The sequence below is a fragment of the Brassica napus genome, chromosome C7 (assembly GCF_020379485.1).
Source record: "Brassica napus cultivar Da-Ae chromosome C7, Da-Ae, whole genome shotgun sequence".
NCBI classification, from domain to species: Eukaryota; Viridiplantae; Streptophyta; class Magnoliopsida; order Brassicales; family Brassicaceae; genus Brassica; species Brassica napus.
The window spans coordinates 1,135,793-1,273,157 of record NC_063450.1 but is presented as its reverse complement, the minus strand read 5'-3'; the positions used below and the strand labels follow the sequence as shown (position 1 = coordinate 1,273,157).

Here is a 137,365-nt window from a genome sequence, read left to right as displayed (position 1 = left end):
GCCACAACAGAAATCAATCCAGATCTATCACGCCAACCAAAAGAGAAAGCATCGATCGACGGGACAACTGAGACATCGATCGATAGGGTAACACCAACGTCGATCGATAGGGATGACCCGACATCGATTGATAGACGTTATGAATTTGGAAACCGCCCTTTTGACATGTACGGAGCCAGAAAGTTCACTTGGGAACGAAGGGACGAGTATGGAGTCTACAGAGATGAGTGTGGACACTCACGAGGCGTAGCTGGTGAGATGATACCTATCACAAAGGACGACATCAGGAAATTACTGGAAAGAGCATCTCTTTTTGAAGAGAGCCACATCTATCTTCCAGAACATGCCACTTCCTTCACACTCACAAGACTGGCACCAGAACTCTACACCAAAGATGAAATCAATGAGATGGTGTTTGGTATTTGTGGAGCTCAGGAAGGACTGGGAGAGGAGCTCAAAACATTGGTAGAAGATACACATCAACCTCTGGATAGAGGCTACAATGAGCTTTTCAGAAGTATGGCAGAAATGAGGACAGAAATTGAGAGTTTACGTCAGCAACGTGAGAAGGAAGCCACGACCTCAGCATCGATCGATGCACCACATGCACCATCGATCGACGTCAGTCTTCCTACAGCCCAGATCCCTGCAGAACCGCAATGTTCAGCACAACACAAGGATGAATGGGAAGTCTCATACATCGACATGAAATTTTTGAAATCATACTTGGAATTTTCGTAGGAAATTACATTGAGGCTGCCATAGAACTTTAGGGAACGTAAAACCTAGGCGGATAGTCTAGCGAACTAAGTTTTAAAGCAATTTTTCCTGTCTCGATATATTGTTCCATAATTGTTCATCCAGATCTTGCAAACCGATCTAAACTCTCCGAAAGTCGAGAAACGATCGCCACGCATATCAAGCTCGCTTCCTAAAGAGAGAAAAAACTATAGACATGAACTTCGTCTTAAAACCGATTCGTTTCTGGCAATTTTTCTCAGAACCGACATATTCCAAGTCATCAACGTGGAAACAACCAAATCACAGTCCAAACGTCGTCTATAAATCATCTCGAATTATCAATCATTCGAAACCTCAGAAGAAGAAACATACACAACCCTTCAAAGTATCGGTTCAACCGTTTTCTTTCGTAAAAAAAAAGGGGGAGTAGGAACGTATACTATACTCATATACTCCCAAACTTCAAAAACTTCTGCAAATCGTCAAGAATAGGCAAACGACAATCTAATATTCGTCTAAGCGCTAGCAACATATCCAGACGGTCATGAACATAAATCTCAACAACTATACATCATTTCTTGTTGCAATCATGCGTACAGAAAACTTGTACCAATATCAAACTGAAACTCGACGATTAGCCAAAGTATTGAAGCCTTTTCCGGCTTCAGAAAGTCAGTTTCGTTTTAAAAAATTTCTACGAGAAATCTTCACCCACCAAAACATTTCTTTCAGTTTCTGTTGTACCAAGTAAGTCACAGAAAAGCATCGAAAACATTTGCGACGAAGAAAACTCGAGAATAGATGTATCATCGTGCACATTAAAAGGAGCACTTTCCTCCCGATGATTAGCTAGATCCACCTCTGGTTGACCAATTCGTTTAAGAAACGAATGTGTCATGAGAATCCTCTCAAAAAACCTATGAAAAACGTTCTGCGACTAGATCGTATTGAAATAAAATTCGGTAACACTCCATGAGTAACTCCAAGCAACTTTCGCCTAAGATCAAAATCGCAGCAGAAATGTTTCTCGTAAAACCCGCAGAAACAATGCTACTTTGACATATGTATACATATCACTGATTTACAACCTTCGTAAAACCGGTTATATGATATGATAAATTATCGTATAGCCCACCGTCGGAAAGCATATGATAAATTCTTCGTGACGAAACTAAGTCCTAACAATCAAACGGTTAACGGAAAATCTAAACTGTTCGAAAATTCACCAAGTTCAATACGCTCCACAATTCACTTTAAGCCCGCAACGTTTTAACCATAATACGCGGCATGTAAGGAAAAATTCGTAACCAAGCTTCTAGAGCTATACGAAACATCCTAAAAAATCCACGAAATAGATCTCGGAAGGCCAACTCTTCACAAAGCACCATGAAGGAAAACGCTTGTACCCATGGACAAATTTCGACGACACCTCAGTCATAATTCCTCTATCGCAAATAAAACTATTAGCATCCGAACAGGAACAACTATTTTTGGCTGCGAACATTCGTAGTCAAACCAGAATGTTTCTCAAACACAGGGCTATGACTAAACCCCTGCAACATCGCGAAACATCTTCAAGCCCGCAAACATTTCAAGCACGAAACGCGGCATACGAAAGAATAACAAATCTCCAGCATCGCGAGACGTCGCAGACGCATGAAGATTCGTTCTTCGACGAAATTTCCTTCCTCGATAAAAATATTTTCTTGGAAGACCAGACAGTCATACACACTAACACCTTCTCAAAACATATTCTTTGACAGACTTAGCCATCTCGTAGAAGATGACTCTCTTACATCCGACACAAGGATAATAGTGCTATAAAAGAAATCCGAAATTTTGGTCCAGCACTTCCGGTCTCCGGAGAGATGCTTGATTCCAACCATACAAGTCGTATAAGCCGAGAACCTATCGCGGACTTTAAATCGGTATGGAATCAGGATGAAACTGAAACGGGATACGTAAGTCGAATTAGTCATCGCACCCTCTAAAACCAGGAGTAAACCTACGTCTTGCCCTAAACCCAGCGCACTGGTCTCTAACATCTCTAGGCATAGTATCAAACACCCTAATACGAGATCCCAAAATTTGTCTCTTTACCAATATTCGAGAATCTTCAGAAATCCCGCAAGTTTACACACTGCGGAAAACTCTCGAAACAGATTATGGATATGGCAGTTCAAAACTAGACCATAAAGGTCCCACTGGAAAACTAGTCATAAGAACTTTAACTCCAAGACGAACTACGAAAGGCTTGATCCCTTCAACAAGGGTACGTAGGCAGCCGTCATAAGGCGCAGCCCCAATCTTATCGCGTTTTCTACTTTTAGGAGAGCGAGAAGATCACTTACCACAGACCTTTTCAACCATTAAATTCCGCCTAACTCACCTAACTTGCCTAACTTGCCAAGCCACTCGCTAGAACCTCACGCTAGAAGCTCATGGTTCTAACGAGCTGGGGGGCTAACTGTTGGGGTCAAAATCGGTCACGACGGAATCAATGTCTGAAAGTCCGTAAAAAATCAGCATAAACGTTTTTACGAAAAGTAATCTTCGTAAAGATATCTTTACGAAGAGCCTTGCAGTAAAATCTCGTCCAAATCTCAATCGAACCACTAAATACTGATTGTCCGAAGGCAACAGACATGTCTCCAAATCAGCCGCGGACAAGCTCAAGTATGGAAATCAGACCGCGGACAAGCCAAGTTCGATCGATACACGTTGACCAAGCATGCACACGTAGCGACCGAGCTCTTCCGAACATTGGTACGACACCAGTCCATGCATTCTCGTCAAACCTTCAAATGCTATCTCCCGAATACCGTAGCGAGCTCAGTATATGTTTTCCGCTATTCTAAATCATCGATCAAACTTCGCGGATTAGAAACCGCGGAAAGTTCTTTCTTTGTCGAAAGAAATCGTACTAAATGCTTCGAGTTGGAAGACGGCCTAAAGGGACCTAAAAAATGACTCGAGGCCCATCCTGTTATTTCTTAACCAAAAGCCCGTAAACCACAGCATGGTTTACGCTTGGTCCACAAGGAAGGATAAATGTCAAGTTTCCGCGGATAAATACGGAAGTTTTGAAGATAATTGTGAAAATCGGGAAAAATGGAATATCTCTATTTTTATGCTATGACGGCTTAAGGACAGAAGAATAAAAGCGTAAACCGACCTTGGAGCTAGTATATAAGGAGTCCTAGGCGAGGAGCATGAGGGAGAAATCTTTAGACTCGGAATTCTCTGCACTTAGAAACTTTAGGCTTTATTCTCGACAAGTTCGGTTTCTATGACTGGCACTCAATTACTAGACGAACTCGCCCAGGCAGTTCGATCTCTTGTCCAGCTCTATCAATTGAACTACGTTCGGCTTGATCCTCGAAAGGGGTACGTAGGCAGCCTTTAACAAGGTTCAGTCCGAAATCAATCAAAAACCTTTTCTGTATCTATTTCGTCTTTTGTTATCGAGCTGCGACTCAACTAGGTTTGAGCTATTAGGCCGCTAGAAATAAGTAACTCGCTGACAGCCTTTGCGGCCAAAGCTTTCATGATCTCTTGTAATGATCGCAATGCTCTTACGCGGACTCGAAATAAGATCTACTGTTTTCTCTAAACTCGTTTGTTATCTTTTCATAATTTCCACATATATTTGGTCACTTGTCGTTGGCTCTCGCAGAGATTCGGGACCTCTGGGGAATTAGGGTTTTCCTAGTTTCCTAATTTAAACGGAAATCGAGAGTGCGAATTTCGGTTCCCACAAGGCGTATCTCACCACTCCTCCTCTCCTATCCAAGCCACTACTCGGTGAGGTCCTGCTGTTATATCTAGCCGTCTTGGAGTACGCCTTAAGCGGCGTCCTAGTACGCGAGGAAGGAAGCAAGCAGCTACCAATCTACTACGTAAGTAAGGCTCTCCTGGATTCAGAAACCCGCTACGGCCATCTAGAGAAGCTGGCCTTAGCCCTGATAGTGGTCAACCGCAAGTTGCGGCCCTACTTTTAGGCTCACCCAATCGTGGTCGTCACTTCCTTCCCCATAAAACTAGTCATCCACAAGCCTGAAGTCTTTGGACGCCTAGTGAAATGGGTTGTGGAACTAGGGGAATATGATGTGATTTTTCGACCAGCCACAACTATAAAGTCACAGGTCTTGGCAGACTTTGTGGTCGAATTCTCCCCTACCTTGCTCCCAGCCCTGGAGCAAGAAGTGCGCCTCCGAAGCGAAACACAGGAAGAAGGAGAATGGGTTCTGCTTGTCGACGGATCCAGCAACATTAGAGGAGCCGAGTTAAGAATAGTGCTTATGATATGTTGTGTTTTTGATACATTCTAACAATGTTTTCTAATGTGTTTTTGAGTCTTTATCGAGTCTTTCTAGTCCTTTCGAGTCATTACAGGTCTGGAGTTGCATTGGGTAGGAGATGAACCAGTTGGAGCAAAAGAAGCAGAAAACACTGAAATTTGGTGATTTTCACGCAGAACAGGCTGAAGTGATTGTTTCCGGTCGAGCGGAACAACCCGAGTTCCTGTTCCAGCGGCAGAGATTTTTAAGGCATTTTCTAATATTTCGAGATTTTAACTAGGTATCCCTCTTTTTACTCCCAGGCCGCCATAGACATGCATATCTATCTTTTCTTTTTATTCTAGACATTCTACGTTACTTTTAGAGAGATTTTGGAGAGAGGAAACTTGTACTCTTGTTAAGGGAGAAGAATCTCTACATCCTTCGGAGAAGATTTCTAAACCCTCTTTGCTTTTTAATATTGATTAAGACATGTTTTCTTCATCTGTTATCTCTATGTTTTCTCTGTATAAGGCTGAGTAATCTGCTTGCTTAGTCTAGGGTGTTAGGGTGCTTAGATAAATGCGATAAACACAAATAAGGTTCATTGTTGATTGTCTCCATTCATGGTTATGCTTACTTCCTGCATTAAACTAGCTATTTATTGTTTGAACCTAGGTTTAATCTAATCATCAAAAGTGCTTAGGTTGCTAGAAACAACATGAATGGGCAGGTTATCCCTAACCAGCAAAAGTAGATGTTAGGTCAAATTGTGAACTAATCAAATCTGTGCTTATTGTTTGTCTTCATGTTTTAATCCAAACGAGAGTTTAGGTATTAAGACTGATTGATGAAAGGAGAGGTACCACGAAAGTGGATCGATCTACTTGTGTAATTTGAGTTCTAGACTTGCGCTTAATAAAACCTTGAATAGATGTTTGGCTCATGATCTTTTGACACCCCATCCTTCACCCTAGGCTAGCTCTTTAATCAATTGAAAACACCAAACCAATCTGTTACTTGTTCTTACGATTTTGATATCACTCAAATTACCCTAAGGAGTGATTTATACTCTCTCAAATAAGAGGTCGAGTTGTAGTACTTAGGGATCGAATTCACAGGGAGCTAGGTAACCAATTAGATCTAATAGTTATATGATTAAGCTAGGCTAATAGTTTATAAAGCAGTAAATAAATATAGCAAAACAGTAAATAAAACAGTAAACAAGTTGAACAAGACAATCGTTCATCTTGGCAGCGAGTTGTTTGATGGAATGATAGTTTGCTAGATCTAGGGTTTCTATACAGGTACATCAGGATTATAATGATATAGAGGTTAATTGTTGCTTGCAAGATATTATATAACTCAACTGAGAGTACAAATCTAACAACTTTCGTTGTATAGACAGTCTAATATCCAGATCTTGGATCTCAACTCTCGTTTATTCATCACAAGAAAGTGTTGTCGATTATTCTATAGGAATATCGATCTATACACCTTTCACAATATCGATCGATTAATCTATTGGATCATCAATTGATATCGCTTCTAGCAAGCTTTACGATCGGGTTGAATATGTGTTCACTAGGGTTCCTAAATCAACTCTCGTATATTTTTAGCAATCCTAGCTCAATAGAATTCAGTTCAGAGAAAAGACCAAGCGTTTGCAATTGTGCCTAATGATTCTAAGATCATAGTTCTAGTTCATGACTCTAGAACACAAGCAGTAAGAACAATCCTATGATGAATATCAGAACTTAGTAATTCTATATTTTGGGCTAATCCTTCATAACTTATCTGAACCCTAAACCTAACAGGTGGATCTATTCAGACATGAAGTTTGTCACATAAATAATATAAAACCAAAACCAGTGGAGTTCCAGGAGGACTCTGATGGAGTTCCTCCCTTCTCTCCTAACTCAGAACAAGAATAAAAGAAAGCTTAGATAGCGTGTAGCCGTCAACAGTGGCTTAGAAATAACATAAATATGGTTTTAGGTCGTCCAATGGCATTTTGGTAATTTGTGGTTACTTCTGAACTTCAGTCAGTCATAAAATATGCTCAGCTCATATTCTGACATCACTGTTGACCGACATCAATGCTGTAACGTCGATCGACAGTCCTTCATCTCCTCGACAGCTTCATTTCGAGAGGCATTCTGACCACTCTTCAGTAAAACGGGCATAACGTCTGCTACATGATGCTGATTAACCTCATAGAGGCGGCATTCGAAAGGTAATTCAAAGCTCTATCTCGTGTCAAAATATGGGCTCAATCTAACGGTGGTAAGGTCTCTATCCGTAACTAGACTTCTGACGCACCTTTGCAGTTCTGCACCCTAAAAGGCTCCAAAATCACCATATTTTTCTAGAACGTACCTGAACCTGTAAATACTATAAATAGACTCTATATAATAGTAATTATATATTAAAACACTTATACACTATGACTAAAAGTGGGTAAAATCCTTGGTCTATCAACTCCCCCAGATTTACCTTTTTGCTTGTCCTCAAGCAAAACAGACGGACAGTCTCTCTGAAAGAGGTTTGAAAACAGCAGGAATCACATGATTTAAAACTTAGAATTCATCACCTCTGCAATATTGCAATCCACATCTAAGAACTTCTAATCACAAAAGCACATTATACCATATCCTAGCTTAACAACCAAATTCACCTAGCCAAGAACTTAGCAAATCCTTTCTGACATTCCCTTCTACCAAGTAAATAATTTTTTTGGTTATTTATTTAACTAAATGATGTATTTATAATATTTGATGTATTATATTCACCAAGTAAATAATTTTTTTGGCGTCTTAACCCATCTATTTATGACGAATATTCGATATCATATAAAAAATTGAACAAATAGACATAATTAGAGAATTGTAGACGATATATAAAAACAATGGTTATTAATGTAAAATATGAAGAAATATTATATTATGACTTAGTATGGCATAAAAGACTATAAAGTAGTTATACATGTTTAAAGAAAATACAATGATTTTTAAACTTCTTTGAAAAATTTAACATATAAAAAAGGGCGATGAATTAGTCATAAAATTGTAAACAATTTCATAATTTTATTAATAATAAATTATTTATAGTCTTTTTTTGTGCCAGAAAATTATTAAATGATATGTTAAAAGGCCATATTATGAAAGCCCATGTTGTAACCGTTTTTTCCGGGAAGTGTAACAAAAAAAATTGTCTTTACCTCTTTGTTTTGTTTAAGTTCTGTGTCGGTAAAAGATAAAAAAAAATCTCTATCTTTTTCAGTGTTCAATTTGAAGCTTATTATGCGAAAATCATACGCAACTATAGGCAATTGGTTGGAATCTCTATATCTTTATATTCTTACAAATTTTAAATTTATTCTTTCCTCTTCTGCAAGCAAATCAATTACCGAAGTAATAGATCAATTGGTTGGAATCAAATATATTCTTATAATTAGTGTAATTATGGTTACAGTTTATATATTTAATAAGTACATTAAAAACGACACTAAAGATATTATGTTTTGATTAATAGAAGATATTGAATTTTGAGTTTGTATTTATTGATTTGTTTTTTGTAAAGCTTAGAAAATCAATAGGTAGTTTGAATATTGTACAACGATCGGTGCATGATGTAAGTTGACTATATAAAACTTGAGCATGATCATTTCAAACTAAAGTATATGTAGGTTATATGCATTTGTTATAAAGTAGTTGATATATTTATTATATGCATTTGTTACATTAAAGATACAACACTAAAGATATTATGTTTTGATTAATAGAAGACATTGAATTTTGAGTTTGTATTTATTGATTTGTTTTTTTATAAAGCTTAGAAAATTGATAGGTGATTTGAATATTGTACAACGATCGGTGCATGATGTAAGTTGACTATATAAAACTTGAGCATGATCATTTCAAACTAAAGTATAGGTAGGTTATACGCATTTGTTATATAGTAGTTGATATATTTTAAATATTATATATGTAAAATCATTAACGTTTTTGTAAAAATAAAATTCAAGTTCATTATTGGACTGTACTCGTCCGTAATAAGCTACCTTAAATATGATGTATTTTTAGGTTCATTTAATGACATTAAATTTAAATTTGATTAAGAAAAAATCATTAATTTAACTGGAAAAGACAAGCATTAAAATAGGTAGATTCATTTAATGACATTAAGTTTAAATTTGATTAAGGAAAACTCATTAGTTTAACTGGAAAAGACAAGCATTAAAATAGATAGTTAAATTTAATTCTCAGTGGCATGGAAGTGTAAATAAGTTAGAAAACTTAGAGATATTTTTTAATGAGTACTTCTCTTTTAATAATATATATAAAAGGTTAGGCTTTACCTTGGGAGTATCGATCACAGGATGCAAGGATTTTCAAACAAGTATCTGGATTTGCAGGTAAAAATTAGTTCTTATCTTTTCTCTCTACTAATTTCTCTCTTTAGTCAAAGTCTGCTTCTATTGCAGGATCTTTGACCAATATTGGACATGCTTCCATGAATCAAGCCTCAATGGTGGTTGCCACCAAGTCATGTTCACTTCTTTTTTACCTATATCCAAGAATTCATGTGAATTGAACCTTGATGATTGCCGCCACCAAGTCTCGTTCGAACTCTTTTTGTTGGAATCCTTATGAAACAAGCCTTAATGGTTTTAGCCACCACGTCTTGTTCAGATTCCACCTAACTAACACCTATTATATATATTTTTTTTAATTTTTTTTCCTTTTAATTCTTTCTTTTTCATTTTTTAAATATAAATATCTCTACCTATAAATCTACGGTCGAAATAGAGAGAGAAAAGATGATAAATCTACACAAGGCTTACCTTCCAGACTTGTTTAAAGAATCCAATCCCATGTATACCAAGCCCCAAGACAAGCAGTTGTGCTAGGTTTAGTGTTGGCGGTCAGCTTTGGTTCCTTCAAGCAATCTCAACAAGTGTGAATAGTTGACATGTTGATCAACTTTAGTATCTTTAGTATTATCTGCAATCAGTAAGTCTAAAATGGTGCTAAATAGTGGTTAGATAACAAGCAAAAGTCTAATAAATTCATTATCCCCTTCTTGACTCAATAAAACTCTTTTGAAAACATTTTGATAAGACTCATGAACACACTAATATCAGTAAACATCCCCCAGACTTAAACTACACTGTCCCCAGTGTATATCTAGTCAGAGTTATGGTGAGAAATAATCATAAGTACATAATTTAACAAGTAAGAACGATGACCTGCTCAGTGTCGATCGACAAAATGAAGTGACATTCGATTGTTGTTGATGAAGTGCTGTCGACTGATAGAGACATGGTCTCATGGTTGATGGCTAGAGCAATCATTCGACACAATGAAGAGACAATCGATCGTTGGATATGAAGTGCTGTCGATCGATATCAAGCTGGTCTCATCGGTCGATATGCGGGAGAATCGTCTACTCGGATATCCTTTTATATATATATATATATATATATATATATATCTAACTAAAACACAATATCAGTAGAACCTCCCCCAGACTTAAACAACACCGTTACTAGTGTTATACAGTCTTAGATTGGTGGGAAAATAAATCATAAGGAAAATATTAACAAGGCTTTGCGAGTATAGCTGCCATTGATGTGAGTATCGATCAACAAAGTTAAGTAGCGATCGATACTTTTGATGCTCTGTCGAGCGATGCTGCGCAGCCATCGTCGATCCTTCTGCAAACTCGTCTTCCTCAGATCTTTTCCTTTTTACAGTGACTGCTACAGTATCGTTGCTACAGTATCACATCTACAGTAATTCCTGATTTTCTTCTACAGTAATTCCTGATTTTCTTCTACAGTGTCGGTCGATGTTTTTGCTACAGTGTTGCTCGATTTTCTTGCTAAAGTGTCGCTCCATTTTCTTGCTACAATGTCGCTCAATTTTTTTTTGCTACAGTATCGCTCGGTGCTGCTACAGTACCGTCGTTACTGTTCACTATTTTTGTTGACCTGCATAAAAATGTAAAAAAAAATCAGTAACAATCTAACATAAACTGAATGAAATTACCCTGTAGTCATTTAGCTTGACTTTGGAGATCTTATTTACTCCGGATGAGAATGAGAACATGCTCCAAAACAAGTCTCAATGTCTGCTCTCTGAAGCTTTATCATTCTTGTGTGAAAGTCTCCTCCATAGAGTCTTCTCCTTTGTCTATCATCCCAGCAATAAGGAGTGCACGAAGCTTTGCAAATGGTTGTGAGAAACATATGCTGCGCATTTTGAATTTCCTGACACCATCTGAGAAGTTAGGGATCAGTGGTACCTGAGGACCGTTCTTGATCCTTTTTCTCTTCTTCCAATTCCTCCTCTTATTTCCCCCATACTTGTCTGATCGTGTGTATATCCATCCCTAAGATTTCCACACACATCAAACTCCTTCTGCTCTAATACGCGTCCAATGTCGATCGATGGAGAAGTGGTAGCGTCGATCGATGCCGGCTTGTTGGTGTCGTTCGATGGTATCTGGTCGGTGTCGATCAATGCTATTTCTACAGGGCTTTTATCGACTTTATCTCTAAATCGCAACCCTCTCTGAGAAGCTTCAACGTATTGACGATCATCCAATACCTCAATGTCAGAACTGAACTGCATACTTCTTTCAGGTGGAATAGGAGATTCAATTTCAAATACATTGCATAAAAACTTCACAGGATCATGTATCCTCTTCACTCTTTTGTGAAACCCAGCAGTTTCTTCTGCCCATATAAGTGGTCTAAGATGTTTGGAGTCATCATTGCGTGAGGCCTAAGACTCGTGCACTCTTTCCTCAACTGGTTGCAGCTCTACTGTGTATCCTGGTAGTTCTTCCAACGATGGGTGTCGATCGACGATCTTGGGTGTGTGTCAATCGATGATGGAGTGTGGGTGTAGATCGATGCTCTCTGCTGGTTGTCAATCGATCTCATCAGGTTGGCGTCGATTGATGCAAGCCTTTGGTGAAGTTTCCAGATCTCTTCTCGAAGTATATTGATCGTCATCAAGCTTCTTCTCCGAATTCTGATCCATATCCTCAAGCCATTCCTCTAGCTCTAAGAAGTCTTCTATAGTGACTTCTCTACTCGAATCAAAGTCTTCAAGCTTTTCTCCATCCTCCAACTCCAAGAACTCTTCGAGGTCCAAGAAATCTTCCATTGTGATCTCTTTTTCTACATCGTCGATTGACGTTGAGGTTGTACTGTTGGTAGACATTGAGATCGTACTGTCATTCGATGTTGAGGTTGTAACGTTGGTAGATGTTGGGTCGTGCCGTCGGTCGACGTTGAGGTCGTGCTGTCGATCGACGTTGAGGTCGTGCCGTCGGTCGACGTTGAGGTCGTGCTGTCGATTGAGATTGAGGTCGTGCCGTCAGTAGATGTTGAAGTCCTGCTGTCAGTAGACATTGAAGTCCTGCCTTCAGTACCAGCTTCCTCTACTCTGCTCAGCTCTCTAGACACATGTTGTTCAACACCCTCTACCATATATTTGTGGGAACCGGAATTGGCACTGTTGATTTCCGTTAAAATTAGGAAACTAGGAGAACCCTAATTTTCCAGAGGTCTCGGATATCTGCTAATACCACACGCCAAGCAATCAGAACACGAGAGAACAATGATAAAGTATAAGGAATCGTAAAAAGAGAGCAAAGAGAAGTCTTATTCCGAATTTGCGTATAAGCGTTTACAACAAGGTATTAGCCTAGGCTTGAGAGCTGTCGGCGAGATTCCTAGTTCTAAAAACTCTAAGACGGCTAAACTTAATTTAGTCGCAGCTCGTAATAACAAAAACGGAAAGTTGTCTAATTGCTCTAAATGCTAAGTTTTCTGTGAAAAATAGTTCTCCCTTGTGCCTCTTGCCTAGGACTCCTTATATACTCACTCCTAGGTCGGTCTACGCTTTTCTCCTTCTTTCCTTAAGCCGTCATAGCTTAAAAATGGAGATATTCCATTTCCCGAACTTTGTAATTATCTTCGAAAAATTTGTATTTATCCGCGGAAACTTGACATTTATCTTTCCTTGCGAACCAAGCTTAAACCGTCCTATGGTTTACAGGCTTTTGGTTAAGAAATCGTAAGTGGGCTTCGAGTCACGTCTTAGGTCTTTTTGGGCCGTCTTTTGACTCGAAACGTTTATTACAGCTTCTTTCGATAAAAAGGAACTTTCCGCGGTTTTTATCGTAAAGTTCGATTGATGACTTCAAATGACGGGAAACATGTAATGGGTTTGTGATACCACTCAAATTACCCTAAGGAGTGTTACTCTCATCAAAAGAGGTTCAGATGTAGTACTTAGGGATCGAATCCACAAAGAGCTAGGGAACAACTAAATCTTGTTTATTAATTCTAAAAGTTGTAAATGTATAAATGAAATAGCAATAGTAACAAGTGAAGTAAATAGTAAATGTAACTTGGTTGGAAATGATATTAGATGCAGGGCCACTATTCAGGTGTTGGAGATTATAATATCTATAGATGCCTATTTGTTGCATGCATGATATGTTAGAGCACAACCGCTTAACTCAGTGATCAACTATCGCATGTTTCACTGGTTAACAAACGAGATCTCGCGTCTCAACGGTTAGTAAGTTGACAATGAAAGAGTGTCGATCGATGGTCCTATAAGGACGTCGACCGATACACCTTTACCTACGTCGACCGATAGTCAGTTGAGGACATCGATCGACGGGTTCTAGCCAGGCCTATGCGCGAGTGATACCACTCAAATTACCCTACGGAGTGTTACTCTCATCAAAAGAGGTTCAGATGTAGTACTTAGGGATCGAATCCACAAGGAGCTAGGGAACAATTAAATATAGTGTTTATTAATTATATGGGTTGTAAATGCTTAAATGAAATAGAAATAGTAACGAGCAAAGTAACTAGTAAACGTAACTTGGTTGGAAATGATATTAGATACAGGGCCACTATTCAGGTGTTGGAGATTATAATACCTATATATGCCTAATTGTTGCATGCATGATATATTAGAGCTCAATCGCTGAACTCAGTGATCAGCTCTCGCATGTTTCACTGGTTAACATGCTAGATCTCGTGTCTCAACGGTTAGTATGTCGACAACGAGAGAGTGTCGATCGATGGTCCTATTGGGACGTCGACCGATACACCTTTGCCAACGTCGATCAATAGTCAGTTGAGGATATCGATCGACGGGTTCTAGCCAGGCCTATGCGCGAGTATGATATGCCCTACTAAGATACTAAATTGGCGGTTAGCCCTCTCTAGCAGTCCTAATATGATAGATAAATGTCAGGATGGGATAACAAGGGTGCTTGAATATGCAATCCTATGATCAAGTTCTAGTTAGCAAGGATAAAACAAGCAATGAATACAAATCTATCATGAATACCACAACAAGGCAGATCTATAGTTTGGGGCTAATCCCACAAACCTGTCTGAACCCTGGATCTAATAATTGAACTACTCAGACATAGCAAAGCAATTCATAACAGTAAAGAAATAGAAACTCATAGTATAGATGAAAAGAAATGATAACAAGGAGTTTCAATCACAAGTGATCTTCTCTCCAAAACTTGTAACAAAAAGGTCTCTACCCAAAAAACTCTTATGCCGTCAAAACACTTAGGCAGTATATAATCTACTAGGTTAAAAACTCATCAGGGCATTTTTGTAATTTGGCTTGGCCTTGGGTTTTAAGTCTGTTGAATCCAAAATGTCGCGTGTCTGATGTCTCGACATCGATCGATGGTACTTGTGTACATCGATCGATATTAATCTTCATCTGTCGAGGCATCTCTTGGTATTGATCGTCAGCACGGATGCGCATCGATCGATTGTTCTTCCTCTCATCGACCTCTACGTGGTCATCTAGGGTGAAAAGTCCTTTAAGCTCCAAAATGCTCCAAAGTCATAGCTTTACTCCAAAATGCACCTGAACCTGAAAACATACCTAGAAGAGTAGAAAACATAGATATATATATAGTAAAACACTTATATACCATGGATGAAAACATGTCAAATCCAAGGTATATCAACTCCCCCAGACATACCCTTTTGCTTGTCCTCAAGCAAAACATACATGCAGACATACCCTTTTGCTTGACCTCAAGCAAAACATACAGGCAGTCTCTCTGAAAGAGGTTTGAAAATTTTAGGGACTTAAGATTTTAAAGCATAGAAATCTTTTCCTCAACAATTTTGCAACCACATTTAAAAAGTCCTAATCACAGAAGCACACTATGCAATATCCTAGCTTAGCAACCATTTCTACGTAACACAACTCATCAATTCACGTCTGACATCCCCTCTACTGATTTCATTTCTTAGCAAAAATATAAAGTGAATGCTTTACCTTGGGAGTATCGATCATAGGATGCAAGGATTTCAGACAAGTATCTGGAGCTGCAGGTAAAAGTTAGTTCCTAGTTTCTCTCTCTCTAATTTTCTCTCTTGAGTCAAAGTCTGCTTCCATTGCAGGATCAGTGACCAAGATTGGACAGGCTTCCATGAATCAAAACTTAATGGTGGTTACCACCAAGCTCTGTTCACTTCTTTTTGACCTATATCCAAGAGTTCTTTGCGAAAGCGAGCTTTGAAGATTGCCGCCTCCAAGTCCCGTTTCGAACTCTTTTATTGGAGTCTCTATGAATCAAGCCTTAATGGTTTTAGCCACCAAGCCCTATTCAAACTCATCCTAAGTAAACAGTAGATCTTTTTTTTTTTTTTTGAATACTCACTAACTATTCTAGGGTCGAAATTTCGAGAGAGAAAATGTGATAAATAATCTACACCAGGCGTTACCTTCCAGACTTGTCTGAAGAATCCGATCCCATGTATACCAAGCCCCAAGACAAGCGGTTATGTCAGGTTTAGTGTTGGAAATCAGCTTTGGTTGCTTCATGCGTTTCAAGGCAAGTGTGTAGTTGATAGGTTGATCTGCTTTAGCATCTATAGTGCTATATGCAATCAGTAAATCTAAAATGGTGCTAAAGATTGGTTAGATATTGAAGTTTAAATTAATATAAGATTATAGTCTCTATTTTCAATAGCTAAGCATAATTTATTAAAATTCTTTTTATATAAGAATAAAATAAATTATATCAGTAAATCTCCCCCCAGACTTAAATTACACTGTCCCAGTGTAACTCAGTCAGAGTTATGATGAAATAGTTCATGATGTACAAAATGTAACAAGTAGAGAAGATACATCTGACCGGAGTAGATATCGATCGATGGGAATATGTTACATCGATCGTCGTTTGGTTGTCCAAGTCGAGCGATGTCGACGTCTCGTCGGCGGTCAATATTCAGGTCCTCGTACTTGGGTCTCCTAAAGAAATAAAATGAAAGTAAATAAATGCTAGCTAATAAAACCTAAATAAAATACCTAATAGTGGGTTGCCTCCCACTCAGCGGTTGGTTATAGTCATTTAGCTTGACTGTGGTAGTGATTGGCTATTTGGTGGAGAAACAGCTGCTTGTACAAAGCAAGCATCCACGTCATCTCTGCACATTCTGGACCAATATGCAATGAAGCTTCTTGTGGCCTCATCATCCCTTGTCCATTTGTCATCCATCTTCTCAAGTACATTGGAGATGTTCTGTAGCCTATCTTGAATGTTGTCAATGCTGAACTGGTGCCAGCCTATGTTGTCATATGGTCGGATAAATGTAAAAAGGTATCGAACACCTTTCTACATTTAGCATTGGTTCAGCCTTGACTTAGGTCATCATATATGATTATCTCGACCAGAGACATAACTCATACAATAAGCATTCATCGACCGATGCAGCGGATTCGATCTGGAGATAAAAAAATAAGCTATTACCACATAAACTTAAGGCTATGCTCCATCTTTTTTAAATCTTCTTCGACAGAAAGGTCTAGACACGGCCTGCAAATGGAATAGTCGAAGCACAATTCCTTTAAGGCTTGTTAAAAACATTTTTCTGCAGAAAAACTCCATATGCCCATCTTTAGTTGTTATATGGCCGGATAAATGTAAAAAGGTACCGAACACCTTTCTACATTTAGCATTGGTTCAGCCTTGACTTAGGCCACCATATATGATTATCTCGACCAGAGACATAACTCATACAATAAGCATTCATCGACCGATGCAGCGGATTCGATCTCGAGATAAAAAAACAAGCTATTACCACATAAACTTAAGGCTATGCTCCATCTTTTTTAAATCTGGTTCGACAGAAAGGTCAAGACATGCCCTACAAATGGAATAGTCGAAGCACAATTCCTTTATGGCTTCTTAAAAACATTTTTCTGCAAAAAAACTTCGATATGCCCATCTTTAGTAGTTATATGGTCGGATAAATGTAAAAAGGTACCGAACACCTTTCTACATTTAGCATTGGTTCAGCCTTGACTTAGGCCACCATATATGATTATCTCGACCAGAGACATAACTCATACAATAAGCATTCATCGACCGATGCAGCGGATTCGATCTCGAGATAAAAAAAAAAAATTACCACATAAACTTAAGGATATGCTCCATTTTTTTAAATCTGGTTCGACAGAAAGGTCTAGACACGCCCTGCAAATGGAATAGTCGAAGCACAATTCCTTTATGGCTTCTTAAAAACATTTTTCTGCAGAAAAACTCGATATGCCCATCTTTAGTAGTTATATGGTCGGATAAATGTAAAAAGGTACCGAACACCTTTCTACGTTTAGGATTGGTTCAACCTTGACTTACGCCACCATATATGATTATCTCGACCAGAGACATAACTCATACAATAAGCATTCATCGACCGATGCAGCGGATTCGATCTCGAGATAAAAAAAAAGCAATTACCACATAAAAGTAAGGATATGCTCCATCTTTTTTAAATCTGGTTCGACATAAAGGTCTAGACACGGCTGCAAATGGAATAGTCGAAGCACAATTCCTTTAAAGCTTGTTAAAAACATTTTTCTGCAGAAAAACTCCATATGCCCATCTTTAGTTGTTATATGGCCGGATTATGTAATAAGGTACCGAACACCTTTCTACATTTAGCATTGGTTCAGCCTTGACTTAGGTCATCATATATGATTATCTCGACCAGAGACATAACTCATACACTAAGCATTAATCGACCGATGGAGCGGATTCGATCTCGAGATAAAAAACAAGCAATTACCACATAAACTTAAGGCTATGCTCCATCTTTTTTAAATCTGGTTCGACAGAAAGGTCTAGACACGGCCTGCAAATGGAATAGTCGAAGCACAATTCCTTTATGGCTTCTTAAAAACATTTTTCTGCAGAAAAACTCCATATGCCCATCTTTAGTAGTTATATGGCCGGATTATGTAAAAAGGTACCGAACACCTTTCTACATTTACCACTGGTTCAGCCTTGACTTAGGTTACCATATATGATTATCTCGACCAGAGACATAACTCATACAATAAGCATTCATCGACCGATGCAGCGGATTCGATCTCGAGATAAAAAACAAGCAATTACCACATAAAAGTAAGGATATGCTCCATCTTTTTAAATCTGGTTCGACAGAAAGGTTTAGACACGGCCTGCAAATGGAATAGTCGAAGCACAATTCCCTTAAGGCTTGCTAAAAATATTTTTCTGCAGAAAAACTCCATATGCCCATCTTTAGTTGTTATATGGACGGATAAATGTAAAAAGGTACCGAACACCTTTCTACATTTAGCATTGGTTCAGCCTTGACTTAGGCCACCATATATGATTATCTCGACCAGAGACATAACTCATACAATAAGCATTCATCGACCGATGCAGCGGATTCGATCTCGAGATAAAAAAACAAGCTATTACCACATAAACTTAAGGCTATGCTCCATCTTTTTTAAATCTGGTTCGACAGAAAGGTCTAGGCACGCCCTGCAAATGGAATACTCGAAGCACAATTCCTTTATGGCTTCTTAAATACATTTTTCTGCAAAGAAATTCGATATGCCCATCTTTAGTAGTTATATGGTCGGATAAATGTAAAAAGGTACTGAATACCTTTCTACATTTAGCATTGGTTCAGCCTTGACTTAGGCCACCTTATATGATTATCTCGACCAGAGACATAACTCATACAATAAGCATTCATCGACCGATGCAGCGGATTCGATCTCGAAATAAAAAAATTAAGCTATTACCACATAAACTTAAGGCTATGCTCCATCTTTTTCAAATCTTGTTCGACAGAAAGGTCTAGACACGCCCTGCAAATGGAATAGTCGAAGCACAATTCCTTTATGGCTTCTTAAAAACATTTTTCTGCAGAAAAACTCGATATGCCCATCTTTAGTAGTTATATGTCGGATAAATGTAAAAAGGTATCGAACACCTTTCTACATTTAGCATTGGTTCAGCCTTGACTTAGGTCATCATATATGATTATCTCGACCAGAGACATAACTCATACAATAAGCATTCATCGACCGATGCAGCGGATTCGATCTCGAGATAAAAAAAAAAGCAATTACCACATAAACTTAAGGCTATGCTCCATCTTTTTAAATCTGGTTCGACAGAATGGTCTAGACATGCCATGCAAATGGAATAGTCGAAGAACAATTCCTTTATGGCTTGTTAAAAACATTTTTCTGCAGAAAAACTCGATATGCCCATCTTTAGTAGTTATATGGTCGGATAATGTAAAAAGGTACCGAACACCTTTCTACATTTAGCATTGGTTCAGCCTTGACTTAGGTCATCATATATGATTATCTCGACCAGAGACATAACTCATACAATAAGCATTCATCGACCGATGCAGCGGATTCGATCTCGAGATAAAAAAAAGCAATTACCACATAAACTTAAGGCTATGCTCCATCTTTTTTAAATCTGGTTTGACAGAAAGGTCTAGACACGCCCTGCAAATGGAATAGTCGAAGCACAATTCCTTTATGGCTTCTTAAATACATTTTTCTGCAAAAAAAAATCGATATGCCCATCTTTAGTAGTTATATGGTCGGATAAATGTAAAAACGTACCGAACACCTTTCTACATTTAGCATTGGTTCAGCCTTGACTTAGGCCACCATATATGATTATCTCGACCAGAGACATAACTCATACAATAAGCATTCATTGACCGATGCAGCGGATTCGATCTCGAGATAAAAAAATAAGCTATTACCACATAAACTTAAGGCTATGCTCCATCTTTTTTAAATCTTGTTTGACAGAAAGGTCTAGACACGCCCTGCAAATGGAATAGTCGAAGTACAATTCCTTTATGGCTTCTTAAATACATTTTTCTGCAAAAAAATTCGATATGCCCATCTTTAGTATTATATGGTCGGATAAATGTAAAAACGTACCGAACACCTTTCTACATTTAGCATTGGTTCAGCCTTGACTTAGGCCACCATATATGATTATCTCGACCAGAGACATAACTCATACAATAAGCATTCATCGACCGATGCAGCGGATTCGATCTCGAGATAAAAAAAATAAGCTATTACCACATAAACTTAAGGCTATGCTCCATCTTCTTAAATCTGGTTCGACAGAAAGGTCTAGACACGCCCTGCAAATGGAATAGTCGAAGCACAATTCCTTTATGGCTTCTTAAAAACATTTTTCTGCAGAAAAACTCGATATGCCCATCTTTAGTAGTTATATGGTCGGATAAATGTAAAAAGGTACCGAACACCTTTCTACATTTAGCATTGGTTCAGCCTTGACTTAGGCCACCATATATGATTATCTCGACCAGAGACATAACTCATACAATAAGCATTCATCGACCGATGCAGCGGATTCGATCTCGAGATAAAAAAAAAAGCAATTACCACATAAACTTAAGGCTATGCTCCATCTTTTTAAATCTGGTTCGACAGAAAGGTCTAGACACGCCATGCAAATGGAATAGTCGAAGCACAATTCCTTTATGGCTTGTTAAAAACATTTTTCTGCAGAAAAACTCGATATGCCCATCTTTAGTAGTTATATGGTCGGATTAATGTAAAAAGGTACCGAACACCTTTCTACATTTAGCATTGGTTCAGCCTTGACTTAGGTCATCATATATGATTATCTCGACCAGAGACATAACTCATACAATAAGCATTCATCGACCGATGCAGCGGATTCGATCTCGAGATAAAAAACAAGCTATTACCACATAAACTTAAGGCTATGCTCCATCTTTTTTAAATCTGGTTCGACAGAAAGGTCTAGACACGCCCTGCAAATGGAATAGTCGAAGCACAATTCCTTTATGGCTTCTTAAATACATTTTTCTGCAGAAAAACTCGATATGCCCATCTTTAGTAGTTATATGGTCGGATAAATGTAAAAACGTACCGAACACCTTTCTACATTTAGCATTGGTTCAGCCTTGACTTAGGCCACCATATATGATTATCTCGACCAGAGACATAACTCATACAATAAGCATTCATCGACCGATGCAGCGGATTCGATCTCGAGATAAAAAAAACAAGCAATTACCACATAAACTTAAGGATATGCTCCATTTTCTTAAATCTGGTTCGACAGAAAGGTCTAGACACGCCCTGCAAATGGAATAGTCGAAGCACAATTCCTTTATGGCTTCTTAAAAACATTTTTCTGCAGAAAAACTCGATATGCCCATCTTTAGTAGTTATATGGTCGGATAAATGTAAAAAGGTACCGAACACCTTTCTACATTTAGCATTGGTTCAGCCTTGACTTAGGCCACCATATATGATTATCTCGACCAGAGACATAACTCATACAATAAGCATTCATCGACCGATGCAGCGGATTCGATCTCGAGATAAAAAAAAAGCAATTACCACATAAACTTAAGGCTATGCTCCATCTTTTTTAAATCTGGTTCGACAGAAAGGTCTAGACACGCCCTGCAAATGGAATAGTCGAAGCACAATTCCTTTATGGCTTCTTAAAACATTTTTCTGCAGAAAAACTCGATATGCCCATCTTTAGTAGTTATATGGTCGGATAAATGTAAAAAGGTACCGAACACCTTTCTACATTTAGCATTGGTTCAGCCTTGACTTAGGCCACCATATATGATTATCTCGACCAGAGACATAACTCATACAATAAGCATTCATCGACCGATGCAGCGGATTCGATCTCGAGATAAAAAAACAAGCTATTACCACATAAACTTAAGGCTATGCTCCATCTTTTTTAAATCTGGTTCGACAGAAAGGTCTAGACACGCCCTGCAAATGGAATAGTCGAAGCACAATTCCTTTATGGCTTCTTAAAAACATTTTTCTGCAAAGAAACTCGATATGCCCATCTTTAGTAGTTATATGGTCGGATAATGTAAAAAGGTACCGAACACCTTTCTACATTTAGCATTGGTTCAGCCTTGACTTAGGCCATCATATATGATTATCTCGACCAGAGACATAACTCATACAATAAGCATTCATCGACCGATGCAGCGGATTCGATCTCGAGATAAAAAAACAAGCTATTACCACATAAACTTAAGGCTATGCTCCATCTTTTTTAAATCTGGTTCGACAGAAAGGTCTAGACACGCCCTGCAAATGGAATAGTCGAAGCACAATTCCTTTATGGCTTCTTAAAAACATTTTTCTGCAGAAAAACTCGATATGCCCATCTTTAGTAGTTATATGGTCGGATAAATGTAAAAAGGTACCGAACACCTTTCTACATTTAGCATTGGTTCAGCCTTGACTTAGGCCACCATATATGATTATCTCGACCAGAGACATAACTCATACAATAAGCATTCATCGACCGATGCAGCGGATTCGATCTCGAGATAAAAAAATAAGCTATTACCACATAAACTTAAGGCTATGCTCCATCTTTTTTAAATCTGTTCGACAGAAAGGTCTAGACACGCCTGCAAATGGAATAGTCGAAGCACAATTCCTTTATGGCTTGTTAAAAACATTTTTCTGCAGAAAAACTCGATATGCCCATCTTTAGTAGTTATATGGTCGGATAAATGTAAAAAGGTACCGAACACCTTTTACATTTAGCATTGGTTCAGCCTTGACTTAGGTCATCATATATGATTATCTCGACCAGAGACATAACTCATACAATAAGCATTCATCGACCGATGCAGCGGATTCGATCTCGAGATAAAAAACAAGCTATTACCACATAAACTTAAGGCTATGCTCCATCTTTTTAAATCTGGTTCGACAGAAAGGTCTAGACACGCCCTGCAAATGGAATAGTCGAAGCACAATTCCTTTATGGCTTCTTAAAAACATTTTTCTGCAAAAAAACTCGATATGCCCATCTTTAGTAGTTATATGGTCGGATAAATGTAAAAACGTACCGAACACCTTTCTACATTTAGCATTGGTTCAGCCTTGACTTAGGCCACCATATATGATTATCTCGACCAGAGACATAACTCATACAATAAGCATTCATCGACCGATGCAGCGGATTCGATCTCGAGATAAAAAAAAAAGCTATTACCACATAAACTTAAGGCTATGCTCCATCTTTTTAAATCTGGTTCGACAGAAAGGTCTAGACACGCCCTGCAAATGGAATAGTTGAAGCACAATTCCTTTAAGGCTTCTTAAAAACATTTTTCTGCAGAAAAACTCGATATGCCCATCTTTAGTAGTTATATGGTCGGATAAATGTAAAAAGGTACCGAACACCTTTCTACATTTAGCTTTGGTTCAGCCTTGACTTAGGCCACCATATATGATTATCTCGACCAGAGACATAACTCATACAATAAGCATTCATCGACCGATGCAGCGGATTCGATCTCGAGATAAAAAAAACAAGCTATTACCACATAAACTTAAGGCTATGCTCCATCTTTTTTAAATCTGGTTCGACAGAAAGGTCTAGACACGCCTGCAAATGGAATAGTCGAAGCACAATTCCTTTATGGCTTCTTAAAAACATTTTTCTGCAGAAAAAACTCGATATGCCCATCTTTAGTAGTTATATGGTCGGATAAATGTAAAAAGGTACCGAACACCTTTCTACATTTAGCATTGGTTCAGCCTTGACTTAGGCCACCATATATGATTATCTCGACCAGAGACATAACTCATACAATAAGCATTCATCGACCGATGGAGCGGATTCGATCTCGAGATAAAAAACAAGTAATTACCACATAAACTTAAGGCTATGCTCCATCTTTTTTAAATCTAGTTCGACAGAATGGTCTAGACACGCCCTGCAAATGGAATAGTCGAAGCACAATTCCTTTATGGCTTCTTAAAAACATCTTTCTGCAGAAAACTCGATATGCCCATCTTTAGTAGTTATATGGTCGGATAAATGTAAAAAGGTACCAAACACCTTTCTACATTTACCATTGGTTCCGCCTTGACTTAGGTCATCATATATGATTATCTCGACCAGAGACATAACTCATACAATAAGCATTCATCGACCGATGCAGCGGATTCGATCTCGAGATAAAAAAAAAGCAATTACCACATAAACTTAAGGCTATGCTCCATCTTTTTTAAATCTGGTTCGACAGAAAGGTCTAGACACGCCCTGCAAATGGAATAGTCGAAGCACAATTCCTTTATGGCTTCTTAAAAACATTTTTCTGCAGAAAAACTCGATATGCCCATCTTTAGTAGTTATATGGTCGGATAAATGTAAAAAGGTACCGAACACCTTTCTACATTTAGCATTGGTTCAGCCTTGACTTAGGTCATCATATATGATTATCTCGACCAGAGACATAACTCATACAATAAGCATTCATCGACCGATGCAGCGGATTCGATCTCGAGATAAAAAAACAAGCTATTACCACATAAACTTAAGGCTATGCTCCATCTTTTTTAAATCTGGTTCGACAGAAAGGTCTAGACACGGCCTGCAAATGGAATAGTCGAAGCACAATTCCTTTATGGCTTGTTAAAACATTTTTCTGCAGAAAAACTCGATATGCCCATCTTTAGTAGTTATATGGTCGGATAAATGTAAAAAGGTACCGAACACCTTTCTACATTTAGCATTGGTTCAGCCTTGACTTAGGTCATCATATATGATTATCTCGACCAGAGACATAACTCATACAATAAGCATTCATCGACCGATGCAGCGGATTCGATCTCGAGATAAAAAAACAAGCTATTACCACATAAACTTAAGGCTATGCTCCATCTTTTTTAAATCTGGTTCGACAGAAAGGTCTAGACACGCCCTGCAAATGGAATAGTCGAAGCACAATTCCTTTATGGCTTCTTAAATACATTTTTCTGCAAAAAAAATTCGATATGCCCATCTTTAGTAGTTATATGGTCGGATAAATGTAAAAACGTACCGAACACCTTTCTACATTTAGCATTGGTTCAGCCTTGACTTAGGCCACCATATATGATTATCTCGACCAGAGACATAACTCATACAATAAGCATTCATCGACCGATGCAGCGGATTCGATCTCGAGATAAAAAAATAAGCTATTACCACATAAACTTAAGGCTATGCTCCATCTTTTTTAAATCTGGTTCGACAGAAAGGTCTAGACACGCCCTGCAAATGGAATAGTCGAAGCACAATTCCTTTATGGCTTCTTAAAAACATTTTTCTGCAGAAAAACTCGATATGCCCATCTTTAGTAGTTATATGGTCGGATAAATGTAAAAAGGTACCGAACACCTTTCTACATTTAGCATTGGTTCAGCCTTGACTTAGGCCACCATATATGATTATCTCGACCAGAGACATAACTCATACAATAAGCATTCATCGACCGATGCAGCGGATTCGATCTCGAGATAAAAAAAAAAGCTATTACCACATAAACTTAAGGCTATGCTCCATCTTTTTTAAATCTGGTTCGACAGAAAGGTCTAGACACGCCCTGCAAATGGAATAGTCGAAGCACAATTCCTTTATGGCTTGTTAAAAATTTTTCTGCAGAAAAACTCGATATGCCCATCTTTAGTAGTTATGGTCGGATAATGTAAAAAGGTACCGAACACCTTTTACATTTAGCATTGGTTCAGCCTTGACTTAGGTCATCATATATGATTATCTCGACCAGAGACATAACTCATACAATAAGCATTCATCGACCGATGAGCGGATTCGATCTCGAGATAAAAAAAACAAGCTATTACCACATAAACTTAAGGCTATGCTCCATCTTTTTAAATCTGGTTCGACAGAAAGGTCTAGACACGCCCTGCAAATGGAATAGTCGAAGCACAATTCCTTTATGGCTTCTTAAAACATTTTTCTGCAAAAAACTTGATATGCCCATCTTTAGTAGTTATATGGTCGGATAAATGTAAAAAGGTACCGAACACCTTTCTACATTTAGCATTGGTTCAGCCTTGACTTAGGCCACCATATATGATTATCTCGACCAGAGACATAACTCATACAATAAGCATTCATCGACCGATGCAGCGGATTCGATCTCGAGATAAAAAAAAAAAGCTATTACCACATAAACTTAAGGCTATGCTCCATCTTTTTTAAATCTTGTTCGACAGAAAGGTCTAGACACGCCCTGCAAATGGAATAGTTGAAGCACAATTCCTTTAAGGCTTGTTAAAAACATTTTTCTGCAGAAAAACTCGATATGCCCATCTTTAGTAGTTATATGGTCGGATAAATGTAAAAAGGTACCGAACACCTTTCTACATTTAGCTTTGGTTCAGCCTTGACTTAGGCCACCATATATGATTATCTCGACCAGAGACATAACTCATACAATAAGCATTCATCGACCGATGCAGCGGATTCGATCTCGAGATAAAAAAACAAGCTATTACCACATAAACTTAAGGCTATGCTCCATCTTTTTTAAATCTGGTTCGACAGAAAGGTCTAGACACGCCCTGCAAATTGAATAGTCGAAGCACAATTCCTTTATGGCTAGTTAAAAACATTTTTCTGCAGAAAAACTCGATATGCCCATCTTTAGTAGTTATATGGTCGGATAAATGTAAAAAGGTACCGAACACCTTTCTACATTTAGCATTGGTTCAGCCTTGACTTAGGTCACCATATATGATTATCTCGACCAGAGACATAACTCATACAATAAGCATTCATCGACCGATGCAGCGGATTCGATCTCGAGATAAAAAAACAAGCAATTACCACATAAACTTAAGGCTATGCTCCATCTTTTTTAAATCTGGTTCGACAGAAAGGTCTAGACACGCCCTGCAAATGGAATAGTCGAAGCACAATTCCTTTATGGCTTCTTAAAAACATTTTTCTGCAGAAAAACTCGATATGCCCATCTTTAGTAGTTATATGGTCGGATAAATGTAAAAAGGTACCGAACACCTTTCTACATTTAGCATTGGTTCAGCCTTGACTTAGGTCATCATATATGATTATCTCGACCAGAGACATAACTCATACAATAAGCATTCATCGACCGATGCAGCGGATTCGATCTCGAGATAAAAAAACAATCTATTACCACATAAACTTAAGGCTATGCTCCATCTTTTTTAAATCTGGTTCGACAGAAAGGTCTAGACACTGCCTGCAAATTGAATAGTCGAAGCACAATTCCATTATGGCTTCTTAAAAACATTTTTCTGCAGAAAAACTCGATATGCCCATCTTTAGTAGTTATATGGTCGGATAAATGTAAAAAGGTACCGAACACCTTTCTACATTTAGCATTGGTTCAGCCTTGACTTAGGTCACCATATATGATTATCTCGACCAGAGACATAACTCATACAATAAGCATTCATCGACCGATGCAGCGGATTCGATCTCGAGATAAAAAAACAAGCTATTACCACATAAACTTAAGGCTATGCTCCATCTTTTTAAATCTGGTTCGACAGAAAGGTCTAGACACGGCCTGCAAATTGAATAGTCGAAGCACAATTCCTTTATGGCTAGTTAAAAACATTTTTTTTTCTGCAGAAAAACTCGATATGCCCATCTTTAGTAGTTATATGGTCGGATAATGTAAAAAGGTACCGAACACCTTTCTACATTTAGCATTGGTTCAGCCTTGACTTAGGCCACCATATATGATTATCTCGACCAGAGACATAACTCATACAATAAGCATTCATCGACCGATGCAGCGGATTCGATCTCGAGATAAAAAAACAAGCAATTACCACATAAACTTAAGGCTATGCTCCATCTTTTTAAATCTGGTTCGACAGAAAGGTCTAGACACGCCCTGCAAATGGAATAGTCGAAGCACAATTCCTTTATGGCTTCTTAAAAACATTTTTCTGCAAAAAAACTCGATATGCCCATCTTTAGTAGTTATATGGTCGGATAAATGTAAAAAGGTACCGAACACCTTTCTACATTTAGCATTGGTTCAGCCTTGACTTAGGCCACCATATATGATTATCTCGACCAGAGACATAACTCATACAATAAGCATTCATCGACCGATGCAGCGGATTCGATCTCGAGATAAAAAAACAAGCTATTACCACATAAACTTAAGGCTATGCTCCATCTTTTTTAAATCTGGTTCGACAGAAAGGTCTAGACACGCCCTGCAAATTGAATAGTCGAAGCACAATTCCTTTATGGCTAGTTAAAAACATTTTTCTGCAGAAAAACTCGATATGCCCATCTTTAGTAGTTATATGGTCGGATAAATGTAAAAAGGTACCGAACACCTTTCTACATTTAGCATTGGTTCAGCCTTGACTTAGGCCACCATATATGATTATCTCGACCAGAGACATAACTCATACAATAAGCATTCATCGACCGATAGAGCGGATTCGATCTCGAGATAAAAAAACAAGCTATTACCACATAAACTTAAGGCTATGCTCCATCTTTTTAAATCTGGTTCGACAGAAAGGTCTAGACACGCCCTGCAAATGGAATAGTCGAAGCACAATTCCTTTATGGCTTCTTAAAAACATTTTTCTGCAAAAAAACTCGATATGCCCATCTTTAGTAGTTATATGGTCGGATAAATGTAAAAAGGTACCGAACACCTTTCTACATTTAGCATTGGTTCAGCCTTGACTTAGGCCACCATATATGATTATCTCGACCAGAGACATAACTCATACAATAAGCATTCATCGACCGATGCAGCGGATTCGATCTCGAGATAAAAAAACAAGCTATTACCACATAAACTTAAGGCTATGCTCCATCTTTTTTAAATCTGGTTCGACAGAAAGGTCTAGACACGCCCTGCAAATGGAATAGTCGAAGCACAATTCCTTTAGGCTTCTTAAAAACATTTTTCTGCAGAAAAACTCGATATGCCCATCTTTAGTAGTTATATGGTCGGATAAATGTAAAAAGGTACCGAACACCTTTCTACATTTAGCATTGGTTCAGCCTTGACTTAGGCCACCATATATGATTATCTCGACCAGAGACATAACTCATACAATAAGCATTCATCGACCGATGCAGCGGATTCGATCTCGAGATAAAAAAACAAGCTATTACCACATAAACTTAAGGCTATGCTCCATCTTTTTTAAATCTGGTTCGACAGAAAGGTCTAGACACGCCCTGCAAATGGAATAGTCGAAGCACAATTCCTTTATGGCTAGTTAAAAACATTTTTCTGCAGAAAAACTCGATATGCCCATCTTTAGTAGTTATATGGTCGGATAAATGTAAAAAGGTACCGAACACCTTTCTACATTTAGCATTGGTTCAGCCTTGACTTAGGTCACCATATATGATTATCTCGACCAGAGACATAACTCATACAATAAGCATTCATCGACCGATGCAGCGGATTCGATCTCGAGATAAAAAACAAGCAATTACCACATAAACTTAAGGCTATGCTCCATCTTTTTAAATCTGGTTCGACAGAAAGGTCTAGACACGCCCTGCAAATGGAATAGTCGAAGCACAATTCCTTTATGGCTTCTTAAAAACATTTTTCTGCAGAAAAACTCGATATGCCCATCTTTAGTAGTTATATGGTCGGATAAATGTAAAAAGGTACCGAACACCTTTCTACATTTAGCATTGGTTCAGCCTTGACTTAGGCCACCATATATGATTATCTCGACCAGAGACATAACTCATACAATAAGCATTCATCGACCGATGCAGCGGATTCGATCTCGAGATAAAAAACAAGCTATTACCACATAAACTTAAGGCTATGCTCCATCTTTTTTAAATCTGGTTCGACAGAAAGGTCTAGACACGCCTGCAAATGGAATAGTCGAAGCACAATTCCTTTATGGCTTCTTAAAAACATTTTTCTGCAAAAAACTCGATATGCCCATCTTTAGTAGTTATATGGTCGGATAAATGTAAAAAGGTACCGAACACCTTTCTACATTTAGCATTGGTTCAGCCTTGACTTAGGCCACCATATATGATTATCTCGACCAGAGACATAACTCATACAATAAGCATTCATCGACCGATGCAGCGGATTCGATCTCGAGATAAAAAAAACAAGCTATTACCACATAAACTTAAGGCTATGCTCCATCTTTTTAAATCTGGTTCGACAGAAAGGTCTAGACACGCCCTGCAAATGGAATAGTCGAAGCACAATTCCTTTATGGCTTCTTAAAAACATTTTTCTGCAAAAAAACTCGATATGCCCATCTTTAGTAGTTATATGGTCGGATAAATGTAAAAAGGTACCGAATACCTTTCTACATTTAGCATTGGTTCAGCCTTGACTTAGGCCACCATATATGATTATCTCGACCAGAGACATAACTCATACAATAAGCATTCATCGACCGATGCAGCGGATTCGATCTCGAGATAAAAAAAAAAGCTATTACCACATAAACTTAAGGCTATGCTCCATCTTTTTTAAATCTTGTTCGACAGAAAGGTCTAGACACGCCCTGCAAATGGAATAGTTGAAGCACAATTCCTTTAAGGCTTGTTAAAAACATTTTTCTGCAGAAAAACTCGATATGCCCATCTTTAGTAGTTATATGGTCGGATAAATGTAAAAAGGTACCGAACACCTTTCTACATTTAGCTTTGGTTCAGCCTTGACTTAGGCCACCATATATGATTATCTCGACCAGAGACATAACTCATACAATAAGCATTCATCGACCGATGCAGCGGATTCGATCTCGAGATAAAAAACAAGCTATTACCACATAAACTTAAGGCTATGCTCCATCTTTTTAAATCTGGTTCGACAGAAAGGTCTAGACACGGCCTGCAAATTGAATAGTCGAAGCACAATTCCTTTATGGCTAGTTAAAAACATTTTTCTGCAGAAAAACTCCATATGCCCATCTTTAGTAGTTATATGGTCGGATAAATGTAAAAACGTACCGAACACCTTTCTACATTTAGCATTGGTTCAGCCTTGACTTAGGCCACCATATATGATTATCTCGACCAGAGACATAACTCATACAATAAGCATTCATCGACCGATGCAGCGGATTCGATCTCGAGATAAAAAACAAGCAATTACCACATAAACTTAAGGCTATGCTCCATCTTTTTAAATCTGGTTCGACAGAAAGGTCTAGACACGCCCTGCAAATGGAATAGTCGAAGCACAATTCCTTTATGGCTTCTTAAAAACATTTTTCTGCAGAAAAACTCGATATGCCCATCTTTAGTAGTTATATGGTCGGATAAATGTAAAAAGGTACCGAACACCTTTCTACATTTAGCATTGGTTCAGCCTTGACTTAGGCCACCATATATGATTATCTCGACCAGAGACATAACTCATACAATAAGCATTCATCGACCGATGCAGCGGATTCGATCTCGAGATAAAAAAACAATCTATTACCACATAAACTTAAGGCTATGCTCCATCTTTTTTAAATCTGGTTCGACAGAAAGGTCTAGACACTGCCTGCAAATTGAATAGTCGAAGCACAATTCCATTATGGCTTCTTAAAAACATTTTTCTGCAGAAAAACTCGATATGCCCATCTTTAGTAGTTATATGGTCGGATAAATGTAAAAAGGTACCGAACACCTTTCTACATTTAGCATTGGTTCAGCCTTGACTTAGGCCACCATATATGATTATCTCGACCAGAGACATAACTCATACAATAAGCATTCATCGACCGATGCAGCGGATTCGATCTCGAGATAAAAAAACAATCTATTACCACATAAACTTAAGGCTATGCTCCTTCTTTTTAAAATCTGGTTCGACTGAAAGGTCTAGACACGGCCTGCAAATTGAATAGTCGAAGCACAATTCCTTTATGGCTAGTTAAAAACATTTTTCTGCAGAAAAACTCCATATGCCCATCTTTAGTAGTTATATGGTCGGATAAATGTAAAAAGGTACCGAACACCTTTCTACATTTAGCATTGGTTCAGCCTTGACTTAGGCCACCATATATGATTATCTCGACCAGAGACATAACTCATACAATAAGCATTCATCGAACCGATGCAGCGGATTCGATCTCGAGATAAAAAAACAAGAAATTACCACATAAACTTAAGGCTATGCTCCATCTTTTTTAATCTGGTTCGACAGAAAGGTCTAGACACGCCCTGCAAATGGAATAGTCGAAGCACAATTCCTTTATGGCTTCTTAAAAACATTTTTCTGCAAAAAAACTCGATATGCCCATCTTTAGTAGTTATATGGTCGGATAAATGTAAAAAGGTACCGAACACCTTTCTACATTTAGCATTGGTTCAGCCTTGACTTAGGCCACCATATATGATTATCTCGACCAGAGACATAACTCATACAATAAGCATTCATCGACCGATGCAGCGGATTCGATCTCGAGATAAAAAAACAAGCTATTACCACATAAACTTAAGGCTATGCTCCATCTTTTTAAATCTGGTTCGACAGAAAGGTCTAGACACGCCCTGCAAATGGAATAGTCGAAGCACAATTCCTTTATGGCTTGTTAAAAACATTTTTCTGCAGAAAAACTCGATATGCCCATCTTTAGTAGTTATATGGTCGGATAAATGTAAAAAGGTACCGAACACCTTTCTACATTTAGCATTGGTTCAGCCTTGACTTAGGCCACCATATATGATTATCTCGACCAGAGACATAACTCATACAATAAGCATTCATCGACCGATGCAGCGGATTCGATCTCGAGATAAAAAAACAAGCTATTACCACATAAACTTAAGGCTATGCTCCATCTTTTTAAATCTGGTTCGACAGAAAGGTCTAGACACGCCCTGCAAATGGAATAGTCGAAGCACAATTCCTTTATGGCTTCTTAAAAACATTTTTCTGCAAAAAAACTCGATATGCCCATCTTTAGTAGTTATATGGTCGGATAAATGTAAAAAGGTACCGAACACCTTTCTACATTTAGCATTGGTTCAGCCTTGACTTAGGCCACCATATATGATTATCTCGACCAGAGACATAACTCATACAATAAGCATTCATCGACCGATGCAGCGGATTCGATCTCGAGATAAAAAAACAAGCTATTACCACATAAACTTAAGGCTATGCTCCATCTTTTTTAAATCTGGTTCGACAGAAAGGTCTAGACACGCCCTGCAAATGGAATAGTCGAAGCACAATTCCTTTATGGCTTCTTAAAAACATTTTTCTGCAGAAAAACTCGATATGCCCATCTTTAGTAGTTATATGGTCGGATAAATGTAAAAAGGTACCGAACACCTTTCTACATTTAGCATTGGTTCAGCCTTGACTTAGGCCACCATATATGATTATCTCGACCAGAGACATAACTCATACAATAAGCATTCATCGACCGATGCAGCGGATTCGATCTCGAGATAAAAAAACAAGCTATTACCACATAAACTTAAGGCTATGCTCCATCTTTTTTAAATCTGGTTCGACAGAAAGGTCTAGACACGGCCTGCAAATTGAATAGTCGAAGCACAATTCCTTTATGGCTTGTTAAAAACATTTTTCTGCAGAAAAACTCGATATGCCCATCTTTAGTAGTTATATGGTCGGATAAATGTAAAAAGGTACCGAACACCTTTCTACATTTAGCATTGGTTCAGCCTTGACTTAGGCCACCATATATGATTATCTCGACCAGAGACATAACTCATACAATAAGCATTCATCGACCGATGCAGCGGATTCGATCTCGAGATAAAAAAACAAGCAATTACCACATAAACTTAAGGCTATGCTCCATCTTTTTTAAATCTGGTTCGACAGAAAGGTCTAGACACGCCCTGCAAATGGAATAGTCGAAGCACAATTCCTTTATGGCTTCTTAAAAACATTTTTCTGCAGAAAAACTCGATATGCCCATCTTTAGTAGTTATATGGTCGGATAAATGTAAAAAGGTACCGAACACCTTTCTACATTTAGCATTGGTTCAGCCTTGACTTAGGCCACCATATATGATTATCTCGACCAGAGACATAACTCATACAATAAGCATTCATCGACCGATGCAGCGGATTCGATCTCGAGATAAAAAAACAAGCTATTACCACATAAACTTAAGGCTATGCTCCATCTTTTTTAAATCTGGTTCGACAGAAAGGTCTAGACACGCCCTGCAAATGGAATAGTCGAAGCACAATTCCTTTATGGCTTCTTAAAAACATTTTTCTGCAGAAAAACTCGATATGCCCATCTTTAGTAGTTATATGGTCGGATAAATGTAAAAAGGTACCGAACACCTTTCTACATTTAGCATTGGTTCAGCCTTGACTTAGGCCACCATATATGATTATCTCGACCAGAGACATAACTCATACAATAAGCATTCATCGACCGATGCAGCGGATTCGATCTCGAGATAAAAAAACAAGCTATTACCACATAAACTTAAGGCTATGCTCCATCTTTTTTAAATCTGGTTCGACAGAAAGGTCTAGACACGCCCTGCAAATGGAATAGTCGAAGCACAATTCCTTTATGGCTTGTTAAAAACATTTTTCTGCAGAAAAACTCGATATGCCCATCTTTAGTAGTTATATGGTCGGATAAATGTAAAAAGGTACCGAACACCTTTCTACATTTAGCATTGGTTCAGCCTTGACTTAGGCCACCATATATGATTATCTCGACCAGAGACATAACTCATACAATAAGCATTCATCGACCGATGCAGCGGATTCGATCTCGAGATAAAAAAACAAGCAATTACCACATAAACTTAAGGCTATGCTCCATCTTTTTTAAATCTGGTTCGACAGAAAGGTCTAGACACGCCCTGCAAATGGAATAGTCGAAGCACAATTCCTTTATGGCTTCTTAAAAACATTTTTCTGCAGAAAAACTCGATATGCCCATCTTTAGTAGTTATATGGTCGGATAAATGTAAAAAGGTACCGAACACCTTTCTACATTTAGCATTGGTTCAGCCTTGACTTAGGCCACCATATATGATTATCTCGACCAGAGACATAACTCATACAATAAGCATTCATCGACCGATGCAGCGGATTCGATCTCGAGATAAAAAAACAAGCTATTACCACATAAACTTAAGGCTATGCTCCATCTTTTTTAAATCTGGTTCGACAGAAAGGTCTAGACACGCCCTGCAAATGGAATAGTCGAAGCACAATTCCTTTATGGCTTCTTAAAAACATTTTTCTGCAGAAAAACTCGATATGCCCATCTTTAGTAGTTATATGGTCGGATAAATGTAAAAAGGTACCGAACACCTTTCTACATTTAGCATTGGTTCAGCCTTGACTTAGGCCACCATATATGATTATCTCGACCAGAGACATAACTCATACAATAAGCATTCATCGACCGATGCAGCGGATTCGATCTCGAGATAAAAAAACAAGCTATTACCACATAAACTTAAGGCTATGCTCCATCTTTTTTAAATCTGGTTCGACAGAAAGGTCTAGACACGCCCTGCAAATGGAATAGTCGAAGCACAATTCCTTTATGGCTTCTTAAAAACATTTTTCTGCAGAAAAACTCGATATGCCCATCTTTAGTAGTTATATGGTCGGATAAATGTAAAAAGGTACCGAACACCTTTCTACATTTAGCATTGGTTCAGCCTTGACTTAGGCCACCATATATGATTATCTCGACCAGAGACATAACTCATACAATAAGCATTCATCGACCGATGCAGCGGATTCGATCTCGAGATAAAAAAACAAGCTATTACCACATAAACTTAAGGCTATGCTCCATCTTTTTTAAATCTGGTTCGACAGAAAGGTCTAGACACGCCCTGCAAATGGAATAGTCGAAGCACAATTCCTTTATGGCTTGTTAAAAACATTTTTCTGCAGAAAAACTCGATATGCCCATCTTTAGTAGTTATATGGTCGGATAAATGTAAAAAGGTACCGAACACCTTTCTACATTTAGCATTGGTTCAGCCTTGACTTAGGCCACCATATATGATTATCTCGACCAGAGACATAACTCATACAATAAGCATTCATCGACCGATGCAGCGGATTCGATCTCGAGATAAAAAAACAAGCTATTACCACATAAACTTAAGGCTATGCTCCATCTTTTTTAAATCTGGTTCGACAGAAAGGTCTAGACACGCCCTGCAAATGGAATAGTCGAAGCACAATTCCTTTATGGCTTCTTAAAAACATTTTTCTGCAGAAAAACTCGATATGCCCATCTTTAGTAGTTATATGGTCGGATAAATGTAAAAAGGTACCGAACACCTTTCTACATTTAGCATTGGTTCAGCCTTGACTTAGGCCACCATATATGATTATCTCGACCAGAGACATAACTCATACAATAAGCATTCATCGACCGATGCAGCGGATTCGATCTCGAGATAAAAAAACAAGCTATTACCACATAAACTTAAGGCTATGCTCCATCTTTTTAAATCTGGTTCGACAGAAAGGTCTAGACACGCCCTGCAAATGGAATAGTCGAAGCACAATTCCTTTATGGCTTCTTAAAAACATTTTTCTGCAGAAAAACTCGATATGCCCATCTTTAGTAGTTATATGGTCGGATAAATGTAAAAAGGTACCGAACACCTTTCTACATTTAGCATTGGTTCAGCCTTGACTTAGGCCACCATATATGATTATCTCGACCAGAGACATAACTCATACAATAAGCATTCATCGACCGATGCAGCGGATTCGATCTCGAGATAAAAAAACAAGCTATTACCACATAAACTTAAGGCTATGCTCCATCTTTTTTAAATCTGGTTCGACAGAAAGGTCTAGACACGCCCTGCAAATGGAATAGTCGAAGCACAATTCCTTTATGGCTTGTTAAAAACATTTTTCTGCAGAAAAACTCGATATGCCCATCTTTAGTAGTTATATGGTCGGATAAATGTAAAAAGGTACCGAACACCTTTCTACATTTAGCATTGGTTCAGCCTTGACTTAGGCCACCATATATGATTATCTCGACCAGAGACATAACTCATACAATAAGCATTCATCGACCGATGCAGCGGATTCGATCTCGAGATAAAAAAACAAGCTATTACCACATAAACTTAAGGCTATGCTCCATCTTTTTTAAATCTGGTTCGACAGAAAGGTCTAGACACGCCCTGCAAATGGAATAGTCGAAGCACAATTCCTTTATGGCTTCTTAAAAACATTTTTCTGCAAAAAACTCGATATGCCCATCTTTAGTAGTTATATGGTCGGATAAATGTAAAAAGGTACCGAACACCTTTCTACATTTAGCATTGGTTCAGCCTTGACTTAGGCCACCATATATGATTATCTCGACCAGAGACATAACTCATACAATAAGCATTCATCGACCGATGCAGCGGATTCGATCTCGAGATAAAAAAAAAAGCTATTACCACATAAACTTAAGGCTATGCTCCATCTTTTTTAAATCTGGTTCGACAGAAAGGTCTAGACACGCCCTGCAAATGGAATAGTCGAAGCACAATTCCTTTATGGCTTCTTAAAAACATTTTTCTGCAGAAAAACTCGATATGCCCATCTTTAGTAGTTATATGGTCGGATAAATGTAAAAAGGTACCGAACACCTTTCTACATTTAGCATTGGTTCAGCCTTGACTTAGGCCACCATATATGATTATCTCGACCAGAGACATAACACATACAATAAGCATTCATCGACCGATGCAGCGGATTCGATCTCGAGATAAAAAAAAAAGCTATTACCACATAAACTTAAGGCTATGCTCCATCTTTTTTAAATCTGGTTCGACAGAAAGGTCTAGACATGCCATGCAAATGGAATAGTCGAAGCACAATTCCTTTATGGCTTGTTAAATACATTTTTCTGCAGAAAAACTCGATATGCCCATCTTTAGTAGTTATATGGTCGGATAAATGTAAAAAGGTACCGAACACCTTTCTACATTTAGCATTGGTTCAGCCTTGACTTAGGCCACCATATATGATTATCTCGACCAGAGACATAACTCATACAATAAGCATTCATCGACCGATACAGCGGATTCGATCTCGAGATAAAAAAACAAGCAATTACCACATAAACTTAAGGCTATGCTCCATCTTTTTTAAATCTGGTTCGACAGAAAGGTCTAGACACGCCCTGCAAATGGAATAGTCGAAGCACAATTCCTTTATGGCTTCTTAAAAACATTTTTCTGCAGAAAAACTCGATATGCCCATCTTTAGTAGTTATATGGTCGGATAAATGTAAAAACGTACCGAACACCTTTCTACATTTAGCATTGGTTCAGCCTTGACTTAGGCCACCATATATGATTATCTCGACCAGAGACATAACTCATACAATAAGCATTCATCGACCGATGCAGCGGATTCGATCTCGAGATAAAAAAAAAGCTATTACCACATAAACTTAAGGCTATGCTCCATCTTTTTTAAATCTGGTTCGACAGAAAGGTCTAGACACGCCCTGCAAATGGAATAGTCGAAGCACAATTCCTTTATGGCTTCTTAAAAACATTTTTCTGCAGAAAAACTTGATATGCCCATCTTTAGTAGTTATAAGGTCGGATAAATGTAAAAAGGTACCGAACACCTTTCTACATTTACCATTGGTTCAGCCTTGACTTAGGCCACCATATATGATTATCTCGACCAGAGACATAACTCATACAATAAGCATTCATCGACCGATGCAGCGGATTCGATCTCGAGATAAAAAAACAAGCAATTACCACATAAACTTAAGGCTATGCTCCATCTTTTTTAAATCTGGTTCGACAGAAAGGTCTAGACACGCCCTGCAAATGGAATAGTCGAAGCACAATTCCTTTATGGCTTCTTAAAAACATTTTTCTGCAGAAAAACTCGATATGCCCATCTTTAGTAGTTATATGGTCGGATAAATGTAAAAAGGTACCGAACACCTTTCTACATTTAGCATTGGTTCAGCCTTGACTTAGGCCACCATATATGATTATCTCGACCAGAGACATAACTCATACAATAAGCATTCATCGACCGATGCAGCGGATTCGATCTCGAGATAAAAAAACAAGCTATTACCACATAAACTTAAGGCTATGCTCCATCTTTTTTAAATCTGGTTCGACAGAAAGGTCTAGACACGCCCTGCAAATGGAATAGTCGAAGCACAATTCCTTTATGGCTTCTTAAAAACATTTTTCTGCAGAAAAACTCGATATGCCCATCTTTAGTAGTTATATGGTCGGATAAATGTAAAAAGGTACCGAACACCTTTCTACATTTAGCATTGGTTCAGCCTTGACTTAGGCCACCATATATGATTATCTCGACCAGAGACATAACTCATACAATAAGCATTCATCGACCGATGCAGCGGATTCGATCTCGAGATAAAAAAAAAAGCTATTACCACATAAACTTAAGGCTATGCTCCATCTTTTTTAAATCTGGTTCGACAGAAAGGTCTAGACACGCCCTGCAAATGGAATAGTCGAAGCACAATTCCTTTATGGCTTCTTAAAAACATTTTTCTGCAGAAAAACTCGATATGCCCATCTTTAGTAGTTATATGGTCGGATAAATGTAAAAAGGTACCGAACACCTTTCTACATTTAGCATTGGTTCAGCCTTGACTTAGGCCACCATATATGATTATCTCGACCAGAGACATAACTCATACAATAAGCATTAATCGACCGATGGAGCGGATTCGATCTCGAGATAAAAAACAAGCAATTACCACATAAACTTAAGGCTATGCTCCATCTTTTTTAAATCTGGTTCGACAGAAAGGTCTAGACACGCCCTGCAAATGGAATAGTCGAAGCACAATTCCTTTATGGCTTCTTAAAAACATCTTTCTGCAGAAAAACTCGATATGCCCATCTTTAGTAGTTATATGGTCGGATAAATGTAAAAAGGTACCGAACACCTTTCTACATTTAGCATTGGTTCAGCCTTGACTTAGGCCACCATATATGATTATCTCGACCAGAGACATAACTCATACAATAAGCATTCATCGACCGATGCAGCGGATTCGATCTCGAGATAAAAAAACAAGCTATTACCACATAAACTTAAGGCTATGCTCCATCTTTTTTAAATCTGGTTCGACAGAAAGGTCTAGACACGCCCTGCAAATGGAATAGTCGAAGCACAATTCCTTTATGGCTTCTTAAAAACATTTTTCTGCAAAAAAACTCGATATGCCCATCTTTAGTAGTTATATGGTCGGATAAATGTAAAAAGGTACCGAACACCTTTCTACATTTAGCATTGGTTCAGCCTTGACTTAGGCCACCATATATGATTATCTCGACCAGAGACATAACTCATACAATAAGCATTCATCGACCGATGCAGCGGATTCGATCTCGAGATAAAAAAACAAGCTATTACCACATAAACTTAAGGCTATGCTCCATCTTTTTAAATCTGGTTCGACAGAAAGGTCTAGACACGCCCTGCAAATGGAATAGTCGAAGCACAATTCCTTTATGGCTTCTTAAAAACATTTTTCTGCAGAAAAACTCGATATGCCCATCTTTAGTAGTTATATGGTCGGATAAATGTAAAAAGGTACCGAACACCTTTCTACATTTAGCATTGGTTCAGCCTTGACTTAGGCCACCATATATGATTATCTCGACCAGAGACATAACTCATACAATAAGCATTCATCGACCGATGCAGCGGATTCGATCTCGAGATAAAAAACAAGCAATTACCACATAAACTTAAGGCTATGCTCCATTTTTTTAAATCTGGTTCGACAGAAAGGTCTAGACACGCCCTGCAAATGGAATAGTCGAAGCACAATTCCTTTAAGGCTTGTTAAAAACATTTTTCTGCAGAAAAACTCGATATGCCCATCTTTAGTAGTTATATGGTCGGATAAATGTAAAAAGGTACCGAACACCTTTCTACATTTAGCATTGGTTCAGCCTTGACTTAGGCCACCATATATGATTATCTCGACCAGAGACATAACTCATACAATAAGCATTCATCGACCGATGCAGCGGATTCGATCTCGAGATAAAAAAACAATCTATTACCACATAAACTTAAGGCTATGCTCCATCTTTTTTAAATCTGGTTCGACAGAAAGGTCTAGACACGCCCTGCAAATGGAATAGTCGAAGCACAATTCCTTTATGGCTTGTTAAAAACATTTTTCTGCAGAAAAACTCGATATGCCCATCTTTAGTAGTTATATGGTCGGATAAATGTAAAAAGGTACCGAACACCTTTCTACATTTAGCATTGGTTCAGCCTTGACTTAGGTCATCATATATGATTATCTCGACCAGAGACATAACTCATACAATAAGCATTCATCGACCGATGCAGCGGATTCGATCTCGAGATAAAAAAACAAGCTATTACCACATAAACTTAAGGCTATGCTCCATCTTTTTTAAATCTGGTTCGACAGAAAGGTCTAGACACGCCCTGCAAATGGAATAGTCGAAGCACAATTCCTTTATGGCTTCTTAAAAACATTTTTCTGCAAAAAACTCGATATGCCCATCTTTAGTAGTTATATGGTCGGATAAATGTAAAAAGGTACCGAACACCTTTCTACATTTAGCATTGGTTCAGCCTTGACTTAGGCCACCATATATGATTATCTCGACCAGAGACATAACTCATACAATAAGCATTCATCGACCGATGCAGCGGATTCGATCTCGAGATAAAAAAAAAAGCTATTACCACATAAACTTAAGGCTATGCTCCATCTTTTTTAAATCTGGTTCGACAGAAAGGTCTAGACACGCCCTGCAAATGGAATAGTCGAAGCACAATTCCTTTATGGCTTCTTAAAAACATTTTTCTGCAGAAAAACTCGATATGCCCATCTTTAGTAGTTATATGGTCGGATAAATGTAAAAAGGTACCGAACACCTTTCTACATTTAGCATTGGTTCAGCCTTGACTTAGGCCACCATATATGATTATCTCGACCAGAGACATAACTCATACAATAAGCATTCATCGACCGATGCAGCGGATTCGATCTCGAGATAAAAAACAAGCAATTACCACATAAACTTAAGGCTATGCTCCATCTTTTTAAATCTGGTTCGACAGAAAGGTCTAGACACGCCCTGCAAATGGAATAGTCGAAGCACAATTCCTTTATGGCTTCTTAAAAACATTTTTCTGCAGAAAAACTCGATATGCCCATCTTTAGTAGTTATATGGTCGGATAAATGTAAAAAGGTACCGAACACCTTTCTACATTTAGCATTGGTTCAGCCTTGACTTAGGCCACCATATATGATTATCTCGACCAGAGACATAACTCATACAATAAGCATTCATCGACCGATGCAGCGGATTCGATCTCGAGATAAAAAAACAAGCTATTACCACATAAACTTAAGGCTATGCTCCATCTTTTTAAATCTGGTTCGACAGAAAGGTCTAGACACGCCCTGCAAATGGAATAGTCGAAGCACAATTCCTTTATGGCTTCTTAAAAACATTTTTCTGCAAAAAAACTCGATATGCCCATCTTTAGTAGTTATATGGTCGGATAAATGTAAAAAGGTACCGAACACCTTTCTACATTTAGCATTGGTTCAGCCTTGACTTAGGCCACCATATATGATTATCTCGACCAGAGACATAACTCATACAATAAGCATTCATCGACCGATGCAGCGGATTCGATCTCGAGATAAAAAAACAAGCTATTACCACATAAACTTAAGGCTATGCTCCATCTTTTTTAAATCTGGTTCGACAGAAAGGTCTAGACACGCCCTGCAAATGGAATAGTCGAAGCACAATTCCTTTATGGCTTGTTAAAAACATTTTTCTGCAGAAAAACTCGATATGCCCATCTTTAGTAGTTATATGGTCGGATTAATGTAAAAAGGTACCGAACACCTTTCTACATTTAGCATTGGTTCAGCCTTGACTTAGGCCACCATATATGATTATCTCGACCAGAGACATAACTCATACAATAAGCATTCATCGACCGATGCAGCGGATTCGATCTCGAGATAAAAAAAAAAGCTATTACCACATAAACTTAAGGCTATGCTCCATCTTTTTTAAATCTGGTTCGACAGAAAGGTCTAGACACGCCCTGCAAATGGAATAGTCGAAGCACAATTCCTTTATGGCTTCTTAAAAACATTTTTCTGCAAAAAAACTCGATATGCCCATCTTTAGTAGTTATATGGTCGGATAAATGTAAAAAGGTACCGAACACCTTTCTACATTTAGCATTGGTTCAGCCTTGACTTAGGCCACCATATATGATTATCTCGACCAGAGACATAACACATACAATAAGCATTCATCGACCGATGCAGCGGATTCGATCTCGAGATAAAAAAAAAAGCTATTACCACATAAACTTAAGGATATGCTCCATTTTCTTAAATCTGGTTCGACAGAAAGGTCTAGACACGCCCTGCAAATGGAATAGTCGAAGCACAATTCCTTTATGGCTTCTTAAAAACATTTTTCTGCAGAAAAACTCGATATGCCCATCTTTAGTAGTTATATGGTCGGATAAATGTAAAAAGGTACCGAACACCTTTCTACATTTAGCATTGGTTCAGCCTTGACTTAGGTCATCATATATGATTATCTCGACCAGAGACATAACTCATACAATAAGCATTCATCGACCGATGCAGCGGATTCGATCTCGAGATAAAAAAACAAGCTATTACCACATAAACTTAAGGCTATGCTCCATCTTTTTTAAATCTGGTTCGACAGAAAGGTCTAGACACGCCCTGCAAATGGAATAGTCGAAGCACAATTCCTTTATGGCTTCTTAAAAACATTTTTCTGCAAAAAAACTCGATATGCCCATCTTTAGTAGTTATATGGTCGGATAAATGTAAAAAGGTACCGAACACCTTTCTACATTTAGCATTGGTTCAGCCTTGACTTAGGCCACCATATATGATTATCTCGACCAGAGACATAACTCATACAATAAGCATTCATCGACCGATGCAGCGGATTCGATCTCGAGATAAAAAAACAAGCTATTACCACATAAACTTAAGGCTATGCTCCATCTTTTTTAAATCTGGTTCGACAGAAAGGTCTAGACACGCCCTGCAAATGGAATAGTCGAAGCACAATTCCTTTATGGCTTCTTAAAAACATTTTTCTGCAGAAAAACTCGATATGCCCATCTTTAGTAGTTATATGGTCGGATAAATGTAAAAAGGTACCGAACACCTTTCTACATTTAGCATTGGTTCAGCCTTGACTTAGGCCACCATATATGATTATCTCGACCAGAGACATAACTCATACAATAAGCATTCATCGACCGATGCAGCGGATTCGATCTCGAGATAAAAAACAAGCAATTACCACATAAACTTAAGGCTATGCTCCATTTTTTAAAATCTGGTTCGACAGAAAGGTCTAGACACGCCCTGCAAATGGAATAGTCGAAGCACAATTCCTTTATGGCTTCTTAAAAACATTTTTCTGCAGAAAAACTCGATATGCCCATCTTTAGTAGTTATATGGTCGGATAAATGTAAAAAGGTACCGAACACCTTTCTACATTTACCATTGGTTCAGCCTTGACTTAGGTCATCATATATGATTATCTCGACCAGAGACATAACTCATACAATAAGCATTCATCGACCGATGCAGCGGATTCGATCTCGAGATAAAAAAACAATCTATTACCACATAAACTTAAGGCTATGCTCCTTCTTTTTAAAATCTGGTTCGACTGAAAGGTCTAGACACGGCCTGCAAATTGAATAGTCGAAGCACAATTCCTTTATGGCTAGTTAAAAACATTTTTCTGCAAAAAAACTCGATATGCCCATCTTTAGTAGTTATATGGTCGGATAAATGTAAAAACGTACCGAACACCTTTCTACATTTAGCATTGGTTCAGCCTTGACTTAGGCCACCATATATGATTATCTCGACCAGAGACATAACTCATACAATAAGCATTCATCGACCGATGCAGCGGATTCGATCTCGAGATAAAAAAAAAGCTATTACCACATAAACTTAAGGCTATGCTCCATCTTTTTTAAATCTGGTTCGACAGAAAGGTCTAGACACGCCCTGCAAATGGAATAGTCGAAGCACAATTCCTTTATGGCTTGTTAAAAACATTTTTCTGCAGAAAAACTCGATATGCCCATCTTTAGTAGTTATATGGTCGGATAAATGTAAAAAGGTACCGAACACCTTTCTACATTTAGCATTGGTTCAGCCTTGACTTAGGTCATCATATATGATTATCTCGACCAGAGACATAACTCATACAATAAGCATTCATCGACCGATGCAGCGGATTCGATCTCGAGATAAAAAAAAAAAGCAATTACCACATAAACTTAAGGCTATGCTCCATCTTTTTTAAATCTGGTTCGACAGAAAGGTCTAGACACGCCCTGCAAATGGAATAGTCGAAGCACAATTCCTTTATGGCTTCTTAAAAACATTTTTCTGCAAAAAAACTCGATATGCCCATCTTTAGTAGTTATATGGTCGGATAAATGTAAAAAGGTACCGAACACCTTTCTACATTTAGCATTGGTTCAGCCTTGACTTAGGTCATCATATATGATTATCTCGACCAGAGACATAACTCATACAATAAGCATTCATCGACCGATGAGCGGATTCGATCTCGAGATAAAAAAACAAGCTATTACCACATAAACTTAAGGCTATGCTCCATCTTTTTAAAATCTGGTTCGACAGAAAGGTCTAGACACGCCCTGCAAATGGAATAGTCGAAGCACAATTCCTTTATGGCTTCTTAAAAACATTTTTCTGCAAAAAAACTCGATATGCCCATCTTTAGTAGTTATATGGTCGGATAAATGTAAAAAGGTACCGAACACCTTTCTACATTTAGCATTGGTTCAGCCTTGACTTAGGCCACCATATATGATTATCTCGACCAGAGACATAACTCATACAATAAGCATTCATCGACCGATGCAGCGGATTCGATCTCGAATAAAAAATAAGCTATTACCACATAAACTTAAGGCTATGCTCCATCTTTTTTAAATCTGGTTCGACAGAAAGGTCTAGACACGCCCTGCAAATGGAATAGTCGAAGCACAATTCCTTTATGGCTTGTTAAAAACATTTTTCTGCAGAAAAACTCGATATGCCCATCTTTAGTAGTTATATGGTCGGATAAATGTAAAAAGGTACCGAACACCTTTTACATTTAGCATTGGTTCAGCCTTGACTTAGGTCATCATATATGATTATCTCGACCAGATACATAACTCATACAATAAGCATTCATCGACCGATAGAGCGGATTCGATCTCGAGATAAAAAAAAATAAGCTATTACCACATAAACTTAAGGCTATGCTCCATCTCTTTTAAATCTGGTTCGACAGAAAGGTCTAGACACGCCCTGCAAATAGAATAGTCGAAGCACAATTCCTTTATGGCTTCTTAAATACATTTTTCTGTAAAAAAAATTCGATATGCCCATCTTTAGTACTTATATGGTCGGATAAATGTAAAAAGGTACCGAACACCTTTCTACATTTACCATTGGTTCAGCCTTGACTTAGGTCATCATATATGATTATCTCGACCAGAGACATAACTCATACAATAAGCATTCATCGACCGATGAGCGGATTCGATCTCGAGATAAAAAAACAAGCTATTACCACATAAACTTAAGGCTATGCTCCATCTTTTTAAATCTGGTTCGACAGAAAGGTCTAGACACGCCCTGCAAATAGAATAGTCGAAGCACAATTCCTTTATGGCTTCTTAAATACATTTTTCTGCAAAAAAATTCGATATGCCCATCTTTAGTTGTTATATGGTCGGATAAATGTAAAAAGGTACCGAACACCTTTCTACATTTAGCATTGGTTCAGCCTTGACTTAGGTCATCATATATGATTATCTCGACCAGAGACATAACTCATACAATAAGCATTCATCGACCGATAGAGCGGATTCGATCTCGAGATAAAAAAACAAGCTATTACCACATAAACTTAAGGCTATGCTCCATCTTTTTTAAATCTGGTTCGACAGAAAGGTCTAGACACGCCCTGCAAATGGAATAGTCGAAGCACAATTCCTTTATGGCTTCTTAAAAACATTTTTCTGCAAAAAAATTCGATATGCCCATCTTTAGTAGTTATATGGTCGGATAAATGTAAAAAGGTACCGAACACCTTTCTACATTTAGCATTGGTTCAGCCTTGACTTAGGCCACCATATATGATTATCTCGACCAGAGACATAACTCATACAATAAGCATTCATCGACCGATGCAGCGGATTCGATCTCGAAATAAAAAAAATAAGCTATTACCACATAAAGTTAAGGCTATGCTCCATCTTTTTTAAATCTTGTTCGACAGAAAGGTCTAGACACGCCCTGCAAGGAATAGTCGAAGCACAATTCCTTTATGGCTTCTTAAAAACATTTTTCTGCAGAAAAAACTCGATATGCCCATCTTTAGTAGTTATATGGTCGGATAAATGTAAAAAGGTACCGAACACCTTTCTACATTTAGGATTGGTTCAACCTTGACTTACGCCACCATATATGATTATCTCGACCAGAGACATAACTCATACAATAAGCATTAATCGACCGATGGAGCGGATTCGATCTCGAGATAAAAAACAAGCAATTACCACATAAACTTAAGGCTATGCTCCATTTTTAAAAATCTGGTTCGACAGAAAGGTCTAGACACGCCCTGCAAATGGAATAGTCGAAGCACAATTCCTTTATGGCTTCTTAAAAACATTTTTCTGCAGAAAAACTCGATATGCCCATCTTTAGTAGTTATATGGTCGGATAAATGTAAAAAGGTACCGAACACCTTTCTACATTTACCATTGGTTCAGCCTTGACTTAGGTCATCATATATGATTATCTCGACCAGAGACATAACTCATACAATATGCATTCATCGACCGATAGAGCGGATTCGATCTCGAGATAAACAAACAAGCTATTTCCACATAAACTTAAGGCTATGCTCCATCTTTTTAAAATCTGGTTGGACAGAAAGGTCTAGACACGCCCTGCAAATAGAATAGTCGAAGCACAATTCCTTTATGGCTTCTTAAATACATTTTTCTGCAAAAAAATTCGATATGCCCATCTTTAGTAGTTATATGGTCGGATAAATGTAAAAACGTACCGAACACCTTTCTACATTTAGCATTGGTTCAGCCTTGACTTAGGCCACCATATATGATTATCTCGACCAGAGACATAACTCATACAATAAGCATTCATCGACCGATGCAGCGGATTCGATCTCGAAATAAAAAAATAAGCTATTACCACATAAACTTAAGGCTATGCTCCATCTTTTTTAAATCTTGTTCGACAGAAAGATCTAGACACACCCTGCAAATGGAATAGTCGAAGCACAATTCCTTTATGGTTTGTTAAAAACATTTTTCTGCAGAAAAACTCGATATGCGCATCTTTAGTAGTTATATGGTCGGATTAATGTAAAAAGGTACCGAACACCTTTTTACATTTAGCATTGGTTCAGCCTTGACTTAGGTCATCATATATGATTATCTCGACCAGATACATAACTCATACAATAAGCATTCATCGACCGATAGAGCGGATTCGATCTCGAGATAAAAAAAAATAAGCTATTACCACATAAACTTAAGGCTATGCTCCATCTCTTTTAAATCTGGTTCGACAGAAAGGTCTAGACACGCCCTGCAAATAGAATAGTCGAAGCACAATTCCTTTATGGCTTCTTAAATACATTTTTCTGTAAAAAAAATTCGATATGCCCATCTTTAGTACTTATATGGTCGGATAAATGTAAAAAGGTACCGAATACCTTTCTACATTTAGCATTGGTTCAGCTTTGACTTAGGCCACCATATATGATTATCTCGACCAGAGACATAACTCATACAATAAGCATTCATCGACCGATGCAGCGGATTCGATCTCGAAATAAAAAAAATAAGCTATTACCACATAAACTTAAGGTTATGCTCCATCTTTTTAAAATCTTGTTCGACAGAAAGGTCTAGACACGCCCTGCAAATGGAATAGTCGAACCACAATTCCTTTATGGCTTCTTAAGAACATTTTTCTGCAGAAAAACTCGATATGCCCATCTTTAGTAGTTATATGGTCGGATAAATGTAAAAAGGTACCGAACACCTTTCTACATTTAGCATTGGTTCAGCCTTGACTTAGGCCACCATATATGATTATCTCGACCAGAGACATAACTCATACAATAAGCATTCATCGACCGATGCAGCGGATTCGATCTCGAGATAAAAAAATAAGCTATTACCACATAAACTTAAGGCTATGCTCCATCTTTTTTAAATCTTGTTCGACAGAAAGATCTAGACACACCCTGCAAATGGAATAGTCGAAGCACAATTCCTTTATGGCTTGTTAAAAACATTTTTCTGCAGAAAAACTCGATATGCGCATCTTTAGTAGTTATATGGTCGGATTAATGTAAAAAGGTACCGAACACCTTTTTACATTTAGCATTGGTTCAGCCTTGACTTAGGTCATCATATATGATTATCTCGACCAGAGACATAACTCATACAATAAGCATTCATCGACCGATAGAGCGGATTCGATCTCGAGATAAAAAAACAAGCTATTACCACATAAACTTAAGGCTATGCTCCATCTCTTTTAAATCTGGTTCGACAGAAAGGTCTAGACACGCCCTGCAAATAGAATAGTCGAAGCACAATTCCTTTATGGCTTCTTAAATACATTTTTCTGTAAAAAAATTCGATATGCCCATCTTTAGTAGTTATATGGTCGGATAAATGTAAAAAGGTACCGAATACCTTTCTACATTTAGCATTGGTTCAGCCTTGACTTAGGCCACCATATATGATTATCTCGACCAGAGACATAACTCATACAATAAGCATTCATCGACCGATGCAGCGGATTCGATCTCGAAATAAAAAAAATAAGCTATTACCACATAAACTTAAGGCTATGCTCCATCATTTTTAAATCTTGTTCGACAGAAAGGTCTAGACACGCCCTGCAAATGGAATAGTCGAACCACAACTCCTTTATGGCTTCTTAAAAACATTTTTCTGCAGAAAAACTCGATATGCCCATCTTTAGTAGTTATATGGTCGGATAAATGTAAAAAGGTACCGAACACCTTTCTACATTTAGGATTGGTTCAACCTTGACTTACGCCACCATATATGATTATCTCGACCAGAGACATAACTCATACAATAAGCATTAATCGACCGATGGAGCGGATTCGATCTCGAGATAAAAAACAAGCAATTACCACATAAACTTAAGGCTATGCTCCATTTTTTTAAAATCTGGTTCGACAGAAAGGTCTAGAAATGCCCTGCAAATGGAATAGTTGAAACACAATTCCTTTAAGGCTTGTTAAAAACATTTTTCTATAGAAAAACTCGATATGCCCATCTTTAATAGTTATATGGTCGGATAAATGTAAAAAGGTACCGAACACCTTTCTACATTTAGCATTGGTTCAGCCTTGACTTAGGCCACCATATATGATTATCTCGACCAGAGACATAACTCATACATTAAGCATTCATCGACCGATGCAGCGGATTCGATCTCAAGATAAAAAAATAAGCTATTACCACATAAATTCAAGGCTATGCTCCATCTTTTTAAAATCTTGTTCGACAGAAAGATCTAGACACACCCTGCAAATGGAATAGTCGAAGCACAATTCTTTTATGGCTTGTTAAAAACATTTTTCTGCAGAAAAGCTCGATATGCTCATCTTTAGTAGTTATATGGTCGGATTGATGTAAAAAGGTACCGAACACCTTTTTACATTTAGCATTGGTTCAGCCTTGACTTAAGTCATCATATATGATTATCTCGACCAGAGACATAACTCATACAATAAGCATTCATCGACCGATAGAGCGGATTCGATCTCGAGATAAAAAAACAAGCTATTACCACATAAACTTAAGGCTATGCTCCATCTTTTTTATATCTGGTTCGACAGAAAGGTCTAGACACACCCTGCAAATAGAATAGTCGAAGCACAATTCCTTTATGGCTTCTTAAATACATTTTTCTGCAAAAAAATTCGATATGCCCATCTTTCGTAGTTATATGGTCGGATAAATGTAAAAAGGTACCGAATACCTTCCTACATTTAGCATTGGTTCAGCCTTGACTTAGGCCACCATATATGATTATCTCGACCAGAGACATAATTCATACAATAAGCATTCATCGACCTTTGCAGCGGATTCGATCTCGAAATAAAAAAAATAAGCTATTACCACATAAAATTAAGGCTATGCTCCATCTTTTTTAAATCTTGTTCGACAGAAAGGTCTAGACACGCCCTGCAAGGAATAGTCGAACCACAATTCCTTTATGGCTTCTTAAAAACATTTTTCTGCAGAAAAAACTCGATATGCCCATCTTTAGTAGTTATATGGTCGGATAAATGTAAAAAGGTACCGAACACCTTTCTAAATTTAGGATTGGTTCAACCTTGACTTACGCCACCATATATGATTATCTCGACCAGAGACATAACTCATACAATAAGCATTAATCGATCGATGGAGCGGATTCGATCTCGAGATAAAAAACAAGCAATTACCACATAAACTTAAGGCTATGCTCCATTTTCTAAAAATCTGGTTTGACAGAAAGGTCTAGACACGCCCTGCAAATGGAATAGTTGAAGCAAAATTCCTTTTAGGCTTTTTAAAAACATTTTTCTGCAGAAAAACTCGATATGCCCATCTTTAGTAGTTATATGGTCGGATAAATGTAAAAAGGTACCGAACACCTTTCTACATTTAGCATTGGTTCAGCCTTGACTTAGGCCACCATATATGATTATCTCGACCTGAGACATAACTCATACAATAAGCATTCATCGACCGATGCAGTGGATTCGATCTCGAGATAAAAAAATAAGCTATTACCACATAAACTTAAGGCTATGCTCCATCTTTTTTAAATCTTGTTCGACAGAAAGATCTAGACACACCCTGCAAATGGAATAGTCGAAGCACAATTCCTTTATGGCTTGTTAAAAATATTTTTCTGCAGAAAAACTCGATATGCGCATCTTTAGTAGTTATATGGTCGGATTAATGTAAAAAGGTACTGAACACCTTTTTACATTTAGCATTGGTTCAGCCTTGACTTAGGTCATCATATATGATTATCTCGACCAGAGACATAACTCATACAATAAGAAATCATCGACCGATAGAGCGGATTCGATCTCGAGATAAAAAAACAAGCTATTACCACATAAACTTAAGGCTATGCTCCATCTTTTTTAAATCTGGTTCGACAGAAAGGTCGACACGCCCTGCAAATAGAATAGTCGAAGCACAATTCCTTTATGGCTTCTTAAATACAATTTTCTGCAAAAAAATTCGATATGCCCATCTTTAGTAGTTATATGGTCGGATAACTGTAAAAACGTACCGAACACCTTTCTACATTTAGCATTGGTTCAGCCTTGACTTAGGCCACCATATATGATTATCTCGACCAGAGACATAACTCATACAATAAGCATTCATCGACCGATGCAGCGGATTCGATCTCGAGATAAAAGTGTTCCACACTTACCCCCATGGACATACAGTAATCATTAAACGCTTGGGACGTGAACTCACTAGCATTGGTCTCTATCGTTCCGACCTTAGCATAGTAAAAGACTAGTAGAGACCGCATGTATAGACTCTAGGACTTTCTTATAGCCTTGGCCGATCTCTATGATCTGAAGGAACTCTTTGTTTCCTTCGCCCTTAGTCTCAATATGAAAGCCATTCATTCGAATGTCTTTAAAGCTCAATAGGCTTCTCTTAGAGCTGGGTGTATACAATGCATCAGATATCTCTAGATGCGTACCCTTAGACAACATGATATTAACCTGGCTGTAGCCCTCTATGAGACTTTAGAGACTTTTATATCAAAAACTTGCATTCATTAATAAATAAGTTCAAAGCAATCAAAACATAGAAAACACAAAGCAAAGAACACAAAAACATAGATGTCGAATTCAACTTCATTCTTTTAAACAATCAGACGTTTCATACTCCATGAGATCGTCTTGTTCATGATTGAAATCATCTTTACCATCTTGATAAGTCATATGAGCTTCAGGATTCTTCCCTTTCAAACTCTCTTGGTAGAGGTCAACGAGATGTTTGGGAGTCCTACATCTCTTAGCCTAATGATTATCCATACCACATCTATGGCACATGGATTTGGTCGAGTTTTGTGGTTTTAATGATGTACCACGGCCTCGACCATTACCACGGCCTCCATAAGAGTTTCCTTGGCCACGGCCATATGAGTTGCCTCGGCCTCGACCAAACGAGTTTCAGCCTCGACCACCACGTCCATGCCATTTTGCACGACCACAGCCGTGTTGGCTATCACTCTGGACATGGTTCGACTCTTTCTTATCCTCTACGGCCGCATGTGCCTCAGGTAATGGGTTTGTTCCATGAGGTCTCAATTCACTGTTTCTCATCAACAGTTCATTGTTCTGCTCAGCGAGCAAGAGACAAGAGATCAGATTAGCATAAGTTGTGAAGCCCTTCTCTCGGTACTGTTGTTGTAACAACACATTGCTTGTGTGGAAGGTGGAAAAGGTTTTCTCAAGCATATCCTTATCCGTTATATCCTCACCACACGGTTTCAATTTAGAAACTATCTTAAACAGGGCCGAGTTATACTCGTCCCCAGACTTGAAGTCCTGGATTCTGAGATTCCTCCAGTCATACATAGCCTTTGGTAATAACACCGTTCTCTGGTGATCATATTTTGTTTTCAACTATGTCCAAAGGTCTAGAGGATTCTCAATAGTCAAATACTGATCTTTGAGACTCTCAATAAGATGATGACGTATAATTAATATAGCTCCATATCTATCTTTCTAACTTGCATTATTGCCCTCGGTGATACATTCACAGAGTCTCTTGGATTTTAGGATGATCTTAGCATCAAGTGTCCATTGCAAGTAATTATCTCCAGAGAGATTTAGGGCAGCAAAATCCAAGTTGTTGATTTTCGACATCTGAAATCATATATTTCATTCTTAGGATTTATAATGTTCTTATAATGCATACAAGACAATCAGATATATAATGCAAATTGGTCACACGACCAAACGGATATGATGCATTTAGTTCATACGATTATGCATGCATGATATGCTAACAAGCCGCACGGCCAAACAATCCGAACATGCATAATGCAAGATAAGCCGCACGGCCAAGAGTATGAACAATCTTAGCAATCAGTTTCTATATGATCTTAATGCAATCGGTTATTCATCTTTAGCAAGAACGATTCTAAGTGATCATGAAACCTCAATAAAACAATCAAGCAATGCATCAATGGGTTTAGTTACTATCAACCTAACAATCATATTCAATGAGATTAATGCAATTAGGGTTTCAATATGAACAAGCCGGTCGGTTTCAAGTTTTAAACAAGATGAGAACTAATCAACTTAGGCGATTTCTATCGCAAGATAACATTCAATTAGTTCATCAATTTAATCAACCAAATTCAAGTATGGGATTAATCAATCCTAGCAATTGGTTCTATGTGATGATAATCAGATTCAAAACATTCAATCACATAAACAATCAAATCAAATTTCGATTAGAGTTTGCATGGTATGCATGCGGCTAGGCTTTAGGGAATTAGGGTTTCGATTTTAATCAAGCAATAAGATTCAATTTAGGTTATTAGGGATTGGATCTATTGCCTTAGGATTTGGTTCTTAGGTTTTAGTTTTACCTAAACCTCAAGTCGGGTTGAATGGACCACCGAATAGAGAAGAACGCGAGCTGATCGTTGTTGTCGGGTCGCGAACGGGTTGCTGTCTGTCGCGAACGGATTGAAGCTGAGACTAGTCGCGAACGGGAGCAAGCAGCTATCGGGTCGTGAACGTGCTGACTATCGAACGGTATCGGGTCGCGTCGAGCAGGGTGAGATCGTGTCTCGCGAACAGGCTGAAGTCGCGAGCTGAGGAATGGACTGAGGTCGTGTGCTGAGATCGGGAACTCCTTGAGTATGGGGTTTTAGATTCTCGATCAGATTAGGGTTCGTCGTCGGGTTTAGGGTTTATCGCCGGGATGAGATTAGGGTTTTAGGGTTCGGACTTTAGCTTAGGGTTTAGAGCGTAATCGTGCTGATAACGCGTTGTAAAACAAGAGAATAGAATCTGTATGTTTTTGTATTATTCATAAACATAAGGAGCCCTTTATATATAGGAAATTACACCGTCATAGAATAATGGAAAGACTAGAGAAAGAAAATACAAATATGGAAAGAGTATAAATCATAAACTAATAAGGAAACGGAAAACTAGGGTTCCTCTCTCCAGCCACCGGCTCTCTCTTTCTAGGTATATGGGCCGGTTATGGACTGGGCCGGTCATGTACATCCACAATATGATTTATAACATCAAACTGGTTGTCGAAGATTGTAAGCAAAATACGGGTGAGTCAAAGTGGTTTTCATGTTATACTTAATACGAGTATCTCAACTTTGTCCTCATGTTACTTATATGATCCGCTACAAAAAAAATTCCACACTGGTCTACTAAAATGAAGTAATTCACAACATATCTCAATTGAGGAAGGTTATGAAGACCATCCATCTCGCTAACCGCGTACCCTGTTCACCTATGAGGAAAGTACTCGGAGAATTTACGAACAACAAAATCTTCCAATACGTCCACAAGCATCACACACAAAAAATATCAAACGCGTACAGCATATACGTTTACAAATATACGACACATATGATCATTACAAACAATTGCACCAAGCGCGGGCACGTACCTATACCAAAACATGAAGTACCAGGGTTTATGAATGAAAAATTATAAGTCTCTTGATGTATTAACTTAACGCTTCTTTATATATATATTAATAGATATGTAGCATAACTAATAAATTTAGTTTTTTTTTTTTTTTTACGGCAAACGGCTATTCTATTACTCAAACTTGAGGTGGCCTGGGGAGCCAGACCGGAATAGAACAACCAATAAAACATAAGGATCTATGAAAAGAACGTGCATTCTTAGCTAACGAATCCGCAATCTCATTATGCATCCTTGGGAAGTAGCTGATCTTGAAGTCTGAAAAACACAACCGAAGAGTTTGAATGATCTCCAGCTCTGTTGAGAAGGTGGGCCAATCTTGTGGTTGTTCTAACATCGCAATCAGGTCCTTGCAGTCCGTACCAAACCTCTGACAGTACGAGTGTTGTATCATGCTCTCCATTGCCCACTGTAGCGCTTCCAATTCCGAGTGTAACGCTGTCTCCCTCCTCTGCAAGTTTCTTGATCCCATGAGTTGTATCTTCCCCATTGTATCCTTCCAAACCCATCCCATTCCACTGAATTGAGCTGTAGTAGTATAACTAAATAAATTTTAAATTCAACCTAGATGTATAGTATAATAATGTTTTAAATATTTTATTATACAAAAGTCAATAATTTTAAATACATTATATTTATAAAATAATAAATATTTATATTTAATACAATATCTAGCTAATTGTTAGTAGAAACACAATCAATCTATTTATATTTATAACCATAAAATAGAATTTGTTTACTTCTTAGAGAGCAAACTCAGCATTATATTTCCCACAGATTGACGCATAAACATTTTAAACATTAATCATCTAACGTTTTTTCGGTTTTATCAGGGATTTAATGGTTTTTGGTTTTATCAATTAATAAATAAATTGAAATGAAGTGCCCCATTTGTAATCCGTTTAAGTTTCCACTGTGAATAACTCATGTCATATTGGATTTTGTTCGGTTTGATATTGAAACTAGATTCAAACCGAATTTAGCTTTAAAATAACATTACAATTTAAATTATCTCTGTAGATAAGCAAATGAGTTAATATTGTATTTGTATATTAAGTTTGCTAAATATATGCATATAAGTTAAAATTAAATAAAAAAATTTCTTATTAAATCCGATTATGTATGGTTACACTATACTAGCAAAAATAAAATAAAAAGATATTTTGTTAATTAGATTTGGTTTATTATGGTTACACTACACTAGCGAATATACAATAACATCAACATACACAATACACAAACTAATTATCAACTCATACATGTATAAAGACCTACACGATGTCTTGGTAAATGCAATCTTGAGGCTCATTACATTCGAGAAATACAAAATTATTTTACAGAATAACACTAAAAATGGAATTACACATATCTAGAGAGCAGCAAAATGTTTGTATAACAATACTATTTACCTATACAATATAATAATGTTATGTGGAAGAGAGTCTGGTTGACAAACCAAAAGGATAAACTTGGATAGAAAAAAAAAAAGTTAACAAAATAAACAATATCACCTAATGTAATTAGAATAATATATTTTAACGTTATTTGACAAAACATAAAAATATAAGAGAAACGATTATATGTCATTGGTGAACCTTTGAAAACTGGTATGAGTAATGTCAATATTACAAGTAAATAATTGTTTTCAATAATTAAACAAAATCGGTATGACACATGTTATTACTACAAGTAAATTATAAAATTTATTTTCATAATTTAAGCTAAATATGTTAGCTCATGGTTAGGGACTAATATTTGGAAAATAAAAATTTGAATTTTAACAAATACCAAGTCCAGATTACAACTTAAGCATTACAAATATTATGTATGGTTAACCACACCATCATTGTACATAAAATAAAGCAATAACTCATAATATCTACAATGCAAATTTACAATTACACCAATCGCAAACAAATCATATGAAAAACTGGTCCGAACCAAAGACGAAACAATCCCATAAATTTGAAAACAAACTTAAAAATACAGTTGACAAAATATCAACTTAATAAATAAAAATATCTAAAATTAATGATAAAATATAATATATTGTTAATATATAATAAGTAAACTAATATAATAAAAATATAAATTTTAAAGTTTATAATTAATTTATCTTAAAATCATAATTGTGTCAGATAACATGATACTTGGTTTTCAAATATAATAACATATAATAATTAAAACATACATGTATATTTGTAATTAGTAACAATCAATAGAGATTTCCATGTTATATACATAATTAAAAGTAAATTTAGTCATAATAAATCGGCTATTTTTCAGATCATCAATTTTAAAAGAAAATATATAAGAAAAAAGAAATAACCAACGTTTTCTGTATCAACCCTAATAAAACTATTCTACTTATTATCCAAGTTGGACAAACATTAAAAAAAATTAAGTAAAATAATTATATTTTCCAATTTTATTAGTGAAACAGATATATGATATATATAAGGAATATAATAAAACAAATAGTGACTAATACCCATAATAACATAGATACCAAAAAAATACATAAAGATACAATAACTAATTATGTAACAATACATAAAGTACCCATAATAACCAATTATAACATAGTTACCAAAAAATCCAATAATTGTTAATAATAGCAATTACTTAACATTATCCAAAACAACTATATTAACTTTAACAAAGAGTTCCTCTAAATTAAAATATTTTTCCACTATTTTATAAACCCTCAAAAAGATATAATGGTATTATAGAACTTAATCTCATTCTCTTTTGATCGATTTCAATTAATTTATGTATTTTATAGTGTTATAATACTTAAAACACTATAAAATCTTACAACTCTTAATTAAAACAGCAACAATAGTAAGATTTCAGTCATTTTAAGTTATATAATTGGTATTTAGTGTAAACAACATAATCATACTCACACACATTTTAACAAATAAAAAATATTATTCAAAATTATACGTTTACAAAAACCGATACATCAAATCCCGCGCGTAGTGCGGGCTTGCCCTAATTTATTTATATAGTAGGATATAAAATAATGATACGTATAATATGTTGGGAAATTTAAAAAGTTACTTTTAGCATAAAATACTCTTTTGCTAGATATAAAAAGAGTCAAAATATACATACTCTCTCTTTTATTTTTGTACATGCTTTCATTTTTTTTATGACAATCGTGCTTTTTCCAGCCATTGGATATTCTTTTAAAACTTTAAACTTGTGATAATTAATTCTCACATACCTTCATAACTCGTACAAAGAAACTAAAATCACAGGAAAAGGCTTCGGTCCCACTAACTCAACCGAATCAAAAAAAAAACTGTCTCGTTTGTCAAGCAGAGGGCATTTTGATCCGAAAATTACTTTGGGAACGGGGAATGTGCTCCTCTAGTGAGAAGTGTCTTATATATTATATTGTCAAAAAAGACATAAATGTGTCTTAATTGGTGATGCACTCTTCCTATTTTAGATACTTTTGAGCACTCATTTGGTTTTCAATTTGGATGGAGTTCGCTTTTGGTATGTTAATATATATATAGCATCGTAGAAACCATGCAAATATTTGCATCAAATCCGGTTTGATTTGGTACTTTCTAATTCTTATATGTTTCAGTTTGGTTTTGGGGATCTGAATGTATTACCCAGGCTTCACCAATTTTAGTTTTTGAACAGTCTGTGGGCCAAATGTGCATACTACTACTCTATTTTGAGAGGTTTGCTGCTTACTTGTGGGCCTTACAACTGGGTCGATTTCGACCCTCTTAATTTCAATCTTTCGCAAATTTGACCCCATAGTTTCTTTCAGTCAAAACCACCCGCCTGTGGATAAGTGCGCTAAACATTCACTTTCCTCCGACCTCCGTCGTCTCCACGGCAATGTCGTCGTTGAAACTCAACACCCCTTGTCCAATTTTCGCGCCATCTCTGTTCCCAAACCCGAACCCAAGAGGACGCAGCGAGATCCGATTCTCCAGATGGGGCAACGCTAACGCGGAGCGGTTCGAGCAGCGTCGCCGGACCCAAGGGGAGCTCGAAGCAGAAATCCGCCGCGACCGCCGCTTCGACGCCGCCACTTCAATCGTCCACACGCAAGACTCCGCCGCCGCATCGTCCGAGCCCAAAACCTCGACTTTCAGGTCCAGAGGCACTCCTTCGCAACCATCCGCACGATCAATCCCGGGCCGGAGATCCAAATACTCCAAACCCGATTACGGGCCCAACAGGCCCAAGAACAAGCCCAAAGTCCCCGACTCGCCGCCGCAGCTAGGCGCGAAGCCGGAGGTTAAGCTGAGCGAAGACGGGCTGTCTTACGTCATCGACGGAGCTCCGTTCGAGTTCAAGTACAGCTACACGGAGACGCCAAAGGTCAAGCCTTTGAAGCTTCGCGAGGCTCCCTACGCGCCTTTTGGCCCCACGACGATGGGGAGGCCGTGGACTGGCCGCGCTCCGCTTCCTCAGTCGCAGAAGCCGCCGAGGGAGTTCGATTCGTTTAGCTTGCCGCCTGCGGGGAAGAAGGGGGTGAAACCGGTTCAGAAACCGGGTCCTTTTCGACCCGGGGTGGGGCCTAGGTATGTTTACACCAAGGAGGAGATTTTGGGAGAGCCTTTGACCAAGGAAGAGATCAGAGAGCTTGTTACTTCTTGCTTAAAGACTACAAGGCAATTGAATATGGGTACAAAGCTCTATGCTTTATTCTTGAGTTTGCTTGTTTCAATAGTTGTTCAAGAAATTGCTAGCCTGTGGTTAGGTGCCTTCTAGAGGATTATTGTTTAGGCGGACGCTTAGACTTTAAACCGATTTTTAGAACATTGCTTATTCTTGAGGTTCAAATAGTATTGGTAGAAGCTCATGTTCTGTAGTTTAGGTACAATTGAATTGAGGTGCTGGTTGCAAGTCATTATAGAATGAGAGTAGAAGAAGATACGGTTGTTGAATTTGCTTGATTCAATAGTTCTTCTTGATGACCAGATGTCTTAGTTTTAGTAACTGGTAGAAGCTCAGGTACTGGTGTTTAGTTACTGGTTTCTCAGTTAGAGATCAGAGAGCTTGCTACTTCTTGCTTAAAGACTGCAAGGCAATTAATATGGGTACAGAGCTCAATACTTTTGCTTGATTGAATATCTCTTCTTGATGATCAAATAATATTGTAGAAGTTCAGGTACTGTTGTTTAGATACAAATCTTAATACTTCCATTGTCGAACTTGCTTGATTCAATAGCTCTTCTTGATGGTCAAATAGAATTGTAGAAAAGCTCATGTACTCTTGCTTAGGGTACAATTGAATTGAGGTGCTGATAGCAAGTAATATAATAGACTGAGAGTAGTAGAAGAGGATATGATATAAAGTTTTTTTTGTCTTTTCTCAGGTAGAGATGGCTTGACGCATAACATGTTGAACAACATACATGACTTATGGAAGCGGCGAAGGGTTTGTAAGATTAAATGCAAGGGAGTTTGTACAGTTGACATGGATAATGTTTGCGAGCAATTAGAGGTACTTTTGATTTCATGTTAGACAATGTATAGGAATACGGTTTTGGGTTTGCTGTATTCGTCTTCATGAAGTTGTGAATTGAATTTGGCAGGAGAAAATTGGAGGGAAGGTGATATACAGAAGAGGAGGTGTGATTTTCCTATTCCGTGGCAGAAACTATAACCACAGGACAAGACCGCGCTTCCCTCTTATGTTGTGGAAGCCTGCAGCTCCAGTTTATCCGAGGCTGATTCAACAAGTTCCTGAGGGTCTAACTCTTAAGGAAGCTACAGCGATGCGGAGGAAAGGACGAGAGCTCATGCCCATTTGCAAGCTAGGTAAGACACTAAATGATGTTGGCTTGATTTTGTTCAAGACCGACAATGATAACATATCCTGCGTTGGGGTCATGTAGGGAAGAATGGTGTGTATTGTGACCTTGTGAAAAATGTGAGAGAAGCATTTGAAGTTTGTGAACTGGTTCGGATCGACTGTCAAGGGATAAAAGGCAGTGATTTTAGGAAAATTGGTGCCAAGCTCAAGGTTTTTGATCTATCCTTATTTACTCACATATGTTTCTTTTATGTAAAAATCTTGTGTTTATTGTTGAACCTCTTGGATGTGTTATTGCTCTTGCTCGCAGGATCTTGTTTCATGCGTGCTCATATCTTTTGAAAACGAACAGATTCTTATCTGGAGAGGACGAGAATGGAAATCGTCTCTCACAGTTCCAGATAAAAAGGATGATATCCTCAGAGATATCGATGTTGATACTGTCTCTGAAGAGGACGAAGTATCGGAGTCACTTAATCATACTCAAACTGTGAACCAGAACTCTTCTTCTGGTCCTATGGAATTTCAACACGATCCAGATGGTGATGAGTTATGCTCTTCAACTGGAGATATCTCGGCATTGGAAGGCGCAGGCAGTACTTTACATGCCTCATCTACAGAAGATGTTACTACAGATAACTCTCTTGGGGATCATCAAGAACCTGAACAGGAGTTAGAAACATCGGAAGAGATCAACAGACAAAGCGTAGAGAGAGTTTTAAATATGATGAAACAAGCGGTAGAGAGCGGGGCTGCGTTGGTGTTAGACCCTGCTGATCTTGATCCAGACACAGTCTTTGCAAAAGCCGTCGCCTTTTCGAGCGTAGCTACACCGGGACCAGTTTTCCAGCATGGCTTGAAAAAACAACAAGCGGTTAAGAAAGAGGAAAGCCGAGAATTCAGCTACCAAAACTTGGAGGCAAAGACAAGTAGTGTTGTGGTTCCTGGGAGAAAAGAGGTTGCAGCGAGGGTGGAGAGATATGACAAGAGGGAGAAGGAAGGAGTTGAGTTGAAAATGGAAGAGCTTGATGAAGATTACAGAGAAGTGATACCTCATGGAACACTGAAAGTAGATGAACTAGCTAAACTACTTGCCTAATGCAGTCTAATTATCATTATCAGAAAGGTGTGTAACGTTGAAGAAAAATGTATTTTAGATATTTATAAGTGAAAAGGTTTATAAAGTAGTAAATACGTAAATTATGTTCAAGTCAATAATTATACAAAATTTTGACTTAAAATCCAAAAATAAATTTTAGACTTTCATGTCTACATATCATACCTATTTTTGGAAAATTTTGTGAAAACAAAATATCTCATAATTATTATATGGAAATTCAAGTGAATTTTGTCTCCCAATATGAATATTTTGCAAATTCACCATTTATTCAATTCATATTCATTTCTATTAACAAACCACCTTATAAAAGATACAAAAAAAAATCTTAGCTTATTGTTTGGATAATTAATCCAGAAAGTCATTTTTCATGATTTGTAAGACACCTGATTTTGTTTTCTATCTAAGACAATTTTCGATTTTTGGGTCGGATTTTCCTCGTGCCTCCGAAATCCGGATAAAATGAAAAATTTATATTAAAAAAATTAATTTCCATATTTCAGGATATAAAATGATCTAACCTAATTCTCAACTACAATGATCTATAAAAAAAGTTACTAAACTCTAGAACAATGGATCGACCATTCACAACTTTGACCATAAAATTAGACGGCTACAACGAAAGTTACGAGCCCTTAACGTTTTAGTTCTGATTCTAAAGATCAATAATAAACTAATGTTGTTGTTCCTGGGAGAAAAGAAGTTGCAGTGAGAGTGAAGAGATATGAGAAGAAGGAAGGACTTGAGAAGAAAATGGACGATCTTGATGACGATTACAGAGAAATGATACCTCATTGGAAAAAAAAATGATACCTTATTGAAAACTGAAAGTAGATGAACTAGCTAAACAAAAATTTGAGTCCCGTCTCTTCTCTGTTTTCTCTCCCAGACGACCTTCTCGAGAGCAGTCTGTACACGATAGATCAAAGAATATTCTTTCCTAGAAACCTGCTTTAGTCCAGAAGTCAACAGAGAGTATTTTCGAATTCTTTCCCTCTTTTGGAATAACCACAGGGCAACTCTACGCTCTGGTCTATTACACATCGGGTTCTTCCCCCGACCATGGTCGGAGGGACCGCCGGAGACGCAACCTTGTCGTGGTACTTGTCCACTGGAGATTTCCAACCGGTCCGATCAATTCAAAGCTACGCCCCTCACTGTAACGGACCTTCCCCCAGGCCCCAACTTTGTTGAAGCTTGTCACTAAGCTTGTCACTACAACGAGGGTTTCCTCAAAACGGAGATTCGAAGATAGAAGCTCTGTTTAGAGCTTACTAGATACTTAAGGAGGCCCTTATATATACTCTTCTACCGCAAACTAGTAGAAGATCTGGCATTAAACCTCAACCACCAAGAAGTTATTGCTCTCAAGATTGTTTCCACCAGCAACTATTTAAAGCCTTCAAAGCGGCTTCTCTAAAGAACTTTCTGAAACAGGGGTTCCTGTCTGCTAATGGAACTACCGTAACTATTACCGCGGTTCCACAACTCATTACAAAGGATGGCTGGTCGACTTAGGAGAGAGGAGAAAGGAAAAGAAATAGCTTCTGACCCCTTTCAAGCCCCAAGAACGGCTCACATCAGAATCCAAGACCCGGATAATGCTGAACTCCTACAACGCCACTCTCTAACACTCATAGGCCGAGTTACTAACAGGACGGCGCAACGAGTCTGGTCTCTGATTCCTTTTTTCACCGATCTCTGGAAGGCAAATACTAAACCGGTCGGATCTGAGCTAGGAAACGGAATGTTCCAGTTTCAGTTTGATAATGAAGAGGATCTACTTACGGTCCTGGAAAAAAGACCATACTATTATGGAAGATGGATGGTTATTGTTCAGAGGTGGGAACCCACAGTCTCCAAAAATTTCCCATCTCTCCTGCCTTTTTGGATTAAGGTTCAAGGGATTCCTGTTCACCTATGGACAGAGGAGACAATCCAGAAGCTTAGGGAAGACCTGGGTGTTTTTGAAAAGGCGGAAATCACCTCTACAACAGTAAGGATGAGAGTGCAGATCAATGGTCTTCTCCCATTGATAAAGACTTCGGTGATTGAGTATGCGAATGGTGATGAAGTTACAGCAAGTTTTGTCTATGAAAAACTAGACAGACATTGCTATAAATGCTACCGGTTGGATCGTGACATAAAAGACTGCTTGGAGGCAAAGCATGAAGCAAGAGCTCTTAAAGCTCAGGATGCTAGCATGGGAAATGAAGAGCAAGACAGAAGGGGAACACAACCTAAGCATCAAGTTTCAGGTTCAAATATTTTCCACTTCTCAGCGCAAACTACAGAACACAGGGGAAGGCAAGATTTTAACCGGCGAGAACGCCAAATGGATGCAAGAGACGAATTGGAAGCTCGGCGTAGATCGCGCTCCAGCCGAGATACAGTTTCTCGAAGGTATCTTAGTGAGGACCCTAAACGAGGAAGAGAAGATCACCACAGTCAAACTAGCCGTTCCTCCTACCATCGTGACACTAATCTACACCATCATGAGGTTAATTCTGGACCACGAGACCTTCGGAGAGATCTATCGGATAGATATTTATCCAGGGATCGCAGCTTGCAAACCTCTAGACATAGAGATAGCGTAACATCTGCACGAGAAGAGTCACCCCCAAGGCAGTCAAGAAGTAATCAGAATAGGGGGATTCCCCTGGAAGAAATTCAAGCCTCGGTTCCAAAGGAGGTCTTTAATGCAGCAGTGGGAGAAGTTAGAGAGGCCATGATGCAATATACCCAATGCAACGACCCAACCGAGAGTGCTGCCCGCAGAGAACGTATGAGAAGGGCAGAGGAGGAAGGCGAAATGGAGGAGACAGCTGCACTTATGATTCAAGCAAAGATGACAGCCCCTACAGACACCGTGAAAACCCCGGAGCAGCAACCCTCAAGGGAGAGAGTGCCAGCTACCCTCAGATTAGGACCCATTGCCCCATCTACACAAGAACCAGCTCCAAAGGTAATCAAAGAAGCGGGCAAGAGGAAGCCTGGAAGACCACCGAGCAAACGTACAGTGCAAGGAAGTCCAAAGCTGATCAGAGGATCCACTTCAAAAAAGAGGAAAACTCACCAAGATAAGCCAACTGCCACCAGAAGAAAACTTAACCAGGACAGTGCTCAAGGAAACCCGCAAAAATCAAACTCAAAACCTTCCTCATCACGGGGTTTCCGAGGGGCGGTAGGAAGAACAGAGTCTCAATCCAACTCGGAGGATCAGCCCATATGCAACCTGATACCGGCGTCATCAAGACGGCGTAGGATGGATTTTCAAAATCCATCTACTCCCGTTCCTTAAAAGTGGCGAGCTGGAACTGTCAGGGGTTGGGGAATCCCCGGACAGTTCGACGTCTAAAAGAGATGAAGAGGGATATCTCTCCAGACATTCTATTCCTTATGGAAACTAAAAACCCCGACAGCTTTGTCGCAAAGAAGATGGACAAGCTGAAGTATGAAAACAGAGTGCTGGTACCGCCGGTGGGCCACGGGGCTGGGGGATTGGCGCTACTTTGGAAGCAGGAAATCAACCTTCAAATTACCTCTACTGCTGCAAACTGTATTGATACCTGTATTATCTTTGAAGGAAAAAAATTTTTGCCTCCTTTGTTTACGGTGATACTGACAGAAACCGAAGAAAAGAATTGTGGGATCAATTGATCGACGTAAATGCGGCTCGAGAAGCACCCTGGTTTCTAACCGGTGACTTCAATGACCTACTCAACAATGCAGAAAAAGATGGAGGGGTGACTCGCTCTGAAGCTTCCTTTACAGACCTGAGAACTTTCTTCTCCGAAGGTGACCTATTTGATTTACAATACTCGGGAGATTTCCTGTCATGGAGAGGGAAACGTGGTGATGATTTGGTCCGCTGTAGACTAGATCGCGCAGTAGCGAACAGTGATTGGGCTGAGCTGTTTCCGACGGCAAGATCTCTATATCTGGCCTTTGAAAGATCGGATCACAAACCATTACTATCCTGCTTTGAGCCAGAGAAGAGAAAGCAACGAGGATTGTTCCATTATGACCGACGACTAAAGAACAACCCGGAAGTAAAAGACTTGGTAGCCAAGACATGGATGAGTGGGTCTTTTAGAACTGTCACTGACAGAATCTCAGCAATGAGATCAGTCCTAATTGGATGGAGCAGGCAACAGGCCCTGAACAGTAGAGCCCGTATCGAAGAGAAGAAGTTTCAACTGGATCAAGCACTAACGGATCCTATAAATGATACAGAGCTGATAACAAAAGTGACTAAGGAACTTGATGATGCATATGCAGCCGAGGAGAGCTATTGGCAAAAAAGGAGCAGGCAGCTATGGCTAAGCCTAGGAGATAGAAACACCGGCTACTTTCACGCTGTGTCCAAGAACCGGAAACGAATCAATGCCTTTTCGGTTATTGAGAACTCAGAAGGAGAACCGGTTTATCAGGAAGATCAAATTGGGAGAGTTATTGTAGACTACTTCCAGCAGCTGTTCACATCAATGGGAGGAGACAGAGAGGAAACTGTGAACTACGCCCTATCCCCTATGATCACGGCAGAGACAAACGAAGAGTTAATCCGCATACCGTCTGCACTGGAAATTAAGGAGGCAGTCTTCTATGTTCACGCACACAAAGCCCCGGGACCGGATGGCTTCTCGGCCAGCTTCTTTCATACGAATTGGGAAAACATAGGAGCGGAAATAGAGAAGGAAATCCAGGAGTTTTTCATGACAGACAAACTGCCAGACAAGATCAACGAAACCCATATCCGACTTATTTCGAAGATACAAAGCCCGAAGACGGTTGCTGAGTACAGGCCCATCGCCTTATGCAATGTCTACTACAAGATCATCTCCAAGATCTTGACCAAGAGGCTGCAGCCACTGTTATCGGGTTTCATCTCAGAGAATCAGTCCGCCTTTGTCCCGGGCCGAGCAATATCGGACAATGTCCTCATCACCCATGAAGTCCTTCACTACCTAAAGACATCTAAGGCAGAGAAGAGAGTGTCTATGGCGGTTAAAACCGATATGAGTAAAGCCTATGATAGGCTCGAATGGGACTTCATCAAATTGGTATTTCAGCGCTTCGGCTTTCATCCGAAGTGGATCAACTGGATCATGTAGTGTGTCTCTACAGTTACTTACTCCTTCCTCATTAACGGCTCGCCTAGAGGAAGAGTCACACCGAGTAGAGGTATCCGTCAAGGAGACCCTCTCTCACCATACATCTTCATTTTGTGTAGTGAGGTTCTCTCGGGTCTATGTAACAAAGCGCAAGAGGACGGAACCCTTAAAGGAGTCCGTGTACGAGGGTGTCCTCGTCTCAACCATCTCCTCTTCGCCGATGACACAATGTTCTTCCTTCGAGCAAGCAAGGAAAGTGGAGAGGCTCTATGCCGGTTATTGAAGCGCTATGAAGAGGCTTCCGGACAGTCAATCAACACTGAAAAATCCTCGATCAATTTCTCTAGACACGCCCCGGTAGCTCTAAAAATGGCTGTCAAAGACGCTCTCTCGATCCAGAAAGAGGGAGGTATCGGAAAATATCTCGGGCTTCCAGAGCTGTTCGGAAGGAAAAAGAGAGACTTATTCTCATCAATAGTGGACCGCATAAAGCAAAAGGCCTGCGGGTGGTCAAACCGTTTCTTATCGACAGCCGGGAAGATGACTATGCTCACAAGTGTGTTATCCCCCATTCCGTCACACGCTATGTCTTGTTTCCAACTTCCGATATCTCTGTGTAAGAGAATTCAATCAGCGTTAACACGCTTCTGGTGGGACACGAACATGGGAAACAAGAAGATGGCATGGATTGCTTGGTCTAAGCTGGTGCAACTCAAGGAAAGTGGAGGATTAAACTTCAGAGACATTCAGAGCTTTAATGAAGCGTTCCTTGCAAAACTAAGTTGGAGGCTCATCAATCGTCCCGACTCCCTACTTGGCCGAGTCCTGTTTGGGAAGTATTGCAACTCCGAAAGCTTCTTAGAATGTTCAGAGAAAACGGCAATATCCCATGGATGGAGGGGGATTCTAATTGGTCGCGATATCATCATCAACTCTGCAGGCTGGGAAGTAGGCAATGGCTCCAGCATCAACATCTGGGAAAAACCATGGCTCAGTTTCTCCACACAGCTGAGACCTATGGGGCCACCACCGAGAGAATTCTCCCAGCTCACAGTGTCGGATCTCATGCTCCCGGACCGAAATGAGTGGGATATTGATATGATCCAGCGAGTGCTTCCTTTCGAGGAACAGAGGATCCTAGCCATTAAGCCAAGTTTAACCGGGGCTCCGGATAAACTCTCTTGGCTGAGCACGGATACAGGAGATTATTCGACAAAAACCGGATACAAAGCAGTCCTTTCCTCTCGAAGTGTAGAGGATGCAGGGAGTATAGAGGAGTGTTCTTTCGATTGGAAGAAGAGTGTTTGGAAGCTTCAAACAACACCGAAGATCAAGTTGTTCATCTGGAAAGCTCTTCATGGAGCATTACCCGTTAGCGAAGCTCTCAAAGCCAGGGGAATCAACACTGATGGACAATGTAAACGATGTAATATGCCTGAATCTATTGATCATCTGCTCTTTCATTGCTCCTATGCTAGACAGGTTTGGGAATCAGCTCCTGTCTCCCCAAGCATTGAGTACAGTGGATCCATAGATTTAAGGAACAACTGGAGTAGCTTCTGCTCAAGAAAGAGTTTGCCACCAACTGGAGTTTCTACAGGAGCTTTGGCTCCTTGGATCACATGGCAGCTATGGTTAGCTCGGAATAAGCTCGTATTTGAAGGGAAAATCATCACAGTGGAAGAAACCATTTCCAGAGCATCTGCCTGCGCCCAAGAATGGATCTCGTGCCAAGATCAGGTGAAAAATGCAAAGCAAACGATACCAACTAGATCTCCCTTGCACCCGGAATGCGCCTTGGTGAGAACCGACGCGGCTTGGAGCGAAACCTTAAAAATTGCAGGGCTAGGTTGGACAACTAGACGCCAAGAGAGAGACTTTCCATTCGCGACCACAGTGCATCACGTAGAGTCTCCACTTGCAGCAGAAGGATTGGCTATGAGGGAAGCTCTCCTGAAATGCAGAGAAATTGGCCTGTCAAAGCTCAGATGTGAATCGGATTCTGCTATCTTGATCAAAGCCATAAATTTGCGCTCCCCACTGGTTGGTTTGAATGGTATTTTAGCTGACATTTACTCTATTGCATCGTCCTTTGAATCCATTTCGTTTACCTGGATCTCGCGTGAGAGAAACAGTGTTGCGGATGGATTGGCAAAGAATGTTTTATCATCGGAGCTGACCATTATGGCAGCAAAAAACTCTGTTTAAGTACGTTTGAATTAATAGAAGTTGTGCTTCAAAAAAAAAAGATGAACTAGCTAAACTACTAGCGTTATGTTATTTGTACTTGTATGTCTTTGTATATTCTAATCATCAGAAAGGTGTGCAACATTGAGAAAGAAAATTATTTCACATATTTGTTAGTGAAAAGGTGCATAAATTAGTAAATACTTGACTTCTGTTCAGGTCAATAACAATTTTGGAATTTTATGGTTGTCTTGACTCAGATTTAAAATCCAAAAATAATTTGTTTGTGATTTAATAATTAAATAATAAAGTTTAATAAAATAAAAAAGAAGTACACTATATGGCAACTCGCAGCATATGTTAATACTACCATTTCCTTAATAAATCAAAACAATCAAAAACACACAAGCGTTCATTACATAAATACAAGGTGATAATTGAAGTGCTTAATAAAATCAAAAGAACCCAAAACGTAAAGTACATTTACTTGTTTGTAGATTAATTGAAGTATACCAATAGCACACAAGTGTTCATAACATAAATACAAGGTGATAAGTGACAGACAAACCCTCACGATACAACACAGAATAAATAAAAAGAAAACTAAACAAACAACAAGAAGACAATACACAAATAAAGAAGAACCGAGTCTAATCTAACGTGAACTGCTTCCCCATGTGCAGGTCCCTGTAAGAGAAACTCATGTTGATGAACTTCTCAATGCTGTAGTAGGTAGAGTTGGTTACTCCTACTGCGAGACTGGAAACCGGATGGAAATCGTGTGGGTTGACAGCAATCTGTAGATCACACATGAGCGCGGCTTTGTCGTTGTAGGGACGATATCCCGAACCCATTACCATAGAGGTGTGTCGGCCGAATGCATTGTTGTTGACAATCTCACCCCCCCCCCTCCACTGTATGTTCTCTGCGTGATCAGTGAGGCGGCTGAAGATTTCAACTGGCCAATAACCGATTGGCAAGAGGTTTATTAGGAAATATTATATTTCCTTATAACTAGAAGATAATTATGTTAATGTTTAGGATATATCCATATGTGTTTTAGGATATTTTCCAAGTCCTTCGAGGGTTTACGTCGGTTAAACAAGACTATATGTATCGTGTAACCTTTGTCAAAATCAATAAGAAGAACATTCAAGTCATTCTGTTCTTGATTTACATGGTATCAGAGCAGAAAGTTTCTGTGATCTGAATTTCTTTTTAATCATAGTCAATCTTTCCGAAGTTCGGAAACTATGGTCAACGGAGACGATTCTTCAGCGTCCAAAAGTTCTACTACAGAACACAGAGGTGTTGAAGCCGCAACACCATACTCTCTCCACGCCTCAGACAATCCCGGAGCTTTGATAACGTCGGTGACGTTAACAGGAGAGAACTACAATGAATGGGCCAGCGAGATGACTAATGCTCTTCGTGCAAAACGCAAACTAGGTTTTGTCGAGGGCACCATTCCTCAACCAGCCGCAGGAGATCCAAACTTGGAACTGTGGTTTTCTGTTAATTCCATGATCGTCGGATGGATCAGAACGTCCATCGAGTCGCGCGTAAGGTCCACTGTTACGTTTATTCAAGATTCACACAAATTATGGGAGAATCTTCGTAAACGTTTATCGGTGGGTAATAGAGTTCGTATACATCATCTGAAGGAGCAGCTCGCAAGATGCAAACAAGAGGGGCAGTCAGTGATTGATTACTTTGGTCACTTATCTAAGATGTGGGAAGAACTCGACATGTATTCTCCGCTTCCAAAGTGTACTTGTTCAGCTATTTTGGATTTTGAGAAAGCTAGAGAGGCAGAGAAAATTCATCAATTCGTCATGGGTTTGGACGAGAGTCGTTTTGGTGGTTTATGTCAGTCCATCATCTCTTCAGACTCAGAGCTTGACATCGGAGAGATCTATGCAAAAATCATTCGCGAGGAACAACGGCTCAACTCATCCAAAGAACGCAAAACACAACAACTAGCAGTAGGGTTCGTAGCCAAAACGAACTCTGTTTCCGTGTTAGCTCAGGAGGTTCTGAGAAACGAGATCGAGTTCCCATTTGCTCTCACTGTGGACGTCGAGGTCACGAATAATATTTCCTAATAAGGTTAGTGCCATTGCTGAAGCCGACTCCTAGCCACCAGGATCCCCGCCTTGAATCTTGTTTCATATTTATTTTTGTATTAGAAAAAAATTATATAACAAATAGAACAGTTAATAGACTACCTTCCAAATTTGTATGGTAATCTAAGTTTAAGGGTCTCATAAAGTGGATGCCGGTTGTTATGATCTGTGACATTCAACAATCATAGGAATGGCACTAAACCGGATTGGTTAAACTGCGATTTGGTACAAGAATTAGAAGAAGGAGATAACCGGGTTGGTTATTAGGAGTCGGATTCTGATTCAGAGAGTACCGGTCTCCTTTATATATCGAAGGAGAGAGAAAGAGTGAGTTACATCGAGAAGATTCAGCTGTATTCAGCTAGAAGAGTAAAAGGCTTTACAGAATCAGAGAAAGAGAAAAGATCATTCTTGAGTTCGCTGTGATTGTAACTCTTGATCATCTTTCTTGTATTTTTCGGAGTGATTAGTGAAGTGTTGCTTGTGCCGTCAAGCCCCAGATGTACCGGATCCAAATTGGATCCCAAACTGGGTTACCAAATCTCTGAGTCTCTTTCTTTTGTGCTTTACCTTTTTTCTTGATCTATCAAACGAGAGCGTGAGTGAGGTTGAGAGTACAAACACAGTGAGATAGAGAGTGTGAGGGAGATCAGGATTACCAATTGAAGTTTGGGGGTTCGATTCTTCTCAAAGTGGTATCAGAGCCAGGTTCCTAAGATGAAGGAATCGATGGCGAAGGTGAAGATCGCTTGTTTCGACGGCCAAGGGGATTTCTCGATGTGGAAGAAGCGCATGCTAGCGCATCTCTCAATCCTCGGCCTTAAGGATGCTTTGACCAAAGCTTCGGCGACTTCAGGATCTGAGGTGACGATAAAGAAAGGCGAGGAGGAGGAAGACTTCAAGGAGCGCATCAAGAAACTAGAGCTCGAGAAGTCAGAGAAAGCCGAAAAGGCGATGAACATGATTATCCTGAATCTTGGAGATCATGTTCTGAGGAAACTTGAGGATTGTACAACGGCAGCAGCAATCTGGACCGCACTTGAAAGGTTGTATAATTCTAAAACTCTTCCTAATAGAATTCATCCACAGCATAAGTTCTATACATTTAAGATGGTTGAATCTAAATCTATAGATGAAAACATAGATGACTTCTTGAAGTTAGTTTCCGGGCTAAGCAGTGTAAATGTTTCTGTTTCAGAGGAGGTACAAGCCATTCTGTTGCTGAGTTCTCTGCCATCTCAGTATAACCAGCTAAAAGAAACGCTGAAGTATGGAAGAGAGACGCTGACCATTGAAGATGTCACCAATGCAGCGAAGTCAAAGGAAATAGAGCTGAAGGAGGTGAAAGAAGTCTCTAGTTCACAAAGGTCTGGTGATGCCTATGTCACTCGAGGAAGACCTGAAAGGAGAGATAATTACAAAGGAAGAAACTCCAACAGCAAATCAAGGTCTAGATCAAGATTGAAGCTTACGTGCTGGTACTGCAAGAAAGAGGGTCACATCAAGAAGGATTGCTTCACGAGAAAGAAGAAGTTTGAAAGCGAAGACGATGGTGCAGCGGCAGTTATGGTGGACAAGCTGCAAGAAGTTGACGCTCTAGCAATCTCGGATCAAGATCCAAGGGATAAGTGGGTGATAGACTCAGGATGTTCGTATCACATGACCTCCAGGAGAGAATGGTTTGTTGAGTTCTCAGAAGCCTATGGTGGACAAGTCTTACTAGCAGATGACAGAGCCGTATCTGTGCAAGGCATTGGCACTATCAGGATCAATGCTAAAGGAGGAACAATCAGGAGTCTCACAAATGTTAGGTATGTTCCTAACTTAAAGAGGAATTTGATTTCCGTGAGCTCACTTGATATGCAGGGATTTAGACAAGAAGGTGGAGAAGGTAAGACGAGGTTTTACAAAAATGAGAAGCTCGCTCTTCAAGGGACGCTGTGCGGAAGTCTGTATCTCTTAGATGGAGACACTCTAGCTCCATCTGCCTACACTGCGGTATCAAAAGATGATACTGTGTTGTGGCATAGCAGACTTGCTCACACTAGTATCAGGAACTTGAAGGCACTAGTTGAAAAAGGGATTCTGAACAAGAACAGAATCAGTGACATGAAGTTTTACGAGAGTTGTGTTATGGGCAAAACTAAACGGTTAAGCTTCAGTGTAGGTAAACATAATTCACAAGAGGTACTGAGGTATGTTCACTCGGACCTTTGGGGTTCTCCTAATGTTCACATGTCTCTGTCTAGGAAACAATATTTTCTCTCACTGATAGATGACTATACTAGGAAAGTCTGGGTTTATTTCTTAGCAACTAAGGATGAGGCTTTTAGTAGGTTTCGTGAATGGAAAGAGTTAGTAGAGAATCAGGTGAATAAGAAAGTAAAATGTCTTAGGACTGATAATGGTTTAGAATTTTGTAATGCTGCATTTGATAACTTTTGTAAGCAGCATGGCATAGAAAGACACAGGACATGCGCGTACACTCCTCAGCAAAACGGAGTGGCAGAGCGCATGAACCGGACAATAATGGAGAAAGTGAGGTGTCTCCTAAATGAATCTGGCCTGGAAGAAAAGTTCTGGGCAGAGGCTGTTACCACTGCTGTGTACATCATCAACCGTACGCCGTCAGCAGCAAACGATTTCAATATACCTGAGGAGCTGTGGTTGGGAAAGACTCCTGAATATAATCATCTCCGAAGATTTGGTTCAGTTGTGTATGTCCACATTGATCAAGGCAAGCTCAGGCCGAGAGCTTTAAGAGGAGTGTTTGTTGGATACCCAGCTGGAGTTAAAGAATATAAGGTATGGATTCCAGAAGACAGGAAGTGCATCATTAGCAGGAATGCAGTATTCTGTGAAGATAAACTCTACAGAGATATGAACAAGGTTGATGATTCAGAACCGAAGGAGAAAAGGAAAGAAGCTAATGAAGACAACAGAGTTGAGAGCTCAGATGAGATAGGGGAAGCATCTGGTTCAGCTACAGAAAGTCAAGCTGAAGGTGGAGTTCCTGCAGTAGAAGTGGAGCAAGTTGATGAGAGTCAAGACTCAGTCGAAGTGGAGGACTTAAGCAACTATCAACTTGCTAGAGACCGGTCACGCAGACAAATCGTGAAACCGGCAAGGTTTACTGAAGACTCAGAACTCGCGTTTGCATTGTCAGCTGCTGAAGTTATTGATTCAGAAGAGCCTACAAGTTATAGTGAGGCAATGAGAAGGAAAAATTGGAAGAAGTGGTGTGCTGGAATGGATGATGAGATAGGGTCATTGAAGAAGAACAAGATGTGGTATCTCACGGATCTTCCTAAAGATAAAAAGGCTATTGGATGCAGGTGGCTATACAAGTTGAAGCCAGGCATTCCAGGCGTGGAAGACCAAAGACACAAGTCAAGACTGGTGGCTAAAGGCTACGCTCAACGAGAAGGCATAGACTATCAGGAAATCTTCTCACCTGTTGTCAAGCACGTATCTATACGCTTGATGTTGTCGATGGTGGTTGATAAAGACTTAGAGCTGGAGCAGTTAGATGTGAAGACTGCATTTTTACATGGAACAATCGACGAGGACATCTACATGGAGCAGCCAGAGGGGTATGTGGTAGAGGGTCAAGAAGACAAAGTCTGCAAATTGGTGAAGTCTTTATACGGTTTGAAGCAGGCGCCTCGTCAGCGGAATAAATGTTTTGATCAAGTGATGATTAAAAATGGATTCATAAAGAGCGAGTATGATCTGTGTGTGTACTTGAAGAAGCTGAGAGAAGGAGAGTACATATATATACTATTATATGTAGATTATATGCTACTGGTTGCAAAAAACATGTCAGACATAAGTAAAGTCAAGAAGATGCTGAATCAAGAGTTCGATATGAAGGATCTTGGGTCAGCAAAGAGAATACTTGGGATGGACATAACGAGAGACAGAGCAGGAGGTGTGTTGTCACTGTCTCAGTCAAAATATCTGAAGAAAGTCCTGCAAGTGTTCAGGATGGATAGTTCGAAGTCAGTTTCTACTCCTATTGGTGCGTAATTCAAATTGGTGGCGCTTAAAGAAGGAGAACCAGGAACATCAGGCTCAGATGATGAGTATCCATACTCAAATGCCGTAGGGAGTATTATGTACGCCATGATATGTACGAGACCTGACCTCGCATTTGGAGTGGGGCTTGTAAGTAGGTTTATGAGCAATCCAGGCAAGGATCATTGGCAAGCAGTGCAATGGTTACTACGGTACCTGGTGGGAACATATGATGTTGGTCTAGTATTCAAGAAAGGTTCAGGGAAGTTCAGTGTCAAAGGTTTTTCAGATTCTGATTTTGGAGGTGATCTTGACAGAAGACGGTCAACGACAGGGTATGTTTTCACAGTTGGTGGAAACACGGTGAGTTGGAAGTCGGGGTTGCAACAAGTAGTAGCGTTGTCATCAACAGAAGCAGAATATATATCTCTAGTGGAAGCTATAAAAGAGGGCTTATGGTTAAGAGGGTTAACAGAGGAGCTCGGGTATGATCAGTCTGAAGTGGTCATTGGTTGTGATTCACAGAGTGCCATCTGCTTGGCCAAGAACAATGTGTTTCATGACCGGACGAAGCATCTTGCAGTGTCCAAGCATGTAGCATTGAAGATGAGTTTTGTGAGGGAAATGATTGAAGCAGGAGAGGTGGAAATTCAGAAGGTTCACACGTCGAAGAACCCAGCTGACATGTTAACAAAGGTGATACCTAGTATCAAGTTCGAGCAAGCTTTGGCTGAGCTCGGAGTGGCTAGATGCTAAGCATGGCTACGCTTGACGGCATGAGAAGGTGACTCAGATTGTTGATGTCAAGGTGGAGATTGTTATGATCTGTGACATTCAACAATCATAGGAATGGCACTAAACCGGATTGGTTAAACTGCAATTTGGTACAAGAATTAGAAGAAGGAGATAACCGGGTTGGTTATTAGGAGTCGGCTTCTGATTCAGAGAGTACCGGTCTCCTTTATATATCGAAGGAGAGCGAAAGAGTGAGTTACATCGAGAAGATTCGGCTGTATTCAGCTAGAAGAGTAAAATGCTTTACAGAATCAGAGAAAGATAAAAGATCATTCTTGAGTTCGCTGTGATTGTAACTCTTGATCATCTTTCTTGTATTTTTCGGAGTGATTAGTGAAGTGTTGCTTGTGCCGTCAAGCCCCAGATGTACCGGATCCAAATTGGATCCCGAACTGGGTTACCAAATCTCTGAGTCTCTTTCTTTTGTGCTTTACCTTTTTCTTGATCTATCAAACGAGAGCGTGAGTGAGGTTGAGAGTACAAACACAGTGAGATAGAGAGTGTGAGGGAGATCAGGATTACCAATTGAAGTTTGGGGGTTCGATTCTTCTCACCGGTGAATTGGCACCTTCGATAAGAACCATCAGACTAGTTTGGACAAACCCTGGACAACGTAGATTGTAACACGTTGTCGAAGTGTAAGCGTCCGTCTGAAAATATAAAATCCACATAATCAAATATATGGTAACTAATTATCGTGTCATTAGTTTCATAAACAATAACGATGATGAACAAAATGACACGATAATTAGTTACCATATATTTGATTATGTGGAATCTTAGCTTATAACAACATTTTTTTGCGGGGAATGGGTACATTTACACTGGGTCCAAAACTTATATTTCAAAATCATGTATATGTTTAAGGCTTAATTTTGTTTACATATGTCCAGTATTTGTTATTTTGAAATTAATATTATATTTTTCAAAATAAAAATTATATTTTACTTAATTTTTACTTAACTTTACATAATTTCTACTTACGTTTTACTTCACCAAGTGTTGATTTATTCTATATAATAAGGCTCAGACAAACGTTGACTAAGTTTTCTTAAGATCATAAGGATCTCACTTAGTCTCCAAAATATGTTCAATGTGAAGTAAGTTAATGACCAATAATAACTGATGTGGTGTAGATTCTTATTTCCTTGTAAAATTGTTCTTCTAATAAACGTTTGGCGTCTGAAAATTGAAAAAAAGCTAGCAAATTCATATAACAACAATACACCAAACACTATTGAGTCAGGTTGGCAGGTTAGTTTCTGATCAAACAGCATTTTAATATTAATTAGTAACTATTTTTTTTTGTTTATTTGAACATTAATTAGTAACTACTAGTTGTGTAACTTAAGCTCACCTCAGAGACGCCTTGTGGTGACCGGCACTTCCCAGTGTCGACGGTGGTCCCTAGGACTGTCTCGATAGTGTTGGTTACACTCTTCTTGTAGGCCTTGTGAGCGTGGTCGGGATGTTGTAACAAGCAGTTCATCGAGCCCGTCTTTTTGATTTCTGTTGGAGAGCCTCCAGGGATGCTTTCGGTCTCAAGCTAGGTAGGTCTGCTGCGGGTTCTCCGTTGTGGGTGCGTGAGAGGAGGATAGTCGTCGGATTAGTCAACCATGACTCTTCTTTTTAGTGGCGTTGCGTACAGAGCAAGTGTGTTGCAGGAACATGATATGGGGCTGTCTCATGTCCACTATTGCCATGGTATGGTGGTGCTTGCTTTCTCTGCCTGCTTGGTGTAGGGCCATGGCGTGTGGCGATCTTGGGAGTTCTCCTTTCTTTCCGAATAAATGCTCTGTCGTGTCGAGTGGGTGTGCTTGGCCTTGTGTGTTGCTGTCTGGCCATGTTGGCTTCTGCTCTGGAGGTCTGCTGTGAGCTGTTCTCGGCTAAACCAATTCTTAAATAGCGGTTCTTCGGGTACGCCAATTTTACCGGGCTCCGTCTCTCGCAATCACCGTGGTTTTTCCTTTTGCGGCAAGCTGTTAGTGCTGATGGAGTAGTGTCCACTGGTAAGCGGTTTATGTTGTTGTGTCAGCCATCTTTAGACTAGGAAGTGTTTTTGTTTAGTTGTTTTTCTTCAATTCCTCTGCTTCTCTTTGTCATCTGTGTATTCTGTCAAAATTTTGAAAAATTTGGTAATAATATCTTTACATTTTTACCAAAAAAAAATACTTGAAATATTATATATGCAAAATGATTAAAAACATATTTTAATTATTTTTCTTTAGGGATATACTGATCTTTATGGATTACCAAGACGACCTTTCATTATTTTGGACGGGCGTATGTATCTTTTTAATTTGAACGAGGTATGAATGTTTGAGTATACAATCGGATTTTATATTTTTGAATATTTTGTTTTTTGGGATTTATTATCCATTCAAATAGTTTTCATATTGGGTTGGGTTTAAATCAATATATTTCAGTTTTGGTTATTATTGGGCAAAACCGAAAAACAATATGAGTAGCTTAACATAAATTGTCGACAAAATAAAACCTTAACATAAATTAAAAACCTAGATTACCATTATAAACAAAGTGTCACTCAAATTCAATATAATCCCTTATTTTTCATAACAGTTGATTAAAGAAGTTTTAAAATATATCAATTACACGATAATAATATTCATATATGTGATTATGTGCATATCTATATTATTAAAAGTAAAGTATATCTTTTTCATCGTAATAATTACAATTTGTGTCACTGACTTAATAACTATTAATTAATCTATCAATACAATACTAAAAGGCAAATATAAGCCATGGAGAGGGTGTCCACGTAGGATAGAAAAATCAACCAATTAGAAATCCCGAAGTTGCCACGTCATCTCATTTATTTTTTCGTAAAAAATGAAAAAACAATGCAAAGGAAAGGATCGATCCCGGGTTAGTATGACATAAATATAGGGCAGTTACCACTAAGCCATTGAAACTTTCTTGGATACATATACACGAATCACTAAGTATGTAATCACAAACTCTTATGTACAGTTACAATAATATGAATTCAACTTTCAAGACTCCGATATTTTGTTTTGTAAACAAAAAAAAGTAAGTGACTAAGCTAATATATTCTTCGAAAGTGTGAGAACATTGACAAATATGAAAAAAGCATAGATTTTTGTTTTCGTGACAAAGTTAAATTTTTGTAAAAGTAAGTTCAACATATAAATTTTCGTGACAAATATGAAAAAGCATAGATTTTTGTACAATTTTGACAAAACAACTCAAAACATATTTCTCTGATGTCTTAATAAAATATTATTTAAGGGTGCAATAATTAAATATATCAATTCAATAAATTTTGTAATTTATAGACAAAACAATAACACAACAAATTTTGAAATATTTGTTTAACCTATCGATTTCTTTCATGAGAATTCAACTAAACAAGATAAAAAAAAATTAGATTTACAAATATTTAATTACCATTTTATTCAATTTTGATTAATTTCAAATTGTAATAATGTATCTTTTTGAAGTTACAAAAAAATACTATTCTTTCTTTATTACACTAGCATTATATATAGATTCTATATACACAAATAAATATAATATAACAACATAAGCTTGCTTTCCCCGATTCATATGAAAACTTTTTAAGTTATCCACCAAAGCAAATTAATTAAATCAATCAAAATTTTAAAATACAGCAAATTAATATATAATTTTATTTTAAATTAAATTATTTAAAAAGTATATTTTCATTAAAAATAAAATAATAAATAAGTAAAACTGATTTGATGGTAATTTTTATGACATATATATTATTTAAGGGTGCAATAATTAAATATATCAATTCAATAAATTTTGTAATTTATAGACAAAACAATAACACAACAAATTTTGAAACATTTGTTTAACCTATCTATTTTTTTTCACGAGAATCCAACTAAACAAGATAAAAAAACAATTAGATTTACAAATATTTAATTACCATTTTATTCTATTTTGATTAATTTCAAATTGTAATAATGTATCTTTTTGAAGTTACAAAAAAATACTGTTCTTTCTTTATTACACTAGCATTATATATAGATTTTATATACACAAATAAATATAATATAACAACATAAGCTTGCTTTCCCCGATTCATATGAAATTTTTTTAAGTTATCCACCAAAGCAAATTAATTAAATCAATCAAATTGTTAGAATACAGCAAATTAATATATAGTTTTATTTTAAATTAAATTATTTAAAAAGTGTATTTTCATTAAAAACAAAATAATAAATAAGTAAAACTGATTTGATGGTAATTTTTATAACATATATATATCAATTCTGTGAAAGAAATATAAGCTTAATATGGAAAAAAATCTTAAATACAAAAAAACTCTAAAAATTAACAAAAAAAACTAATAAAAATCAAACTATGATATCACTTGAAAGCTTTTTAGACAATATTAATAAAATATTTAAGCGATAATTAGACAAATTTGATTTTTTTTGCCAGCCAAAAGTTTATTATTAATTAGCATCAGTTATTTCAAGATGTTTAAGAAAAGATGGACAAAAAAATAGGATGAACATAAATGATATATGAACTATGAATAATACTTTGTAAAGCTGACTTAGATAACATATCTGCACATCCATTTTCAGTCTTTTTGATGCCTAAATCCAATTTTTTCAGAGCAGTTATTCTACAAAGAGATTGTATGAGATATTGTTTTGATATTCAGATTTGTTTCTTGACTGTTAAGAAGATTGATAACTGTAAAAATGTCTCATTCGAATATGATATGTCTATAATCGAGTCCCCAACATGAGACAAGTTTGTTTAAAAAGTAAATAATTTCATTTTTCTTATATTATATAATAAATATATATTATTTACTGATAATAAAAATATAGTTATTCATCTATCACAAATATCTATGCAAATATGTGAATCAAGTACAACAATCAAACAACATAATGATTACCACAAAGAAAATTTTAAAAATATATTTATGTTATGTAGTCTTATTTTATATTATTTAAATAATGTAATACAATATTATACATTATTTTTTAGAATTGAGAAATACATATATCAGTTAGACAAATTAAGCGATAATTAGATAAATTTGATTTTTTTTGCGAGCCAAAAGTTTATTATTAATTAGCATTAGTTATTACAAGATGTTTAAGAAATGATGGATAAAAAAATAGGATGGACATAAATTATATATGAACTATGAATAGTATTTTGTAAAGCTGACTTAGATAACACATCTGCACATCCATTTCCAGTCCTTTTTGATGCCTAAATTCAATTTATTCAGAGCAGTTATTCCATAAAGAGATCGTATGAGATATTTTTTTGATATTCAGATTTGTTTCTTGACTGTTAAGAAGATTGATAACTGTAAAAATGTCTCTTTCGAATATGATATGTCTATAACCGAATCCCCAACATGAGACAAGTTTGTTTAAAAAGTAAATAATTTTATTTTGCTTATATTATATAATAAATATATATTATTTACTGATAATAAAAATATAGTTATTTATCTATCACAAATATCTATGCAAATATGTGAATCAAGTACAATAATCAAACAACATAATGATTTCCACAAAGAAAATTTTAAAAATATATTTATGTTATGTAGTCTTATTTTATATTCTTTAAATAAATGTAATACAATATTATATATTATTTTTTTAGAGTTGAGAAATACATATAATATCTTATCCGCGTTACGCGCGGTTAAAAAATCTAGTTATTATAAAGTATACTATTCTCTTCTTTTCCTTGCGCCACCTCATCAAATAAGGAATCATGAGGTTGACACGTGTCCAGTCATAAGTAAGTTTCGTTGCTTTTCATTTCCGTTTGTATTGATGATGGGCTTTCACGAGTGTGTAATGTTTGGGCTTAAAATTATGTTATTTGGATCGAAAAATAAACTAAAGTTTACCGATTATTACCTTTGCCTTCCTCAAGAATAGCGACCCTTGAATTCGAAGGTTCTTCGTTTTCTTCGAGTTCAGATTAGGTCAAGCTTCAATAGAGTTTCTGAAAGGTAGTGTGAGACGAATCGTTTTGAGAAATCCCTGGGTTGAACTCTATTCGTGTCGCTTCGTCTAAAATTATTCTCCTCTGAAACGTTATGGAATTTATTGATTATAGATCAGCTTCACTTAAAGGTTTTATAGCCATACACAAAAGATTTCTCAATTCTAATCCACTCCCAGAGATGATGAAAAAAAAAACGATCCAGAAGGTAAAAGCTTGATTTCTTTGAATTCTGGATCTTCATGATAAACTGATTTGTCATGTTGTAATTGGCTATAGCTTTTCTACAGGGAACTGCAAATACGTTTGCCCGATTAGCTATTATCTGAACATGTTTCAGGTTTACAATTGACTCCAGAAGTTTACTGGAGAGATTTGTCTCAGGGATACATTCAGCCACAAGATTTGCCAACACCGGAAAGATCTAACAAGTCTCTGATTTTATTTCATTAGGGATCAAACCTGTGAAATTCCTAGATATTAAAAGTGACTGAAGTTATAGAATTTAGCTTTTAGGATGTATCGTCTGTAACAGAGCTTGAAAGTCTATGAATTGGAGTTGTATCTCTGAGAATTGGCCTCAATTGCATCTTCCCCATTTTCAAGTATTTGTATCGACGAGGTTCCAGAAAGCTAACGCTTCTCAGGAGATGTTTACCTGAGGTTTCCATGAGAGGAGAGTTTAAATTTCCTTATGTATATGAAGAAACGTGGGATGAAAAGAAACAGAGAAGGAGGAGGAGTCTTAAACCTTACAAGCACAACTACAGTTGCAATGAACAAGGTAATGATCACACTTTGCTTCATTTACTACGTTGATGGTCCTTAAACATCTTTTTGATCATCTTGCGCTGTCTTCACATTTTTCATCTAATGTCACCCACAAAACAAGCTAATCTGCTAAGTGATCAAGGATTAACAAAAGTTGTATGCACAGCTGGACAGTAAACAGAATGTGTACTCATTCCTAACTTCATAATACTCTAAAATCATGAGAGGATTGGTTGTGTCGTGTGTGTTGTGTGTTTATAGATAGAGATGATGTCATAGGCAATTGATGAAACATTTGACAAAGAAGAAGTTTGAAAAACTACAGATCTAGCTAATCAGGTAATTATTGAAATTTCAGTCACAAGATACAGTCACACACAGCTTTCGTTTGTTTTTTCAAAATTCTTCAATCTAACTAATTCCTCAAAATTTTGTTGTTCTTATAGGTGGTCGATGAGATTACAGTTCACACGTTGGCTTTTCTTAAGTAGTCAAGTTAAAATTTGTCAAGACAATATTACAAATGGTTTAAAACTAACTTTACCTGCTTCTTTCTCAACAGGTATGTATCTTCATCTCTAAAACGCAGGATGGCTACAAAAAAATGACGTTCCCACTACAGTCAATAAAAAGAGGCACATGTATGTAAATAGACTTTTTTTTTTTTTGAAGAAAGGCTTTCAAATATGTAAATAGACATGACAGTTCAAATTACTTACTTTGATCTATTAAGTTTATGAGGAATAGATAATTTATTCTTTTCGGTGTTCACGTATTATTGCAGCTTGGAATTTACTGAAGTGGATGATCTAGAGAAGAGATTGACTTAGCTTTGATGAATTTGAGAGATTAACCTTCTTATTTGTAGGTATCACTCATCATGCATCAAATGAAAGAAGCTCCCTTAATTATTTTGAAAGTTGTGTTCTGTCAAAGTGTAAACAAAATATATTTTAGATTTTTTTTGTCTCGATTCTAAGATTTTTTTCGGCTGATATAAAAGTATATTATATAATTTATGTATTTTTTATAGGTATTGTAATTTTCCTAATGAAAAACAAAGTATTCATATTTTGTCTCGATTTAAGGAAATCCTTTTTTTCTAATTTGCTGGTGTTATTTAAAATATAACTGATGTAACTGAACTAGAGGGTGGAGGGAGTGTGGAGGAGGAGGCCTCCGGGAAGAAACAGCAGAGAACAGGTTGTGCTTGGCTGATGTGGAGGTGGAGGTGGAGCTGCTGGGTTTGATGCCATGATCAAGAAGACGACTAAGACAACTGAGTAAGACTATTGCTGCGGATCTTCACGATGCATTATTAAGATTTTCCATGATTTTTAGTTTGCTAAGCTCTGCTTCAAATTTTTCCGTTTCAATAATTAATCTCCTTTTGCATAAGTTGCCTACTTAGCTATTAGAAGCTGAAGTGAAAAACATCATCAAAGATAACAAATTAAATATTATAAACAACTAATATTTACCATATATACAATGATATATAATACAAAAACATCATCAAAGATATAACAAATTAAATATTAAAAACAACTAATATTTACCATATATACAATTATATATAATACACTAACAAGACATATTCACGAAAATGATACTAAAGGCATATCTCTGCAACAAGTACAATAAAAAAAACTGAAGATTGCTTGACAGACAAGTTATTACTACAAAAACACAAACATAACAAAAAATACATCCTAATTTTCCACGGCCACAAGCCCACATATGATTCACAAACTCCAAACAAATGTAGCTTACAATAGATAGTTTAAGACAAATAACAAATAGGTAAATAACTCTTAATTGGCGGTCGCTTTTTAATAAGCATTGACACAACCTATGGTTAAAAAATATTGACACTCTCTTCAACACGATTATACGAATCCTACATGGTCCTTCAACCATAAGGCAACCAAGGTTGTCTATACTCAAAACTATCGTATCTTCCTGCGAAATTATAGTACACAATCAAGCTGATTTCATTTTATTATTGAACACATTCACAAAATACGTTCCAGCAAAAATATATAACAATGTGAAATTCACAACTTATTTGTAATATCCCATAAAATAAAACAATAAAATCAATAGGAAAAACAATCTCATAACAAACAATGATTTCACAATTCTGTTCAAAAGGAAATACCACAATGTTTAAATTCTGCGCGTAGCGCGGACCAGTCGTAGGCCATAACAGTCTCAGGTTGTAATCTATATAATTATATAATTGTATATTTTCATTCATTTTCACATTATCAAAATCAATAAGTTTAAAATGTATAAAATACCAACGCATTCAAAAACAAATATATAAGAATGAAAAATAATTCATAATTTGCATTGACTTTCAACTGTAGTGACAAAATATTTTTATTTTACTTCCTTTTATAAGAAAAATATAACAAACACTAAAATGAAAAATAATTATATTAATGAAAAATAAAAGTTTTTATTAATTTATAAAACCTTTGATTTCTAATAAGAACAAAAGAAACAATAGAAAAAATTAAAATTATTTTAGTTTAGAGTAAACTGCATACTTTTACACATATATGAAAATACAATATATCTTTTAATTGATCTTCACTTGCTTAACATAGATTAATATAGACAAAAGTAAGTTAATAACAACATCAATTACAATAATTGATGTTAAATATAAATATATTGTACCATTTATTAATAAGTGTCTCAAATTGATATCATTTATTTTTCTGATACTATTTATGTAATAAAATATGATTTTTTTTAGCAATACTTAGGTTCACCCCTATGATGAATGGTTAAATTCACCACACTCTTCATAACCAATCAAAGAGGCAGAGCCATGTATATGATTAAAAAGGCAATAAAAATAAAAAAATTAAATAGCTGAAAAAAAATAACACCGACATTGATTAACGCCGTCTGCGAAATTCTAAATTCTAAAAACTAAACTCTAAAACTATAAACCCTAAATCTAAAACACTAAACCATAAACTCCAACCCTAAAATATAAACCCTAAATCTTAATCCCTAAACCCAAACTCTAAACAATAAATCCTAAAATCTAAACCCTAAATCCTAAAATCTAAACCCTAAATCCTAAACCCTAAACTCTAAATCCTAAACCCTAAACTCTAAATCTTAAACTCTAAATCCTAAACCCTAAACCCGAACCTCTAAACCGTAAACCTCAATCTTTTTAACTAGCACCTGGGTTTACAGTTTAGAGTTTAGGATTTAGAGTTTAGGGTTTAGGGTTTGAATTTTTGGGTTTAGAGTTTAGGATTTAGAGGTTAGGGTTTAGGATTTAGGGTTTATATTTTAGGATTTAGGGTTTATGGTTTAGAGTTTTGGGTTTAGGCTTTAGGGCTTAGATTTTAGGATTTAGGGTTTAGAATTTGGGTTTAGGGTTTAATATTCAGGGTTTAGATTTTAAGATTGGGGTTCATGGTTTAGTGTTTTGTATTTAGGATTTTTGGTTTTAAAGTTTAGGTTTTTAGAATTTTGCAGACGACGTTAATTAATGTCGGTGTTGTTTATATTTGCAGTTATGTATATTTTTTTTATTTGTATTGCTTTTTTAACTATTTCTACAGGTCATGAAGAGTGTGGTGAATTTAATCATTCACCATTGGGGTGAACTTAAGTATTGTTCATTTTTTTATAGTGTATCATACACATCTCTTGCAAATGTAAACTTAAAACACAAACCACAAAATCATATAAAAATAATAACTTCGATCACAAGTAAAGTATATATTCCCTAGTTAACTATAAATCATTCATTTTGTTAGATTATTCTCAACCAAATTTATCATTATCTTCTAACCAAACTTACCGTTATTCTCTAGCCGGAATATTCTTTAATTAATTTATAAAAATTATTTATTAATTAATTAACTATAAATCATTTGTTTTTAGATTGTTCTCTAACTAAATATACAATTATTCTCTAACTGGAGTATTTTCTAATCAATTTTTACAAAAAAAAATTATTTAAAATGTGACATGAAAACTTTAAATATTATATATTAATGTATATTATTATTACATTTCACATACAAAATATAAACTATAAAGGTTTAATTAAATATATAAGTTATTCTCCAAATATTGTAAATAATTTAGATTAATATTATTCAGACATATATATTTGAATTATAAGAATACAATAATTAAATTTCAATTTTATATATTCCTCAAAAATAAACATAGAAAAATTGATTTGGCTTATAAAAAACCTTAGAGACAAAACTATCTATTTTATTAAAATAGAAGTGAATTTTATTTGACATAAAACATTTTCTTTTGGAAAGATTGATTTATTAATATACATAAACATACTAATTGGTGTTTTATTTCATAAAAAAAATCATAAAAATGGCTAATGTAACTAAAATTACTAATTGACGAATGTGTTATATAACATATCATTTTTATTGCTTTAGTATCCAACCAAAATAAGAGCAAACAACAAATTACAGACAATTAAAAACCGTCGATCTATCATAAATGTTATATACTACAAATCGAAAATAAACATTTTTATGAATGCATGTCTATGCAACTATTACATTCTTGCACTGTAAAAAATTTCATATGTTTATTCTACTAAAATAAACATCTGTGAAGCACGGATCAAGCTCTAGTTATAGTTACGTGCCGATGCATACACTTTTAAGAAGTGTTACAATCTCCGGTGCCCTGGGTTTCTACAAACCAGCCGGAAGATTCTTATTGAAGGTGCAACATGGACATCATCAACTTTCGGGGGCCCTCAAACCGAAATCACCATTCAAAGATGAAAGGTTAGTCTACTATTTTTTTGAGAATTTAGTGAAACAAAGCCTGGATTACCAATTCATCAAACTTTAAACCTTCAACTATTTTTGTAACGACCCAAATCTCGGCCCGGGAAAATTTAGCTCAATAAGACCCAATTGCATTGCAGAAAACCCTAAAGTTTTTTTATTTAAGATGATTTCGTGGTGGCCTCTGACAGAGACTTTTAGGGATGGAAAAGCCCTGCCGGAACGTCACCGGAACAGCCACAAATAGCCACCATGAAAGAGAAGCCATCCCACCATCCGAAAAGAGAGATTAGAGCTCAGCAGACACGTTTTGGGGGAACAGAAGAACGATCGATCAAATATGAGTATTTCGAAGCTAAATACTATGTGTATCAGAAAAGCAGATCGTCATTTGGGATTTTTTTCTAAGAGTTATGGTTGTTTCTGTGGGACTGATATCTACAGATCGGATCCGCGAACAGTCAACTTCATCAGCGTTTTACCGTTGATGCAGAAGGAACCAGGGAACGGGCGAGATATCATTGGAAAGATTTTGATGCCATATTTTCAGATCATCTATCCGATCGTCAAATAGACGTACGGTTAGAAAGTTATTGACGTTTCTTTTTGGCGAAGAATAAAGCTGTTGAATTGCAGAGACAGTTCCGACCAGTCTCGGTGTAAGTGAGAAACGGTCGACAGAAACAAAATCTTTCAGTCTGGAAATTTGTCAGTAAGTATTTGATTCTCTTATCTATCATCTCTTGCAAGCGGATCGTTATTCCAAGTTATTTTCTGAGAGTTATGCTTGTTTTCGTGAGAGGTGTTGGTGCAGTTTGCGTTTACGATCAGCCTGGAGATGAAGCTACTTTGGTTAAGCAAATGATGTCTGATCGGAGTAAACTTGATGTCTATGGATAGATGACAGATAGGACTACATTATGACCGGAGGGATCGAAAAGTTAACGGTCAGTTCTTGAGTTATTCATCTGTTTTCTCTATGGTTCAGTTCTGCCAGAATATCATATTGATCTAATTTCAGAGAGTTCCGGAGTTGCTTTGTTAGAGCCGTAAAGGTCCATTCGGCGTTTCCTAAGGTTTCTTCAGAACCTGTGGCAAAGGTGAGGGTCTTTTCTCGAGCTTCTCTTACACGGCTTAGTACCACGAATAAGTATAATTTATTTCTAATGTGTTTCCGTCTGCGTGAAATTGAGTCTGTCATTGCTTGTTTAGTTTGTAGGTTCTTTGCTTAAACTGGAACTAGGGTTATAGATGGTTCAACAATACTTGTTCATTTATAATTGATAATATATATATATATATAGTATATTGATGTGATTTGGATGAAAGCCGACCATGGGTGTATCGGCTGGAGACAGTACATTGGGTGTGGTGTTTGCCGCGGCACAACGTAGTCGACCTGTTGTGCCAAGGCGTGGAGGTCGATAAATCGTCTACGGGCGTGTGTTACCGAGCACATATTCGGTGGTGTTTTTGGCCTGTTAGTTGGCAGTTTGTTTGATCTCTGGGTACTTTAGGTACCGTCTTTGCAACGTGTTAGGATTAAATTCGGAGTATTCTGTCCGGGTCCATGGACTTCGGGTTTAGTATCCCATACCTCACTGAGTGACTTCCCCGTTACTCACCCCTCTCTCTTCCCCATTTCAGGTGAGACTAACGAGTATATGATATTTGGACGGATTGGAGCTACTGGACTTTTTATACGAGATATTGTTGGTAGCCCGCTGTTCTCCGGATAGGAGGTGACGGGTGTCACAATTTTATTAATTGAAGAAAACCTTTACTAAAACATGTTAGTAAAGTTGACATTTCATTCCCAACAATGTTCAATTTCTAAACGGCTTTCGTCAGTATAAGAAAATGTAGTTTTTGTGATAAACAAGTTGTCTCAAATAATAAGTGAAACATCAAGCCGTTTAAAAAAAAAGAAGTGTGAATCAGTCATCACGGCAACGATAGATTAACCCAAAAAATATATTTAAGTTTAAAGTTTAGTATTTTTGAGGAAATCCAGTTTAAATCTAGCAAAATAAATCTAAAAGCCAAGACATTATTATTTTGTCGTTTTTAGTTACTGTAAAATTTTGAATTAGTTTGGTGTTTAGTGTTTTACAAGATGAATAAAAGTTTTACCAAAAAACTTATTTTGTTAATAACAATTCATTAATTAATTAATAAAATCAAAACAATCCAGAATAAATTATTTTGATTATAATAATTCCTTAATTAATCACCGGTCAGAAGCAATGTCTTTCGTAATAACTTCTGTACAACTAACTATATCCATGGACTTATTAAACTTATTTATAGTAAACTTATATATTAAACTTATTCCACATATTCTTTACATTGTGCCTCATTGAGATCATTATGTCACGTTGATAAGCGATTATTTGCTTTTAAATCAAAACCTATCCCCATTTGAAAGAAAACAAGATTTCTTTCTTTTAATTTCTCAGAAGATGAATCCACCACAAGCAATCTCCATTCTCTTCTTCTTCTTCTTAGATTATGTCTCTGCACAATCTCCTCCTCCTCCTCCGTACACAACCAACGACCTCTTCAAGCCGAGCTTAGTCATCACCACCGGAATTTTCTCCGCCGTCTTCACACTCACCTTCGTTCTCCTCGTCTACGCCAAGTGCTTCCACAACGACCTCCGATCAGAGACCGACGAGGACCGAGAGATAGGAAGACTCGAGCGTCTATGGCAAGGACTCTTCAATCAATCATCTCGATTATCATCAGGTCTCAACAGAACAGCAATCGAGTCTCTTCCCTTCTTCAGATTCTCTGCTTTGAAAGGATCGAAACAAGGTCTTGAGTGTTCTGTCTGTTTGTCTAAATTCGAAGACGTTGAGATACTTAGGCTTTTGCCTAAATGCAAACACGCTTTTCATATATAGTGTATTGATGAGTGGCTTGAGCAGCACGCTACGTGTCCTTTGTGTAGAAACAGAGTTTGCATTGAAGACGAGCGAGCTCTCTGTTTTGGGTTGTAGTAGTAATAGTATGAGAATCATGAGTCAGATATCTGAGACGAGAGAAGAAGACTCGGGCATGGATGTTGGGGGTGGATTTACATCCTTCTCGAAGCCCATTAGACATTGAACTAGGCCCAAGTCCTAGGCTTCATCCTTCTATAAATTAGGAGCTACCTCCTTTTTAGAAGGGAGTTTATCCTCTTCTTAGACTTTAGAAAACATATTTTCATAGAGATTTTGTATTCTAAGGTTCACTTTACCTTTGTAATCATCTTGGTGATGAACCTTCGATCAATGAAATCTCTTTTATATTTTTTTTCCCATTTGATTTCATCTAAAGATTTCTCCTAAAGACTCAAGAATCTAATTTTTATCTTTAGATTCTTTTATTGTATTGATTCAACAAACATCACCATCATAAATACCATTTTTGGATCAAACAGTTAGGCGCTAGAAGGAGGAGACTAAGGAGAACTATCTTCAAAACATATCAAAAATCCATATCAAGCCGATCTGAATCAATTGTCTCAAGCTTGCAATCTCCGGTCTTAAAGTGTCAAAGCTTTTAGACTTCTTTTGGTTCGGTAAGAAGAGACCGAGTTAAGATTTGGTTCATACGGGACCCAAAAGTCTCACTTTTTATTTATTTATTTTTCTCGGTGGAGTGAAATGGGAGGAGATGAAAGCCAAAGAACTCGCCGCCGGTAACAAACTCCCGCTACTCATCTACATCAGCCATGCGTCTATTTTGATTCAGAAGATCGATACGCCCCAGCGCTTCCGCTACACGTCTTCTCATCAACAGAGCTTCCAGGATATCTGCAACCAAATCCATGTTCCCTGAGGCCGGATCCCGACGACGAGCCACACACGAACCCACGGAAAAGTCAGATCCGTTGAGTCCCATTCCATGGTCGCCGACAACAATCTAGCATGTGAGGGAATGAGAGAGGAAAGCGATCTTTCACTACCTCAACAGCGGTTGTAAACTCAAAAGTTCTTATCTTTATCTTGGGAAAGTTTTCAATTTAGGGTTTCGTTGGCTGATCATCGTTAAGACTCGCGACGGAGAACCGAGATCTCAGCCCGGTTGGCAACGACGGCCACCACCTCCTCTCTCGTCTGTCCCGACTGATTGAAGAGTATAACCGTGCGTGAGTGTCCTTCACGTGAAGCTGTTGGCTTGTGAACAGGGCGAGCATCGATCTTCATCTTACTTGCTCTGCCTCGAGGAACGATGGGGACTGATCATAATTTTTAGGACACGAACATTTGACTCTTGACATAAACTCGAGAAAAGGCTCTTGTCTCTGCGATTAGTCATGGTGATCGATCAGTCTCCTATTGCTGGTCTTGTTTCTGTCGATCTCAACTTCACTGGGTTTCAAGGTCTCTGCATTCTTGGTCTCGCCAGTAATCGTTCTCTGGACCTCTTCCTGATTCCCTCGGACATTTCTCCAAGAAGCGACGTACGTACAGAAACATTACAGCAGCCTCTCCACGGCACTGCTCCAAGTTCAAGGCTAGACCACGACAATAGCACCACTGGAGATGTTATCACCGATCAGGAACGTCACAGTTCTGGTGCTATTCTTGTGCCGGTGGTGGCTTCACTTGCTTGGCACGAGCACTGTCCACGTTTTCGACAGACAGCTCCACCGCTAGAAGCTTTCTTCTGGCTTCAAGCTCTGATTCAAGCTCCATCACTTCAGGACGCGGTCGTATCGGGAAGCATCGCATCTCTGTCACTCACAAGTTGATTTTGGAACTCTGTTGGCTTTCCTTCTCGGCACGATAAGTTTTAAGGTCAACTTGACCTTACCTTCCTCCTGAAGTTCGCCACGAGTACTAGCTTCAACTTCTCTCCACAACGGCATAAGAGGCTTTGTCTTTTGTCTTCTTACAAGCACGTCAGGCACAACTAAGGAGATGTTCACAAAAGAGATACAAATAGGAGATGTTCACTTGAGCGCATCACGAGTCTGAGTGTCTTACTCTCAGCAGTCTCTCCATCTCGTCCTCGGCTCTGCTACAACTCCTAAAAACAGAGCGCCTTCAACTTCTACATCAGAGACGCAAAGAAGGCCCAGCGTCTTCAAGCTCCATCACGGTAGACGTATGCGACATGGCTTTGCCTGCATCTCTATACATCGTCAGCAACTTCAAATCCATAAGATCACCTGTCCCTGAAAAAAAAAAAAAATTCTCATCACGACCACTCATCATCAAAGATAAGTGTTTTATATACTTAAGTTATATGAGATAACTCAGCCTCTATTGTTTTATTTTTCGTGACCTGTCCATAATGCTTAGTAATTAATTAATTACTACTGTCATTTGCAACCGTGAACATTTAAAAATCAGTTGGCTTGCTTATCAATTACATAAAACTTGATTATCTCTTTTGGATAAACTCGATCTGATAATCATGATATTTTTCTTTGTGAGCCGAATCAATTACGAGGCAGACTTGTGACCTGCTTGGATTAATCTCGTCATTGCGCCACAAATGACAATCTCAGAATCTGATTCTCACGAAGAGTTTACCACAAGCGGTACAAGCGGCACGAGCCAGAAAGTTTCCCAACGTCATCACAGCCTGACGAACATACAAGCCAACAACTTGCTCGGCACACACGATCTCAACACGAGACTTCGGGTCGGCAATAGTTCGGTAAACTTGTATTTTAGGCATGAGTTTAAATTGAACTTGCTTGTTATTAGGCACGAGTTTGCAGTAGACTCGCTTGTTGTTAGACACGAGTTTACAAAAACTCATCTTTGGCTAGGCATGAGTTTACAGAAGCTCTCCTTCTACTAGGCACGAGTTCTCAGTAAACTCGCTTCTGTCTTAGCATGAGTCAAGTAAACTCGTCTTTCGCTAAGCACGAGTTTAAAGCAAACTCGCTTTTTACTAGGCACAAGTTCGAAATAAACTCGCCTAAACCGTCATAGGCATGAGTGTGTCTAGTTCATTGTCTAATAAACCCTATTCGTAAACTTCGCAGAGATCGATTTCATCTCTCTCTACGAACTTGGGGGGCTTACTGTTGGGGGTGGATTTACATCCTTCTCGAAGCCCATTAGACATTGAACTAGGCCCATATTGCTAGGAAGCCCTAGGCTTCATCCTTCTATAAATTAGGAGCTACCTCCTTTTTAGAAGGGAGCTTCTCCTCTTCTTAGACTTTAGAAAACATATTTTCATAGAGATTTTGTATTCTAAGGTTCACTTTACCTTTGTAATCATCTTGGTGATGAACCTTCGATCAATGAAATCTCTTTTATATTCTTTTTCCCATTTGATTTCATCTAAAGATTTCTCCTAAAGCCTCAAGAATCTAATTTTTATCTTTAGATTCTTTTATTGTATTGATTCAACAAACATCACCATCATAAATACCATTTTTGGATCAAACAATGGAGATCTACATCGAACGCGAAGAAGGAGAAGACTCTTCGAGATTTAGCAGCTTCAGGAAGATTCTCAAGTTTGGTAAAAATGATAAATCGTTGTCGCTTGTTGAGCAAGGAAACGAGAAACGTATGCACAAGTTCAATCACAGGATTGTTGTTTCGGATGTTGTGTTTAAGAACCGTTGGAGTAATGTGACTCCATCAGATTTGACTCGTTTGACATCAAACATGTTGGGTTCGATGTCGAGCGAGAGATTCTCGTCAATGGATGGAGTGGAGAGAGGTGACTTGCGAGACAAGGAAGTGCTTGAGATGAAGAGAATAGTGAAGAACAAAGACTCCACGAGAAGAGTGGTTTCAGAGATCACGGCTGTTCCTAGACTTAGTGTCCTGGAAGTTACAACATCGACTAGAGAAAACGCGGTTGGAGGAAACGACGGCGGTTTGGCCGCGTCAACCGCTTCCACCTCGAGGAGCGATGCGATTGCTGCCACGGAGGAAAGAAGACGACAATTATGGTTGCCGATAGCTAGGAGAACGGCTCATTGGTTCGCTAACAGAGAGAAAATGAATGAACTAAACACGACAAAACCTTAATGTTTAGTTGTTTTTACTTACTTTATCGACAGTTTGCAATCAAATGATTGATGGTTGTGTCTTTGTGTAGATACATGGTGGATTGATTATGAACAAAGTTTTGGTCAATGGTCATATTGAATTTGTTGGAACTTTGAGTAGAAAATGTTTTGTATTTGTACAACGCATTGTGAAATCGCTTTTAAACGTTTTTTTTTTTTAAAACAGTGTCGTTATTCCGCAACTTACCAATCAAAACCATAATCCACCAATGGATGATCCTATCTTTATGTACATAAGTAGACACATCTGCTGGAATTAATGATAATTTATATAAAATAATGTGAAGCCTACTACCATTGTATGAAAAATGTAAGCCACTAAGTTTTCATACGTTTAGTTTTAAACTAGCAGATGATTTGTCTGGGAATCTAACCAGTATAGAAGATCCAAAAATAATAATGTTTATATGAAAGTGTATAAAATTATGGTTCCAGCACGTTCAAATTCTATATTATACCTGTCTAGAAAATTTATATATATAAAGAAGTGTTTCCTTCAGTCCAGAACGCGCCACCTCGGTCAGAAAGTCATGCTCTGAAAAAGTGATACGTGTTTCAGGAAGACAAAACACATTCTCTCCCCTTCATTCGACGGCGTTGACGCCTGAGATTCTTCAGATTATCTGAAACGGTCCGATTTAAGGCTTTCGTGTTAAATCTCATTGATTCAGTCGCTCACGATGAGTTCTGCGAGACGGTGTGTGTTAGGTATAAATATGTGAACATAAGGGCGATCAAGCTTCCATGCGTTCATGATATTTTGAGATGCAATCAACTCAAGCTTTAAACCAGGTCTTCGTGGCTTCATCAAAACATGAGTAACTCTTTCATCCTCATCTCTCATCTGCAATTTTTTTATTGATTTGATATACAATGACAATTTTCTTGCTGCAGATCTAAGAAGGCTCCGTACAATGATTTTGAGGGTCCCGGTTTCAATCCCTAATACCGTTTAAGAATCAGTTGACTGGAAGCGGCAGTACCTAAAGTCTGGGTAGATCGAGTTTCAAGGTTTTGCTTTCATACTACTCTGACTACTTTATGAAATCTGATGAAGTTCTTCAAAAGGAAACTAACGTTAATTCTTTGAACAAATTGTTTTTTGAGGTTTTGTTTTAAGCCTTCTTCTCTGACCATTTTATGAAAATCCGATGTTATCACTTACAAGGTTTTGAGAAATTAACAGAGTCTTGGTAAGGAATTGAATTAAAAGAGGGTGAACAACTTCAAACATGCAAGGCAGAACAAACCACTTTGGCCTCGAAATTACCTTCTTCCCAACTTATTATCCACTGCAAAAAAACCACTGGAAATGTAAAGCGTCAATTATAGAGAAAGTTAGCCTTATTTTCAATTTAATTGCTTATAGATTGAGAACTAACCTGTAGGAAATGTCGGTGATGGATTGTTTATAGATTCTATATCAGATTGATTAATGGGCTAACAGGGTTTAATGATGGCAAGAATTTTCATATAATATTGTAGGAAATGTTTTCTCACAGATTAATTGTTTTCTGGTCTGGTCAGGTCAACAAGATTTGGTTTCCTAAAGTTTCTGGTGTTGTTTCTGTCATCCTGATGTGATAACTTCTAATTGTTCTGGTAAGTGGCTGCTGGTAATCCGAGGAGACCAATAAACCTATGTTTATTCTTGATATAGTGATTGTTTTGCCTGATGTTGCCACTTACAATACGATCATATGTGATTATTAACACGATATTAATCGATGGTACTTGCAAACAGAGCAGTGTTGGCAAGGGGATAAAGCTTTAAGATTAAATGAGTGCATTGTTAAGGTATCAAGATTTTTTTTTAAAGTTAACTTTCCAGAACGTTTACAATTTTCAGGTTTATTATTGTTGTTTTTTTTATTGTAGGCTCCCTTATCTCAGTAAATTCATCGCTCAAAAGATTGCGTTGCAGGTTAGATCATTCCGAGAATTTCAAGAGCTTCACTTGGAAGAACGTCTTCAACTCCTCCGGGGGTTGCTGGTTTGTCGGAGAGCAATGTTGTAGACATCGAGAAGGTGTATAGAAATGATACCTTCTTTGAAAGTAGGAGTCACGTGCAAAACAGAAGGTGATAGTTCAAGCTTGGATCACTCTAAAACTTTTCAATTGACTCTTAGGCGCTATTCCTCCCTCTCCTTACCACAAAGAGAAAGGCTTATGGGCTCTTCTTGCGGATTCAAACAATGTATGGCTCTTTCAAAAGGTTAGTTTCATGGATGGAGCTGAAGCTATACTCTTCTTCAACTGATGTTTGTTAGACATTGAAAAGTTTAGGAGCAAGCGTCGAGGCAAAGAACAATGAAGTTAGAGAAGGTTAAAAGCCGATCAAGATTGGAAATGGGGAAACGCTAAAAACTTGCAGAAAATACTAATAATTTGACTTGCTTATGAGTTTGGCGTAAGAGATGCTTGGATCAGTTGTGATCAAAAGACATTACTTGAGGTTTTGAAAAGAACCAGTGATTTGGAGGGTGAGGTTACAGAAGAAGGCATGGAGGAGGAAGAAGAAAATGAGAATGAAGAGAATTATGAAAGCAAATATAGCGAGGAAGAGGAAGATAAGAAGAAAGGATCAAAGAGAGTAAAAAAGATGGGATCAGATGAAGATTGAAAAACAAAAAGGCGTCAAACCTGCACTGTGTAGGTTTTTGCCTCCAAAATTTACAGTGATACTCAATGACTTTAGCATGTTATTTGTTCTTCCGCTGATTTCGTAGACGTTTTGGATTTTGATGGTTTTGGACTTTTGTTAACTCTTTAATTTATGTCTTGATCCGACTCTTCTAAGCTTTACTGTAAAATAAGTTAATGCTTCCTGTTTCGGTTATTTACCTGGCTTTGGATGTGTTTTAAAGGTTTTACTGGGTACAAAGGCTGTTATGAGAACTTATGGTTTTGTCGCTGTTTATCAAATACACCAGATCTAGAAATAATATAATTTGGTAAGGTGAACATAACCCTTATACAAGCAACTATACAATAGAGAAAAAAATATAACAAAAATGAAACAGATCCACATTTGCGCGGTTGAAATATAAACACCTACTTTCACATATTATTGAACATCAAAAACGAAAAACATGTTGGTGACGAGTCACGAGCAAAAAAAAAAAATTGATAACAAACATAAATCCCAATATATTTAAAGATTTAATAACCCACGTTAGTTAACCATCTAATCTAATACTCTTTCCATTTCAAAAATATATATGGTTTAGAACTTTTACCACTATTAAGAAAACATACGAAATTTTGATTATCAATAGATTAATTTCTAAACTAACTATTCTTCGTAATTTTTAACCAATAAAATTTTAATAAAAAACATTTATATTTTTTGAATTTACAATTAACCATTAAGTAATGAATTGAAAATGTAAAAAAATATATTTTTAAAACCATTTTTTTCTCTATAATGTGGATTTTCGATACAAAAGGAAGTATAATATATGTTAACTAAATATCATAATATTTGTACTATTAAGTTAAATTAAAAACAATTTGTAGAAATTAAATAATTTTCATATTTTGTAAGTAATTTTATAATATAATCAAATATTAATTATAAACTGAGGGCGCCACGTCAGCAAGAGCATGCGAATGTAAATTGTGAATGATGTAGTTGTGATGATATAATTGTATTATTATTATTTTTTAAACAAAAACTTAGGTCAGAAATGGAATCTTCATAGTAAAGTAGCCAAATGTGCATGCTAAATATTTAAAGAGGTAATTGTAGAAGTTTTATGTTATAAAATATACAGAGATGATAGTATATAAAAGTTCACAAAGAACTTAATAATTTATTTTGGCGCTGAACACGTAGAAGTTCTAAGACGGACCACTGTCCAGGATTCTCTTTAAACATACGATTAAATTTTAACTAATGCGTTTTTCTTTACTTTTTTTAATTGTAACATAGAGAATTTAAAATATCCTAAAACCGTTCAATTCATTTCAGATCGATGACTGTAAAAGTCAGTGTATGAGAGATTAAATAAGAAAATTTTTACTTATTCTATACAAGAATTAATATTAGGAAAACAAACAAACAAATTTGACATTGAAACAAAACCGCTATAAGGACTAATACATCTTCACATATGCAAACAACAATTGTGGTAAAGATAACAATATCTATGCCATAATTTTGCTATGAACATGAGAATATGAAGAATCCATGAAATTTATATATTGTCATGAACGGCAAACCGACATGTCTCGAGCAGACAAATGTTGGAGATAGATTAAATGTTCCTTACGTGGCGTCTCTATATTGAAAAGAAATGTTATAGAACTAATATGATCTTTATAATTTTGAGTGTCAATGTTTTCTTATTTTGATTAACTTTGCTTTATTACCCTTTTTCGATTCAATATAACATTCTACTTTTAATAAAAAAAATGCAACTTCAAATAATCACCACTTCCACTCATTTAGCATGTCGAAAGATTATGATTTCAACATAAAGAGTAATTATTCTTATAACATGCACAAAATAGTTATCCACAACCCAATCATTCCAAACCCGAAATATTACAAACCACAATGCACCGAATATGAGATCAAAGTTTTGTAAAAGAAAACAACATAAAAACCATTTGAAGCCCTCACAACATATCAATGCCACAACTCTTAAACAACTATTGTAAACAAGCAAAATATATCTTATCATATTTAATCCCTCCTCACGTAAAAATTTCTAACAGACAAAAATCATTATCATATCTATCACTTACAAATGCAAACCTAAAACATAAACCATAAAATCATACAAAAATAATAATCTAGATCGCAAGTAAAGTATATTCCGTCCGTAGGACGGGACGAAACTAGTTAAAAAATATTGTTATTTGTTTTATCTAAAATTATGCTTCCAGCACGTCATCGCCACGTAGATAAGTCGAAGGCTCCTGTCTTGACACGTGTCTCACCTCCTCGAAACGCAACACTTCGTTAACTCTCGGAAATTCGGTTAGTTGGGCTTTGATAGAAACAATTGCTTTGGACTTAAAAGGATAAGTCAAGTGGACTTGTAATACAATTATCGGGTCCCATTATAATTGTCTTCACCTTCACAATTTTGACGAAGAAAAGCAGTCATGGGTTTCCGCCATTGTTGAGCTCATGTTTGTCAAACGGAATATGGAGCTCCAGCTGGGTTAAGAGGGAAAATCATTTCCGGCGAATCTCTGGTGGAAGGCTCCGTTGTGTCGATTCAGGTGCATAACTTCTCACCTACTTTAAAAAATCGACACCTTTACGAATCTTCTCTGCATTCAATCATTCACAATAATGTTCCAATTAACTCCATCTCCTCCACTCCTTCCACGATTTCTCATTCATTGCATTCCTCCTATCTCACAGTCGGTGAATCTGTAGCTATAAATATATGAGTCTTTTTCCCAAAAATTCATCATCTCATTTCTCACAAACATATTAACACAAAAACCTTACACCAGAGTATAACGACGTACTCCTCTCTCCTCCTTGATGACATGATGGTCGGGCTCTACTGTAACACAACTTTCGAACTACCTCTGAAATACGTCTGCTGAGATTTTTGGATGGCGCTAGAGAGAGAGAGGCCGCAAGCTTATGGGTGTCTGACATGCTGCTCCTCCCACAAATTAATTCCAGCTAACAGAAAATCAAACATTTGAGATTTTTTTAATAGTTCAGTATTACCGTGATAGATATGATCTCAGCGCCAAATACTTCCAAAAGTCTTCCCAGGTACAGCAAAGGAGTTTCCTGCAAAACAAAGATGATGCACGGTTAATTAAACATTTACAAACGGGTAGTTGAAGTTATGCGGAAGTTGAGAAAAGCAACTTAAACGCGCCTCACGCGCCTAAAATCTCTCCCAAAAAAGGCGAAACTGAGGAGCCACTCGTTCTCTCTGCACCGTCGCCTTTCACGGCGCCGGTCACCACCATCTCCATCCATGACGAGGAAGAAGAAACTTAAACCAACCTCTCAAAGCTGTAGCCCCACTGGCTCAGCAAACTCCTCCTCCTCTCTTCGATCCTCCGCACAAACGGCGCCTGTGTCACAGGATACAGCCGCCATTGAAGCTCCCTCCTCGGAGGCGGCAATTCAGTCAGGAGACTCCCCTCTAGTGGTTACGGGTCCTCTCGACAAAAAAGCATCGGATTTCTCCGGATCTAAATCCCCTCTGTTGGGCACAGATCTCGAAGAAAAAGCAACCACAAATGTTCAGATCTTGGATTTGGACAACAATGTCCCACAGGATGAAGCTCAACCTCAGGTGACCCCTTCACTCCCAACGGACGACGAAACCCTAACTGCTACTGTTCAGGAAGACACAGTTCTCCTAAATCAACCAGTACCAGTTGTAAATTCTCCACAAGCTGAAGTTAAGATTCAAGCAGGTCTGTGGAGAGACAAAGTTAAACCGAGGTCTGGCAGTCTGGATCCCGAAGGAACTCCGTTTACACTAGCTTCAGGAGAAGCTTGTGTTCGTATCCCTAACGCAGTCATTGAAAAAAACAAAAAATCATGGGACAGCTTTATTATCGGGCAGTTTTATGAGGAAGCTCCAGCTAGGGGAGCAGTCCATGCTATTGTCAACGGCATGTGGAGCAAGCAGAGGCGAGATATTGCGGTTTCGAAGATGGAGGGCAATGCCTTTCTTTTCCGAGTTCCCTGTCCCAATGCCCGCAAACGCATACTGGGACAATGCCTTTGGCAAGTAGATGGCCAAACTATGTTTGTCGCCAAGTGGTCTCCAGGGTTTACACCTGAGAAACCATCTCTTGCAACGGTACCAGTTTGGTTAGACTTTACTGGAGTCCCTTTGCAATTCTTCAACCGGGACGCGCTCAAGGAGATTGCAGGCCTAGTGGGTCACCCGCTTTATGTTCATCCAGCAACAGAAAATCTCACAAACATTGAAGTAGCGAAGGTTTATACAGTGATTGACCCTAGGAAGCCTCTTCCCGAAGCGGTAAATGCGCAATTGAATCCGGCGCAATCACGCGTATCCTTGTATCCAGCCCATGGCTCCCCTCTCTTTGCAGTCACTGTAGGAAGGTTGGCCACACTATCTCCAAGTGTCCCTCTGCTCCTCCCAAGTGCAAGTGCTGCAACTCTGTAAAGCATGCGTTAGAAGCCTGCCCGAGATATGAATCCGAGAAACGAAAAGGGAAAGCTCCCATCCCAAGTCAGTTTCCAATCACTACTGGGCCATCTCATGTTCATCGGCAAATCCACGATGCAGATAACAGGAAAACTGGTGTGAAACCTGCTGTGAAAACCGCTGTGAAAACCCCTGCGAAAGCTCTGAAAAAGACAACTGCTCTGTGGATTAGATCAGATACTTCACAACATAGGGAAACGGCTGACCCGCCCTTGGTTTCTGACCCTCAACCAGCCCAGAAAGAGAAGCGTGCACCACCTCTCTCTCGATCCCAGACCCCTACTTATGATAAGGAAAGGTTCTGTGTTGATCTTCGAGCAAGCTTGTTTGAAGGAACTTCGAAAGACTCGGGCTCCAAATCTAGTGATCCTACTTCATCTGGTTCGGAAACCGCTTCTGAGGGGTTCTCTAATGATGACGATAACCCGGATGAGGACAACGACCGCTATATTACGGTGATTTCCAATAGGAAAAAAAAATTGCTCAAGGCTGCTGATAGGGCTAGAGGCCCTTTAAACCTCTAAAATTATCTCCCTTATGGATATATTTTGTTGGAACATTAGAGGTTTCAATGATAAAATAAAACGTCGCGGATTTAGAAAGTGGATGCGGGAAAATAACCCCATTTTTGGTGGTCTAGTAGAGACCCATGTCAGCAGTGCGAAGGCTCCTTCTATTATTAGCAGAGTCCTCTTAGGTTGGCATTATGAATGCAACTATGAATTCTCGGATTTAGGTAAAGTTTGGGTCCTTTGGCACCCTTCGGTTAGTGTCTCTGTCCTGCATAAGTCGCTGCAATCTATCTCATGCAGAGTCAGACTCCCTTTTGTTACTTCGGAAATAATGGTGACCTTTGTCTACGGCTCTAACTGTCGGAAACAGAGAAGGGAGCTATGGTCTGAGTTAGTCTTTCTGTCAAATCGCTCATCTGCCGCTAGTCTCCCATGGCTAATTCTTGGCGACTTTAATCAAGTTCGATACCCCTCTGAACACTCCACTTCTTCTGCGTTTGCTTCATCAAGGGGAATGCGTGATTTCAACAATTGTCTCGCTTCAACATTCCTCTCTGATCTCCCCTTCTGCGGTAACTCCTATACTTGGACAAACAATCAAGGGGCTGATATTATCTCCAAAAAGCTTGACAGGATCCTTGCAAATGATGAATGGCTTATCAATTTCCCTAACTCTCTCGGTATTTTTGGAGACTCTGGCATATCTTATCATACTCCTTGCTGTGTGGTTCTTGACTCCATGAAACCGAAGCAGAAAAAGCCCTTCAAATTCTACACTATGCTAAATGAAAACAAGGATTTTGTCTTGCTGATCAGAGAATGTTGGCTATCCCTTCAATTCGCTGGTTCATCAATGTTCAAAGTCTCTAAGAAGCTGAAGGAATTGAAGAGTATTATCCGGTCTTTCAGCAGAGAAAATTACTCAGGTATCGAGAAAAGAGTGCAAGAGTCTTTCGAAGATCTCCTCAGCTGTCAACGTGTTCTGTTTAACTCCCCTACTTCTCAGGCTGTAACTGCTGAGAGGTTAGCCCACGACAAATGGTCTCTTCTTGCTAAGGCAGAGGAGTCATTCCTCTATCAAAGATCTCGTGTAACCTGGCTAGACAAGGGAGATATGGGCTCTGGATTCTTTCATAGGTCAATTCGCTCTCGGCAATTTCAGAACCAAATTATTATCCTCGTTGATGAAAATGATGAGATCTTAGAGACAAGAGAAGCGATAAGGGATCATGCAGTAGCCTTTTTTGAGAATCTTCTTGGTGGAAGGAGTTACCAAACCTCAGCCTCTATTGATGATATCTCGAATCTTATCACCTACCAATGTCCGCCAACCAGTTTTGATTTGTTAGATGCTCCCTTCTCAAGAGAAGAGATCCAACAGACTTTCTTCTCCCTCCCAAGAAACAAGTCTCCTGGACCGGACGGGTATCCAGCAGAATTTTTTACAGCGAATTGGAATGTGGTTGGTTCGGATATGATTGATGCAATTGTTGAATTCTTTACCACAGGTAAGCTGCTCCAACAGTGGAATGCTACTATCCTTACCCTTATTCCAAAGAAGCAAAACGCCCTTAAAATCGCTGAGTTCCGGCCTATCTCGTGTTGCAACACAGTTTATAAAGTCATCGCCAAACTTCTGGCAAATCGCTTGAAGCAAATTCTACCCGAGGTAATCTCCAACACTCAATCTGCTTTCATTCCGGGTAGATTGCTTGTGGAGAATGTGTTGATGGCAACAGAACTTGTGCAAGGATATAACTGGAAGAACATATCAAAGCGATCAATGCTAAAAGTCGACCTAAAGAAGGCTTTTGACTCGTTGAACTGGAGCTTTATCATCTCTATTCTAAAGGCATTGCGCCTACCAGCAAGCTTCATTAACCTCATCTCTCAGTGCATTACTACAACCCGGTTTTCTGTGGCAGTGAATGGCGAGTTGGAAGGATATTTCAGAGGCACTAAGGGGCTAAGACAGGGAGATCCCCTATCGCCGTACTTGTTTGTGCTTGCTATGGAAGTTCTAGCCCAGATGTTGAATCAGAACTTCAGAACAGGATCGATAGGGTACCACCCAGAGGCTTCAAACCCTGCTGTGACTCATTTGGCGTTCGCGGATGATATAATGATATTTTTCGATGGACAGTTGAACTCGCTTCAGTGTATCTCATCTACTTTGGAGGCTTTCTCGGAGTGGTCTGGCCTCACGATGAACAGGAGCAAAACTGAGCTCTATGTTGCAGGTATGAGCCAGACAGAAACTGATGATCTCTCGGGTCTTGGGTTCTCTCTTGGCTCTCTACCTGTACGCTATTTAGGGCTACCTCTTATGCACCGCAAACTCCGTATATGCGACTACAGGCCACTTCTTGATCAGCTAAAGGCGAGATTCTCCTCATGGACAACCCGTGCATTATCCTATGCTGGTCGCAGAGAACTCCTGTCGTCAGTCATCCATGGAACAATAAACTTTTGGTTCTCCACTTTTTTGCTGCCCAAAGGTTGTGTCAAAGAAATTGAATCTCTTTGCTGCAGATTTCTATGGAATGGTAACATCACAGTAAGGGCGGCAGCCAAAGTTTCTTGGAAAGCTGTCTGTCTTCCTAAATCTGAAGGCGGTTTGGGCCTTCGTGATCTATCTACGTGGAACAAAACTCTCTAAGGCTGGTTTGGCTGTTATTCTCTAGCGTTGAATCGCTCTGGGCGCAATGGACCAAAGAACACAGGCTGAGAGGTAGTAGTTTATGGAGTATTGATGAACCTATGCAATGCTCATGGATTTGGAAAACTATTCTGAAGCTGCGACCTTTAGCGGAGCAATTTATCAAGTGTATTATGGGGAATGGCCAAAAGGCAAGTTTCTGGTATGATGATTGGTGTTCCTTGGGGCCGCTTATTAAGGTAATTGGACGGTCTGGACCTCGCCAACTAGGAGTCATCCCATTGGCAACAGTGGCATCTGCCTCCTCTTCGTTGGGATGGAATATCCGTCCTGCTCGCTCTCCTCGAGCAGAACAGATCCATATTGCTCTCTGCTCTGTTCCCTTGCCTCATCTCTCTCCTGCTGTTGATTATTATGTTTGGCAGGTTGATGACCAGGTCTCTGAAGCTTTCTCTACGCGCTTAACATGGGACTCTCTTCGTCATCATGGGACCACACATGGGTGGGAAGATGTAGTATGGTTTCGTGGTCACACTCCGAGTCATGCCTTCATAATGTGGATTGCTCAGCTGGACCGCCTACCTACAAGAACTCGAATAGCCTCTTGGGCCCATCAGATTGATACTTCCTGTTGTCTCTGCAGTAACTACCCAGAAACACGTGATCATATCTTTTTGCACTGTGACTTCAGTGAGCAGCTATGGACTCTGGTGTTGAAACGCTTGGGATACAGACTGGTCCTCTTCCACACTTGGACTGCGCTCCTTGCTTGGTCAGACCTTAAAGACAGTATCTGCCCCACGACTCTCCGTTTGCTGGTGATTCAAGCCACGGTATACAACATATGGTTCGAGAGGAACGCACGACTCCACTCATCTCCAGCATCGACTCCTCAAGTAACATTCAGGAAGATTGACAGACTCATCAGACAAACTATCATCGCTAGGAAGTCTCGGAAGAAATTTCGAAAATTGCTCGGCTGCTGGCTTAAGCACTCTTGCTAAGTCCCGTTAGTTAGGAACCTGTTTCTAACTAGATAAGCTTTTCATTGTTTTTATCTTTTTTTGGCAATGATTGGCTGAACTGCTTCAACCTTGTACATGTACAATCTGCTTCATTTATATGATATTCACGTACTTATCAAAAAAAAAAAAAGTTATGCGGAAGTCAAATAAAGAAACTGGAAAACAACAAACAGTCACTTTTGCAAATGATATGCAAATACGACCAATGATATTGGGAATTGCAGCAATCATCAGAGACTGTCCAAGAAACACACAATAAAGAGTTTTAGGTAAAGCAAAAGAAAAAAAAGATTTCATTAGTTGCTGCTAGAACAAAACAGAGTAATTTAATAATAAAGAAACAAGCTATACCACTGGCAATTGTATCAAGACCCCCATATTGGATAGAGAACCGAACACAGGGTACTATTTATAGCTAAGAGATCAAAGTTAAACGGAGATGCTTTTGTGATTGCAGCTTGGTGTTTGGGATATTAAACACACTGAACCCAAAAGATACAAAAGAAGCTATGGTCAGTCACACCTTTCTACAAATTAAATGATAGAAAAGGTTGAAATTTTTCATTGACTTACGGTGAATCTGACATAAATAAAAACATGTAAGAACAGAGATTGAGCTGTCTCTGATAACTTGAGACAAATCCATCATGCTCGATTGTCTGGAACCCATTCGGTACCAACATCCCGTGTGTATGAAAGGTCGTCACAGATCATTCTTGGCCCCTTTTGTATCACTCATCATTTGATCCTTATCTCTACACTAAATCTAATCTATAAATATCTCCTCTTATATATCAAAGCTTCAAGCTTTTCACATACTGATGAAGTAAAATGATAACTCCTTTTGACTTTCTTCTCGGTTTAGAGGATCTAGAAACTGGTTTTTTTTTATGAAGAAGCTTGAATGAGAACGGCTTAAGAGAGGCTGTCTTATATAAAAAGTATTGAGAAAGTTAAGGCATTTGGGTGTATATGGCTGCAGTGTAGTGGTCAGTGGCTGGAGAGCTGGAGAGGCGGAGAGGAGATACTTCTTCAAATAGTTTTTTTTATGATGACAATTGTTAGGGTCATGGCATTAACCAAATTTAGCCAAAATAAAACTTCTTTTTAGATAATGGATAATTTAGTATGTATATTTATTTTTCTAATACTGAAAATATGAAATATGTTACTAAAAAGAGTTATGCAAATTTTGAGAAAACATATGGGTAACTAATAAATATTATTTTATCATATGTTGGAGGATTCATTTTCTACTCATTTTTCAAAGACCAGCTATATTTTTTGGATATTTATCATGTTTCGATAGTGATTCAACACCATTAATTACCTGGTTTTAATTTGTGAAGTGATATATAATTAAAAGAAAATAGTAAATTTGTAGTAAAATAGTGAAATTGTAATTAAAAATAAACTAAAATTTCACCAAAATTAAATTAAATTTATATTATTTCGTTTATTTGCTTACCCGCCCGTAGACCCTACTTGTTCATAAATCACTATATATTACATTTTTATATACAATTTTGACGTTTAAAAACACTGCTCCATAATTTTTATATACAATTTTGACGTTTAAAAACACTGCTCCGTAATAGCTCCATAATATTTAAATCAGTCTGGCTTCCACGTTCAACCTTTATTTCCAACATAGAAATAGTATGTTTAACAACTTCAGTGCATATTCCATTCATTTATCTTTCTCCAAAATCTTATCATTTAGACTATACAGCCATAGCACAAAACATAGATGGTGGTGACTGATCTTCAACCATTATCTTAACATATACACACCTATCTACACCACCACACAATCAAAAGATTTTTAACTTTTTCATGAATCAAGGTTTTTAAAGATTCTACTAAGCTCTCTTTGTTTTTCAGCATCAATGACTGTTTGTTTACAGCTCTATAAAGCATGTAAATTTTGAAATGAAGAGGGCGAGAACAAAAATACAAGTCCCGGCATTTTGTTTCAGGTCTATTTTTTACCATTCTTCAAGCCAGTTTTGAGCATCTTGATCATCTGTTGTGTCCACTGATTGTAAAGTTTCTAGAGGAAGAGCGTTATCATTCTCTAGATGGTGATGAATGCGCGAGACTATCTCTTGAGGAACTTGAACTCCGCGGCTACTAATCGCTCCCCAGTTGAGTCCATTGAACCAGGGATGTTTCTTGATTGATTCAGGACCTCCTTGGCTACCGAACCGCAGGTTTTCATCAACTTCAAGCAACTACACAAGATGTTTAAGACGCAGGTAAAAACAGTGAAACAAGAGAGATAAGACTGGCGTAACTTTCAATGGGAGATGAGACAGACCTTTGTGATGAGATCTTGAGGTTCTGAACTTAGAGCTCGAGGGAAAGTTAGTTGGCCTTTAGCAATTTTCTGAAACGTGTCTAGCTCGTTTTGTCTCCATGACCCAAATGGCATTTCCCCTTCTAGCATATAGTAGATCAAAACTCCAAGTGCCCACCTTCTCGAATCAATGTTAAGTGTTACACACACAAACAAAACAAAAAACAGAAGAGAGAACAAGAATGCATGAAAGGGAGAATCAATACCAGTCAGCTGCAAAACCATGGCCTTTGCCTTGAACAATTTCAGGTGCTAAATAATCTGCATTTCCACATATTGTAAATGTTCTTTCCTCAGACAGTTTCTTGGCGAATCTGAAGTCTACAATCTACAATAACAAGATCATAATTAGCATCAGGTTAACAATGTGTACAATGAAACTGAGAGAGCAAAGTAATAGAGCCATGTAACCAAAAAAAAAAAAAAACACAGACCTGAAGGTATCCAGATTGATCCAACATCAGCAAATCAGGAGATGAACCTCTAAAGAGAATGCCGTTCTACAGATTCCACAAGTACACAAAAGTTTCAGACCGCAAAATCTTATAAATGAAAGAGAGATGTTAAAGGACAGGTTTTAACCTTGTGTATATCTTCCAAGGCAGACACACATGAGGCGGTAATGAAACGGGCAGATGACTCGTCAATAGGAGAGTGAAGCAATGAAGATAGAGGACAAGCAAGAGTAGTGTTCAGTAAGATGGCTGCGTATGTTTGATCAGAACAAGTGCACAAGACCTCAGGAACAAAAGCTGAGGGCTTTATTGCGTTCTTCATCAGATTCCGCTCTTTCAAGACTTGTGCCTCTTTGCCTAGCTTCTTCACCTTGTGCTTTGAAAACCTTTTCAAGCTGAGCAAATTTTCTTTGTCTTTTAAATGCACCAGCCCAACCTCGCTGCAGTCTGTTGAACTCAAGCATGTTGTCCATTCCTGGATAAAAATCGAAATTACATAGAAGTGAGGAGAACTGTTTTGCCATTGGTGAAGAGTAAGATCGCTTACCAAGTCTGCAAGAGTGGCTTTAGCAAGAGTTGTGGTATCAGTAACTTTTGCTGATTCTTTTGATATATCGAACGAAGATTGTCTCGACCTAAACAGAAAAACGATTATATACACATACTTAAACAACAAGGGTCATGAAGAAAGTTGTAGTTTTCATACTTGTGAGTGTCATCTGCAAGATTGGTCAAAGGGCCGACCGCTGACTCAAATTTTTCTTTTGTTAAAACCACACAGACCACTTCCCCAACTGCAACTGCACTTAAGGAATCTTTGAGTTCGCCAAGAAGAGCCCATTCACCAAAGTAACTTCCTTCTTCCTTTTCTATGGAAACTTCTGTTTCGGTATCATGTTCTTTAGTGATCTCAGATGCAAGGCTTGAAACATTTTGACTCTCCAATAACTCTGCACCAAAAGTAATTCTCACGAGTCCCTTCTGGATGACATGCAGTCCCTGAAGTTTTTCATCCTATAACATTCACAAAAACGGTATGAGAAACGTTTCGTTGGAGTAGATGAAGTTCCTTACCTTAACAAAAAAAGGCAAAACTAACTTCACCTTTTTAACTATAGTTTGTCCATCTGAAAAGGAAGCTACGGACAGAAACTCTGCAACATGGCTTAGTTGCAAAATCGTAAGACGGGAGAGAAGATCAACAGAACGTAGAAGCTTCAAGGATGGTAAGTTTGTAAACTCAGACATCAGAATTCCTCGAAAGTCTTCTCTTTTTAAGGCCCACAGTGTTCCATGATCCACTGAACGCACAGAAGCCTGAAGCGGCTTGTTGTGCCTGACGCCACAAGAAACTACATTAGACAGAGAATACTTCTTCTCTTAAACTAATAACATAAAGTGAAGAAGAGCACCCACATCAAGGCGAGTTCACCGAATGATGATTGTTTATCAGCTGTATACCGCTGCAAGATCCTAGGCACCTCACCATTCTTTTCATCCTAATATTAAACAAAGTGTTAATAATGCTCAAAGCTTCTCACAGCTCAAAAAAACTTACTATCCAACAAACCTGAGTTGCCAAGACCTCAAATTCTCCACTACCTACAACGTAGAAGCAGTCTCCTTCACCACCCTGCAAAAGAATAAACCAGAGAGATTATGATCTCAGATGTTAAATGATGAATGTATGTTGCAGAATCTGCGATCAAGGAGGAATATGCTTCGACCTGTTTCACAACTACATCCCCTGGATTAAGTTCAAGCCTTTGCATGCAGTCCAGCAAAACCTGGCACTGAGAATCAGTGAGTTTCCTGAAGAGGAAATGGTCACGCAATACCCGCTCAATGTGTGCCTGCAGTGAGAAAAATCAGTTTTTAGCCTCAGATGTCAAAAATGACTTTAAGACATGGACTCTTACTTCTTCTTCCCAGGTTTTCCTATGGGCTGGAGATGGAGGAACCCAAGCATTTCCATTCTCTAGTGAACTCTCAATAGCGCGTATTCTAGCCCGAGATAGATCATGCCTCACACGTTGGTTTTTAGAGTTCCATCCAAAGGTGGAAGGAGATTCAGAACCTGTCAGTTCCACAACTTGTGGAATAGGAGGCTGTAACAGAGTCCCTGTACTCGTCAACTGCCGAGGAGCATCCTAAGAAAATATTCAAATTCTCAGCATCCAACAAAGACAATAAAATATGGTAAATATATAGTCTACAAGAAGAAGCTTTTCTTACATCATTTAGGCCATTAATATGCACAACAATGATGGTTATATCATCTGTACGAGTTTCATACTGTAGCCATAGCCTATATGATTCAGCAACAATTGCAGCACAAGCATCTCGAGGATCCTTATGTTTTGCAACCTGAGAAACAAAAACGAATTCAACTTGTGTGAGCCTACTACAACAGTTTGGCTAGAGATGAGCAAGAAGAACGTGAAGGGAAGAGAATACCTTACCATGTCAACAACAGTTTGGCTAGAAATGAACTCGAAAACACCATCACTAGCCACCACAAAGAAAGGATTATCCGGGGTGAGCTCAACAACAGCAATCTCAGGGTTAGCAACAACCCCAATCGTCTCCGCAATAGAATCCCCAATACTCCTCGTAAACGCAGTTCCTGGATACATCCCATTGGGAACCCAAAGCCTGGGAGGGTCTCCATCATCGTCCTCCTCAGTACCCCAACACTGAACCTCAGGATTCTTCAAACCTTCAATCTGATCAAGAGTAAGAACTCTAGCTCCACAAAGCTTCACCCTTTCAAGCTCATCATCTCTAAAAGGAGTCTGGTCAATAGACAAATCAACAGCGACAAGATCACCGTCCCTCTTCTCAGCTAAAACCGCCCTGGAGTCACCAGCATTCGCCACGTAGATCGTCGTCCCTCTAACCATAACCGTAATAGCCGTTGTCCCACTCATACTATCATCCACGAAATCAGCATGTAACTGAGAGTTCGTGCTCAAGAAGGCCGCGTTACAAGCCTCAGCAGCGTCTACACGAAACCGCCCGTGCCTTAGAAGATTCTCACAGAGTCTCCTCTTCACGAACTGCGAGCACTGAGCGCCGAACTCGCCGTGACCATCGAACACGCCGAAGAAGTGATCGTCCGAGTTGCTCCCAAAGGGGGTGTGGATAGCGAAACTGTCTTGATTCGCCTTGTCAAGAGCATCAGGGTAATACCCTCGCTGAGAGAGAAACGAGTATCTCAATTCGTAGCTGCAAGACGGAACCTTTACGATTCTAGACCCGTCAGGTGGTAGAAACTGAGCGGAAACCCTAGAAAGGCGCGTGATTCCCCATTCCTGGTCTCTGTTTAGGCTAAGCTCGTGAATCTCGTCGTCATCCCCCGCATCTGAAGAGGGATTGAACACCGGATTCTCCGCAGCCGCCGCCGAAGTAGCTTTAGGCGGAGGCTGCCTGATGCTGTCTTCTTTGGTGGCGCAAATCTGACCAATGCAAGTTTTGGAGTAGACGCAACCCATCACTCTGAGGGCGAAACCACCACACTCATCAATCCAAAGATGAATCCAACTGGAGGAGGTAGTCAAAACAGTTTCTTCCGACTCTTCGTCCCTTTTCCACGCAAAAAGAAACTAATTAAACTTTTCTCGGGAAAGTTTCGAAAAAGGAAAAAAAAAAAAAAATGGCTGAAAAATCTAAGGAAGATACTGGAGGAAATTCATTTTCAACCAATGAGAATGAATCTGGAAGATTAGAGATTCCGTGGAGTAAACTGAATCACACAAAACTTTTTTCTAACAGAAAATTGACGGCAAAAGAAAAATCATAAGGAAAAATTTTTGAAAGTGAAGGAATTGGGAAACACACAAGTTCTCTCGATCTACTTCGAGTAAGAAACTAAGAGAGAACCGTTGCAGCAGCGAGATCGAAGGATTTTTTTTTTTTTTTTGGGGTCTAAACAAATGAATTTATTATTTCTTTTATTTTAGTTTGTGTTACGACCAATCGAATAGGTGAATAGCATTTGGATAGAGGGAATCGTTAGCTAACGCTTTTGGATTTGGACTCGTGACAATTATGTTTTTTTGTCTTCTTAACTTTTATTGTAATTGAACGAAAATGTATTACAACAGTTTTCTTTTTTAATGAAAGTTTTACAACAGTTCCAAATAAAAGAAAATGGAATAGAAATCTCAGCTGGAACAGAAATAAATCATATACATCCAGATAATAATTGTACTAATATTCAAAACTTTCAAACTCCCAAATAAATGAGATATACTGCAGTCTGCAGCTGTCCTCAGCTTACCAAATGATAACATCTACCTTTTTTTTGTAACGCATAGAAACCGCTTATCAACGCCAGAACTTCAATAGTTTGTTCAACTAAATAAATTGTTTTTATGGATTTAATAATATATATTGTCACAGGAGATTTTTACTGCTTTATTTATTATTTTGCTAGTGAGATATTTTTGTATTTATAATTGTCTTCAATAAACATTTTTTGTATGTGATAACGTAGGATTGTTTTAGGCTTTGATTCTGTGTATTCTGATTGAAAAAATTATACTAGGAAATGATTCAATTTTCCTGATAATAAATGGAATAACAATTTGATTATTGTTCTTCTTCAGGATAGAATATTAAAATTTATATCAGATTTTTTAATTTGTTACAGAGACTATAGAAAAAAACAAGTAACAAAATGTAGAAATTGAAACTAAACAATGATAATCTAGGACAACAAAGACTTGAAACCAAAAACATAAAAGGATTTAAGCTCAAAAACAAGTTAGAAAATGAGAGATCTATAGAATGGTAAATGTCAAAGAAAAATAATTGGAAACTATGTATTATCGATAGATAGGCGCCTTCAAACCTAGAAACAAGGGCTCGTGCATCTTGCAACATTTCAACCCGACAAAGAACCGCTAAAAGAATCGAAGCACAAAACTTCAAAGGAACTTGACGGAGACAACCTCCAACTGCACGAGAGTGAGTCACCTAGCGACGATGTTGTTGTTCGGAAAAATAATCCAAAAAAAATTACAGTTCTCAGACCAATATGTTGTGCCTGTCTACACTCATCATCGAACCAAGAACCCTTATAGAAAAAGGGACCGGGAAGTGACACCACCTTCGGTGGCTGTTTACTAGTTTATAAAAAAAAACCTAAAATGTAACTCTCGAACTACAACATGTACATATATTGACTATGCAATATCTATGGAAAAAAACCATCAAAAGTTAGAACAGTCGAATCAATATAAGTGAGATAAGATGTTGGGAAGACAAGTGAAAAGGGCAGCCACGTTGGGGCATTTATTTGTAATGATACCTAAAGCTTTTTGAGGTTATTGAATGCGATATGGTCCCTTACGACCTAATCTCGTTCAAATTATTTAGCATTACATCGTGTCTCATTACCCTTTTTCATTACTTCCCAATCCCCACTATTACTTAAATTATTATTCTCCAATCATATAGTACCCTTTAACCTGTATTTAATTAGTTTGAAAACAAACATCAGTACCCTTTCATTGCTTTTGTACGGTTGATATGTTGAGACTTTTATAGCATAAGAGAGACGAAAAAAAAGACCACTATAACTAATTAATTTTTTTTAAAGCTAATATGTACATATTAACATCTTAGTGATATATTGATTTTTCCTCAATCGATTAGAGCATCGAAATATTTAGTATAAAAAGTTCGACTCGATCAATCGGAGTGCTGTATATCCATTATAGACTTATAACATGTATAACTTTCTATAAGGCTTGTTTGGATTGCTCAGCAACAAGAGAGGTTTGTTTGGATTAGAAATTGTGTATCAAACGTATGTAGATAGATGCTTAATCTAAGTTATCGTTGTATTTTCTTTTGGTCGAAAGATAAGAACAGAATTTGGTTGTTAACGGAATATAAGAAACTGTCTCTTAACTTTTAACTAAAAAAAGAGTTTTTAAGTCACACATTTACGAGAAACGTACTAGGCTTCGCATGTCTTTTTTTCGGACAACAGATGCTTATATTAAATTAAAAGCCCAATAGACTAAGTCGGTTACAACCAGAGCGATTCTCGACCGTAAGCTCATAAACGAAAATAACTAAAACAAGATGGAAGATAGATGTGGCTAAGGAGAGAAGAGATCCAAAGAGAAGCTTCACTTGTAATCCCAGAGCCTGCGTTCGAAGGAACGCACATACGTCAAAATCGACTTTAAAGAACCCAATCATAGGGTTTTGAGAACAGTTGAGCCATGTCTCTGAAGATGCATGTATCGCTGGGGAAAGAGGTGGTGGTTGACCTTCCATGGACACTCTTTGTAAAAGACTAGGTGAGTCGGAGGCCATTGGAGTCGGGGAGCCTACCCAAAAGAAAGCGGTCCAGTTGGATGATGAACAACAAAAAACGGGGACCTGAAGAAATCGCGGACTCGACTCTAAGAGTTCACCGGAGAAGGTGGAAAACCTCTCCAGTCGGAAAGTGAAGGTCTTCACGACAGCTTGAGGAGTTATGGTGGTGGCTTGCAATGATGGGGATCAGACTATGTAGAGAGTAGACGACGGAGACACGAGTCTGACTCGAGATAAGGGCGGCAACGGAGTCATGTGTAGTAGTCGATAACTCGTCGTTAACGCTTCTGCAGACGGTGAGATCTTGGCTCTGATGAACAAGGGTCTCAGCGCATCAGTGAAGACTCGATGAATAGGGGTTCGACTTGAGCAAGACATCCGAGAGCTTCTGTTAAAGATAGCAGCTCCAAGTTGAAGGTCGCATAGTTGACTCTTTGAAGAACCGTCGATGCTTGAGACGGCGTAATATGAAGGAGACGCAGCGGTAATGTGATATCGAACAGATCTGGCGAAACCACACTCTTGCACAGTAGTTCCGGCGACGAGGAAAGGAGGTGGAGAGCCGCAGAGCCGACCCTGTGAAGAACCATCGATGCTTGAGATAGCGTAGTGTGATGGAGACGCATCTGTGAAATCGTAGTGAGTAAATTTGGCGAAACCACACTCTTGCACAGTAGATCCGGCGATCACTAGGAGGAAGAGATTTAATCAATGTAGCTTAGCTCCATAGAATCCTTGGCGAAATGGGGCTGCCTCAATGTCGGGTGTATAAATGGTGACAAAAAGACCGGCGAGATAGCTAGCGAGGGTTGGAGAGAGGCGATGGCTGTAGTTGGTGGCTAGATCCGGCGGGGAAGAAAGGCTAGACATATGAGTACTCTTAGGCAACGTCAGATGCCCAACAAGAGCACCGAGGCTAACTCCAGTGAAGCCACACATAGATCCCAAAAAATCCCATGTCTCGAGAGGAAGAGCAGTAACGGGAAGTGTAACAGGAGGGGGAACGACAGTAGTAAGAGCGGACATGGCGGTGGTGACGACGAGAGATGTGGCGGATTTGGGGTCCAAGAGGCACTGAGCGACGGTGGGATAAGAGATCCCGCGGTGATGAACCGTTGAAAGGAGCAACCACATGGAAAGGGATGTCGCTAGGTCTGGTTCTAGAGTTTGATTCACTTGTGTTCGTCGATGGAGCTGTCGTGGTTTCTTGTGGACGAACAAAAACAGAGGAAACGGTATGAAGCAGATGCAAAGGTATAACGAGAACTTGTACACGAAGAAGGAGAGCAAAGTCGATTAAGAGGAGTCCCAACGCCGGCGAGGGAAAGCTTTTTCGGTGCCGGAAACCATGGTTTTGAGGTGTGTCTCGGGAGCTGTGTCTGAGAGCTTCTAAGCGGTTAGGGCGAACTGTGCGTTGGCCCCAGGCTTCGAATGTTTAATTTGGCTTTTTACGCTTGTGGGGTACTTGATTTGATGTACATAACAAAACACAAATTGTAGATATTTACTTGTACAGAAGGTTATTGGTATGTATATGCATAGTCCATAGACGTCACTTTATGTTATTTGTAATATGCATCAAAATTCTGAGAAACTTCTTATAACATAAGATACTGAGAGTATATGTTTGGAATAAAATTACATAGGCTGATTGTGAGAATTAGATATTTTGTGAGAGTTTAGGTTAAGAACAGATGAAAAACAAGAGAGCGAAGAGGGAAATTCGTGAGAGAGAGAGTTTTTTTTTTTTTTGACGTCGAACGGCCATTCTATTACTCAAGCTTGAGGTGGTATGGGTAACCAGACCGGAATAGAATAACCAATGAAAAGTAACTCCATACAAAAGGTCCTAGCAGTCTTAGCTAAAAAATCAGAAAACTGGTTGCGCACTCGTGGCACATGGGTGATTTTGAAGTCCGAGAAGCAAATCTGCAGCGTCTCTATCTTCTCCAATTCTGTCGCGAATCTTGGCCACTCATGGGGTTCCTTTATTATTACAATCAGCTCCTTGCAGTCTGTTCCAAAGCTCTGGCATGGCGAGTGTTGAAGCATATTCTCCATCGTCCATCGCAGTGCTTCTACCTCCGAATGCAATGCTGATTCACATCGAGTGAACTTACGTGTTCCCATAAGATGTATGTTCTCCCCACTATCCATCCAGACCCATCCACATCCACTAAAGCGATCAGAAGCTGTCCAAGATCCATCTAACAGGCAAATATTACCCAAGCTTAAGACTTGGTTTTCCTCATTATTGCTGGCATGTACTACTGGTGGTATCATCTCATTTGCATTAAACCAGGCTTGACATTCACTTTCTGCGTATCGTACTTGTTCCAAGGGGTCTCTGTCTATTCCCCTAAAAAGTTTATCATTACGAGCCTTCCAAATATACCATATTATCCAGGGATAAGGATCCTTGTCCTGGTCTGGTTCTAAGATATCGTTCTTCCTCCAGAATAGATAGTCCATGTTTGTGTAAACGCTTGACATTGGAAATATACCTGGACTGGTAGGAGTTGCTGATAAGGACCATACTTGAAGAGCTGGAGGGCATTCAAAAATTGCATGAGTTACACATTCTTCTATTTCTCCACACCTTGGGCAATAATTATCGCACCTCATATTCTGCCTTACTAGATTCCTCGTTACTGCCACCTGGCCCGTTATCAATTGCCATATAAGATGGTACATCTTCCTTGGCGCTTTCAACTTCCAAGCAAAGGCTTGAAGTTTAGTGATACTTGGTTCAAGTATTTCCTTTTCCTCTTCTGGCTTCAACAGATTTTGAGCAATCCAGTATCCAGATTTAACTGTGTATTGGTCATTTCTTGTGTAGTTCCAGCAGAAAGTATCACGGCGATGAGTAGAGCTTATTGCCATACTATGTATGAGTGGTATGTCATCAGGGTGGACATAATCCTCTAGTAGCCCTACATCCCATTTCTTCGATTCCTGATTAATGAGGTCACTAACTCTCATATTCGGATGCATCCCAGGTGCTACAGGTGTAGCTAGTTTAGCAGGAATCGTTGGAATCCATGGATCCTCCCACACTTTGACTTCATAACCAGAATGAATCTTCTATCTGATCCCCAGAAGCAAAAGCTTCCTTGCGGCGTAAATGCTTGTCCACACATATGATGGACTACTTGCAGAGATTGCTCCTAATGGAGAGGTCATTCTATAATATCTTCCCCTCAAGACTTGGGCAACCAGTGAATCAGGGTACTGAACCAATCTCCATAATTGCTTTGCCAATAGTGCTAGATTAAACTCATGGATCAAACGAAAACCAATCCCGCCCTCTTCTTTTGGTAGACAAACATTTTTCCATTTCACCCAGTGTATTCCTCTTTTTAGTGGATTCGAACTCCACCAAAATTATGCAATGGCACTAGCGAGGTTTTCACAAATCTCCAATGGGAGCAGAAACATCAACATAACGTATGTCGGAAGAGCGAGTAAAATGGATTTGATCATTACCTCCTTCCCCCCCCCTTTTGAGAGCAATCTACCTGTCCATTCATTTACTCTATGCATCAGGTTATCCTTTAGAAATGCAAAGAGTTTGCATTTGGAGTCACTAATATCCTATGGTATTCCCAATCACTAATATCCTATGGTATTCCCAAGTACTTTCCCATCCCACCATCATTATGTATTCCAAGTACATCTTTAATCTCTTGCCTAGTAGTTGCATTAATCCTCTTACCAAAGAGTAAGGAAGATTTGTCAAAGTTAATACATTGGCCAGATGTTTTACCATATTTCCTGACTACTTTCATTACTTCTTCACATTCACGGGGCTCCGCCTTACAGAAGAAAAGGCTATCATCTGCAAAGAGAAGATGGGATACCGAAGGGCATGCGCGTGTGACACGCATCCCCGTTATCTTCCTTTGGTTCTCTGCATGATTGAGAAGGCTAACGAGCGCTTCCGTGCACAGAATGAAAATGAAAGGAGACAAAGGATCTCCTTGACGCAGGCCTCTACCTGGAACAATATTCCCTCTTGGTTGTCCATTCATAAGAACTTTATATTTTACCGACGTAATGCACCTCATGATCCAGGTGATCCATGTTTCAGAGAAACCCATCTTTCGCATCACAACTTCAATAAATGACCATTCCATCCTTTCATATGCTTTACTCATATCTGTCTTGATGGCCATCCTCTTATTACGTCTACTCGGTTTAGTTCGCATGGCATGAAACATTTCTTGAGCAATCATGATATTATCCGAAATCTGTCTTCCCGCAACAAAGGCTGATTGGGTTTCTGATATCAATCCTGGCAAGACTTTCTTTAGTCTCTGGCATAAGACCTTAGAGACGATCTTGTAGCTGACATTGCACAATCTTATGGGTCTGAATTGAGCCATATCATTGGGCTTAGTTGTCTTTGGGATAAGACATATATTTGTATCATTCAGACCATTAGTCATAGTCCCATCAAAAAGGAATTTATTAACCATAAGAGTTAATTCCTCTTTGACTATATCCCAAAACTTCAGGTAAAAAAGTGCAGTCATCCCATCTGGTCCCGGCGCCTCATCTGGATGCATGGCAAAAAGAGCTAATTTGACTTCCCATTCAGAAACAGAAGCTGTGAGGCTGTCATTCATTGATCCCATAATCGTCGTAGGAACTTCAGATAGCGCCTCTTCAATGTCCTCTGGAATAGAAGACTCAAAAATTTACCGAAAATAGCTAGTAGCAATGGCTACCAGACCTTCCTCGTCCTCAACTATGTTACCATTTGCATCCAATAGCTGCGTGATTTTGTTCCTTGCTCTCCTTTGCTTCGTTAAGGCATGGAAGAATTTTGTATTTTTATCTCCATCTCTCAGCCAAAACACTCTACTCTTCTGTTTCCAGAACATTTCTTCTGTTTCCAGAACATTTCTTCTGCTTTAAGAGCATCAGAGAGTTCCTTCAACGCTGCTACAATTTTCTCAGTCGTCGCATTATCGTCTGCGTATAAACCCTCGACTTTATCCTTGAGCTCCTCCACTAGCTTCGCCGAGTTAATATTGTGTTGTTTCCTCTACTCACTCAAGGCTTTTCGGCAGCTGTAGATATGTTCCATTATAGTCGCATTGGGGGGAAGATCAGGAGATTTCCATCCCTCCAGAATGACTTGCCTTAGTTCCTCATTGTCTAGTCATCTTCTGTTGAATTTGAATTTTTTTATCTTCTCGTTAGCTTTATGAGTATGTCTGCAAGAATCGGATGATGGTCTGATCCCCATAACCTCATATACTTCACAGTCGAGTGGGGAAACTTCTCATGCAATCTGCATTTCCTACCGCTCTGTCTAAGCGACATCGAACAGTTGTTCCTCCTGCTCTCTTCCCTACCCAAGAGAGCATGTCTCCCGTAAAAGGAAACTCTAGCATCCCACAGTCATTAAGCATCTGCTTAAAGGGGATGAATGAACTATCAGGACGTTGTCTCCCTCATTCTTTCTCATTATGACATGTGATTTCATTAAAATCTCCTATCAAGAACCAAGGTCAATTTCTTGTTGTTGAGAAACGCGTAAGACGTTCCCAAACTTGATCGCGTCTCTCTAATACAGGGTCCCCATAAACAAATGGCATATAGACTTTATTCCATCAATGACTGCCTCAATGTCAATCATACGGTTATTCGAAAATAAAACATTAACTTGAAATTCATCCATAAAAAATAAAACTAAACCTCCGCTGAGTCCAAGTGGCTCAACAGTAAACAAATGATCAAATCCTAAGTCGGTCTGAATGTTTTGCAAGAGCAGCCTTCTGCTCTTCGTCTCAGAAAGTTTATGAGAGAGGAAAATGATTTTTTTAAAAATATTTTCGATGGTGGCTATAAGAGATAAGTAATATTTTTTTTCTAGGGCAACCAAATAAATTTAGCTTACTCCAACTCTACTATATTTTCCACTTTAATAGAGTTTAGAATAAAAGTGTTTTAATGGTACTCTAATTTTCACTCTGTAATAGAGTAAAAATGAGTATAATTTATATTTAAAGTAAGTTGGTTTTTCGTCGCTCTAAATCTATTTTAAAGTGAAAAATAGATTGAACTATTAGAGATGGTCTAAAAAAGCTAAAATATAAGAAATATCTGAGTTAATGTTCGCCGCCGAATTATTGTTCACTTTAACAATATCTTTTTTTTTTTTTGATAAAGGGCTTAACAATATCCTTTACCATAATCCTTTTAAAGTATCTTGAACTTTCTTGCATTCTTTTGAACTTTTTTTGAATTCTTTTCTCTTGTTATTTATCACTATGGTGTCAACACTGAACAAGTTAAGAGACCATTTTCTGTTTTTATTCATAACTAAAAAATATATATATAAGAACGACCACACTCAGACCAGAACATTTACGCTGTGTATTTGTCATGCGGTCCAACAATTTTCTTCGCGTTCTTTTTCTGGCATGTCCCACTTTTATTTCATTACTGGTGGTATTCCGGCGCTACGCGCCGGGTTTGTATGTTTGATTCTTACGTGAATTTATAATTCATTTGATAGTCTTAATAAAAAAAATATATTCAAAAATATGAAAATGAAAATATATTGGAAGAGAATGATATTTTTTCGATCCATTTAATAGTGGTTAGCAACTGTAGTGAATTAGTTTTGAAGTTGCTTAGTTCAAAGTAAAATAAAATAAGTGGTTTTGACTAATTGATTTAATATAAATAGAATAAAAGCCGATAGTCGTAACAAAGTTAATTTAGTTGAAATTTAAACATGAAGCAAAGTTGATGTTTTATTTAGAAAACATACCTATATATACTGTTAAGTACCATGTGGATACTATATAGAAGAAACGACATTTGAAATTTTATTTTAGAGACTAATGTGAATTTAAACGTGTATAATGAAGTTTTGTTCATATATTTTTCTTCTTTTATTTTTGGTAAGAAACTAATTCTGCCAATGGAACATATTAGAAAAACAATATGCTAATGAAACTGAAAATTGGAACATAAGAAACCCCCTTATAAATTGTAATAATGCTGAATGGACAGCTTTTGTCTGTACGAAGCCATTAATCAATGCAACGGAAATATAAAATATGTCAAGAGAGCATAGATAGGTTCCATTGTTGTAATTTCCGAAGCTTACAATGCATGTATCGTTATCTTCTTCTGTAGTTAGAAGAGATTTGTAACGAAAGAACTAAGTATTTATTTTTCTAAATTAGCATATTTGAGTGTTGAGAATTAATATTATAATCTAGATATTGAATGCCAAAGATATTTTCAAACACATTTTATAATAAAATATATATAGTATGATTAAATATGGAATTATCAGCATATACATAACCACTATTTTTTGACAATGAAACATATAGAACACAAAATATGGAATTCATATTTAACTTTTCAGAGTCATCACATTACCAAAATGTTATTACAAATTTAGAAAGCTAGAAGATGAAGAACCAAGTAGAAGTACCCTACAATATTGATATGGTGTCCGATAGATGCTCTTTTGGTAATATACTCCTTCAGTGTTCTAAGCAAATACTAGATTTGGATATTCGGCACTGGGTATGTCTCATCAGTGTTCTTAAAGAATCTCATGCCTCTCTCTCTATCACTCTACTGCACTCTCTCTTTCTCTTTTACCTTAACTACTCATATGTATTGTGCAAAGCCAACAAATAAGAGGAACCAACATGAGAATATCATATTGGCTAATGACCAAAGAAGCTTAGTTTTTATCACTACGAAAAAGCTTACCGGATTGTTGGTTTGTGTGGCTGTAGCTGCATAGGTGATGTGAAATGATTTTCTGGGTGCTCTAAAGAACAATTTGGAGTTGTGGAAACTACTATCAGCGAAATCAAGTAAGTCTACTTTGTGATTGTGGGCATATATACTTCTCCGCAGTTTTCACCGGTAACAGAATCAAGAAGGACTGAAACTCGATGGAAAGGAATGAAGAAGAAGCTGGAGATGAAAGCTCAGTTATGCTCTATGTCTTTCTAAACTTCATTGATGGTATGTGGTCGGATTCTGAGCAATAAAGAACTGTCGTGTTCACTACAAACCACTTGGAAAAAATCAATGCCTTTTATTAGGAAGAAGAATAGATATGCACCATTTACTTGGATCTTGGTGTTCATGATGATGAGCCTTTGTTCAGGAAAATCTAGTCTTTGTTGAACAGGACATATTTCTCTAGCTGATGTTGCATACAACTTGATAGCCAGAAATCATAGAAAAGGCCTTGATGGATCGATCTTTGAACAATTTGATCGAAGCTCTGGAGGTAAAAAAGGAATCGTGTAAATTATAATGTTTAATATTTGTTATAGGATTGAAGTGGTTATTAATAAAATTTAACTCGACCCTAGTACATATAAGAAGAAACTTTTTTTTTTTTGCAGTTTTTGTTCTTTACACGAGTATGATTAAAAAACATGACAGTAATAAGTTCATTTAATTAGCTACATTCCACCCAAACTATTTCAAATACAAATTTATAAAGATATCTTATACTTTAACCAAAAGTATGTCAATGTTGATCATCATCTCAAACAAATACAAAACCTATGTGTACACAAAAAAAACATAAGCAAAAAAAAAACATAATCCTTACAGAAAAATGAAGCTATCCAAATCAATTAAAGGATTGCCGATTTCTTGAAATATTGGAACCACCGGTTCCTTGTGGTTTAAGATTACTTTGTTGACAGCTCTTTCGCCCCTCTTAGAGCTTATTCGATGAACCTTAGTCTCTGATCAGTTGCTGTCAAGTCAGCAGCCGCTATACTAAATCTCCTGCTTGGAGATTGCGATTTCGAGAAACTGCTTTCAAATCTACTGCTCGGCGATGGCGACTTCAAGAACTTTCCCTTGGTTATAAAAATTGATGAATACATAATAGCCATGTCTTGATCTTGAAAGCTCTTTTGTCGTGTCAATACATGGTGGTTTAGAACCATTGGTTCCTCTTTCTAGGTATCTCATTGTATTCCAGATTAGAATCCTAATACATACCAAATGGGATAAGAAGCATGAAGCTTAAAGAAACCGTATAAGATCAGAGACAACATATCCAAACTGCAGAATATGAAAACACAAACTAACATCACAATTAATGAATCTAGCAATGAAGAGCTAAAAACAGTGTGGTCATACGATTTGAAGAGACGATGATTCTAGAAACAAAATGAAAACAGAAGACTAAGCAAATTCAATTACACCATTAACACCTTGAGGCAAAACAAAACCTTGAAAAGAAGAAGACATAGACTTGAAACAGAAATCGAGAATCTTAATAAGATGATAAACCTAAAAGGGTCTGATTAATATCAGAGAGATTGACACTTACGGAGTGAGAGAGCCGTCAACTATAGATCCTTTAGTTTTTAGATGCAGAGACATACCTCCAAACATTTTTTTTCTGGACCTCTCCGAAGACAGAATGCAGCACTCCACTGTGAAGAAGTATTAGACTGTTAGTATGAATAGAGGAATGTTTGAGTAAACTAAGCAGGCCTTATGAAGAGACTCTAAGATCCTTGAATCATATAGACACTCCAGAATTTCTACTTACCCATATGGCTTCTTCATTTTTCTCGAGTTTGCAAATCCTTGCAGGTTGTTTTTGTGTATCTCTGTGATCAATGCAAGCAACTGAATCACATCGAACAGAAAGAATCAAACCATCATAGTTGGGAAGCACATCGAAGGTGAAATCCTAAACTTACTTGACAGCATATGAGAAGATAACCCTCCAATTTCTCATCCACAATAACATCGCAGGAAGGTCCGATGCGATATTTATAGATGTAGCTTCAGCCAGTTACGGTGGGATACGAAGAGATCGATTGAATGCTTTAAGTGGGAGGAGGGATCAACTACGTGTAACGCAGAGTAAAGATCTGAGTTATGGTTGGTGAAGACGTTATGTAGATCGGAATCAATTTAAGCTTTCGTGGAATTTCATCATCGTGGTCGCCGCGCAAGAGAAAGACGGAAAAGGGTAACCTATCCCATGTGGGTTTGTGTGCTAAAGTTTGGGCTTGAGGTTTGGGCCTAATCTGGAGATCAAATAAAAGCCCGGTAAAATAAAAAGAATAATAGATCTGGCAGAAAGCTAAGAAAATCGGGAATACTTTGGTAAGCCGACACGTGACGCAAAACTCCCCACACTCCTTGCTGACGTGGACGCCTGAGAAGACAGATATGTCAACTTTATTTATAAAGATTATATTTTTTAGGGGTTATTTGTGAAATAACAAAAAAAAAATAGTTTTGTAGAAAGAAGACAAAGAGAGATACGAAGAAAAAAGAGGAGAAAGAGCGTAAAATTGGTTAATTAGTTAATTTGGATTTTTGTTTGGTTATTGCGAGCAATTCCCTAATTTTTAATCAGTAAACCACTCATCAAAATAATTATACTGAATGGAACACATGTGCATGCATATACACGGGCATACAAGACCGCATCGTTTGTGGATCCGCTCCGGAGGCGCTATAGCGAGTGTGAAATTGGTATGAGGCTCCATAAACATAAAATAGATCAAATGGTTAAAATCAATATTTTCAAAATTGGTCTATACGGTTTATAAAACGTCTGTCTAGACGGTGAATTGGTTATAAACAAACTGATTTTGAACCAATTTTAAAAAAATCAGTTTAGGCGTCTAGATGTCCGATTAAACAATTCTATGTAGCGTCTAATTGCCATATAACGATTTTTTCTAACAATGTTTTTTTAACACAAACGATGGTTAACATATACATAATCTTTACTAGTTAAACTAACCACGACGGCAAAGATATTTCCACCGACTGTTAATATGTTACTACATTAGTGAATTTTTTATACTAATGTTTGTTCATTAAACGGTTTTAATATTTTGCAACACTGCAATCTTTACCGATTGTAAAATAACGAATACAAATGTTGGTCTCTTAAATGTATCATTGTTGTTGAAGAGTTAATATATTATAGCTCATTTTAATTATTTTTAAGATTTCGTATGCACGAAAATAAAATAAGTTTTCAGGTTGACACAAATCACCAAAACCATATAGGTAACATCGATTGTAAAATGACGAAAGGGATTAAGTTTTCTCCTCTCAGTTTTTTTACTATTGACTCTGCATAAGTGATTTCATTTTCTATTTCTATAAAATTGTGCTTTCGTTCTCGTTTCTGTTTCACTGATATGAGTTTTGTTTTTTTTTTTTTTTTTTCTGTGAATCCGTTGAATTACATAAGTATCAATTTAAAAATATGGATATCTGTAAAAAATTAGTTTCACTCCAAATACATATCTAAGAATCAACTTTTTGAAAAAAGACCACCGGCAAACTCTATTCACATGTTAGTGTTCAAATCTAATATATCAAGTTTTTATAGAATATAAGTGTAGACTCGAAATATAAATGTATGTCTAGTATATATTCACTAGTTCGGTCTATAAATCATCTAATTCTAGAACTACAAAACAAATTACTTATTTTATTAACCTACGTCTTTGAGGTTTAGTTAGTTAAGAGTGTACCGATAAAAATATATATAATATTTTACCGTCTAGTATATGTAAACTATGTACCAACTAAGAACTGTTTGATTTATTAAATGATAAACCAGAAAACTTATAATAAATAATTCAAATATTTCATTCTTACAAGGGAAATTGCCACAAATACCACATTCATATTACCACTTTTCATGTATACAAATAACTTCTACCCTCACTTTTAATGAAAGGTAAAAGACACTTATACCCCTAGCTTTAACTAATATAGACTTAGGGTTTAGAGTTGAGGGGTGGGATAGGGTTTTTGAAATATGAAATTTAAGATTCTAATAAATATATAAATATACTTAAAAAATATTATATCTTTTTTAAAAAAAATAGTTTCAAACATAATTTTTTATTTTCAAAACAAAAATTTGAAAAAAAAATAAAAAAAAATTCAAAAAAAAATTGAAAATAAAAAACAATTATAAAAAAGTTTGAATTTGAAAAAGTACAATTTGAAAACATAAAAAAAAAAATTAAATTTTATTTATTTATTTATTTAAATAATGATTTATTATATATATATATAAAACAAGGGTATAAGAGTCTTTTGCCACTTAATGAAGAATGTACTTTTGAAAATGTGTCTTTAGTGGTGGTAAAGATGAAAAATGGTACCTTGAAAGAGGTAAACATGAAATTTTTCCTTCTTACAATTATAATAGCTAGATAAAATATTAGGGAGAAACAAACATTAGACGAATGATCAAATCTCTCATTCTCCAAAAAAACTCAAAAGGAAGTAATTGGAATCTTGTCATGATATTTCATTAAAATCTTTTTAGGAATAAAAATCAAGACTAAATTATTTAATCTGAATGAAATAATATATATATATAGTGATGCCAATATTAAAAATCACTTCAATTTGAATAAGTGTATTTCTGGGATTATCAGGATCAAATAACATATTATAAACTATCTATTAAAACCAGTTTGTATACATAAAAGTATATACATTATAGTAAGCACATGAATCAAAACAAATACTTTTTGTTAATTTACAATCATGTTTTTGGTAAATAAATCAAAACAATCATTTTATTTATTTTATATGATATATAATTAAACTTTAGTGATATTGAAATATATATATTATTTTAATATAAATATTTATTATTGACACTTCCTACTTCTATGATCTTATTAACATTTCTATACTTGTTGTAACAAAATTTTAAACCATTAATCACAAAAAAAATTAATGTGAGATGTTTCAATACAAATTTCAAAATTAAAATATTAAGATCTCAATAATTTTTCAATGCAAATTTTGATATTAACACATTTATTTATTTTTATATAGTATATATATATATATTTATTAATGAGACTTCGTATTCTTACGATTTATGATCATTTTATCTTACTTGAACAAAAAAAATTAAACCACTGATCACAAAATTTTTAATGTGGAACTTTTACCTTTTTAGTAATTTATAATCGTTTTAAAAAATTTAAAATATAACATATAAATTTTTTAATATGCTTAATGTGATTGTTTAATTTCTTTTAATAATATAAAATTAAACAAAAAAAATATACAAAAATTGTTATCAAATAAGTATTATTCATGATTAATTGTCATATATATGTTAATCATATTAGGTAATTTCATAGCTTTAACTAAGGAATAATTGAAAATATTATTTTGCACACTACTAATCAATTTGATAGTTAATTTAATAAAAATTATAATATATATTTATATAGACCAATTTTTTTAAAAAAAATCTTAAAATCATCGTAGTGATGATATATGACTACGAAAATATGTTGTAATTCTCGATGATTAATATAAGGGATTAATTTTATTATAGTCATATACAACCCTAAACCTAACTACTAACGACAACAAAAGCAAATCCCTAAAACCTAACAAAGATGGGAACCTACCTTATCCATAATTTCACGTCAATCATTAACGATCCATCTCATCATTGTCTCCGCCAATCATGTATGTATTTAATAACTTTTTTTTTTGCTTTTTCATCGGTTATATGCTTATCTTCTAATTTTAAAAATCATCTCTGAAAATTTGACTTTTGTTTGTAAAGACTTGTTTTCCCGCTCTGATTAACTAGAAGTTTGAAACCAGGCAATGACTAAAGTTATGATAAGCAGCTTGAGTGTATATCCTTCGTTAGAGTTATGCACGAAGTTTGCAAAGTAACTTGACTATATGCATCCTTCGAAAGCGTAATGATATAGTTTTAGATTGTACGGATTTTATTCAGATTTACTGTTGTAACCGTTGCCTATGTCCACTTAAGTCGATAAATGAAATATTTGGGGTTTTTTTTAAAAAGAAAGTTAGTTAATGTTAGAAAAAAATAGATTTTCGTTCCTATCGAGAACAAGAAAAAGTTCTTACAAACATATCAAATAATAACTGCAAAAGAGGGTATATAATTCTCATTCGGGAATTTGAGTGTGTGCTATACTTTTTTCCCCTTGTTTGATAACTCAGTCATACACTATTTATCTCTACTATAGAGTTCGAACCCAAAAGATTTTTGGTGACCACTTTATTCAGGATGAGCCACTAGGCTATCAATATCAAAGTGTTGATTTTGTCGAGCTCATACAAAGAAACACTGCTCTACATTCTTTGCTCGAGAAAGTTTTTGTCTGACATTCATTAATTATTCACTTTTCTTTAATTGTTGATAACTTGATACATTAAGTTTTTTTTTATAGAAAAAACTTGATGCAATAAGTTGACTGAGATATATTGTGTCACTACAAAACAAAATAATGTAAAACTTTACTGAGTTTTGAATGGATCTCTATGTAAGGTACGTACAATAAAACTTATGGTTTTGGTGGGTGACAGGAGAAGATGCATGTACATAAAGGGAACAAACAGCCTTATGCCCATAGCATGTCGGAACATTAATTACCAGTTCAATTATATGTTCACATATCTTTACAAATTTCTAAATATATATATAGAGTCAAATATAACATATGTTTGCTCGATTTGATAAAAACAAAAGTGTTCTGAAATTCTTCTCCCAACCACATGTAAATGTTTTTTTTTTTGTTTGGGCCAAGGACATTTGATGAGATCAAAAGGCGCCATGGAATTTGGACGAACAACTTTAACACTTTTTCTTGCTTGTTGTTTGGTAAGTAGTAACACAACAATACATGTTAGGTTTATGATCTATCTTTCTTTGCTTTTTGCAAGTTGTCACTGAAGCTATAGATATCTCTCCATTCACATTAATAGCACATCCTTTTCTTGCTTACCCACATTAGAAGAAAAATCTACATTCAAAGCAAAGTGAAACTAAATATATATAATTAAATACGAATATGTCTCAGGCTCAGTCTCGTCATTCTATCTAAGATTGGTTTACTAAGTAGAGCAAATGAAACAACCAAAATGGCTAATATATTGGTCACTTGTTCCGAATTGCATTGAGCGTACGAGGATTACTGGAAAAGGAAGTGGCTAAATACAAGAAAAAGTTCTATATTGGGTAAGAAAACTTTTTTTTGGACGATCGTCAATATTCCATAGTTATATTTTAATATTTTAGTTTCTAGTAAATATAAGTTTTAGGGTTTCTAGATTTTATGTAAAATAATTTTTGTTCGTTGTTTGTTCACTGTTTTAATAAACAAGAAAATTTTCTGTTTATTTTCCGATATATAGACACTTGGATATTTAGCAATTGTATTTTTCGATAAATTCAAATTCATAGCAAAAAATAATTGGAAAACAAACGATTACATTAATCAAAATATCAAAGGTTTGTGAGGATACAAGCGGAAGCGAAGGTAAACTCAATGGTAAACTTATTAAAGGAAACTATTACAAAAAAAAAGAGATAGATGTGTTCAAGGGATGAAAAGACTAGAAGTGAAATTTAACTTGAGACCCAAAAACTAGGTAGTGTTTGAAAGAACAAATGATAACTGAATAAAACTATGTTGATACACCCATGAGAAAATGTGAGAATGTTGACCGACAAAATTTTTTAGTGAGAATCTCCATAAATGTAGGCAACATAGAAAGTGCGGAGTCTTAGATGAGGTGATTTGATACTGAAGATCAAACAACCCATCAAACAAGCATGGCCAGCTTTAAAACCAACAAAACTAATCAAGGAAACTAGGTGAATCTCAAAAGAACGAGCTATAACATTTACCACCAAGAGATAATATGATATTCTTTCATTTTTAATACATGTAGGATTAGAAGAATTCTTTTGTTTCAAATTAAGTTTTTGTTCCAAACTAAATGATATTTTAAATTTTCAATGTAGATTTATTAATTATTTTTATGTTATATAGTTTTCTGTATTATATAGTCTATTTTATCATTAGTTATATTGTGTTTATGTTAAAAATTATTGATGATTTTATTTAAAATATATAAAAGTTAAATATTTGTTAATATATGTATACAACTAGTATTGGCCTGCACTGTTGCGCAGTTGTTTACTTGAAAAAATAAATTTTGCAAAACAATGTCTACGAAGGCCGAAGATTTATAATTCGTATTTAAATAAACTATAAATTATAGATAAATGTAGCAACTTACTATTAGGATTTGTTATTTGAATGTTAACTCTATAAAAAGAATGTTAACACTATATAACAGAAAATGCATGAAGGTAGATCAATAGTAACAAAATCATCATGTGAAACGACAAAGTCAATTTTCTCAAAAAAGAGAGACAAATTCAACATATAGTACAAACTTTTACATATGAAAATACCTTTTTATCAAATATTTAGATTCTTAAGTATCTATTATCATGAGTGTCAACGGATGCCGAATATTTATAATCTGTATTTAGATAAAACTATAAATTATGGATATATGTAGCAACTTACAGTTAGGATTAACTAATGTAGCAACTTACGATTGACCTTAATCTCATTCCCGCAGCACTGTGCGGCTGTGCCATCTTCACGTTCTTTAGTGGTACGATGACCAAACCTTTCTTGGCTTTACCTATAATCACTAGATTTTGATCCGCGCTTTGTTGGCTTTACCTATAATCACTAGATTTTGATCCAAGCGCGGAAATATCTCTTTTTAACATATTTTATTTTATAATATATCATATTTTCTGCAATATATATAGTTTCTAAAAATTTATATAATGTATTTTGTATATGTGTATTAGTTGTTTTATATGTTTAGGATGATCATTATTGAGATGTAAAGCTAATAATATATAATCTGATGTTAATATATAGTAGTTGTTGTTTTATATGTTTGTAAATTTATGGGATTGAGAAGTTTAGTTTTTTTGATTGATTGTAGATATTGGTGGCGAATTTTTATTTTAAAAAATAAGTTGGTTAGAATGTTTGAATAATTGGCTAGAATGGTGGAATATAATTGGTTAGAACCAACGTGGCTAAAATGGATTATATTAAATACTGTTTATAAATAGATGATTTCTGATTAGACGTAGTTAATGTCATGATTTTTTTTTAAACAGTGACATTCTTTTGTAAATAACTCTAAAAATTATGGGTAGAATCTTAATAGGGATTCTGCTTTAATAGTATAGATAATAAACCTCGCTGAAAAAACTCAAGACATTGAAAAGTTTTTCATGGTTGACAGAAAAAGTGTTAAAATACCCACGTTGAAATTTCATATCCAGTTAACGTCTGATATTTTAAATTTATACACGCAACCGAAGCCGTTTTCCTTTCGTGTTCCTAATAATAAGACACTAGGTAACCCACGCCTTGCGCGGGGTTAATACGTTTTTAAAATTCTACATTACATATTTGTTACACACGTACAATACATTATACCACGTTTATTGTAATGACATCAAACAGAATAATATATTTGGGTGTTTTAATAGTTTTATATATTAATAGTAGATATGAAATTGTTGGCTTTGTGAAATATATCTAACATATGTGTTGGGTTTTATGCTAAGTTTAAGCATAATATTAAACGGACTAAATGATTGTTTAGAACTTTAATGTGTTAAAAATGAGCTTGGCCAAATCTGTCGAGTAATTTAATTTTTTGGAGAAGAAAATAGTCACCAATAAAATAAAAATGAAAAAAGTGATTACGTTTTGTGGGAACGGTTCAATAGATCTGGTTCGTTAGATCTATTGCCGACGTGATTTTTTAAACTATTAATCACAAAATTTTAAATGTGAGACTTTCAACAATTTTAGCTATCTAAAGTTGTTTTTAAAAATTCAAAATGTAATATATACGAAACATATAAATTTTATTATATGGTGAATATGATTATTTAATTTATATTATTAAAATAAATTAAACAAAAATGATGAACGATAAAAGAATAGTTACAAAATCTTTATTATTCGAAATCATTAATTGCAATATATATTTTAATCAAATTAGATAATTCCGTAGTTTTCATTTTAGGAAAGAAGGAAACTAATTTTTGTATATTAATAATTATTTTACGATTATTTTAATAAAAAGTATAGTATCTATTTATATGGACCAACTTAATTCTCTAGTGATTCTAAAAATTATTGTAATGCTTGTCTTTTAATATACAGAGGATTAAAGATAACACTTGTGTAAATATGCAATCGTTTTTTGTTTGCCAAAGATAAAGAGAAAAGGGTAAACTACCTAAAAATCAGTTATTATTATTACCTCTTTCGTTGACAGCGTTTTTCATTTTCTATTCGTTTTTGAAGAATTAAATTCTGATATAGGAAGAAACTCAATTGGCATTTTCAAAGTGAATCATGCAAAAAATAAAATACCAAGTCGAGAAGAAGAGAACAGAACATGTTTCGACTTTTGTTGCTACACTCAAAACCAAAAAAAAAATGGTCAACAAGACAAACTATGAGAGAAAGAGAGAGAGGGAGAGCAGAGAAAAGAAGCAAAGTAATGGCACGATTCAAGTTTGAACGTGATGATAGTGACTTGAGAAATTTTAGGGATTAGGTTTTTGCAGTTTAAGAATTCTTTAGACTTCTTTTTTGCTTAGATAATTTATTTTAATTTTTTTTTGATACTTTCTAATTGTACGATTTTACGTTAGCTGGTTTTTATTTTTTATATTTTTTTAAAGTAGGTTACATGGCATAATAGGATTCGTCGAGTGACTTGTACTTTAATATATAGAGGATTAAGGTCAGTCCGTGCTATGCGCATAATATACTTGAAATATGATGTATATAATTATATTACTGTATATTTTCACTGAGTGTGTTTTATATTTGTTAAATGATATTTTTTATAATTATTTTCAACTTTAAGAGTTTGGTTTATATATATATTCTTTGTTATTCATCCTATCCATGAATTTTTTTGCTTATTATTAGAAGATTGAGCATCAAAGTCATTGTTGACTAAATTTCATATACAATAGTTATGATTGTCTGAATGGAGCATTGTTCAGTTTTTATTTTAGCGGAGTAATTATTTTAGTTTGTTTGTCTTATGTTAAGTTATCTATTATCATGTCAGATCTTATGTGTTCCTAGTATGATTGTTGTATAGTGTCGTGTGTTTTTTGCACTATACAACCTTTTTTTTAGAAAACACTATACAACTATTTAATTTAATTTTATTTCGATTATGGGATTATGCTAGATTTTTTTTTTACTTTGAATTCATTTTTTTTTTAATTTTCGACACATATTTGGCGACAATACTTTACATCTACTCCTTAAATTAGGTAAACAATTTTTATATGTATATATCATATAGTAAGTGTCGCATATGCTTTTTAATGTTGTTGGGGCAGTATATAATCATTGATTTTGTATTCCTAAATTTTTTGAATAGTATGGTAGTTTGGTTACTTCAACCATGTGAAACGATTCTTTGATGCGTCTCCAGCACTGGTCAACTTTCGTTTTTATTAGTTTCCATCCAAGCATACCAAAGCATGCTTTACTGATATTGGGCTCTCCTTTGCATAATATTTTTATGTCGTATAGGTAAATTTCATTGTTGTATGAACCAACCATTGTTGCTTGCAGATTTTGGAACCTGAAGTTTATGTTTTTGTTTTGAAAACACTCTTGCATGCTTTTGACGTAGTGGACCGGAAGGTTATCGTCTGAAAGACATATTGTCATTAAGTTTTGGGTTTGTATATAGATATCGATGCTAGGGGTTGGGCATTAAAAGAATTAAATTGATATTCGGGTACACCCAAATATTTAAATGTTTCAACTTATTTTTCATTTCGGTGGTGTAAGTAGTGTAGTATGGTATGTATAGGGAATATACCTATTATTTGAGTTTATTGTCATTACTCTTTTACGAAGTTTTTTTATTTTCCCTAATTTTTTCATAACAATTGTATTAATTATTTATTATTTTCCTTATATTGAGTTTAGTGTCCAAAAAGGAGAAAAGTGCTGTGAGATTTCACTTTTCTCCTTAGCTTACGTTTAATAAAAAGGTTTTTAGTAATTAAACTCTCAACTAAAGATGAATCATAAAAAAATCATCAACTAAAAATTTTGTGAAATAAACCTTCAACTTAATTTCGTTAACATATGTTACCTTTCGTCTAAAAAACTGTGACATAGGATAACATACGTTAACGGTTTATAAGTTGAGAGTTTATAATGTTGAAAACTTAGTTGACGAGTTTTTTTTACGATTCAAAAATAGTTGAGGAGTTTTATCACTAAAAGGCAATAAATGTTTTAAAATGTTTACTATCATTTATACATTTTCTTAGATTGATTTATAAGCCTTTAAAACTAATTTATAAATTTTAATTCATTAATTTATTATAAAATTAATTATACATCCTAAATTAATAATTTTCAACACTATTTACATCTTAATATAACTTCAAAATATTAAATTATTTGATATTTGGCAATAGTGATATAAGAAAATTTGTGTATTTATATCTTCATTGTCAAATATCAAATAATTTAACATTTCTAAGTTATATTAAGTCTTAAGTAGTGTCGAGGATAATTCATTCATGAACTCAATTTTTCTATTTAGTGGAAGATACATTTTTCCTATTCTCATGATTTCCGTCATCCGACTCTTACTTTCCCTCTATTCCCCAAAAATAATGCATGTTTATTTTTTTCTCATTGATTTCCGAACAAATAAGTTATATTTTTTTTATCAATAAAATAATATATTTGATATATTATTATTGATTTATTGTATTACTTTATGTTTCACTAGTATCACGAATAATGTTAAATCGTTGTGAAACCGTATACTCATATGTAAAAATATTAAAATATTTATGAAGCTTTATAAATCGATTATAAATCAATGTATTTAAATTTATATATTAGTTTAAAGGCTTATATCAATCCTAAACAATGTATAAATGATAATAAAGATTTTAAAACATTTAATGACCTTTAGTGATAAAACCCCT

General features: G+C 37.2%; 6 protein-coding genes, 1 long non-coding RNA gene and 1 other non-coding gene across 12 annotated transcripts; 7 read left to right on the top strand and 1 right to left on the bottom strand.

Moving 5' to 3' along the window:
- The first annotated feature begins 59,926 nt into the window (after positions 1-59,926).
- Positions 59,927-63,150, top strand: LOC111211772 (CRS2-associated factor 1, chloroplastic-like). Its single transcript, XM_022713042.2, has 5 exons — positions 59,927-60,806; positions 61,501-61,628; positions 61,720-61,945; positions 62,023-62,150; positions 62,251-63,150. The coding sequence occupies exons 1-5, from the start codon at positions 60,011-60,013 to the stop codon at positions 63,037-63,039; spliced, it is 2,067 nt and encodes a 688-aa protein (XP_022568763.1). The 5' UTR covers positions 59,927-60,010; the 3' UTR covers positions 63,040-63,150.
- A 1,408-nt stretch (positions 63,151-64,558) lies between these two features.
- On the top strand, positions 64,559-66,358 carry LOC111211769. The gene has a single exon (XM_022713039.1). The coding sequence runs from the start codon at positions 64,559-64,561 to the stop codon at positions 66,356-66,358; it is 1,800 nt and encodes a 599-aa protein (XP_022568760.1).
- Positions 66,359-66,420: 62 nt separating this feature from the next.
- Positions 66,421-71,161, top strand: LOC111211768. Its single transcript, XM_022713038.2, has 4 exons — positions 66,421-66,509; positions 66,686-68,120; positions 68,172-70,214; positions 71,042-71,161. The coding sequence occupies exons 1-4, from the start codon at positions 66,421-66,423 to the stop codon at positions 71,159-71,161; spliced, it is 3,687 nt and encodes a 1,228-aa protein (XP_022568759.2).
- Positions 71,162-82,968: 11,807 nt separating this feature from the next.
- Positions 82,969-85,150, top strand: LOC111211771. Its single transcript, XR_002662697.2, has 4 exons — positions 82,969-83,513; positions 83,596-84,415; positions 84,523-84,717; positions 84,861-85,150. It is a non-coding gene; the product is annotated as an uncharacterized LOC111211771 (long non-coding RNA).
- A 6,199-nt stretch (positions 85,151-91,349) lies between these two features.
- Positions 91,350-91,793, top strand: LOC111207889 (putative RING-H2 finger protein ATL12). The gene has a single exon (XM_048762654.1). It carries the CDS (start codon positions 91,350-91,352, stop codon positions 91,791-91,793), a length of 444 nt encoding a protein of 147 aa, XP_048618611.1.
- Positions 91,794-95,291: 3,498 nt separating this feature from the next.
- On the top strand, positions 95,292-95,885 carry LOC125589942 (putative RING-H2 finger protein ATL12). The gene has a single exon (XM_048762653.1). The coding sequence runs from the start codon at positions 95,292-95,294 to the stop codon at positions 95,883-95,885; it is 594 nt and encodes a 197-aa protein (XP_048618610.1).
- A 110-nt stretch (positions 95,886-95,995) lies between these two features.
- On the top strand, positions 95,996-108,388 carry LOC106357961. 4 transcript variants are annotated; one of them, XR_007326671.1, is made up of 6 exons: positions 95,996-96,744; positions 96,821-96,937; positions 97,454-97,528; positions 97,676-97,723; positions 97,851-101,162; positions 108,281-108,388. It is a non-coding gene; the product is annotated as an uncharacterized LOC106357961 (transcript). The 4 variants fall into 4 exon arrangements; XR_007326670.1 differs by having other exon boundaries at positions 97,805-101,162; XR_007326668.1 differs by having other exon boundaries at positions 97,671-97,723.
- A 730-nt stretch (positions 108,389-109,118) lies between these two features.
- LOC106357960 (protein phosphatase 2C and cyclic nucleotide-binding/kinase domain-containing protein) lies at positions 109,119-114,091 on the bottom strand. Of its 2 annotated transcripts, XM_022713040.2 has the most exons (15): positions 113,953-114,084; positions 112,575-113,697; positions 112,348-112,479; positions 112,032-112,262; positions 111,840-111,965; positions 111,683-111,745; positions 111,529-111,611; positions 111,217-111,448; positions 110,819-111,126; positions 110,660-110,747; positions 110,240-110,587; positions 110,092-110,157; positions 109,864-109,985; positions 109,619-109,775; positions 109,119-109,532 (listed from the first exon to the last, which is right to left on the bottom strand). In XM_022713040.2, the coding sequence occupies exons 2-15, from the start codon at positions 113,604-113,606 to the stop codon at positions 109,287-109,289; spliced, it is 3,234 nt and encodes a 1,077-aa protein (XP_022568761.2). In that variant the 5' UTR covers positions 113,607-113,697; positions 113,953-114,084; the 3' UTR covers positions 109,119-109,286. The 2 variants fall into 2 exon arrangements, with proteins under 2 accessions (XP_022568761.2, XP_022568762.2); XM_022713041.2 differs by having other exon boundaries at positions 112,575-114,091.
- Positions 114,092-137,365: the final 23,274 nt, after the last annotated feature.

What these genes read in the sequence shown, in the direction of transcription:
- LOC106357960 (XM_022713041.2), bottom strand. Translation starts at nt 113,606, where the DNA reads ATGGGTTGCGTCTACTCCAAAACTTGCATTGGTCAGATTTGCGCCACC. An exon ending in GGAAAACCTGGGAAGAAGAA is followed by an intron (nt 111,966 to 112,031) that starts GTAAGAGTCCAT and finishes TTCTCACTGCAG; the next exon opens with GCACACATTGAGCGGGTATT. An exon ending in CATGGTTTTGCAGCTGACTG is followed by an intron (nt 109,776 to 109,863) that starts GTATTGATTCTC and finishes TGATTCGAGAAG; the next exon opens with GTGGGCACTTGGAGTTTTGA.
- LOC111211769 (XM_022713039.1), top strand. Translation starts at nt 64,559, where the DNA reads ATGGCTGGTCGACTTAGGAGAGAGGAGAAAGGAAAAGAAATAGCTTCT.
- LOC125589942 (XM_048762653.1), top strand. Translation starts at nt 95,292, where the DNA reads ATGGAGATCTACATCGAACGCGAAGAAGGAGAAGACTCTTCGAGATTT.
- LOC111211772 (XM_022713042.2), top strand. Translation starts at nt 60,011, where the DNA reads ATGTCGTCGTTGAAACTCAACACCCCTTGTCCAATTTTCGCGCCATCT. An exon ending in CATGCCCATTTGCAAGCTAG is followed by an intron (nt 61,946 to 62,022) that starts GTAAGACACTAA and finishes GGGGTCATGTAG; the next exon opens with GGAAGAATGGTGTGTATTGT. An exon ending in AAATTGGTGCCAAGCTCAAG is followed by an intron (nt 62,151 to 62,250) that starts GTTTTTGATCTA and finishes TCTTGCTCGCAG; the next exon opens with GATCTTGTTTCATGCGTGCT.
- LOC111211768 (XM_022713038.2), top strand. Translation starts at nt 66,421, where the DNA reads ATGAAGAGGGATATCTCTCCAGACATTCTATTCCTTATGGAAACTAAA. An exon ending in AAGAAGATGGACAAGCTGAA is followed by an intron (nt 66,510 to 66,685) that starts GTATGAAAACAG and finishes TGATACTGACAG; the next exon opens with AAACCGAAGAAAAGAATTGT. An exon ending in TAAATTTGCGCTCCCCACTG is followed by an intron (nt 70,215 to 71,041) that starts GTTGGTTTGAAT and finishes CCCCATGTGCAG; the next exon opens with GTCCCTGTAAGAGAAACTCA.
- LOC111207889 (XM_048762654.1), top strand. Translation starts at nt 91,350, where the DNA reads ATGAATCCACCACAAGCAATCTCCATTCTCTTCTTCTTCTTCTTAGAT.